The following is a 144,179-nucleotide window of genomic DNA, read 5'->3' as shown; positions in this document are numbered from 1 at the left end:
GTAACATTGTGATGTGAAGATGCCATCGCGTACTACCGCAAATTGGACGACGAGTCGAGGCTGAACCGGTAGCTGTTGTTGTTTGCTGCATAATCGTTCCCATATTTATATTACATACAAGCAAACATACACACCTACACATACATATGTATTTCATTGGACCAAGTTAATACGTTAAAGTGTCGATGATTGCTGTTCGATTATGTGATCTTCAAAGATGATCCTACATTTGTTGGGCTTAACTGTGTGGTGGGGCGGCTATTATCATCAACGTTGAGCTTTCAGTTTAGTTTATCTTAAGTGGTTGCAATTATATAAAAAACTTGTGTTATAAAGCAGCATTTTGGAGCGGGTAATCAAGAATATTTGGAATCTACATGGGGTATTCCATCCCATTTCGATCAATTTTGAACCCGACCCGTTTAGAATTGGCTGAAAGTTGTTCTTCTTTTTCTAGCTTATGAAAGACGTTTTTCAGAATTTTTTCAAATTTTTTCATCCAATTCAAAAAAAGTTATGAATTTTATAAAAAAACACCGTTTTTGTTTTCAACATGCTATAACTTTTTCAAAAATTGACCGTTTGGGATCTTTTTTTTTTTGAATTTGTTTTTAAATGTACTTTTCGGAAAAAATACAAAACAATTTTTAAAGTTTTTTTTTATGTAATTTTTCAGTTTTTCGAGATTTTTCGAATTTCGCCATTTATTTTTTTCTTATAAAAAACTTCAATCAATTCTGCAATCATCCCCACTAATCCCGGAGTGGGCCGCTTATTGTTATTATTTTTTTTTTTTTGTTATTTAATTGAAAAAAAACTTTAAAAATTTTTTTTGTATTTTTTCCGAAAAGTACATTTAAAAACAAATTTTTTTAAAAAAAAAAAAGATCCCAAACGGTCAATTTTTGAAAAATTTATAGCATTTTAAAAACAAAAACGGTGTTTTTTTTTTAATACATAACTTTTTTTGAGTTGGATGAAAAATTCTGCAAAACGTCTTTCGTAAGCTAGAAAAAGAAGATAAACTTTCAGCCAATTCTAAAGGGAAATTGCTTAAATATATTTAAAAAGGACCAGTTGCTGAACAGTCTCTCTGGTAGCTAAATCTTTACATCAGTGATCGGAATTTTCACACATGAATAAACCAAATTAAAAACAAGAAGGAAGGCTAAGTTCGGGTGTAACCGAACATTACATACTCAGCTGAGAGCTATGGAGACAAAATAAGGGAAAATCACCATGTTGGAAAATGAACCTAGGGTAATCCTGGAATGTGTTTGTATAACATGTCTATCAAATGGAAGGTATTAGAGAGTATTTTAAGAGGGAGTGGGCCATAGGTCTATAGGTGGACGCCATTTAGGGATATCGCCATAAAGGTGGACCAGGGCTGACTCTAGAATTTGTTTGTACGATATGGGTATCAAATGAAAGGTGTTAATGAGTATTTTAAAAGGGAGGGGGCCTTAGTTCTATAGGTGGACACCTTTTCGAGATATCGCCATAAAGGTGGACCAGGGGTGACTCTAGAATTTGTTTGTACGATATGGGTATCAAATGAAAGGTGTTAATGAGCATTTTAAAAGGGAGTGGGCCTTAGTTCTATAGGTGGACGCCTTTTCGAGATATCGCAATAAAGGTGGACCAGGGGTGACTCTAAAATTTGTTTGTACGATATGGGTATCAAATGAAAGGTGTTAATGAGCATTTTAAAAGGGAGTGGGCCTTAGTTCTATAGGTGGACGCCTTTTCGAGATATCGCAATAAAGGTGGACCAGGGGTGACTCTAGAATTTGTTTGTACGATATGGTTATCAAATGAAAGGTGTTAATGAGCATTTTAAAAGGGAGTGGGCCTTAGTTCTATAGGTGGACGCCTTTTCGAGATATCGCCATAAAGGTGGACCAGGGCTGACTCTAGAATTTGTTTGTACGATATTGGTATCAAATGAAAGGTGCTAATGAGCATTTTAAAAGGGAGTGGGCCTTAGTTCTATAGGTGGACGCCTTTTCGAGATATCGCCATAAAGGTGGACCAGGGCTGACTCTAGAATTTGTTTGTACAATATGGGTATCAAATGAAAGGTGCTAATGAGTGTTTTAAAATGGCGTGGGCCCTAGTTCAATAGGTGGACGCCTTTTCGAGATATCGCAATAAAGGTGGACCAGGGGTGACTCTAGAATTTGTTTGTACGATACGGGTATCAAATGAAAGGTGTTAATGAGCATTTTAAAAGGGAGTGGGCCTTAGTTCTAGAGGTGGACGCCTTTTCGAGATATCGCCATAAAGGTGGACCAGGGCTGACTCTAGAATTTGTTTGTACGATATGGGTATCAAATGAAAGGTGTTAATGAGCATTTTAAAAGGGAGTGGGCCTTAGTTCTATAGGTGGACGCCTTTTCGAGATATCGCCATAAAGGTGGACCAGGGGTGACTCTAGAATTTGTTTGTACGATATGGGTATCAAATGAAAGGTGCTAATGAGTGTTTTAAAATGGCGTGGGCCCTAGTTCAATAGGTGGACGCCTTTTCGAGATATCGCAATAAAGGTGGACCAGGGGTGACTCTAGAATTTGTTTGTACGATATGGGTATCAAATGAAAGGTGTTAATGAGCATTTTAAAAGGGAGTGGGCCTTAGTTCTATAGGTGGACGCCTTTTCGAGATATCGCAATAAAGGTGGACCAGGGGTGACTCTAGAATTTCTTTGTACGATATGGGTATCAAATGAAAGGTGTTAATGAGTATTTTAAAAGGGCGTGGGTCTTAGTTCTATAGGTGGACGCCTTTTCGAGATATCGCCATAAAGGTGGACCAGGGGTGACTCTAGAAATTGTTTGTACGATATGGGTATCAAATTAAAGGTGTTAATGAGTATTTTAGAAGGGCGTGGGTCTTAGTTCTATAGGTGAACGCCTTTTCGAGATATCGCCATAAAGGTGGACCAGGGGTGACTCTAGAATTTGTTTGTACGATATGGGTATCAAATTAAAGGTGTTAATGAGTATTTTAAAAGGGCGTGGGTCCTAGTTCAATAGGTGGACGCCTTTTCGAGATATCGCTATAAACGTGGACCAGGGGTGACTCTAGAATTTGTTTGTACGATATGGGTATCAAATGAAAAGTGTTAATGAGTATTTTAAAAGGGAGTGGGCCTTAGTTCTATAGGTGGACACCTTTTCAAGATATCGCCATAAAGGTGGACCAGGGGTGACTCTAGAATTTGTTTATACGATATGGGTATCAAATTAAAGGTCTTAATGAGGGTTTCAACAGGAAGTGGTAGTTGTATATGTGAGGGCGTTTTCGATATATCGACCAAAATGTGGACCAGGGGTGACTCTAGAATTTGTTTGTACGATATGGGTATCAAACGAAAGGTGTTAATGAGTATTTTAAAAGGGCGTGGGTCTTAGTTCTATAGGTGGACGCCTTTTCGAGATATCGCCATAAAGGTGGACCAAGGGGTGACTCTAGAATTTGTTTGTACGATATGGGTATCAAATGAAAGGTGTTAATGAGCATTTTAAAAGGGAGTGGGTCTTAGTTCTATAGGTGGACGCCTTTTCGAGATATCGCAATAAAGGTGGACTAGGGGTGGCTCTAGAATTTGTTTGTACGATATGGGTATCAAATGAAAGGTGTTAATGAGTATTTTAGAAGGGCGTGAGTCTTAGTTCTATAGGTGGACGCCTTTTCGAGATATCGCTATAAACGTGGACCAGGGGTGACTCTAGAATTTGTTTGTACGATATGGGTATCAAATGAAAAGTGTTAATGAGTATTTTAAAAGGGAGTGGGCCTTAGTTCTATAGGTGGACGCCTTTTCGAGATATCGCCATAAAGGTGGACCAGGGGTGGCTTTAGAATTTGTTTGTACGATATGGGTATCAAATGAAAGGTGTTAATGAGTATTTTAAAAGGGCGTGGGTTTTAGTTCTATAGGTGGACGCCTTTTCGAGATATCGCTATAAACGTGGACCAGGGGTGACTCTAGAATTTGTTTGTACGATATGGGTATCAAATGAAAAGTGTTAATGAGTATTTTAAAAGGGAGTGGGCCTTAGTTCTATAGGTGGACGCCTTTTCGAGATATCGCCATAAAGGTGGACCAGGGGTGACTCTATAATGTGTTTGTACGATACGGGTATCAAATAAAGGTATTAATGGGGGTTTTAAAAGGGAGTGGTGGTAGTTGTATATGTGAAGGCGTTTTCGAGATATCGAACAAAATGTTGTCCAGGGTGACCCAGAACATCATCTGTCGGGTACCGCTAATTTATTTATATATGTAATACCACGAACAGTATTCCTGCCAAGATTCCAAAGACTTTTGATTTCGCCCTGTAGAACTTTTTCATTTTCTTCTACTTAATATAGTAGATGTCACACCCATTTTACAAAAGTTTTTTCTAAAGTTATATTTTGTGTCAAAAAACCAATCAAATCATCATGTTTAGTCCCTTTTTTCGTATTTGGTATAGAATTATGGCATTTTTTTAATTTTTCGTAATTTTCGATATCAAAAAAGTGGGCGTGGTCATAGTCGGATTTGGGCCATTTTTTGCACCAATACAAAGTGAGCCCAGATAAGTACGTGAACTGAGTTTAGTAAAGATATATCGATTTTTACTCAATTTATCGTGTTAACTGCCGAGCGGAAGGACAGACGGTCGACTGTGTATAAAAACTGGGCGTGGCTTCAACCGGTTTCTCCCATTTTCCCAAAAAACAGTTATCGTCATAGAACCTACGCCCCTAACAAATTTCACAAGGTTTGGTAAATTTTTGTTCGACTTATGGCATGAAAAGTATTCTAGACAAATTAAATGAAAAAAGGCGGAGTCACGCCCATTTTGAAATTTTCTTTTATTTTTGAATTCTATTTCACCATATCATTACTGGAGTTGAATGTTGGCATAATTTACTTATATACCGTAAAGATATTAATTTTTTGTTAAAATTTTACTTAAAAAAAAATTTTTTTTTAAGTGGGCGTGGTCGTTCTCCGATTTTACTAATTTTTACTAATCATACATACAGTAACAGGAGTAACGTTCCTGCCAAATTTCATCATGTTATCTTCAACGACTGCCAAATTACAGCTTGCAAAACTTTTAAATTACCTTCTTTTAAAAGTGGGCGGTGCCACGCCCATTGTCCATAATTTTACCAATTTTCTATTCTGCGTCATAAGTTCAACTCACGTACCAAGTTTCATCTCATTATCCGTCTTTGGTAATGAATTATCGCACTTTTTCGGTTTTTAGAAATTTTCGATATCGAAAAAGTGGGCGTGGTTATATTCCGATATCGTTTATTTTAAATAGCGATCTCAAATGAGTGGCCAAGAACCTACATACACATACCAAATTTCATCAAGATACCTTAAAATTTACTCAAGCTATCGTGTTAACGGACGGACGGACATGGCGCAATCACATTTTTTTTCGATACTGATGATTTTGATATATGGAAGTCTACATCTATCTTTATTCCTTTATACCTGTACAACCAACCGTTATCCAATCAAAGTTAATATACTCTGTGAGCTCTGCTCAACTAGCACTAGCATGCTCAACCCCTTCACACTCAAACCGACAGCAAATTTTCAAGTTTTCTGGTGAGAAACTCAACTGGAACAGGTAAGTAAGGTGAGATAGCTCAAATGTGCGACAGAGTTAAACAAAGTGTGCATGCGACCTTCGAGTTAATAGGTACTACTATCGGAGCGTATCTGATTTCTATGCAGCCAAAAACTATTCAAGTCGGTCACACGTTCGTAAATATTTGGATATTGTTAGCTCTATTTAGCAATGACCTAAGTTTGCTCTGTCTATCGGTTTCTAGATCACAATTATGGTTCCTGTAGTTATATTAGAATCGCCAAACATTTGGCTCATTTGATAGAATATTCCGACATCACTCCTATCAACCAGAAATGCGAACCTATTCAAACCCACGCTAGCATTTTTCTCTAACCAGGCAAATAACTTCCGTCTTCGCGTCACGACAAAGTTTACAATCAGCCGTGTAGACAGAGAATTTTATTATGGTGCGACGTGCCTACTGTCAGTTGTCTTTTATCCTGAAATCGCTACAACAGACTATTCCGTGAACAATTTCTATTGGTCAATATTTGGACCGCGGGGAGTGCGTACATCTAGGACGCTTGCGCCATGTCTGCCGTCTATGACAACGTTGTCATTTTGGCTGAATATTTCAACTATCTAATGAAAGTCACTTCTTTGACAGAGCTTTAAATTCGTATGAGGTGGGTTTTGTCGAAGGCTGTGGTAGCATATGGTCAATACAGCGTATAGCACCACTCCGTCCCCCCAAAATGCACAACTCGCGACCTAACGAGAATAGAAGGGTCGTTAGTGTCGAATGGTGTAGGAGATTACTGTTACAGTGACCAAGACTCAGATAAAGAAGCGGGTATTAACGGGGCACAACAATTGGCCAAAAGCTAAGCGAAGATATGATAGTGGTCCGCTTCCCAAGGCAGTCGGTTCTATGTACCGGAGCGACTCGGGATTTTTCCCGAACAAGCACTGTCATTTCAGTGTGACCCCATTTAATTTGTTTCGTCCCTCCCACAAATTGTCATCCTCCCAGCAGCTCCTTCTCTTACTCCGGGAAGGTATCGAACCCAATCCGGGTCCGTCTCCTGACCCCGGTCCTGAGAAATGGTTTTGCTGCATTTGCCAGAAAAGAATCTTTTTAGGACGGTCATACTCTGTTCAGTGTGTCTCGTGCAAGGGATGGTTGCATCGGACAGGTTGTTCTGGGCTTGATCCCAAAACCCGACGTCCACGTAACTTTTATAAATCTTTTGTGGCTCCTTGCTGCTCGCGCCCAAGGGCGTCCCGTAGTCTACGCCTAAGCGTATCCCCACTACCTTCCAGCAGCTTCGCTGCTCAGCAAGCCACAACAAGTACCCGCTGCTGCTCGCGCCCCACGGCGCCAACAACTCAAACAGCTGATACCACTCATAACTACTACCTTCGTAGTAGAGCTGGTAGCAATGCTGAGCATCAGCCCCTGCCCCCGTCTTCTTCTCCCCCCCTCTTTTCTGGCAGCAATCGTGCAGGTCAGGGAAACAGACTCTTAGTCCCTGCCTCCGTTTGCACCGTCTGCCAGCACAGAATATATAGGTTTGCGACATCCGCTCAATGCAGCTCCTGCCTTGGGTGGTGCCACTTTCCTAGCTGTTCTGGTCTCCGCGACGGCAACCCCTCGACGGGTTTCATCGCGCCATGTTGCCAGGTCGCAAACCCAAATCATCCGGGTACCCCAATGCTTGCCCAAGGGCGCCCAGTCCCAAAGCCACAACAGCAATTGCGTCCTGGCCTTCCACAACCTAGACGTAGTCACCCCTCACTTACCCCTAGAGTGGCGGCGTCACCCTCATCCACTTCAGAATTCTGCAGTTCAACTGTAATGGACTAACTGGGAAGATTACGGAGATAGTCGATTTCATGAAGCGGCACAACATCCGCATTGCTGCGATTCAAGAGACTAAACTCACAGCAAGATCTGCATTGCAGACCTGCTCTGGTTATAATGTCCACAGAAAAGACCGCGAGAGCGGAAATGGAGGCGGCCTCGCGTTTATTATACACCACTCTGTGCAATATCATATATTTGATCCTGGCATCGACCGCAGTGACAATGTCTTACAACGTCAAGGCCTATCTGTCCGGTCAGGCGATGCAAATCTAGAAATCATCAACATCTACATCCCTCCTGTCACCTGTTGCCCCAGTGGATACCGCCCTAATATCGAGGCCTTACTCACTGGCAACAATCGCATTATCTTAGGCGATTTCAATGCCCATCACGACCTATGGCATTCAAACTTGCGGGCGGACAGTAGGGGTGAGATGTTGGCGGATCAAATAGACGAAACGACGTTCTGCACAATAAACGGAGACGCCCCCACACGTATGGTAGAAAGCTGTCATAGCTCGCCAGATATCTCAATCGTGAGCGCAGAACTCGTAAACTGCGTCAACTGGCAGCCGATGGTAACATTGGCATCCGACCACCTGCCCATACTTATTTCGTTCGAGCGTACCGCCGACTTCATCGTCACCGAAAAACGCACTTTCATAAACTTCAAAAAAGGAAAGTGGGAAGAATATAAATCTGCAACAGACAGCAGCTTTGCTGCCCTCCCTATCCCTACTGATGCCCGCCAAGGGGAGCGTGCCTTCCGTAAGGTCATTGAATCCGCCTCGGCACATTTCATTCCCGCGGGGAGAATTCCCGAAATCCGGCCCCACTTCCCGGCGGAGGCCGCGAGCTTAGCGAGGGAACGCGACCTTATAAGACAGCTTGATCCAGGCGACCCCCAAATAAGGGATATAAACCAACGCATCAGATTGCTTGTGGACGAACACAAGCGGGCGAAATGGGAAGAGCACCTAAGAGGTTGTAACCTCTCTACCGGTGTAGGTAAACTTTGGTCCACCGTAAAATCCCTATCGAATCCGACTAGGCACAAAGACAAAGCTTCCATCGCCTTTGGCGTTAAGGTGCTGTCGGATGCGAAAAAATGCGCGAGCGCTTTCTGCCGACAATATATAATACATCCTACGGTCGACAAAGATAGACGGAGAGCCAATAGACACGCACATAAACACAAACTCAGCGCGTCACCAATTACCATCACCGCTAGAGAGGTTGAGGACGTCATTGGTCGCGCTAAACCATCCAAAGCAGTGGGCCCAGACGGCATAGCCATGCCGATGCTTAAAAACCTAGGGAAAGAGGGTTTCAAATATTTAGCGCATGTCTTCAACCTGTCACCCACCATAGAACAGTACTCGTAGCGTTAGACCTATCAAAAGCTTTTGATACGGTCAACCATGGCTCGTTACTGCAAGATCTGGAAGGGTCCACCCTTCCCCCATGTCTTAAAAGGTGGACCGCAAATTATCTGGGTGGTCGGCAGGCATCGGTGCAATTCAGAAACGAAACATCAAAACAAAGGAGAATTAAACAAGGGGTGCCACAGGGTGGTGTCCTATCCCCGCTTTTGTTTAATTTCTACATATCTAAGCTACATTCACCACCGGAACGAGTCACAATCGTTTCCTACGCCGATGACTGCACAATAATGGCCACAGGCCCAGGCCCAAAGATCGATGAGCTATGCAATAAAATAAACGGCTATCTCCCTGATCTCTCCAGTTTTTTCGCCTCGTGAAACCTGGCATTGTCACCGACTAAATCTTCCGCGACCTTATTTACAACATGGACGCCCCAAATGTCAACCATATTGAGCATCCATGTCTATGGCACTACGCTACCGACTGTCCTACACCCCAAAATCTTGGGTGTGACGTTTGATCAGGATCTACATTTTGGTGCGCACGCAACCGCAATTGTTCCAAGAATTCAGAGCCGTAATAAAATCCTCAAATCCCTTGCTGGCAGTACCTGGGGAAAAGATAAAGAAACGCTCTTGACCACATACAAAGCAATTAGCCAGCCGATTACGTGCTACGCGTCACCCATATGGTCGCCAAGCCTAAAAACCACCCACTGGAAGAAACTACAGGCCTGCCAAAATACTGCTCTCAGAATTGCCACTGGCTGTCTTCTTATGTCCCCAGAACACCATCTGCATAATGAGGCGAGAATACTCCCCATCAGGGAGAGAAATGGGATGCTGACCAAACAGTTTCTGTTGAATACCCAGAAACCTGGGCATCCCAACAGACATCTGATTGACGAAGCAGCCCTGCCTAGGGGTCTAAGGAGTCATCTCCGTAAGCATTTTGAGGAAATACGGTACCTGAGAACCCAGCCGTATGAAGCGGAAAAACACAAGCAGGTCCTTGGTGAACTCCATAGACAGGCGTCGGACCTTTATGTCGGGAATTGCCCGGTGAATTCAGTACTTGAAGAAAAATATCCAGAACTCGAAGAAGAGGAACGCATACTCCCCAGGGAAACGCGTGTCACTCTTGCTCAACTTCGTTCTGGATACTGTAACAGGTTAAACTCTTACCTATCCAGAATCAACCCCGACATACAAAATGTATGCCCTGCTTGCAATGTGTCCCCACATGACACCAACCATCTCTTTAATTGTAATGTGGAACCAACGCTCCTAACACCCCTTTCCTTATGGTCCACCCCTGTTGAAACGGCAAGTTTCCTTGGACTCCCGTTAGAGGATATTGATGACAATTTGTGATCGGTCGCGGCTATTAGGTGGGGCGAGCATTGCTACAACAACAACAACAACAACATGATAGTGGTCGTAAAGTGGCGCACACTGGTAATAGAACCAAAGTGATGGGAGTGGCTAGTCATCCAAGGGTAGTCGATGCTTGTTCCGTGAAGTGATCATCTATAAACAAACTGCGAGAACTGAAATGCCAACATCAAATCCACTACTTTCAAGTATATGCCAATCAAAGAATATAAGCATAAGTGTAGCAAATCAAGGCAAGGAAAGGAAAGGAAAGGAAATTTAAAAAATGTAAGGTAAGTATGGTGAAGAAAAGGAAAGGAAAGGAAAGGAAATGGAAGGAAAGGAAAGGAAAGAAAACAAAGAAAATAATAGAAAAGAAAAAGAAAAGAAAATAAAAGAAGAGAAAAGAAAAGAAAAGAAAAGAAAAGAAAAGAAAAGAAAAGAAAAGAAAAGAAAAGAAAAGAAAAGAAAAGAAAAGAAAAGAAAAGAAAAGAAAAAAAAGAAAAGAAAATAAAAAAAGAAAAGAAAAGAAAAGGAAAGGTAATTTCTTAGCGACATGGCATCGTTTCACTATCTAAACTTCATAGATTGATTATACCACCGTGGTGTAGTGGTAGCGTTCTCCGCCTATCACACCGATGATCCTGAGTTCGATTCCCGAGCAAAGCAACATCAAAAATTTGGCAACAAGTTTTTTCAATTAGAAAATAGTGTTTCCAAGCGGGTCTGCCCCTCGGCAGTGACTTGGCAAACATTCCGTGTGTATGTCTGCCATGATAAGCTTCTCAGCGAAAACTCATCCGGTGCCATTCGGAGTCGGCGCAAAACATGTACATCCCGTCCCGCTGGGACTCAAGAGGTTAATAAGCGCAATGCAAAGCATCATAGGTTCAAAGCTTCCGCAACCCAATTGTCAACCTACGCGAGGGAAATCCCGTTACAAATATGAATGTATAATACACATATTTAGCAGCGAGGCTCTGGCGACCCTTAGTTCTTCATGGAACTAAGGGGATAGAGGCGGGATGGCCTAGAAGGTTTAATGTGGTCATATTAGTCGTTCCCGAGATGGTCGGGCTAGTACTTTAATGGTGCTTTGTAACCGGAACCTTCCGGATCTATATCCGGTAAAGAACCCTCAACATCGATAACACTCCCCAAAATCTTCGGGGAGTGTCCTTATCGTTAATATAACAACAACAACAAAAACATCACGTCACGCTAATGTGTGGGAAAAATTAAAGGACGTAAATAGGTTATTGCGCCTTGTATTTATTATTATTTTTTTTTATCCCTTGTTTATTCAAGGTTTACTGATATTTTATCAACAAATTAACGAAAAGTTATCATTTCGCTGTCAAAAAGGTATAGATTTGCCATCGAAAAGTTATCTGTTTGTTATCGAAAAGCTATTGATTATTAATCGAAAGTTTATCCAGCGGCCACCGTGGTGTGATGGTAGCGTGCTCCGCCTACCACACCGTATGCCTTGGGTTCACACCCCGGGCAAAGCAACATCAAAATTTAAGAAATAAGGTTTTTCACTTAGAAGAAAATTTTTCTAAGCGGTGTCGCCCCTCGGCAGTGTTTGGCAAGCGCTCCGGGTATATTTCTGCCATGAAAAGCTCTCAGTGAAAACTCGTCTGCCTTGCAGATTCCGTTTGGAGTCGGCATAAAACATGTAGGTTCCGTCCGGCCAATTTGTAGGGAAAATCAAGAGGAGAACGACGCAAACGGGAAGAGAAGCTCGGCCTTAGATCTCTTCGGAGGTTATCGCGCCTTACATTTATTTATTTTTTTATTTATTTTATCGATATGGTATTAAAAAGTTATAAACTCTTTATCGGGGCGCTATCAATTTGTTATCGGCATGATATAGATTTGTTATTATAAAGCTAATTGTAATTAAAAATATATCGATTTGATATCGCCACCACCTTCGCCTACCACCGGTGATAACCAAAAATATTAAAAATATCATCATATATATTATTTCTAATTGCTGTTTTATGTACGGGTCCCTTTTTGGCTCTTATTTGGAATCCAAATCTATAAACAAAGGTTTGGTTGTAAAGATAGAGATTCGGGCTATTAGTGAGCCTTGGGCAATTTTGGTCGTAGTGCTTTTGTTTAGCTATATTTTATTAAAATAATTTGTTAAAAGTAAACGATTGTGAGGACACAAAGAAATCTATTTCTACTATGGCACTATTGTGAATATATGCACTGCATTACCGGCAGTTGCTCCCATATGCCAAATGGCAGCGCAATATATAATAGAACAGCTGATTTCTGGTCATATTTGATAAGAGACTTTTATATTGGTTACGCAAGATGCGCACGGCTCAGGCTCGTATATATTTATTCCTATCATCACAATAGCTTAAAGATTTGGCAAAAACTTTTCAGTAGGACCACCGTTATAAGATGAATATAGACATCATATATCATGTATAAATCAAGCAGTCTTGACTTACGGTATTTCCAAAAATTATCAGCGCCATAATTAAATTAATTAATAGGCCCGCGAGTCAACGAATTTTGAGTCGATAAATGAGCTGCTTTATGGTAGTAATCGAAAATTAATAACTGTGCAATTTCTTCTTCTTTTAGTTATTAGCTCGAGGCTACGCAAAAATCATTGCTGTGCTACAAAATTTGCAAGACTCACAAAAATATGTCACGGTTAAGGTTTTTTAAAAGTTTTGGCCAAAAAATTTAAACCAAAATAGAGATTACTAGTACATTGAAACAACAAAAACCAAAAACATCTTTTTCTGTCCAATAATAATGCATAACAACAATGCGCTGCCATAAAAAATGTATCTTGTGTTTTCTTTTTTACTTCCTTTATATTAGATCGGTTAAATGTTTGTCCGCTTTTCATACAAATCTTGCATTCGATTTTTAAGTAACTTCTCATTGACCTACAAACGTGAAACTTTAAACATAGGTTAGAACACTGTGACAATGCAACAAAGGTAAAAAAATCCGTTAGGTGGCGCACGGATCGAAATAATTAGATAAGAATTTGAAAATTTTCAAACCAGCTTTTAAGTAACTTCTGGATGAGCTAGAGACTTGAAATTTCAAACTTAATTCAGAGGTCGATGACAGCCGATGACACGTTACAAAAAGATTCACTAGGGAGCGCAGGGGATGAGATATTTAGAAATATCCTACGAAATGGAGGGAATATTGTGATTGATTTTTATGTAAGTTCTCATTGGCCTACAATTGTAAAGAGAAAAAAATTCCGTTAGGTGGCGCACGAATCGAAATATTTAGATAAGAATTTGGAAATTTGGTGTTTTGAGATCGATTTTAAAGTAGCTTCTTAATGAGCTACAAACATGAAACCTCAGAGACAGGTTAAGACACAAAGTAACAAAGGAACAAAAGTAGAAAAAAATTCCGTTAGGTTCCGCACGGATCGAAAAAATTTTATAATAATTTGGAAATTTGAAACCCGGTATTAAGTAACTTCTCGATGAGCTAGAGTCTAAAAATTTAGAGCTTAGTTCAGAGGTCGATGACAGCCGATGACACAATATAAAAAGTTACGCTAGTTGGCGCACTGACTAAGATGTTTAGAAAAATCAAACGGAACGGAGGGAATTTTGAGATTGATTTTTATGTAAGTTCGCATTGAGCTAAAAGCGTAAAACTTAACGGATAAGTTAAGACGCCGAAAAAATGGAAAATGTAAGAAAAGTAGAAAATAAATTTAAAATAAAAAAATCTTAAGCACTTCCTTTATATAAATGGACAAAAATCTGCGAAAAATGTCTCCTTATATAAAGACAATTCTTGCTAAACTTTGATTTTAAATTTTGACATACAAATTGCAAAAACATTTATGAGAAGTAAAAATATAAAGGTGGAGCGCAATGATTGACTAATAATATCTCCTTTCCTACCAACTTTCCAGTCCAAGTAATGCGTGCTCCACTTTTATATTGTTACTTCTCTTAAATATTTTTGCAATTTCTATGTAAAATTTTTAAAAATCATAGTGTAGCAAATTTAGGGAGATTCCGCTCTTTCCGCCTTCTGCTAACGTTCGAATCGCTAAACTGTTGAATAAATAACTCAATATTCAGTAGTGCAAAATGGTCTTTATTAGACTACTTTGAGGCTACTTCACTATAACACTTATACTTCACAACCAATAGCGTGCTTAAGTGAAAGTGATTCTGATTACTCAGCTTTCGCTGCTTTTATACTCTCTGTTGCCTCATCCACCCATTTCTCCTAAGGTGTAGTAACTTCGCCAACTTCATGCTTGGTTACCAGCCATATATGTATATGTATATTTGTAGTTTATAGTCTCTCGCGTAGTCATATGCGTGTATATGTGAGTACTACTTCGGCTTATGGTATCTCTCTGCTACCTTGTATGTACATGTGTAAATGATGATTGATTTGTTTACGTACATACAATTGGCTGCTTAGTATCGGATTAGGGATGCTAGTATCACTTAGTGATGTGAATGTTCATTACAACAGTTTAGCAAGAATATGTCTTTATTTAAGGAAACATTTTTCGCTAATTTTTGTCCATTTATATAAAGGAAGTGCTTAAAATGTTTTTATTTCATTTATATTTGTTGTTGATATTCAGTTTTTAACGGTAAAACATCGACAACTATAAATATGAACTTGTTGCACTCGCGGCGGCTTGTCTCCTGTGACCGAAAACTTATGTAACACATTGAATGCCAATGTTTATTATTTTCGTGCAGTACATCGCCATCACATTTTGGCCGCCAACGTCTTTTGGCCATCGAAGATGCTCAGCGCTTCCTCAATTCATTCATTTATTCATTTCATGGTGTCACTATTTATGCTTTGCCAACCGACAGTCACGATCAAACATCATAAAAGACTTCATTGCGCATTGCACGAAATTGTGCACATCTTCTGTGATGAGGGACCTCTTTGTAAGCCAGTCAAGTTGGTAACCCAAAACAAAGTTAACCAATGTATTTGGGGACTTAAAATTTTATTTTTATTTTCAATTATTTTATTACAAAAGCAATTGCTTATACGAGTTTGGCATGTTTATCTGCCGCAGGCAGGAAGTTTACTTCAAGTGCCTCATGCACTAACACACACACAGTCACACGTGAAGGTATACTCATTATCTTTGGTGAATGTCGCGCTGCTGACCTCTGCTGCCATAGTTTTATAAAATCTTGTTTTCTTTGCCACTCCATAACTTTGGTAATTAACTTGATTTTCTTGCATATGCGGAATTTCTTTTAATACCCAGATGCGGGTAAGCGAGAAACTCGGCTCCGAGCGGTAAAAAGATTGCACGTTGACTGTGTGCCTGTGTCCATGTATTTAAGACCATCTGCCTTCTTTCCACCCATATTTAGCATCTGTTTTTTCACCTGCCCTATCATCTTCATGTGTCGAGCCAACCATAGGTCAGTAATTCTGCACACTAACCCATCTGCCCATATCCCTATCTTTCTGAAGATCTATACTGATGTCAATAAGTACATCCGTAACAGCATATCTTTATAAGTACGTCCTCCCTATTGTACATCTTCAATCCTATGCCTTATGCTTTTTTTTTCATCTCTTCAGTTGTATCTCAGCTTAGTTCTCAGCTCGTTTCTATTTTATAAGCTTTTATTTACTTTCACTTGGCTGTTGCCTGCAATCAAATCTTGCAAGTTAAATTTGATACACTTCCCGGTGTCCGCTTGAGCTCAAATTTTGTACACATGTATAACTCCAATGACAAGGCAATATTACTTTGCGAGAATACGATAAATTAATCGATAACAGAGTTATCGGTAAAGATTTGTGTTCACAAGGGAATAAAAGCCTAAGTCCTTTGTTTAGAGGGATGGTTTATAACCTACAGGGGCTCAAGAACGAGGTAACTTCGCTTTGTTTATGTATACAACGAACGTAGAAGTTTGGCTGTTATTCCTCAATGTTGCATAATTTCCTGCGCACTTGATTTTGTTTTACAGACTTAACCCACAGAGCAGAGATCTGCAATTAGTAGTTGTAAACTGAACGCGACATAGGCAAAGTCACAATAAAATATGATTTTAAGTTAGTTAACACTGTTTGACACAATTTTATATGTGCTCTCTGTCAAAAATGCTTCAACTAACTTGGTCACTTTTTATTTCGATTATGAATATGCCCCAATATATTCGGATCATGATATAAAAAATCGTGTACTCTTACTCAGTCAGGGTTATTTAAACGTAACGATTCGCATCAGTAATTTGGTTGAGAGTCTTCTTCATCCTGACACCGCGTTATCGTTGAACGCGAAAGATCTGACAACCGAAAATGCTGATATCCGAAGAGAAACCACTTTTGGCAAACACACACGATATGTTTTCTCGAAAAGCTATAAGCTTGAAACTTGGAATATAGTTCAGAACCCGATTACAATGCAATAATAAGAAAAAATCGCCGCTAGGATCGAGATATTCGCAAAAATCGACCTATCAAAAAAATCGCCGCTAGGTGGCGCAAGGAACGAGATATTCGCAAAAACGCATTTGTGGTCCGATTTGGCTCATATTTGGAACACATAATACATTCAAGAATAAAAAGCGACCTATGAAAAAAATTCGCCGCCAGGTGGCGCAATGATCGAGATATTCACAAAAATCGTATTTGTGGTCCGATTTGGCTCATATTTGGAACACATAATACATGCAAGAATAAAAAGCGACTTGTGAAAAAAATCGCCGCTAGGTGGCGCAAGGATCGAGATATTCACAAAAATCGTATTTGTGGTCCGATTTGGTTCATGTTTGGAACAAATAATACATACACGAATAGAAAGCGACCTATTGAAATAAATCGCCGCTAGGTGGCGCAAGGATCGAGATATGCACACAAATCGTAATTGTGGTCCGATTTGGTCCATATTTGGAACACATAATACATACATGAATAGAAAGCGGCCCATGATGCCCGATTTGGCTCATTTTTGGAACAAATATTGCATACAGTCCGGTAGAAGTGACATCAAAATATTTTGGATTTGGAGGAGGGACAAGCATACGTAGCGCAGAGTCGAGTAAAGTCTTTGGAAGGATTATGTATTGAGGACTTAAGTTGTAACAAATTGTCAGGAAAGAGTCCTTGTAATAATGAGTCACTAAATGAACTAAATAGAATGAGAAATAATTGGCAATTAAATAAAGACTAAAAACTTGAAAATAAAATAATTTAAAACAAATTTTTAAGATAAACGGTTTTATTGAAAACAATACATACATGAAGTAATAATAATACGAAAAGCTAGAAAATAATTAGGTAGGTCCGAGATATTAGTCATCACACTACTTATCAATCTAGGGCGTTGATCAGACAATTAAATAAAAGCGTTTGACGCGTAAAATTTCTATTTATAATCATAAGTAAAACCAACTGAACCTTAATCAGGTTATGCTACGCCTCACATTTTTAGAAATTTGACGCGCCCAACGCTTTTATTTAATTGTCTGATCAACGCCATAGATTGATGAGGAGTGTGATAATTAGAACCTAGGACCTACGTAATTATTTTCTAGCTTTCAGTATTATTATTACTTCATGTAAGTATTGTTTTCAATAAAACCGTTTAACTTAAAATTTTTTTTTTAATTATTTTATTTCATTACTATTTAAGTTCATCGCCTTTAAATAGCAAATTGTTTAATTTCACGCAACTTTTGAGAGCAGACCAACTTAAAATCTATTTTAAAAAATTAAAATCGCGCTCATGTCATTTTAAATTTAAAATACTTTTCTAGAGATAAAATGGTGTTTAAGTGGACTTAACAGACTTAAAATGATATTTAATTTAGATACATGTTTAAACCAGTAAAACTCTATTTTATTTCGATTATGATTACGGGCCAATAAATTTTTTGTTAAAATTTTACTTAAAAAAATTTTTTTTTAAAAGTGGGCTTGTTCGTTATCCGATTTCGCTAAGTTTTATTCAGCACACATATAGTGATAGGAGTAACGTTCCTGCCAAATTTCATCATGATATCTTCAGCGACTGCCAAATTACAGCGTGCAAAACTTTTAAATTACCTTCTTTTAAAAGTGGGCGGTGCCACGCCCATTGTCCAAAATTTTACTAACTTTCTATTCTGCGTCATAAGTTCAACCCACCTACCGAGTTTCATCGCTTTATCCGTCTTTGGTAATTAATTATCGCACTTTCTCGGTTTTTCGAAATTTTCGATATCAAAAAAGTGGGCGTTGTTATAGTCTGATTTCGTTCATTTTAAATAGCGATCTGAGATGAGTACCCAGGAACTTACATACCATATTTCATTAAGATACCTCAAAATGTACTCAAATTTTCGGATTTACGGACGGATGGACGGACGGACATGGCTAAATGAATTTATTTTTTCGCCCAGATCAATTTGATATATAGAAGTCTATATCTATCTCGATTAGTTTGTGCCGTTACGGTTTACCATTATGCGAACAAAATTAATATACTCTGTGAGCCCTGCTCAGCTGATTATAAAAAGTAGAGTTTCGTTTGAGTTCGGCTAGGCCATCATCATGTTAAATTCGTCAGTTGAAAGCATGTAAAAGAGATGGAGGGATATCTAGTTGGGGTTCCGAATGCACTAGAGATGCACAAGTTTTGACTTGAGATATTTTCCTTACAGGGTGTAGGGTTCTTATTATTTTTAATTAACTTTGTATTTTAGTTACTTTGAATTTTGTAATTTTAAAATGTTTATCAATATTTTAATTTTCAATATTTAAATTTTAAAATTTTAAAAAGACATTGACACATACATTTAGGCGTATTCTTTATTGAATAAAAGTTTCTTTATATATAAAATTAAAAGTGGTTTCAATCATCACACAGGGTATGGCGAAAAACCTCCCTTGTTGGAAGCTTTTTCTGCCGATTTGCTTATCTATATACATATATGCTATGGAGTTTAAATACGAAATATAAAATTTCGCACTGTCGATTATTGAACTAGAGAAATTCTAGATACTATCGAACCAGTACTTATTTGATACTTAGAGTTCTGAACCAGAAATTCGTATGACTAGTTACTGATTTCCCTCGTCGGTGACACTTTTTTAACGACTATTAACTAGAGAAATTCTAGTTACCATCGAACCAGTACTTATTTGATACTTAGAGTTCTGAACCAGAAATTCGTATGACTAGTTACTGATTTCTCTCGTCGGTGACACTTTTTTAACGACTTTTAACAAACGTAAAATTCTTGAAGGTACCTCATATATTAATCTCTTTCTGTTCTGTTTTGTGGCACCTCAGCAGGCAGCTGTTTTGAGAAGAGACGCCGACAAAGTACAGCAATCTCTTTTCCTGAGCCTTATGTTTCATAATCTTGACGATAACAAGTCAGAAGTCAAATGAAATCAGATCGACGAAGCTATATGCTCAGATATTTCATAAAAGTAATTTTATGGGAGTCCAATTTTTGATTTGCCCAAAAACGGCAGCGGGTTATAACTTAATAAAAACGAAGTATTGTCACTTCTTATTTCTTTTTCAAATCTTTTATTACTTACTCCTATCACCTCGCTCTCACTCTTAATCACAGAAATTATATCAATTTTACACAAGCAAACCAATATGTACCTTAAAACATGTTTATCAGGTTGTTTTTGTTTTTGTGTAGTAAGTTGACCATAAAATAGGCCGCAAAGATAGTCACGTATCATCGCTTAGAGCGTTTACTTTTTATACCTTTCATGAACATGAAATGGTATATTAACTTTGGTCCGATATTTGTAACGTTGAGAAATATAGAAGACAGACTCACCATTAAGTATACCGAATTGATCAGGGCGACGAACTGAGTTGAAATAGCCATGTCCGTCTGTCCATCCGTCTGTCCGTCCGTCTGTCTGTTTGAACGCAAACTAGTCCCTCAAATTTTGAGGTATCTCAATGAAATTTGGCACAAGGATGTATTTTTGTATTATATTAGACATTTGTCGGATCCGGTAGGATCAGACCACTATAACATATATCTCCCATACAACCGATCGTTCAGATAGAACGATTTTTAGCCATTTCTCCCTTAATTTCCAATACAAAAACGTTAAACTTGGTGATCGGAGCTATATGTATATATTATATACATATCCCATACAACCGATCGTTCAGATAGAAACATTTTGGGCCATTTCTCCCTTAGTTTCTAATATAAAAACGTGAAACTTGGTGATATATATTCTAATATATCATAGAAGATTTCCTGTGAAAATAGTTTGATCGGAGCTATATATAATATATATCCCATTCAACCGATCGTTCAGATCAGGGGGTTTTTTGCCATTTTGTGTTTTATATTTATCTTAAAAATCGTTTAGGTATGCACATCTCTTCACTATATATTTCTTATCTTATACATCCAATTATTTGGAGATTACGAACGGGATAAGATTATTGTTCAGCCCCATTCATGAAAGGTATGAAGTCTTCGGCACAGCCGAAGACAGTCCCGTCCTTACTTGTTTTTTGTTTGTTATCTATTCGTTTAGTATTGTTTTCATACTAATTTAACAAAATTAGTTCCGGCAATTTGGTGAAAAACAAGAGGTTTTGATTTTGATTAATTTATGATTTTCCCCTCGTTATGATCGCATTAACGCGTCATCTCTTCATTCATTTCAAGTGTTGTAGAAAATAGTGTTCTCTGGTTGATCGCCTAGTACCTTTTCACACACGATTATCGATTCATAGGCGAGTGAGCAGCGAAGAAGGCGAACGGCTACGGGCAACTGGGTACCCGCTGCTTTGCCTGGTCGTTGTCACGCTGGAGTGGGAAAGGGAGTGGAAAAAAGCGAAAGCATTATTTTTATAAAACGCTTTTGTTCATGGTGGGCAGAGGGATATTATCACCCATGATGGGGACGCTGATTATCAGCCAATTGCTCAGGCGGTTCGACGAGGGACCCGTCAAACTTACGGCGTACGCAGATAACGTTGCAGTTGTCGCAAAAGGAAAGTGCTTTCCAATAATTCGCTCTTTGATGGATCAGGCTCTTCAAGATATATGTACATACCAACGCAGAAAATACGGGTATGGTCTTGTTTACTCAGAGGTATAAGGTCCCAAGTTGGACGGGGCCTGAGCTTGAAGGGATTACCCTGCAGGATAAACATTGTACAAAATATCTAAGAATAATTCTAGACAGTAAACTGTCGTAAAAGCTCAACGTGGAGGAGCATGTTAAAGAGTTCTGTGGTATACTTGGGGTCTATCACACTCTCTTTCTTTCATTAGGTATTTACAGCAAATGTTAAGCATATCCGATACTATCAATCCCTTGTTTGGTGGACAGCTACACAAAAAGGACCTACCTCAAAAAATTAGATGGGATATGCAAGCTATCATGGCTTAGCATTACCGGAGCTTTGAAAACAACCCCGAAAGCTGCACTATAAGCGAATCTGCACATTCCACATGTAGACCTGGTGCATAAACTTAACAACTGCAACGAGGCTCATTACCACGGGGCAGCTTGAGCGCAGACCATACACCATACACCATATGCTCGTATAGCGTCACAAATTACAGGACGAACAGACTTTCTGATTCTTTATATGCGCTTCGAGGGACCACAATAAAGGTGGTGGTTTGCGCAAGGATGCTCAAATGGTGGACGAGGCGATACATGGGTACACAGATGGTTCTAAAGTAGCAGAAGGAGTATGGTTTGCTGTATATTGTGCTGATCCAGAAATAAACAGATCCTACAAGCTGCTAGATCACTGTATCGTTTTCTAAGCGGAAACCGTAACCAAAACAGTAGAAACACTGGAAAAGAATAGCTTAAACTGCTGCAATAATCTCGCTTATCACATTATCTAAAAGTGTGTTAGAGTGTAAGCAATCCCGGGGAAGGATCGGGACGGGGAAAAGCATACATCTATTTTGGGTCCCAGGGTATTTGGGATTGAAAAAGCGGATGAACCAGCTAAAAAGCTTGTACCGTATACATCCCAATTAGATTGGGCGAGATTAAAAGAAGGCGAGAGGTGCACATGATCGACCAAGCGGTAAAAGCGTGGGTCCAAGCGCGGGACGGTAATATGTCGAAGATTATTGGTAGGTTTTACAACTTTAGACTAACAAAGTTGCTGCTATGATTAAAAAGAGAGGACTGTAGACGCATGACGGCTATTCTGACTGGATACTGCATTCTAGCGTCGCATGCCTCTAAAGTAGGCTTGGTCAGTGATAGCAGCTGTAGGAAGTGCGGGTTGGAGGAGGAAACGATCGAGCACGTTTATTTTAGGTTTAAACTCCAGCTGTTAGAAGTGATACAGCTGTCAGATCTAGAACCAGCAAGTGGCATAGATCCTAGAAATCTTGTTTTATTTGCCAAGAGGACGGAGTTATGTTATAACATGGGTCCTGGTTTTTGATAGGGGTTTTCAGTTTGGTCGTTATATAAACTTCTAGTAACACTACGAGCTCATTCAGTCCTTGTGAGGTCCCCCTTCTTACATATTTCGGCTTTTCATTGTAAATTCTAGTCAGCTAAAAAAAAAAAAAAAAACAATTTTAAATTTTAAGCTGCCGATTTTGTCAAATTCGTAGCAAATTAAATTTGTGGTGTTACATTGAAATTATGCATTGACTGCCAAGTAAAAATAACTCAATTAACTAAATATAGGGCAGTGCTTGAAGACAAAATTTGTCCATTCGATAATGGTTTAAGCCATTGTGGACAAACTTTTTTTACGTTCATTAAATTTTGTTTGTGAAAATTTGTTCACAGGGCACGTTGAACTTGTGAGTCTGCCCACGGCACACGAACTAATAAACAAATAACAAATAATTAAGCAATGGAAATTTTAATGGCAATTTATTTCAAACGAACTAATTTGCACTGCATTTTATTACTTAACTTACATAAATAAGTAATTTAAAGTGGAGTATTTTAAAATTTGTTTCTGCAACATTTTTTTATGGCACACGAAAAAAGGCGATGTGTATCGACTCTAATTCCCGCTCCCAGTCTGCCTGCCACTCCCGATCGCACTCCCAATCCTACTCCGATTCCTACTTCCAATAACAATAAAATTCCCCCTTCGGATACCACTTCAAGAAAAGTCGAAGCGAAACATCGCAGACTTGAAGAGGACTGGGATGCCTACAGATGTTACTTTAACAAATACAAAAACTGCTTTAGGAAGGAAAATAATAAAAAAAAAAAATTTGAATAATACTGTGAGAACCTGTTGACAACAATTGTGGCATAAAGGCTTCGTAAAATACTATGTAGGTCAAACGTAGCCTCAGGTGACACAAAAAAGTGTATCGTTCATGGACCGTCTCTAGTCAGGAAACTTTGGACAGTGAAAATGTGCGTGTTGGTATTAGGCGAATGGAATGGAATGAAAACATAAAACTTTGAAATTTTTGTGTGTTGTAAGAAAATGTGTTCAATGTTTTGGTTTCATTTTGAGTTTGCCATATTGTCTTGACAATCCCTACTCCAGTGAAATGAAGAAAATAAAATCAGCTGATGAGATGAGCCAACCATATAGTTGAACCATGCGTAACTGACGTTTAAATTTACTCAATAAACACACTTTACAAGGTTGCATTTTCAGTTTGAAACAATTTATTACCCAATTTTTTTTAAACTGGCAATTTATTATTACAACTTATTATATGATCCTTCCGGGAAATGATTCGGTAGGCGTACCCGTGGCCCCTTTCAGGCTTCGTGTGAACACAAGCACTATAAGAATCGCAAATGGACTATGGTCAGCCATATCACCGTGTGAGACATCCAGACAAACCTGGCCCTCATATGACAAGGGGCGCACAGAAGCGCTTCTGATTTTAAACAAATCAGTTCTATCGTCCCTGATAAGGGTTCTAACAGGGCATTGCTTAAAAGGCACGCATGGTGCTAGAATGGGGGTAACGACCTTCGACTATTGTCGCAGCTGCAGATGTACAGAAGAGGAAGAGAGCGTCCAGCACCTTCTCTGTCACTGTCCAGCGCTTAGTAGGCGTAGGATGGCTATCCTTGGTAAACCTTCCCTACATGACCTCGCTGAGGTCTCTTGCTATGAAGTAAAGGCTCTGGCAAAATTTACAATTGCCACGAGGTGGTTTGACCCGCTTTAGGCAGGGTAGGGGTCCTCTTTTGAGACCGTATAGGGTATTACAATGGGCCCATTGGTGGCCTAAGTTGTGAACTGTTACCATAGTGTTCAGCTCAGCCCTTGCAACCTAACCTAACCTATTATATGATAAATAGCGTAATAAATTGCCCAAATGGTATAAATTGCCAATTTGGTGTGTGTTTGTACATAGTATTAATGAACTTAACACCGATAAATGATAATTGTTATTCAATTGTTATTTTTGGTTATTATCGAGAAAAACTGAAAAGAAGGAAACATTTACTGACATAATGCTATGTAGGTCCCATGTTTTATGCCGACTACGAACGGCATCTACAAACCGACTTTTTACTGAGAAGCTTTTCATGGCAGAAATATACTCTGGGTATTTGCAAAATCGCTGTGGAGGGGCGACCCGGCTTAGAAAAATTTTGTTTCCTAATTGAAATAACTCAACATGTTTGATGTTGCTTTACCCGGGAATTGAACCCAGGATCCTAGTTGTTGTGGGCGGATCATGAAAGGAAAGAAAAGTTTCTCATAAGCACCTAAATTAAGCTAAGCAAAGCGGCACTGCTGTACTAAATCTCAAGCAAATCACAGCATAAATACGATTTTTAAGAAAAGGTGGCCCCTGGTCCAGGAAAAGTTTTTCAAATAACAAGCCAGTCAAAGAACTGCCCCTGTACTAAATTTCAAAGGAGGAGTTCAGTCAGAAGAAATATATATAAAAAGTTATTTGACCACAATATCTGACGAACTACACACGAACTTAGACCGACGCCATTCACTCTGGTTTACCAATATTATTAAGGCGACAATTCAATTATACAGCGTACGCAAATAATTAACAAAAAAAACCGTTAGTTTGAAGGTGTGAAACATAAAAGAAAAAATTAGTGCAATGTCAGTTCACACACAATTAATGCTACGAATTGTAAATACAGTAAATTATTTGTCTATGGTAAACAAAATCAAAGTCAATAAATGTAAACAAAACCCAAGCAAGCTTGCGCATAAACAATTATGCCTTGAACCAAGATTTGTTGCTTCATATAAATAAAAAAAAGTACCCCACACGCACCGCACTTTATTTACGTTGCGAAATTTCAGTTTTGATGTAGACTTCAGCCTGTCATCAGAATCTACAATAAATGGTTGACATTGAACTTCACGATTATTGTCAAATAATTTGCTTATGCATAAATAACAAAAAATTTAATGCTATATTTACTTGAAATTGTTCCTGGTGCGTTTGCTAATTTTTTCAAAATGTTTGACTCTTTCGTGTTAAGCGTGTCACATTGTTGTTGTTAATTTAAATACGTTCAAGCTATCACTTTTGTCACGCATAAATATTGACAAGTGACCATTATCATTAATTACGATTTGTATGTGCTTGACATTTAACTCAAAGCCGTGAAGAAAAACCCTACTGTATTGTCGAGCTTTTACCTAAATAAAATTTTGCATGACGGTTCGCTGTAGAAAAGATTTCGAAAGGTCTTTAGCATGCTTAATTTAACTAGGGCTGCTAACCGCCTCGAAAATCAAAGCGATTCGGTACAGTTGTTCCAACCACTCCGGCAAAATTTGAATCGGTTCGTGAACCGGTTTCGGCTACTTCTGAACCACCGAACCGGTTCGGTTCAGGTGGTGGTTCAAACGTTTAATACTAAGTTTTGATAGTATACAAAATTTGAAATTCGTCACTTGGGATCTGTGTGTAACCAACCATCGATATGTACCTGCTAAGCATACAAATAAAATACAGTTATTGAGATCAGATCCATGTATGTGTGTATTTCTAAAACTTATCAAAACGGTTTGTTGAATAGGGAGTATTTACAACGCATATGTTCGGCACATAAGAAAGTAGACATATTTTTATGAGAAGAAAAACTATTCAATTAGCTGCTTTCAATATACATATAAAACATACCTACTAAATTTTAGATGCGAGATTACTACACAAACTAAAAGATATTCATGAAAATGTAAATGTCTTCTTTGCTTTTCTTATGCCTTAACCTTATAAATGTTTATATACGGTTAGGTGAAAAATAATATGTTCTCCCTTAAAATGGTATTGTTCCCAAACTATATTTATTTATTAGTAGAGCTTAAGATTTCTTCTCGAGCACAAGCGAGATTTTCCAGACCCGAGAAATCGAGAACTCGACCTCTCGGTAGATTCTCGTGTCTCGAAGTACTCGTAAATCTCGCGAGCTTCTCCACATTTTTACTTAATCGCTGTATGGCCAGTATTTATACACTTTTTTTTATACTCAGTTGAGCAGAGCTCACAGAGTATATTAAGTTTGATTGGATAACGGTTGGTTGTACATATATGAAGGAATCGAGATAGATATAGACTTCCATATATCAAAATAATCAAGATCGAAAAAAAATTTGATTGAGCCATGTCCGTCCGTCCGTCCGTTAACACGATAACTTGAGTAAATTTTGAGGTATCTTGATGAAATTTGGTATGCAGGTTCCTGAACACTCATCTCAGATCGCTATTTAAAATGAACGATATCGGACTATAACCACGCCCACTTTTTCGATATCGAAAATTTCGAAAAACCGAAAAAGTGCGATAATTGATTACCAAATACAGATAAAGCGACGAAACTTGGTAAATGAGTTGAATTTATGACGCAGAATAGAATTTGTAAAATGTAATTTGTCAGTCGTTGAAGATGTCATGATGAAATTTGGCAGGGACGTTACTCCTATTACTAAATGTACGTCTAATAAAAATTAGTAAAATCGGAGAAGGACCACGCCCACTTTTAAAAAAAAATTTTTTAAAGAAAAATTTTAACAAAAAATTTAATGTCTTTACAGTATATAAGTAAATTATGTCAACATTCAACTCCAGTAATGATATGGTGCAATAAAATACAAAAATAAAAGAAAATTTCAAAATGGGCGTGGCTCCGCCCTTTTTCATTTAATTTGTCTAGGATACTTTTAACGCCATAAGTCGAACAAAAATTAACCAATCCTTTTGAAATTTGGTAGGGGATAGATTTTATGATGTTAACTGTTTTCTGTGAAAACGGGCGAAATCGGTTGATGCCACGCCCAGTTTTTATACACAGTTGTTCGTCTGTCCTTCAGCATGGCCGTTAACACGATAACTTGAGCAAAACTCGACATATCTTTAATGAACTTAGTTCACGTACTTACTTGAACTCACTTTATTTTGGTATGAAAAATGAACGAAATCCGACAATGACCACTCCCACTTTTTCGATATCGAAAATTACGAAAAATGAAAAAATGCCATAATTATATACCAAATACGAAAAAAAGGATGAAATATGGTGAGGTAATTGGATTGGTTTATTTACGCGAAATATAACTTTAGAAAAAACTATATAAAATGGTTGTGACACCTACCATATTAAGTAGAAGAAATTGAAAAAGTTCTGCAGGGCGAAATAAAAAACCCTTAAAATCTTGGCAGGTATTACATATATAAATAAATTAGCGGTATCCAACAGATGATGTTCTGGGTCACCCTGGTCCACATTTTGGTCGATATCTGTAAAACGCCTTCACATATACAACTACCACCACTCCCTTTTAAAACTCTCATTAATACCTTTAATTTGATACCCATATCGTACAAACACATTCTAGAGTCACCCCTGGTCCATCTTTATGGCGATATCTCGAAAAGGCGTCCACCTATAGAACTAAGCCTCACGCCCTTTTAAAATACTCATTAACACCTTTCATTTCATACCCATATCGTACAAACATATTCTAAAGTCACCCCTGGTCCACCTTTATGGCGATATCTCGAAAATGCGACCACCTATACAACAACCACCACTCCCTTTTAAAACTCTCATTAATACCTTTAATTTGATACCCATATCATACAAACACATTCTAGGGTCACCCCTGGTCCACCTTTATGGCGATATTTCGAAACGGCGTCCACCTATAGAACTAAGGCCCACTCCCTTTTAAAATTCTCATTAACACCTTTCGTTTGATGCCCATATTGTACAAACAAATTCTAGGGTCACCCCTGGTCCACCTTTATGGCGATGTCTCGAAACGGCGTCCACCTATGGAACTAAGGATTACTCCCTTTTAAAATACTCATTAACACCTTTCTTTTGATACACATATTGTACAAACAAATTCTAGGGTCACCCCTGGTCCACCTTTATGGCGATATCTCGAAAATGCGACCACCTATACAACAACCACCACTCCCTTTTAAAAATATTCATTAACACCTTTCATTTGATACCCATATCGTACAAACAAAGTCTAGAGTCACCCCTGGTCTACCTTTATTGCGATACCTCGAAAAGGCGTCACCTATAGAAGTAAGGCCCGCTCCCTTTTAAAATACTCATTAACAAATTTCGTTTGATACCGATATTGCACAAACGAATTCTAGAGTCACCCCTGGTCCACCTTTATGGCGGTATCTCGAAACGGCGTCCACCTATGGAACTAAGGATTACTCCCTTTTAAAATACTCATTAACACCTTTCTTTTGATACCCATATTGTACAAACAAATTCTAGGGTCACCCCTGCTCCACCTTTATGGCGATATCTCGAAACGGCGTCCACCTATGGAACTAAGGATTACTCCCTTTTAAAATACTCATTAACACCTTTCTTTTGATACACATATTGTACAAACAAATTCTAGGGTCACCCCTGGTCCACCTTTATGGCGATATCTCGAAAATGCGACCACCTATACAACAACCACCACTCCCTTTTAAAACTCTCATTAATACCTTTAATTTGATACCCATATCATACAAACACATTCTAGAGTCACCCCTGGTCCACCTTTATGGCGATATTTCGAAACGGCGTCCACCTATGGATCTAAGGCCCACTCCCTTTTAAAATTCTCATTAACACCTTTCTTTTGATACACATATTGTACAAACAAATTCTAGGATCACCCCTGGTACACCTTTATGGCGATATCTCGAAAATGCGACCACCTATACAACAACCACCACTCCCTTTTAAAACTCTCACTAATACCTTTAATTTGATACCCATATCATACAAACACATTCTAGAGTCACCCCTGGTCCACCTTTATGGCGATATTTCGAAACGGCGTCCACCTATAGAACTAAGGCCCACTCCCTTTTAAAATTCTCATTAACACCTTTCTTTTGATACACATATTGTACAAACAAATTCTAGGGTCACCCCTGGTTCACCTTTATGGCGATATCTCGAAAATGCGACCACCTATACAACAACCACCACTCCCTTTTAAAACCCTCATTAATACCTTTAATTTGATACCCATATCATACAAGCACATTCTAGAGTCACCCCTGGTCCACCTTTATGGCGATATTTCGAAACGGCGTCCACCTATGGAACTAAGGATTACTCCCTTTTAAATACTCATTAACACCTTTATGGCTATATCCCTAAATGGCGTCCACCTATAGAACTATGGCCCACTCCCTCATAAAATACTCTTTAATGGCTTTCATTTGATACACATGTCATACAAACACATTCCAGAGTTTCCCTCGGTTCATTTTCCTACATGGTTATTTTCCCTTATGCTGTCACCATAGCACTCAACTGAGTATGTAATGTTCGGTTACACCCGAACTTAACCTTCGTTACTTGTTTACTTGTGACTTTAATATAATAAGGTCACGGTTCTACACAAATTCGTTGTGGCGGAGATTGTTGATGAAGTCATATTGGGAGTAGACTTCTTAGTTGACCATGACATCAAAATCGATATCCAGAGAAGGGTTATGCGTTATAAGAACCAGGATGTGCCACTTAACTTCAGTTTGGAGAAAGGGTTCAGCAGTAATCGAGTACTGGTGGAGAAGACTCGACAAAGACCACGAAAGTCAAAGGTAAAGGTTGATGGATCGAATGGGCCAAATAAAGCGAAATCGAAAGTACCTGCGAGAGGAACACTGGCATTGAAAAAACCAAATGAACGCACAAAAACGAAGGAAAGAATTTCCCAGAATAAATGCGAGGGTATTTTCAATCCAGGGCGCACTACTGTTGTGAAACGTGGGAACGGTACTGATTATGCGAAGCCAATCCGTCGAGCGCAAGCTCTACGAAGTAGTTCATTGGCCAAACAACAGAGCGTGAGGGAACGAATCAGGATAATAAGTACTAGGATGAAACACAGGTACGACAAGGACATAAAATCGGAAGGTTTCCGGGAGGGAAATTTGGTACTGCTATACAACCCTCACCGGCGGAGAGGTGTTCCATCCAAACTTTGGGTGCAGTTGGGAAGGCCCGCACAAAGTTGTGAAGAAGATCAGTGATACCCTCTACAGCATACAATCCATTGGGAAACCACGAAATAGAAGGGTGGTTTATTTGGAGATGCCAGCGGCGTTTAGATCAGGAAATTTGTCTGATCGGGGCTTAGGTGGTGGGCTGGTTGACGAATATTAGCAACACTAAGGTTTACTATCATCTCTAAGCTGATAATAAGCAGTCACTTGTATCTACATAAACAAATCAATCATTATGTCTACTCATGTTTACATACAAGAAGCGGAGAGACAAGCACAAACACATGCATATATCTGAGATAACTCACAAAAGTATGCAATCATTACTGACATAAACACGCGCATATTGCTGTGCGAGAAGTTATAAACGTGCACCTGTTTAGTTTATAGCTGGTAACTAAGTAGTAAATTCTAGAAGAAGAAACGCCTAGAAGTATGCGAACGAGGAAACCGAAGAGTATAAAAGAGCCCAAGCTGAGCAATTATGAAAGCAGTTTGATTTAAGCAAGCTATTGGTTGTCAAGTATCAGTGTTATTGTACTTTAATAAAGGCCATTTTGCATTATTGAATATTGAAGTTATTTATTCAACAGTTTAGCGATACGAACAAGGTGTAAAATAAGCGGAGTTCCCTAAATTCGTTACAATATTTATTATACATATAATTTTGTTCGCAATATTTTATTTTTCAACGAGAAATCAAGAACACGGCTTCTCGCGAGATTCTCGATTCGAGTAATTCGAGATTCGAGAATCTCACGAGCGAAATCCCTTCTCGAACATGTTCGAGAAATCGTAAGCTCTATTTATTAGGTTTTAATAATTCCAATTTAAAATATCGTTCTAACTATAACACAACTATATATACATATATATATATACATTTCGAAGCTTACACAAAGCTCCCAACAATTAATCAAATTTTCATCAGTTACGAGGACTTATTAAAAACTTTCAAAAAATGTCTGAGTGTGCAGTTTTGTAGCTCATCTAACTTTAGTGTAATAATGTGCAAGTTTCAAGAGGTTGTTCGCATTTTTTCCATACACCGAATGAACAAAATTTGTTTTTATATGGAAGATATGGGCAACACCCTCGGGGAAAAAATTTAAAAAAATTAACCGTACTTCTCATCTACTTGAAACTTGCACACTATTACACTACAACTGAATGAGCTTCAAGACTGCACATTCAGAAATTTTCTAAAAACTATTCATAAAAAGTTTCGAAAATTCAAAAAAATTTGATTAATTTAATATAATAATTTGGGAAAAATTTAAACAACGTGACATCAAGACGGACAAGGCGACAGCTTTTTCGATTATACCTTTTTTAAATCTCTTCAAATCCTTTTCTCCCGGGAGTGGGAGTTGATTAATTAACCTTAAAAATTTTTATAATTATATATATCGCTCATTTACTTCAATAGTGTCATAACTCATAGAACAAAATTTTCCAGGAGAGCCATTCAAAGATTTTAACTGTCATATGTTGCACATATAAAGGCATATTTTCATTTATATAGCACGTGGTAAATTTTTAACGGTCACAAAGAATTTTTTATACAACATAGATCATGTTATTGGGTACGTCTATATGTTATTAACTCAAAAGTCATGTTTTTTTCGTTATGACATTTGTTCAGAGCTGCATAACCAAGTGGCATCACCTACTACACATTTGAGTTTTTTCTCATTGCAACCCTCATTGTATTTTGTAACAAACTCTCAATAAAGATTTGTCATTCGCAATTATATCGTGTACAAAACAACACCGTTCTAAGGTTTTTTTATTTGTTGTTTCTCATTGCTAGCAATTCAAATCATTCGAGCGCAAAAATTCTTGCGCGACGACTACATTTTTTGGTGACCCCGACGTGATCACATAGGCACCGCTATTCGCTTATGTGTTCTTTTTGTTTGCTTGTTAGTGCATAACTTTCGTACATACATACATTGTAACTGTACAAATCACGCGATTCAACAGTTAAGTTGAGTTGGATCATCTAATTTTCGTTTTTGGTATGCAAAACTAGTTGTGCATTGCAATCAGTTGGACTCAACTTACTAAATCACAATATTCGCTCGATAACTTGGGAAAATCAACGCGCTATTTAAGAAATGTCGTTCTTAAAAAAGAAAAGCGAAGCACTTCTTCGCCAGATAAGCTTGATACAAGTTGATGCAGATGAATTGCAGTCCATGGACCATGCTGAGCTATCGGTGAGATTGGAACAGCTTAACCGTACCCAGGATCATTTCGAGTCAACACAGTCTCAACTGGAAGAGGAAGACCCCGGTGAGATTGAAGCCCAGTACTCGCGATCAATTTACTGCGTCATTTATAAAAGCAAAGACAGCATACACCAGGGAGATAAATAAGATGGACTCACAGATAATGTCATCAACCAGAAACTCGCAGCTTCAAGAGCACCAATCCTTTGTTGTGGTAAAACAGCAAAGATCCCGCCTGCCCGAATTAAAGTTGCCATCGTTTGAAGGAGCGTATACAGAGTGGCCGGATTTTTACGGAATGTTTCAAACTATTGTTCACACTGACTCCGAGCTGTCTAACCTGGAAAAGTTCCAGCATTTGCGCTCATGTTTGAAAGGTGCCGCGCTAGACACCATTCAATCACTTGAGATGCGTGATCAAAACTACACAATTGCTTTAAACTTACTTGTTGAACGATTTGATAATCGCCGATTAATTTTTCAGGCACACATTCATGAGCTGTTTCAGCTGCAAAAGGTGAGTGCTGATAGAAAATCAACAGAGCTACGTTCACTTGTAGACAAGGTAGTATCGCATGTACGAGCGTTGCAGTCGCTAGGCACTAACGAGCAAATAGCCGATTGCTTACTTCAACATATTACTGCTCAGAAATTGGATTCTACTACTCACACAAAATGGGAAGAACGAGTTTCTGCCGATAAGCTGCCAACGTGGCAGGACATGGTGAGCTTTTTGCAAAGGAGATGTCAAACTATAGAAAATGTGGATCATGCTATGGTAACGAAAACACCTAGCACCCAGGTGAGCAATGTTAAGTATCGTAAAAATGCATTTGTCGTTTCAACGCCTACTCAAAAAACCTGTGCTATCTGTCATAAGCTTGATCACATTGTATATTCTTGCCCAACCTTCGCCAATCTAACGCCGAATGACCGGTGGAAAGAAGCCAAAAGGGCTCAGTTATGTATTAACTGCCTCAAACCAGGTCATCAGGTGCAACAATGCAAGTCGTCAGCATGTCGCCGCTGCTCGCTAATGCACCACACGCTACTACATTTTATTTATAAAGATCAGACAAATCCCAGTATAACTGAAAGCTCCCCGGGAGCAACGCAGCCAGCAGCGCTGGTTGCCAGGACAACAACAACCGATTCAATTATTGCTCATCCAAATTTCAATTTAAACCAATGTGTGCTCCTTGCAACGGCTGTTGTTTTAGTTCGTAATTCCGTAGGTGCTCTTGTCCCATGTCGCGCTATTTTAGACTCAGCTTCACAAATTAATTTTATTACAACAAAACTCGCTAATTATTTGCAATTGAAAAAATCTAAATCATCTATAGCGGTCTCTGGTATTGGAGACTCAGAACTCGTTGTCAGCTCTAGCGTAAACATCACCATTCAATCGGTATACAACAACTTCGCCACGACCTTAACTTCAGCCGTAACTCCTACAATTACTGATTGTCAACCAAGTTATCCACTTGACATCACTCATTGGGATATTCCAGTAAACATTAATCTCGCGGACCCTGAATTCCATAAGCCTCAACATGTAGATCTCCTCATCGGTGCAAGTATATTCTTTGAGTTACTTTGCGTTGGACAGATTCATTTAAAAAATAATAATCACATCTTACAAAAAACTCGCTTTGGCTGGGTCGTGTCTGGCGGTCGTAACACTTCGTCTAAGCTATCATCTTACTTAACTACACCAATAAATTCACCTGAATGTAGTTCAGAACACCAGTCAACAAACGAAATGGTGCGTTCATTCTGGGAGATAGAAAATTGTTTCGAACCAATACGAAGGGCTACAAAGGAGGAAATCGAATGCGAGGCTCATTTTAATGCGAACTACAGCCGCATGGAAACTGGTGAGTACTCAGTGCGTCTACCTTTGCGGTCCAGCGTAAACCTACTTGGGGATTCCTATCAGCAAGCCTTGCGAAGGTTCCTCGCTCTTGAAAGACGCCTAGGGCGCAATGATGAAGTGAAATTACAATACACATCATTCATGAAGGGGTATCTAGACCTTGGCCATATGTCCCCTATATCAAAACTTCCGTCAACAGTACCTACCTATTTTATGCCCCATCATTGCGTGTTTAAAAACGATAGCACAACCACTAAGTTGAGAGTCGTCTTTGACGGCTCAGCAATGACATCAACTGGCTATTCGTTAAACGAGGTTATGATGACGGGCCCAACAATACAACCAAAGCTATCTGACACTCTCATTCGTTTCCGCTCACATCCGGTCGCACTGACTGGCGACATCTGCAAAATGTATAGATGCATCCGAGTCACTGAACCGGATAACTATTTGCAGTGCATTATTTGGAGAGACGATCCAAGAGATGATATCCAAATGTTCAAACTCGATACGGTAACGTACGGCACAAAGTCCGCACCCTTCTTGGCAGTTGTTTCCATGCATCAGCTAGCGGCCGATGAAGCAGGATCCTATCCCCTCGGTGCTCAAATAGTCTTGCGAGATTTTTATGTTGATGACCTCATTACCGGCGGTGATACCATTGACCACGTAAGCCAAATAATGCGTCAAACGTCTGAGCTACTAGGCAAAGGGAATTTTAAAATAAGAAAGTGGTGCTCGAATGCCCCAGAAGTGCTTAACAAAGTGCCAGCAGCAGATAGAGAGAAGCTGATCAAGTTCGATGATGGCAGCTACATTACAAAAACTCTAGGACTACAATGGAATCCTGAAGCGGATTTATTTATTTTTTCGTTTATCGCACCACATGTAAAAAAGGGCATAAATAAACGATTAGTTTTGTCAACAATAGCGCAATTTTATGATCCATTGGGATTAATTGGACCTATAATATGCAAAGCAAAAATGTTTCTTCAACGCTTGTGGACAGAAAAATTTGACTGGGACGAAAGCCTACCAATGACTTATGAGACAGCTTGGCTACAGCTTTATAGGGAACTCGGCACCATAAGCAAGTTAGCATTTCCTCGATACGTGGCCAGTCCAACCGCTAATCTGGAGGTACATGCATTCTGCGATGCTAGTGTTTCAGCTTACGGCGCTTGTATATATATTGTGGCCCGCCTACATGGAGATGTTCCAGTCAATTTACTCTGTTCCAAATCTAGGGTTGCACCTCTTAAAACAGTCACGGTTCCCAAGCTGGAACTTTGTGCCGCGGCACTTCTGTCGCAAGTAGTGAGTACTATTGATAAGTTAGATATTTTCAACTGTCCATTTTTTTGTTGGTCAGACTCAACCATTGTTTTGTCTTGGCTTAAAGAAGAGCCCTCATGTTTTAATACTTTCGTCGCAAATCGCATAACAAGCATACAGCACCTCACAAGTGGTATGGAGTGGCGGTATGTTCCAACAGGTGCCAACCCAGCAGACATTTTGTCGAGGGGTGCTTCGCCGATGGAGCTATCAAACTCATTGTTATGGGCCAACGGACCACCATTTCTTCGCAACTCAGAATATGATTGGCCGAAATTCAATACTCAAATTGAAGCTTTGCCGGAACGACGAAAGTCTAATTTGCTGTCATCGACGTCAGTGATCGACACTTCGCTTAATTGCAAATACATAAATTCATTTGCAGCAATGCAGCGTATATATGGATACGCACACATGTTTTTTAAAAGAGACCGCTCTGGCGCACTCACTGCAACACACATACAACAAGGAACTTGGTGGTTACTTCGCATGATACAAAGGGTGAATTTTTGTTCGGAATACAAATCCCTAAAAATAATACACCGCTAAGCTCGTCTAGTACATTGGCTTCTTTCTCACCATTTTTGGATACCTTTGGCCTCATACGAGTAGGAGGACGCTTGAAAAATTCGCTGTTAAGTTATCAATCACAACATCCGATTCTGCTGCCAAAGGGGCATCCTCTAACAAATTCAATTATTTTACACTTCCACCATAAAAATTTACATGCTGGCCCTCTAGCATTATTGGCAGCAATACGACAACAATACTGGCCCATCGGAGGAAAAAAGGTGGTGAGCCATGTCATAAGTAAATGCGGACGATGTTTTAGGCTCAAGCCGAAGGTGTGCGAGCAGATTATGGGAAACTTACCCGAAGAGCGCGTTCGACCCAGTCGACCATTTCTCACCACCGGCGTTGATTACTGTGGACCGTTCCAGTACCGATCTGAAATAAGAGGCAGACCAGCAACAAAATGTTATATCTGCCTGTTCATATGCTTCTCCACGAAAGCAGTGCACATGGAACTCGTTAAAGATTTGTCGACAGATTCGTTTTTAGCGGCTTTGCGACGATTTTATTCCACTCGTGGCAAACCTATGGTGATTTGGTCAGATAACGCCACAAACTTTGTTGGGGCAAAAAACGAGATGGCTGAATTACACAAGAGTTTCCTTACGCAGCAACACGTTGAAAGGGTTTATCGAGAATGTATCATCGAAGGAATTGATTGGAAATTCATACCACCCAGGTCTCCGCATTTTGGGGGCCTCTGGGAGGCATCGGTCAAAATGGCGAAATTCCACTTCTGGCGAACAGTTGGAACTGCTTTGCTCACTTTTGATGAACTTAGGACTCTTGTATGTCAGATTTCAGCAATAATAAATTCCCGACCACTTTTTCCAATTTCAGAGAACCCCGATGACTTAGACGTGCTAACTCCGGCTCATTTTTTGATTGGAGCGCCACTAACATCAATACCAGAACCCAACATCTCGACACTTAAGGTAGGTCGACTTGACCATTGGCAGCAAGTTCAGTTCATGCAACAGGTATTCTGGAGAAGGTGGAGCTCTGAATATCTATCTCTCCTGCAACAGCGTTCACGTTGGCGATCTACCAAACAAAACGTTGCAGTAGGAACCTTGGTTCTAATCAAAGATGAATCACTACCACCACTAAAGTGGCCACTCGGTCGAGTAACTCAAGTCTACAAGGGGAACGATGGCATGGTTCGTGTAGCAGAAGTTAAAACGGAAGGTGGTATTTGTAAACGAGCTATAGCGAAATTGTGTGCTCTTCCCGTCAATGACGACATAGTTGGCGGTATATCCTGCCAAGGGGGGGAGGATGTTCAGAGCGCTACTGCATAACCAAGTGGCATCACCTACTACACATTTGAGTTTTTTCTCATTGCAACCCTCATTGTATTTTGTAACAAACTCTCAATAAAGATTTGTCATTCCCAATTATATCGTGTACAAAACAACACCGTTCTAAGGTTTTTTTATTTGTTGTTACTAATTGCTATACATTCGAGCGCAAAAATTCTTGCGCGACGACTACAACACTATTGAAGTAAATGAGCGATATGTATGTATGTGCTTTTTGTTATAGTTCAGACTATGTTATAAATGAACAAGTAAGGAAGGCTAAGTTCGGGTGTAACCGAACATAACATACTCAGTTGAGAGCTATGGAGACAAAATAAGGAAAATCAATCTGGGGTAACCCTGGAATGTGGTTGTATAACATGTGTATCAAATGAAAGGTATTAAAGAGTATTTTAAGAGAGAGTAGGCCATAGTTCTATGGATGAACGCCATTTAGGGATATCGCCATAAAGGTAGACCAGGGCTGACTCTAGAATTTGTTTGTACGATATGGGTATCAAATGAAAGGTGTTACTGAGCATTTTAAGAGGGAGTGGGCCTTAGGTCTATCGGTGGACGCCTTTTCGAGATGTCCTCATTAAGGTGGACCAGGGGTGATTCTATAATGTGTTTGTACGATATGGGTATCAAATCAAAGCTGTTAATGAGTATTTTGAAAAGGAGTGATCCTTAGTTCCATAGGTGGACGCCGTTTCGAGATATCGCCATAAAGGTGGACCAGGGGTGTCTCTAGAATGTGTTTGTACGATATGGGAATCAAATGAAAGGTGTTACTGAGCATTTTAAGAGGGAGTGGGCATTAGGTCTATAGGTGGACGCCTTTTCGAGATATCGCCATTAGGGTGGGCCAGGGGTGACTCTAGAATGTTTGTACGGTATGGGTATCAAAGGAAAGGTGTTACTGAGCATTTTAAGAGGGAGTGGGCATGAGGTCTATAGGTGGACGCCTTTTCGAGATATCGTCATTAGGGTGGGCCAGGGGTGACTCTAGAATGTGTTTGTACGATATGTGCATCAAACGAAAGGTGTTACTGAGCATTTTAAGAGTGAGTGGGCATTAGGTCTATAGGTGGACGCCCTTTCGAGATATCGCCATTAGGGTGGGCCAGGGGTGACTCTAGAATGTTTGTACGATATGGGTATCAAACGAAAGGTGTTACTGAGCATTTTAAGAGGGAGTGGGCATTAGGTCTATAGGTGGACGCCTTTTCGAGATATCGCCATTAGGGTGGGCCAGGGGTGACTCTAGAATGTGTTTGTACGATATGGGTATCAAATGAAAGGTGGTAAGGAGTATTTTAAAAGGAAGTAATCCTTAGTTCTATAGGTGGACGCCTTTTCGAGATATCGCCATAAAGGTGGACCAAGGGTGACTCTAGAATTTTTGTACGATATGGGTATCAAACGAAAGGTGTTACTGAGCATTTTAAGAGGGAGTGGGCATTAGGTCTATAGGTGGACGCCTTTTCGAGATATCGCCATTAGGGTGGGCCAGGGGTGACTCTAGAATGTTTGTACGATATGGGTATCAAACGAAAGGTGTTACTGAGCATTTTAAGAGGGAGTGGACACTAGGTCTATAGGTGGACGCCTTTTCGAGATATCGCCATTAGGGTGGGCCAGGGGTGACTCTAGAATGTTTGTACGATATGGGTATCAAACGAAAGGTGTTACTGAGCATTTTAAGAGGGAGGGGGCATTAGGTCTATAGGTGGACGCCTTTTCGAGATATCGCCATTAGGGTGGGACAGGGGTGACTCTGGTATGTTTTTGTACGATATGGATATCAAATTAAAGGTATTAATGAGGGTTTTAAAAGCGAGTGGCCCTTAGATGTATATGTGAAGGCGTTCTCGCGATATCGACCAAAATGTGGACCAGGTGATCCAGAAAATCATCTGTCGGGTACTGCTAATTTATTTATATATGCAATACTACTAACAGTATTCCTGCCAAGATTCCAAGGGCTGTTGATTTCGCCTTGTAGAACTTTTTCATTTTCTTCTACTTAATATGGTAGGTGTCACACCCATTTTACAAAGTTTTTTCCAAAGTTATATTTTGCGTCAATAAACCAATCCAGTTACCATGTTTCATCACTTTTTTCGTATTTGGTATAGAATTATGGCATTTTTTTAATTTTTCGTAATTTTCGATATCGATAAAGTGGGCGTGGTTTTGGTCAGATTTCGCCCATTTTTTATACCAAGAAAAAGTGAGCTCAGGTACGTGGGCTAAGTTTAGTAAAGATATATCGGATTTTGCTCAAGTTATTGTGTTAATGGCCGAGCGGAAGGACAGACGGTGGACTGTGTATAAAAACTGGGCGTGGCTTCCACTGATTTCGCCCATTTTCACAGAGAACAGTTACCGTCATAGACTCTATGCTCCTACCAAATTTGAGAAGGATTGGTAAATTTTTGTTCGACTTATGGCAATAAAAGTATTCTAGACAAACTAAATGAAAATGGGCGGAGCCACGCCCATTTTGAAATTTTCTTTTATTTTTGTATTTTGTTGCATCATATCATTACTGGAGTTGAATTTTGACTTAATTTACTTATATACAGTAAAGATATTAAATTTTTTGTTAAAATTTGAATTAAAAAAATTTTTTTTTTAAAAAGTGGGCGTGTTCTTCATCCAATTTTGCTAATTTTTATTTAGCACATATAGAGTAATAGTAGTAACGTTCCTGCCAAATTTCATCATGATATCTTCAACGGCTGCCAAATTACAGCTTGCAAAACTTTTAAATTACCTTCTTGTAAAAGTGGGCGGTGCCACGCCCATTGTCCAAAATCTTACTAATTTTCTATTCTGCGTCATAACTTCAACCCATCTACCAAGTTTCGTCGCTTTATCTGTCTTTTGTAATGAGTTATCGCACTTTTTCGGTTTTTCGAAATTTTCGATATCGAAAAAGTGGGCGTGGTTATAGTCCGATATCGTTCATTTTAAATAGCGATCTGAGATGAGTGCTCAGGAACCTACATACCAAATTTCATCAAGATACCTCAAAATTTACTCAAGTTATCGTGTTAACGGACGGACGGACGGACGGACGGACGGACGGACATGGCTCAATCAAATTTTTTTTCGATCCTGATTATTTTGATATATGGAAGTCTATATCTATCTCGATTCCTTTATATATGTACAACCAACCGTTATCCAATCAAACTTAATATACTCTGTGAGCTCTGCTCAACTAAGTATAAAAATGAAAAAGCTCTTTCATATACAAAGTTGTTATGCACGGGGTTTGAACTCATTTTGTAAATTTATTTATTATACTCAGTTGAGCAGAGCTCACAGAGTATATTAAGTTTGATTGGATAACGGTTGGTTGTACATATATAAAGGAATCGAGATAGATATAGACTTCCATATATCAAAATAATCAGGATCGAAAAAAAATTTGATTGAGCCCGTCCGTCCGTCCGTCCGTCCGTTAACACGATAACTTGAGTAAATTTTGAGGTATCTTGATGAAATTTTGTATGTAGGTTCCTGAGGACTCATCTCAGATCGCTATTTAAAATGAACGATATCGGACTATAACCACGCCCACTTTTTCGATATCGAAAATTTCGAAAAACCGAAAAAGTGCGATAATTCATTACAAAAGACCGATAAAGCGACGAAACTTGGTAGATGAGTTGAACTTATGACGCAAAATAGAAAATTATTAAAATTTTGGACAATGGGCGTGGCACCGCCCACTTTTAAAAGAAGGTAATTTAAAAGGTTTGCAAGCAGTAATTTGGCAGTCGTTGAAGATATCCTGATGAAATTTGGCAGGAACGTTACTCGTATTACTATATGTACGCTTAATGAAAATTAGCAAAATCGGAGAAGGACCACGCCCACTTTTAAAAAAAAATTTTGTTTAAAGTAAAATTTTAACAAAAAATTTAATATCTTGACAGTATATAAGTAAATTATGTCAAGATTCAACTGCAGTAATGATATGGTGCAACAAAATACAAAAATAAAAGAAAATTTAAAAATGGGCGTGGCTCCGCCCTTTTTCATTTAATTTGTCTAGGATACTTTTAACGCCATAAGTCGAACAAAAATTAACCAATCCTTTTGAAATTTGGTAGGGGTATAGATTTTATGGCGTTAACTGTTTTCTGTGAAAATGGGCGAAATCGGTTGATGCCACGCCCAGTTTTTATACACAATCGTCCGTCTGTCCTTCCGCATGGCCGTCAACACGATAACTTGAGCAAAAATCGATATATCTTTACTAAACTCAGTTCACGTACTTATCTGAACTCACTTTATCTTGGTATGAAAAATGAACGAAATCCGACAATGACCACGCCCACTTTTTCGATATCAAAAATTACGAGAAATGAAAAAAATGCCATAATTCTATACCAAAAACGAAAAAAGGGATGAAATATGGTAAGGTAATTGGATTGTTTTATTGACGCGAAATATAACTTTAGAAAAAACTTTATAAAATGGTTGTGACACCTACCATATTAAGTAGAAGAAAATGAAAAAGTTCTGCAGGGCGAAATAAAAAACCCTTAAAATCTTGGCAGGTATTACATATATAAATAAATTAGCGGTATCCAACAGATGATGTTCTGGGTCACCCTGGTCCACATTTTGGTCGATATCTGTAAAACGCCTTCACATATACAACTACCACCACTCCCTTTTAAAACTCTCATTAATACCTTTAATTTGATACCCATATCGTACAAACAAAGTCTAGAGTCACCCCTGGTCCAGAAAGGCCCACTCCCTCTTAAAATACTCATTAACTCCTTTCGTTTGATACCCATATTGCACAAACGAATTCTAGAGTCACCCCTGGCCCACCTTTATGGCGATATCTCGAAACGGCGTCCACCTATGGAACTAAGGATTACTCGCTTTTAAAATGCTCATTAACACCTTTCATTTGATAACCATATCGTACAAACGCATTCTAGAGTCAACCCTGATCCACCTTTATGGCTATATCCCTAAATGGCGTCCACCTATAGAACTATGGCCCACTCCCTCATAAAATACTCTTTAATGCCTTTCATTTGATACACATTCCAGGGTTTCCCTCTGTTCATTTTCCTACATGGTTATTTTCCCTTATGTTGTCACCATAGCTCTCAACTGAGTATGTAATGTTCGGTTACACCCGAACTTAACCTTCCTTACTTGTTTTTATACTCAGTTGAGCAGAGCTCACAGAGTATATTAACTTTGATTGCATAACGGTTGGTTGTACAGGTATAAAGGAATCGAGATAGATATAGACTTCCATATATCAAAATCATCAGTATCGAAAAAAAATTCGATTGAGCCATGTCCGTCCGTCCGTCCGTCCGTCCGTCTGTCCGTTAACACGATAACTTGAGTAAATTTTGAGGTATCTTGATGAAATTTGGTATGTAGGTTCCTGGGCACTCATCTCAGATTGCTATTTAAAATGAACGATATCGGACAATAACCACGCCCACTTTTTCGATATCGAAAATTTCGAAAAATCGAAAAAGTGCGATAATTCATTACCAAATACGCATTATGCGATGAAACTTGGTAGGTGAGTTGAGCTTATGACGCAGAATAGAAAACTAGTAAAATTTTGGACAATGGGCGTGGCACCGCCCACTTTTAAATGAAGGTAGTTTAAAAGTTTTGCAAGCTGTAATTTGGCAGTCGTTGAAGATATCATGATGAAATTTGGCAGGAACGTTACTCTTATTACTTTATGTCTGCTTAATAAAAATTAGCAAAATCGGAAAACGACCACGCCCACTTTTAAAAAAATTTTTTTGTTTAAATTCAAATTTTAAAAGAAAAGTTAATATCTTTACAGCATATAAGTAAATTATGCCAACATTCATCTCCAGTAATGATTTGGTGCAACAAAATACAAAAATAAAAGAAAATTTCAAAATGGGCGCGGCTCCGCCCTTTTTCATTTAATTTATTTAGGATGCTTTTAATGCCATAATTCGAACAAAAATTAACCAATCCTTGTGAAATTTGGTAGAGGCTTAGCTCCTAGGACGATAACTGTTTTATGTGAAAAAGGGCGAAATCGGTTGAAGCCACGCCCAGTTTTTATACACAGTCGACCGTCTGTCCTTCCGCTCGGCCATTAACACGATAGCTTGAGCAAAAATCGATATATCTTTACTAAACTTAGTTCACGTACTTATCTTCTGAACTCACTTTGTATTGGTGTAAAAAATGGCCGAAATACGACTATGACCACGCCCACTTTTTCGATATCGAAAATTACGAAAAATGAAAAAAATGCCATAATTATATACCAAATACGAAAAAAGGAATGAAACATGGTAATTGTATTGGTCTATTGACGCAAAATATAACTTTAGAAAAAAACTTGGTAAAATGGGTGTGACACCTACCATATTAAGTAGAAGAAAATGAAAAAGTTTTGCAGGGCGAAATCAAAAGCCCTTGGAATCTTGGAAGGAATACTGTACGTGGTATTAAATATATAAATAAATTAGCGGTACTCGACAGATGATGTTCTGGATCACCCTGGTCCACATTTTGGTAGATATCTCGAAAACGCCTTCACATATACAACTAAGGGCCACTCCCTTTTAAAACCCTCATTAATACCTTTAATTTGATACCCATATCGTACAAACAAATTCTATTGTCACCCCTGGCCCACCTTTATGGCGATATCTCGAAAAGGCATCCACCTATAGAACTAAGGCCCGCACCCTATTAAAATACTCATTAGCACCTTTCATTTGATACCCATATTGTACAAACGCATTCTAGAGTCACCCCTGGTCCACTTTTATAACGATATTCCGAAATGCGTCCACCTATAGAACTTAGGCCCACTCCCTTTTAAAATACTCATTAACACCTTTCATTTGATACCCATATAGTACAAACAAATTCTAGAGTCACCCCTGGTCCACGTTTATGGCGTTATCTCGAAAAGGCGTTCACATATAGAACTAAGGCCCACGCCCTCTTAAAATACTCATTAACATGTTTCATTTGATACTCATATCGTACAAACAAATTCTAGAGTCACCCCTGGTCCATCTTTATGGCAATATCTCGAAAAGGCGTACATCTATAGAACTTAGGCCCACTCCCTTTTAAAATTATCATTAACACATTTCATTTGATACCCATATCGTACAAACAAATTCTCGAGTCAGGCCTGGTCCACCTTTATGGCGATATCCCTAAATGGCGTCCATCTATAGATCTATGGCCCACTTCCTCTTAAAATACTCTTTAATACCTTCCATTTGATACACATGTCATACACATAACACATTCCAGGATTACCCTAGGTTCCTTTTACAACATGGTGATTTCCCTTACTTTGTCTCCACAGCTTTCAACTGAGTATGTAATGTTCGGTTACACCCGAACTTAGCCTTCCTTACTTGTTTCACAAGCTTTTGACCACAGGCGCAAACAGTAGACGCTATTACTACCAAAAGTGACAACTCACGGCGTTGCCATCGAGAAAAAATGTATGCAATTTTATCTTTGAGTTTTATTTTCAAGCAGAATTAAGGTGCATTAAATAAGGTAAGTTAATTTTGTTGAAACTTTATTTTGAACCGAGCCGAACCATTTTTTTGGGTGGTTTTCGGTTCAGTTTTTGGAGTTAAGAAATAAAAAAAACGGTTCCGTTCGTGGTTCGTTTGAAAGCCCCAAAATAGCGGTTGGTTCGGTTCATGAACCGGTCGGTTCGAACCCGAATTTAACAGTTAGGTTAGGTTAGGTTAAAGTAGATGCCCCCTAGCAATGTGAGGGATACACTTAGGTCGGCTGGCCCCTTGTAATACCACTGTGTGGGGTATACCCTTTCCTCCTTTAGATGTGTAAGAATTTGAACCAATTTGTCCTTCTGATGTAGCGTAGAATATTTTCGATTTCCGCAGTCACGTTTTGCTAAACAGTCGACGAAATACTTATTCAGACATTACATACGTATACTGGCCAGATCAGGGCATCTACAGAGGGAGTGCTCGACGTTTTCTATCTCCTCTTCATCCCTGCAGCTCGCCGTGCATTCCCATCAGGCAGTGGCCCGTTAGTATCCCGATCAGTGGATCTAAGGAGAGACGGTTGAGGTTAATGAGGAATCTAGTTCGATTTTCATTTATGCACACCTCGCATGTAGGTTCCAGCGTCCATCTGGAATTTGCCTTCCTATTAAAAAATACTTGCACGCAGCAAGAGGGGAGCAATGTCCTTCAGCTGGCTTAGCTCTGTCTGTTCAGTAGCCTTCTTCGCTAGTTCATCGGCAGCACAGTTCCCGGGTACACCGCTGTGACCTGTGGACCATACAACAGCTGTCTCGCACCGCGATGTAAGTTCGCGTATGGTCTGTCTGCATCCTAATTTCAATGAAGTGTTCTTGCCTTGGAGGGCTTTTATTGCCGCTTGACTGCAATTTTCTTCTGATGGGATTCTTATATAACAGCCAATGGGCGGCAGTTAATTCCGCCTGGAAGACGCTACAGTGGCTTGGCATCCCCATGCTTAGGGAAAGTGAAAGATCCTCTGAATAGATTCCACTACCCACGTTACCATTATCCATCCGTGAAGATGGTCGTGCACTATGGGTCTAGGTTAGTGGCGTTATCCCATGCGTGCCTCTCTGGGATTCTGATTGAGAACTTGTTTTCTATAGAGAGGGTCGATGTGGTGTATCTAATCTAGTTGACGTAAGTTTTCGGGGATGGTTTCCAAAATGCTGGCATGGTGAATCTGATGTCCCCCCAGGGCAGGATAGCGTTCAGCCTAACTGCATTGCAGCTTGCTTGGAGTTTGCCATACAGGTCTATCGGAAGGAGGTTGAGCATGACTTCTAGGGCCTTTTTGGGTGTGGACGGGAGTGCCCCTGAAATGAGAATTGCTGCTGACCGCTGCAACCTGGTCATCCTCGAAACTAAGCTGTTCCTTTCAAGTACCGGCCACTATACTGTGATGCCGTAGAATACTGTCCAAGATGACGCCGAGGTATTTTACCTTCGTTGAAAATTGACGCTCAATTTATTTAACAAAGGCGGCTTAAAAAGAGGTAGTTCGTAGGGCCTGGTAAATAAAACCATTTCCGTTTTCGAAGGGATGACTCTGAGACCACTGTCCCCATTTAACAGCTACTCTTGCTCCAATTTGCTGATAACAAAAATGACAAAGAATTCTGCCTTGCTGCCAGACTCCAGCGAAATTAGGGCAGTCCTTCTTGTCAAACTTTAAATTCTCCCTCCAAATTTTAGGCGTCTATAGTTTAGAATGGCAGCTGCGAAGGCTGCAGTTTCTCCTGGGTGTAAAATTAACAAATCAGGTTGGTAGTTCTTGCCATTCAGTACAATTGGTCCGGTTATGGTAAATTCAACCGAGGATTTTGCTAGAAAAAAAATTGTTTAATTTCAACATAAAAAACAGAGTCTCACGCTAACAATTTTCTGTAAAAATTACAGATTCCCTAACAAGCTAACTGACGTTTCTATTAAAACAACTGATTTCATTGGTCATTTCAACAACGAACCACTGTCAAGTTAATTTTAAAGAGAAACTTACACAGCTTACAGTCACGGCACTCACTAGTTTGTTTTTATGATTATCGTCCCACAGAAATGGCTGTCCTATCCACAGCTACTGTTATTCCAATGTTGATGAAAATCTGTTATCTTAACAGTTTTAATTGGTATTCTTAGGTGCCATTTATAATTCGGCAGAGCAGAGCTAGGCGGCCACCATGGTGTGATAGTAGCGTGCTACACCTACCACAGCGAAAATCCTTTGTTGAAGGCCTGGAAAAGGCAATATTAAGACCTTTAAGAAACGTTTTTTTAGAAAACAAATGGATGACTTTATTTCGGTTGATTTTACCAGTTTTTTTTTGTTCAATGTACGCTCAAGTTTCAAATTACAATACCGGCGAATTGCAGATGAGGCATCAAGGGTCTTTACGGAATAGGGGGCCGTCGGAGGTAGACGCGCCTTCCCCTTCACCTAAAATATCTTACCTTTCCTTTACGTTATACAGCATAACTTAACATGAGATAGCGAACTAGAAAAGTCCACGACCGTATGGATGGCAATCGAGGTGGAGTACACGAATAACAAGTCAGGGTAAGTTCAACGATCTTCCAGTGGGCCGATCACAGGAGCGATTAGATCATGCACTTCAGTAACTTTAAACATCATATGGAATATATCACCGATCGATCCCTCTTTCAAGGAAGCGTCATCTTAAACTTCAGGAATTTTGTAGTACATGCTCAATGTTAACTGCTCCTATAGCACAACAAAATGGAGCCACAAATGTGTTCAAAATAAAAGTCTTCGGTCAAAATATAGGATCCTTTTTCACACGAAAGGATTCGAAAAATGTAAACTCGTTCTGAGAACCGGCATCTGAATTTTCACAGACAGCTCTGAGATGACTTTTGGAATGGGAGCGTGACGCCATTAATATACGTCTTTCGAGTTCACCGAGTGAGTTTCAACCCAAGAATTTCGATATCCAGAAGACATGTAAAGCATTGCTGCACACAAATAGTACTTTTAACAGCGACGATAACAGCAAGTGTGGTTGGTTAGTGTAGGGACTAGGCCATGAATCTGTGACTTATGTCTGAATTCACTAAAAAAAATCCAATACAGGATCCAGACTGGAATCCACGTTTGAGGGTCACGCCGAACATAAAGGATAAGGGCACTTTCCTCAGCGTCAAGTTAAGAATTTTACCCGAACCTATTTCCTAAATCAAAATGACCTAATGGTATTAAAAACTGCCCTTAAATCATTTGCTGTCTAATGCGTTTCCATTATATCACATAACTGACTCGAAGTCGATAAAGGAGTGTGTGGTCAAAACCCAAGCAAAATTTTTCTGTTAATTAATTTCAGAACATTATTTTACGTGGTTTCACATGCTGTGGCATTATTTATTTATGGGACGCCAGTTTGCAAACGAAAAAAAATTTCCAAAATTTTGTCTAATGAAATTTTGCGAAGGAAAGACGAAATGATACAGCCCCGGAATATAAAGAGTCTAATCACACAAATTTAACTTATCCAGCTTCGCAGGGATGGGAACAGGAAGTTAATTAAATTTGGAAAGCGTTTTAGAATAGAGCTGGGAAAAAAGGTACGTGGGACACTTCCAGACTGGAAGCACTACATAAGATCACACTCGTGTATGGTACATCGATGGCTCGAAAACATCGGAGCGGCGAGAACCAAAATGTCCATATATAATCCGAGCATTTTTCAGGCCGAGGTTATCTCCACAAGCCGGTGGAGGACTGGTAGGTCTAGTTATAAGAGAATTGTTAGACAAAGCCACTGTCAGTATGCGCTCAAGGCAATATTTTCAGTTGAGATTGGATAATCAACATCCCTTGAGGGCGTGGAGAGACTGTCTCACACAATAAGTAAAGAGTTAAGGCAGGTATACTGTCTAATCTTACAAATTTAACTTATCCAGCTTCGCAGGGATGGGAACAGGAAGCTAATTAAGTTTGGAAAGCGTTTTAGAATAGAGCTGGGAAAAAAGGTACGTGGGACACTTCCAGACTAGAAGCACTACACAAGATCACACTCGTGTATGGTACATCGATGGCTCGAAAATATCGGAGCGGGGAACTTCCGCCCGAGAACCAAAATGTCCATATATAATCTGAGCATTTTTCAGGCTGAGGTTATCTCCACAAGCCGGTGGAAAACTTGTAGGTCTGGTTATAAGAGAATTGTTATACAAAGCTACTGACAGTATGCGCTCAAGGCAATATTTTCAGTTGAGATTGGATAATCAACATCCCTTGAGGGCATGGAGAGACTGTAGCGTTTAGGAGCAAGTAACATCATTCTTTGGCTTGGGTACCGGGTCACAGAGGTGCGGATTGAAACGAGCAAACGGACGGGCTATAGACCCAAGCCCAGCCCATCATAGCGATAATGTCTCACACAATAAGTAAAGAGTTCAGGCAGGTATATTGACTTGAAAATGCAGGACTGGGCAGGCAAAGGCGCTAAAAGGAGGAAACATGCACAAACTACATATGGTCTAATATCCTCTGTCGGTTCTGCAACAGCGAGGATGAGACTGCAGAACACTAAGCCTTTGGAAGAAGGCACATTACGCTCGAAAGCCGAGCATTCTAGATTTCCTCAGGGAGTTCGGTTTGGACGAGGTGCTGAGGGGAGATTGAGGGCACAATAGACTTATACGCATAGCATCAGCTTGCTATTAACAATCTCAGATTGTGCAAATTTCTTATAATTATTTAGATCTCGCGGCAGCAATAAATAGATTCTAGAAAACTTTTAGAATTTCATAATGAGGCAGAGTTTTTGAATGACATAAATCATGGCTGCTAATGGGCTTATTAGGTTAGTCGTCGTATAAACCACTGGTAGCACTGTGGATACGTTCAGTATATGTAGGGTCCTTGCGACCATCGTGTTCAACATAAGCTATTTTTATTTGTAGTAGTGATCTCGTTTGTGAAGAATTAAGGTCGACTTGAAACTCCACTTCTGATTTGAAGATGGTGGCCTTAACCCGAGTAGAGTGCACACTTAAAATAACAGTTTGAACAAATACCAATTAGTAAATTTTAGTCAAGTTAGTTAAGAGCCTAAGGCCGAACACTCAGAGACCAAACAATGAGACTTAATCACAAAAATTATAATCTTAAGCTTTGTATTATGTTTAGTTTTTAAACAATCAAAATCTAATGCAATGTCATAATGTTTTACTTACTTAATTTCTAGAGCAACAAACTGTGTTATGACCTTGGCATATGGCTGCCCCATATCACAGCATGACTTTGCTGCACAGTGGAGTATTTTGGGATCAAATGAACTTGCATCTTCGTATTAATTTCGTCGATTTGTGTTGTTGCTAACCCCGCATGGACAGGGAATGAGCAGATGCTTAAAGAAATGACGCTGAGTCATACATGCTTAAATTTTGTAGTCAAACATATTGTGGCGAATGTTGCCATCACTAGGCTGTTAGTAAATAATCACGCAACAATAAAACATGAAGCAACCACTCGTATATACATGTACACATTAAAGCTAGCAACACTTATGTACAAGGCAACGAAGAGAGCTCTCACACACAAACATGTGTTGATCAGCCCAAGTAGTTGCTCTCCAGATGCACACGCATATAACTATGAACGCATAAACTACAAATATACATGTACCAAGCAGGAGATTCTAGAATGTGAAACGTCTAGACCTTTGGAGAAATATGCTGACGAGGCAATAGTATAAGAGTATAAAAGCAGCGCAAGCTGAGGAATCAATAATCAGTTTTATTTAAACACGCTGTCATGAAGTACGCGACATTGAAGTATAATTGTATTACTCCCAAGTAGACTAAATAAAGACCATATTGCAATACTAAATATTCGAGTGATTTATTCAAAAGTTTAGGGATTCGAACGTTAGAAGAAGGTTTAAAATAAGCGGAATTCCCCAGAATTCGTTATAATGTCGAATCTGTTGAGATTTTTCGTCCGTCGAGTCTGAATGAGATATTTAAAATTTCTGTTTGCTTCTAGTTTTCGTGAAACTTTGGTTTAAAGTCACTTGCTCATATGAACTAGTGTGGTGCTAAGTGCCAACATGCGTAACGGATTGACGAACTTGGAAGGGGATGGAATTGTATTGTATGTTCTTAGACCATATTTGAACTAATTCGGGACTTTTCCCAGAACTTTTCGGGCTGACTTCAAGAGCACGCCAGGGTTATTTTAAGTAGTGTTTCTGGGTTATTTTCGAAATCATTTCGAGACCATTTCAGAACCAATTTTGAACAATTTTTCAGGATTATTTTAGGCATCATTTTGGGAAAATTTCATAATCATTTCAAGACTTTTTCGGAAGAGTAACATGATCGCTTCAGAATTATTTTCGGAACTATTTCGAGACTATATCGAATTTTGGTTTAAAGTCATTTGTGTATATCAACAAATTTTGAGCTAAGTGCCGCCTTTGTACATAGTAACGGATTGACGAACTTCGACCAAATGTGAAAGGGCAAGAAATTGTATCCTAAATTCTTAGACCACTTTGGGACTATTTCGGGGTTGTTTCCTGAATATTTCGGGATGACTTCAGGAAAACTTCAGGATTATTAAAAGGATAATTTCTGGGTTATTTCTGGAATCATTTCGAGACTTGGAACCATTTCAGGATCAGTTCGGGATTATTTTAGGTATCATTTCGGCACAACTTCTGAATCACTTCGAGACAAATTTTCAGAATAATTTTGAAATGGCCATTAAACTGTTCCAAATTGGCCCCGAAATAAACTCGAAATGATTCCGAATATAGTCTAGATGTGATCCGTAACTCTTCCGAAATTACTTAAAATTATTTTCGAAATGATACCTAAAATACTAAAATGAAACAATTTTTAAAAAAGTCCCGAAGTGAACACGAAACGACATTAAAACTGTTTCGAAAATTTCCCGAAACAATCTCGAAATGATGCCCGAAATATTTCCGAAAAGAATTGCAAAGTAAGCCTGAAATTGTTCCAAATTGGTCCTGAATATCCAACTGATTGCGAAAATAATCTAGATGTCATCCTAAAATTGCTCCAAACTTGCCCTGAAATAGTTTCAAATGATACTTACACGGTTCACGAAATAGTTCTGAATTAGTTCCAAAATTATGCAAGAATATACGATACAATTCAATCGTTAACATTTGATCGAAGGCCGTCATTACGGATGGACAAAGGTGGCACCTATCTGCAGATTAGTTCATATATACACGCACCACTCCCTCCCCCTTTTATTGAATATCATGATGTGCCCATTTTTAATTGAATTACTTGGATTGTCTTCTTCTTCGTATGGAAAGAACCGATGAGTCCATGTTTTATTGACTGTATCAATGAGTCCTCGATTGAATGGGAAGAAACGTTAAGTGATGTTTTTATTACCCGAGACAAAAGTTCCCCGGAAGATTTATGGTGCCGATGGCGTGTATCGAAAGAGCTATAATGATGAGCTGTAAGCTTTATGCAGATATGACGATAATGCAGCGAATTGAAACCCAAAGGTTTCACAGGCTAGATCATGTTATGCGAATGAAAGAAGACACTCCGGCCAAAAACATTTTTCAGTGGATACCGCAGTTTGGAATAGGGAGACCTCCACTAAGTTTGGAGAGGCGGGTGGAACAAGAGTTGTCTTCCCTTGGTGCTCCCAATCGGCGCCAGCTTTTGCTAAAAAGGGATAGCTGGCATGACTTGATACGAAAGGGCCAAAATTGCCTAGGCGGTTAAGAGCCAATTAATGAATGATGATGATGTTCAAAAGTTTCGTTTTAAATCAATTTAGGGCTTCATTCTGTATTGCGAACGATAGCTCAGACGAACGATTCGCCTCCAAACGATTTCGTCTAGCAATGGTATTCCCTATTATTTTCGTTCGGATTTTACGTTTCTTATTTTGTGGCAAAAAAGAAGGCGAAGGCAAGTGTCAAATGACATGTTGTCATCGTTTAACACAGTGCAAATACACTAGCAATTCGTGTCTGAGGCGAAACGAACGTTCGTTTTGTAATAGAAAATGAGGCCGTTAATTTCATTTGTGAACGGCGTTTTGTGGTTTTTTTCTCAAATTTTCCAATTTTGAACTTTACTACCCTTACTGAAATTGAATCGTAATTTCCTGAATACGAATTGTAAATTTCTGAACTTGAAATGAAAATTCTGAACTTGAATTTTATTTTTCTGAATTTAAATTGAAATTTCTGAACTTTAATTGGAATTTTCTGAACTTCAATTGGAAACTCTGAACTTGAATTGTAAATTTTTAAACTTAAATTGAAAATTCCGAAGTTGAATTTTAATTTTCTGAACTTGAATTGTAATTTTCTGAACTTGAATTGGAAAATCTGAACTTGAATTGTAAATTTCTGAACTTAAACTTGAAAAGGTGTATATATAGTTTGTTTACTACTCAAGCCTTGTCAGTTGATCTGACTTTTAATTCAAATCGTTGCTAAGCGCAATAAATGTGTAGCTTCTCCAATCCAAGTATTCAATTGCAAACATGGATGAAAAGGAAGGCATACATAGCAGACGAGCCTTGGTTGCTTACGAAGTAAAAGGTGAAATGCAAGTGAAGGGGCAAAGTTATCATATCCAATGGTTGGCACTATAAACGAGCTAGTTTTTTTATACTCAGTTGAGCAGAGCTCACAGAGTATATTAAGTTTGATTGGATAACGGTTGGTTGTACATATATAAAGGAATCGAGATAGATATAGACTTCCATATATCAAAATAATCAGGATCGAAAAAAAATTTGATTGAGCCATGTCCGTCCGTCCGTCCGTCCGTCCGTTAACACGATAACTTGAGTAAATTTTGAGGTATCTTGATGAAATTTGGTATGTAGGTTCCTATGCACTCATCTCAGATCGCTATTTAAAATGAACGATATCGGACTATAACCACGCCCACTTTTTCGATATCGAAAATTTCGAAAAACCGAAAAAGTGCGATAACTCATTACAAAAGACAGATAAAGCGACGAAACTTGGTAGATGGGTTGACGTTATGACGCAGAATAGAAAATTAGTAAGATTTTGGACAATGGGCGTGGCCCCGCCCACTTTTACAAGAAGGTAATTTAAAAGTTTTGCAAGCTGTAATTTGGCAGTCGTTGAAGATATCATGATGAAATTTGGCAGGAACGTTACTACTATTACTCTATATGTGCTAAATAAAAATTAGCAAAATTGGATTAAGAACACGCCCGCTTTTTAAAAAAAAATTTTTTTAAATTCAAATTTTAACAAAAAATTTAATATCTTTACTGTATATAAGTAAATTAAGTCAAAATTCAACTCCAGTAATGATATGATGCAACAAAATACAAAAATAAAAGAAAATTTCAAAATGGGCGTGGCTCCGCCCATTTTCATTTAGTTTGTCTAGAATACTTTTATTGCCATAAGTCGAACAAAAATTTACCAATCCTTCTCAAATTTGGTAGGAGCATAGATTCTATGACGGTAACTGTTCTCTGTGAAAATGGGCGAAATCGGTGGAAGCCACGCCCAGTTTTTATACACAGTCCACCGTCTGTCCTTCCGCTCGGCCATTAACACAATAACTTGAGCAAAATCCGATATATCTTTACTAAACTTAGCCCACTTACTTACCTGAGCTCACTTTTTCTTGGTATAAAAAATGGGCGAAATCTGGCCATAACCACGCCCACTTTATCGATATCGAAAATTACGAAAAATGAAAAAAATGCCATAATTCTATACCAAATACGAAAAAAGGGATGAAACATGGTAACTGGATTGGTTTGTTGACGCAAAATATAACTTTGGAAAAATCTTTGTAAAATGGGTGTGACACCTACCATATTAAGTAGAAGAAAATGAAAAAGTTCTACAAGGCGAAATCAACAGCCCTTGGAATCTTGGCAGGAATACTGTTAGTGGTATTGCATATATAAATAAATTAGCAGTACCCGACAGATGATTTTCTGGATCACCTGGTCCACATTTTGGTGGATATCACGAGAACGCCTTCACATATACATCTAAGGGCCACTCGCTTTTAAAACCCTCATTAATACCTTTAATTTGATATCCATATCGTACAAAAACATACCAGAGTCACCCCTGTCCCACCCTAATGGCGATATCTCGAAAAGGCGTCCACCTATAGAACTAATGCCCCCTCTCTCTTAAAATGCTAGTAACACCTTTCGTTTGATACCCATATCGTACAAACATTCTAGAGTAACCCCTGGCCCACCCTAATGGCGATATCTCGAAAAGGCGTCCACCTATAGACCTAGTGTCCACTCCCTCTTAAAATGCTCAGTAACACCTTTCGTTTGATACCCATATCGTACAAACATTCTAGAGTCACCCCTGGCCCACCCTAATGGCAATATCTCGAAAAGGCGTCCACCTATACACCTAATGCCCACTCCCTCTTAAAATGCTCAGTAACAGCTTTCGTTTGATACCCATATCGTACAAACATTCTAGAGTCACACCTGGCCCACCCTAATGGCGATATTTCGAAAAGGCATCCACCTATAGAACTAAGGATTACTCCCTTTTAAAATACTCATTACCACCTTTCATTTGATACCCATATCGTACAAACACATTCTAGAGTCACCCTGGCCCACCCTAATGGCGATATCTCGAAAAGGCGTCCACCTATAGACCTAATGTCCACTCCCTCTTAAAATGCTCAGTAACACCTTTCGTTTGATACCCATATCCTACAAACATTCTAGAGTCACCCCTGGCCCACCCTAATGGCGATATCTCGAAAAGGCGTCCACCTATAGACCTAATGTACACTCCCTCTTAAAATGCTCAGTAACACCTTTCGTTTGATACCCATATCGTACAAACATTCTAGAGTCACCCCTGTCCCACCCTAATGGCGATATCTCGAAAAGGCGTCCACCTATAGACCTAATGCCCACTCCCTCTTAAAATGCTCAGTAACACCTTTCGTTTGATACCCATATCGTACAAACATTCTAGAGTCACACCTGGCCCACCCTAATGGCGATATCTCGAAAAGGCGTCCACCTATAGAACTAAGGATTACTCCCTTTTAAAATACTCATTACCACCTTTAATTTGATACCCATATCGTACAAACACATTCTAGAGTCCACCTGGCCCACCCTAATGGCGATATCTCGAAAAGGCGTCCACCTATAGACCTAATGCCCACTCCCTCTTAAAATGCTCAGTAACACCTTTCGTTTGATACCCATACCGTACAAACATTCTAGAGTCACCCTTGGTCCAGCTTTATGGCGACATCTCGAAAAGGCGTCCACCTATAGAACTAAGGATTACTCCCTTTTAAAATACTCATTACCACCTTTCATTTGATACCCATATCGTACAAACACATTCTAGAGTCACCCTGGCCCACCCTAATGGCGATATCTCGAAAAGGCGTCCACCTATAGACCTAATGCCCACTCCCTCTTAAAATGCTCAGTAACACCTTTCGTTTGATACCCATATCGTACAAACATTCTAGAGTCACCCTTGGTCCACCTTTATGGCGATATCTCGAAAAGGCGTCCACCTATAGAACTAAGGATTACTCCCTTTTAAAATACTCCTTACCACCTTTCATTTGATACCCATATCGTACAAACACATTCTAGAGTCACCCCTGGCCCACCCTAATGGCGATATCTCGAAAAGGCGTCCACCTATAGACCTAATGCCCACTCCCTCTTAAAATGCTCAGTAACACCTTTCGTTTGATACCCATATCGTACAAACATTCTAGAGTCACCCCTGGCCCACCCTAATGGCGATATCTCGAAAGGGCGTCCACCTATAGACCTAATGCCCACTCCCTCTTAAAATGCTCAGTAACACCTTTCGTTTGATGCACATATCGTACAAACACATTCTAGAGTCACCCCTGGCCCACCCTAATGACGATATCTCGAAAAGGCGTCCACCTATAGACCTCATGCCCACTCCCTCTTAAAATGCTCAGTAACACCTTTCGTTTGATACCCATACCGTACAAACATTCTAGAGTCACCCCTGGCCCACCCTAATGGCGATATCTCGAAAAGGCGTCCACCTATAGACCTAATGCCCACTCCCTCTTAAAATGCTCAGTAACACCTTTCATTTGATTCCCATATCGTACAAACACATTCTAGAGACACCCCTGGTCCACCTTTATGGCGATATCTCGAAACGGCGTCCACCTATGGAACTAAGGATCACTCCTTTTCAAAATACTCATTAACAGCTTTCATTTGATACCCATATCGTACAAACACATTATAGAATCACCCCTGGTCCACCTTAATGGGGACATCTCGAAAAGGCGTCCACCGATAGACCTAAGGCCCACTCCCTCTTAAAATGCTCAGTAACACCTTTCATTTGATACCCATATCGTACAAACAAATTCTAGAGTCAGCCCTGGTCTACCTTTATGGCGATATCCCTAAATGGCGTTCATCCATAGAACTATGGCCTATTCTCTCTTAAAATACTCTTTAATACCTTTCATTTGATACACATGTTATACAACCACATTCCAGGGTTACCCCAGATTGATTTTCCTTATTTTGTCTCCATAGCTCTCAACTGAGTATGTTATGTTCGGTTACACCCGAACTTAGCCTTCCTTACTTGTTTTTTTTTGTTTTTGTTTTTTTTTTGCGGGAGGGCTGAAAAATACCTAATGCACCATAATTGCTGCCGTCGCAGCAACCGTGTGGCCGTAGACTAAAAACGGCTCCAGTTTTGGAGCTGTCGCCCACCCCGGTACCACTTTCGCATTACTTCAGGATGGCGTTCCATATTTCTCATTTTTTAAAAGCCTACTGTTGTCCCTGCGTTCAGGTTCCCGCTATTTGCTCTGAGTGTCGATTTAATCGCCACTGCTTCGCCTGCGCATTTCTCTGCGCTCCCTTTCAGCATCCATTAGTCGTGTCATGGCTATAAATGCCATTTTGCTCGCTGCAGTCCAGCATTCCTTCCTGTTGCATATTTGTGATACTAAATTTCTTGTGGTAGGTTCCCCCCAAAAACTCTATGCAAGGTGAGTCTTTCCTCGTGAAAACGGGGGCAGTGAAACATAACGTTTTTTCACTCCGTGGTACACAAAGATGATCTTCCTCTATCCTACGCTTCCACAAATACTCTTTCAAACCACCATGGCAACTCAGTATCTGCGTGAGATCGTAGTTCAGTTCGCCGTGCTTCCGCTCATTCCAAACTAGCATGAAGGTTCAACGCCCTTTACTCGAGGCCTCCCACCGTTCATGCCACTTAGCTAGTGTTTGTGTCCTTGCTCTTTTCTTGGCGTCTTCAGATGGTCGCTCGATATTAGTGTTATACAGATCGGCCATTTCGCTTGCCAGTAGGTTAGGTTAGGTTGAACTAGCCGGCCAATGAGGACCTCACACAGACTGAATGAGTCCGTAGTGTTACCAGAAATTTGTTTTAACGACTAAACTGAAAAACCCTATCATAAACCAGGACCTATGTTATAAAATAACTCCGTCCTCTTGGCAAATCCTACGACTTCAGCCACTTGCTGCTTCTAGATCTGATAGCTGTATCACTCCTAATAGCTGGAGTCTTAGCCTGGCAAGCGCAGGGCACGAGCACAGAACGCCCTCGATCGTTTTCTCCTCCAGACCGCACTTCCTACATCTGCTATCACTGACCAAGCCTAATTTAAAGGCATGTGACGCCAGAAGGCAGTTTCCAGTCAGAATACCCGTCATGAATCTACATTCCTCTATTTTTAATGATAGAAGCAACTTTGTTAGTCTAAGGTTGTAAGACCTACACATAATCTTCAACACTTTACAGCCCCGCGCTTGAACCCACGCCTTTCCCGCTTGGTCGATCATGTGCACTTCTCGCCTTCGCTTAATCTCGCCCAGTCAATTGGGACGTCTACGGAGCAAGCTTCAAGGGAAGCTTCCTTTTTAGCTAGTTCATACGCTTTTTCATCCCCAACTATTCCCATAGGCCCTGGGACCCAATATAGATGTATGCTTCTCCCTGTCCCGATTCTCTCCAGGGACTGCTTACACTCTAACACGCATTGTGTGCTATGCGATATTATTGCCTTAATTGCTGCTTGACTGTCAATATAAAAGTTAACACGGTTTCAGCTTAAGCTATTCTCTTACAGGCTTCTCACTGCTTTGGTTACGGCTACTATTTCCGCTTGGAAACGCTACAGTAATCCGGCATTCTGTATGATCTGTTTATTTCCGGATCAGCACAGTATACCGCAGATCCTACTCCCTCCACTACTTTGGAACCATCTGTGTACACAGGTATCGCCTCGTCCGCCATTTGAGCACCCTTGCGCCAACCGTCCACCTCAATTGTGGCATTAAGATCGCCCTCGAAGCACATATAGGGAATCAGGTAGTCTGTTCATCTTGTGATTGATGACGCTATACTACTATGGCCGTATGGTCGACGCTCAAGCTGCCCCGCTCGCTTGCCAGTAAGTCCACATTTTCCGGATTAGGACCAGGATCGCGTCGTCGGACACCACCCGATAAGCACTTGCTATTCTGCTGCAAGTCGTTATGCTGCTAATATATCTTTTTGATAGGTCCGTTTAGATCCGTACCCCACTGGTGCTGCGTACAGTATTATCGAGCTGGTTACTGTAGACAATAGCTGACGGGTAGCTTCGCTCGGACCACCAATGTTAGGCGTTATTCGCATAAGTGCTCCATTAACTTTGGTAATTTTCTCTTCCACCGCTCTCAAGTGCTCTTTGAAAGTTAACTTATAGTCAGCGTGCACTCCTAAGTATTTTAGGGAATCCTTTGGGGGATTTGATGATCCCCAACAGTTAAGACTATCGAGCTAGTTCTAGAAAGTGTGCTAGTACCCCAAGTATACCGCAAGGGTCAGAAATGAATCGCTTGAAGTTGTTACAACAGCAACAAAAAACTTAAATTTTCGATAAAAGTCGTCAAAATAACCCACTGTGCTCCACATGACAGACACTTAAAAACAAATGTTAATCCTAACATTAATAATTATGCCATCGACACCGCTGCAAGTATACCAGGTCTAACCAAGGGTACAATACGATAGCAGCAGCGAGTGGCACTTGCCATTGCATAATCAATAATTAACAAAAAATAAACGAAAATAAAAATAAATAAACAGAGTTTTATTTGAATATTCAAAGAGCACTCTTGTTCTGCTCCAATTCAATTAAACGCCCCTATCGTATGCAGGCCACGCTAACCTCCTACGGGTGCCATGACATCACAAAATCTGTGGCGGCAAGGTGTGACCAAAACCAAACAAAAACCCCAATTAAAATACCATAAAAGCATGTAAATACAAACGGAACAACGAACTTTGGTCTATTAGCAACGAGTGTACTGCCCTTTAGATTAGATTTAGATAAAAGGAAAATAAAAATTTGTTGACTTCAAGCGCCTTACAATATTTAAACCCGTTAAACAGAAGGCGAAGACTCGGAAGTTTTGTAATATTTTTTTAAAAACTAAAAATACCTATTTAAGAAATACATTGTCGCCGAACGTTATATACCCAACTAGCAGACTCGGCAGACGTTGTTCTGCCCTAAATTTGGTCTATCTGCATACATTTTAATAAGCATTTCCGTCTAACTCTGCCCTCCCCCCTCTTCTGTTTTCCCGAATCCTTTTATTCACTCCACCCTTCGTCTTCTTCGCTTCATCTATCGTTATCTTCGTCTCTTTCTATCTCTTTTCTCTTCTCTCAAGTTCTACTCATTTTTCTTAATCCCGTATTGCCAGTCCCGGAGGGTGGTATGTATTTTGTTCCAGTCCCATTCCGAGTCCCAGCCCCAGTCCCACTCCGAGTCCCAGTCCCAGTCCTAGTCCTAATTCCAGTCCCAGTCCGTCTTTGGTCTGAAAATTACTTTAAAGCTCTCAGCAACAGCTTTCATTTGATATCCATATTACACACACATTCCAGGGGTATCCGGGTCCACGTTTTGGCTTATATCTCGAGATCCTATTCACCCAGCGGCATAAACCTTATTCTGTACTAAAGCACACATCAACAGCTTCAATTTGATACCCATAATGTAAAAACACTGTCTAGGCGTTCACGGGCCCACGTTTTGGCCTATATCTCGAGACCCTACTCACCCAGGGGTATGAAAATTACCCTCTACTAAAGCACTCATCAACAGCTTTCATTTGTTATCCATATTCTATAAATACATTCTAGGGGTACCCGGGTCCACGTTTTGGAATATATCTCAAGACCCTGTACGTCGATCGCAACCAAACCTATGTGCAAACCACCGCGTGAGGTATACGCAACTTATGTGAAGGTTTGAACAAAATCGACCGGCGCCTCTCTTCTAACACCGGCTACAAACTAACACATATTTTAGGCTTTCTTTTTATACGAGTATATAAGATAGTGTTTTCGAAGGCTTTGAATGGGTCCAAAAAAGCACGCCATTAAATTCTTCCTAGCGCTAACTGAAGCCATTTAGAAGGCCAAGGGAAGCATCAAAAAATGAAATGGGGTTACACTGAAATTCGAGCCCTTGGTCGGGAAAAATCCCGAGTCGGCTGCCGTGGGAAGCGTTGCGGTGCCAAAAAACCCCCACCACAGAACAGTACTCGTAACGCTGGACTTATCAATTACAGGGCGTTACTGCGAGCCTTGGAAGGATCTAATCTTCCTCCCAGTCCAAAAGATGGACTGCAAATTATCTGTGTGGTAGGCAAGCATCGCTGCGACTCAGGAACGTAACATCAAAACCAAGAAGAATTAAACAAGGGGTGCCGTAGGGTGGTGTCCAGTTGTTGTTGTTGTTGTAGCGATAAGGTTACTCCCCGAAGGCTTTTGGGGAGTATTATCGATGTGATGGTCCTTTGCCGGATACAGATACGGTACGCTCCGGTAACACAGCGCCATTAAGGTGCTAGCCCGACCATCTCGGGAACGATTTATATGGCCACATTAAACCTTCAGGCCATCCCTCCCTCCCCACCCCAAGTTCCATGAGGAGCTTGGGGTCGCCAGAGCCTCGTCTGTTAGTGAAACAGGATTCGCCGCAGATAGGTGAGGTTGACAATTGGGTTTGGAGAAGCTATATATTGGCAACCTGAAGGGTTGCGCTACACAACCCCTTGAATCTGGTACTTTAGTCGCCTTTTACGACAGGCATACCTACCGCGGTATATTCTGACCCCTAACCCACTGGTGTCCTGTCCCCATGCTCCCTTCCCCCTGGGAAGGAGTTACCTTTGTTTCCTACGCCGATGACTGCACGATACTGACAACAGATCCTTGCCTGCCAATTAATGAGCTATGTATGCGGTAAAATTAAATGAAAGGAAGGAAGAGATGGCTTCCTATGGAGATCCCCCTTTTTCACCTGTCGAAACTTGGCGCTATCACCGGACAAGTCTTCAGCGACCATATGTACGACGTAGATAACGCAAGTGTCGCAAATGTTCGACATCCACGTCGATGGCATTATGCTACGTTAGATAAAAACAATGTCCCTAAGTCCCTCGCTGGCAGCACTTGGCACAAAGACAAAGGAGTTCTCATAAGAAAAAAAATAATAATAATTACCAAGCGCGATATACTTCCGACGAGATTTAGACCGAACTTCTCTTTCAATTTGCGTCGTGCTACTTTTAATTTTTTTACGGGACGCGAACTACATTAGATGATGAGTTTTCACTGAGAAGCTATTGGCCAGTCACTTTTATAATACTCGTCTCCGATATGGTCGCCGAGGTTAAAAGAAACACACTGGAGAAAAGTGCAGGGTTTTCAAAACAACGCGCTCAGAACTGGCAGGGAATGTCTCTTGTGTCACCATAACATCATCTACACAGTGAGGCGGGAACAGTTCTTATAAAGGAGAGAAATGAAATGATGAACAAACTGTTTTTTTCAAGACTTAGAAACCTGTTGCATCCTAATAAACATCTGATTGCAGAAGCCCCGCCTCTCGGGAATATTAAGAGCACTATGAAGAAACCTGGCACACAAAAACTCAGCCGTTTGAACCAAAAAAGCATAAAAAGCTCTCAGAATCATTCACAAATAGTCGACAAAGTCCTATGCCGGTAAATGGCCCACGAACACCGTTATCAATGGCAAATATCCGAAACTCGTAGTTAAGGAAAACAGTCTTCCCAGGATGATAGATCGCACCATTTGGATGGGTCGAAGTACTGATACAAGAAGAAGAAGACCAAGGGAGGACCAGTCATCCTGCAACTCTTGTTTTCCAACACATTTAGAGCTTTCTCTTTTCCTACGTTGTTACCGGTTGCTAAATAGTCTATGGAGGAAAAAACATAAAAATCAACGCCATAGCGATAACTAGCGACAATTGGGAGCACCAAGGAAATACAAATATTTCTCCACTTTTTCGAACTCGGTGGTGATCTGCCTTTGTCTGCTGATAAATTCGGTTGTTAAGAGGAATACTTTCTTCGTCGCCTTCATTCATTTGCATAACTTGACCTAGCCCGCACACTCTTTGGGTAAAGCTTGTATAGCTCATCATTGAACTGCCTTCAAAACTCGCCCTTGGAATCACGAGAAGTTAATAAATCCTCAGGAGAACTTGTGTCTCCACAGCTGCAAGGGCGTCTCTCTCTGTTAGAGGCGTCGGTTCTACATAAAATTTAAAAGATAGTTGTTGCCGTATGGGAACACATGTCGCATGCAGGACATACATTACAAAACGATTGAAGTGCTGTCAATATGTTTTGGCCGAGGGGATTAAGACTTCACTTATTGTAACTGCAGATCTTAATGTGCTTCTGTTTCTTCTTGTAGCGATAAGGAGATACCCGGATATTGATCCAGTCTCTTTTGGAAAATAGCACCAACAAGGTAGTAGCCCAACTATCTCGGGAGCAATTCGATATGACCACGTTGAATCTCTGCCGGATATTGATCAGGTACGTTTCGGAAAATAGCGACAATAAGGTACTAGACCGTCCATCTCGGGAACGATTTGGCATGAGAACGTTGAATGTTATAGATCTTCTAAACCCCTGGTCCCGAGGATATTTGGGTCGCTAGAGCCTCGTCTTCTAAATAAACGGTATTCGCCAGTATTTGATTGGAGAAGATATGAAATGTGCTATCATCGCCTTGATAGGGTTACGCCACACATCCCCTTGTATCCTTTCCCTGCATTTTTCTTAATGTGCTCTTCCGATTTGGTTTGATTATTCTAGTCTATCGGTCATGTAGTATCGACATTTATGACCTTTATTTGCGGGTATCGGCGTTCAGACGTAATGAGGTCGGCTGGACGATCAATTGAGAGTTGTAAGGTTAGATTATCGGAAGTTAGCATCGGTTGCAGTGGAAATATCTGGTAGGTTTACTACCATTCGTGTGGGTGTTTTTGTTTTCTTAAGTGGTGAACGTGGATTCGTCTATTTGCTATGCAAGTTCCTTTCCTTCTCTCCGGGACTGTCTCCCCTTTCAATTTCTACCTCTTTTCTTTGAAATTCGAAGACCATCTAGCGTTTACGTAGTTCAGTTTTTTGAATCGTAGCATTACGTATATTGTGGCGCCTCATCTAAGTAATAATCACGGCGATCTTATTTTGTTAGTGCGTTGCAATTGCGATATTTTTTGGTGGGGGTTAGTGCGCGGTATTTCTTCAGTATGGAGGCCATGGTGGGCTCACAACAGCTAGAGTTCGGTTGCTTGTTGTGCAACTTTCAGCAAGTCCTTTGTGGATAGCGAAGAGAGAAGTTTTAGTTAAAATATTTTGATTTTAATTAGAACCTTCAAGACGAGGGACTCAAGTGGTTATGTAGGTAATATCATTAAGGCGAGGCTCTGGCGACCCCAAGTTTCTACTGGAAGGAGGGGGTTGCATAACCTAGAAGATTCAACGTGGTCATTTCGATTCGTTCCAGCGATGTCAGGCGAGTACTTTAATGGTGATATTTTCCGGAACGTACCGGATGCATATCTGATCAAGGATAATCAACACCGATAGCGCCTAGAAGGTCGCATGTGGTCATAACAAATCGTCCTCGAGATGGTCGGGCTTGGTACCGGAACGTACCGGATCTGCATCCGGTAAAGGACCAGGGCATTGGTACAGCGAGATGTCAATAGAAATCAATGCAAAATTTGTTTATACACATCTGTACTTGTAGACAGGGTAATATAACTTTGATTGGAAAACAATTGTTTTTACACTTATAGGGGAATCAAGATAGATATAGACTTTCATATATCAAAATCATCAGTATCGAAAAAAAAAAAATTATTAAGCCATGTGCGCCCGTCCGTCCGTCTGTCCGTTAACACGATAACTTGAGAAAATATTTAGATATCTTCACCAAATTCGGTATACGGACTTTACGGACTGAACCTTAAGTAGGTTATGCTACGCCTCACATTTTTAGAAATTTCACGCGCCCAACGGTTTTATTTAATTGCCTAATCAACGCCCTAGAATGATGAGGAGCGTGATGACTAGTACTTAGGACCTACCTAATTACTTTCTAGCTTTTAGTATTATTATTACTTCATGTAAGTATTGTTTTCAACAAAACAATTTAACTTAAAAAAAAAATTTTTAATTATTTTGTGTTAAAATTTCTTGTTTCCCAACCGTAATTTAAGAAATTCAACTTTAGGTGAATAAAAATTTCAGAGGTGCTGGCAACATCAGCAGCTAATTGACTTGGCAGCACTAACGCACTTGTCAACCTGATTATTCTACGTCAGTGGAGATCAGATTTTTTCACTGTTTTTCAATTCGCAGTTTTTGGAGACGATTGCAAAATTTTAATTCTCTTGCAAAAAATCTATAATTAAAAACAATAATTATGTGATCAAATGAAAATATAGATAACAAACTAGCATTTGCAGCATAATCTGCTTATGAAAAGGTGTTAGAAGAATGATTTGAAAAAATTGAAGTGAATTTGCCAACACAAAGAAAAGAAAAAAGTGAAAATAATAGAAATAAAACTTGAAAGTTGTAAATTGGGTTGGAATTGACAGATTAGCTGGTGTGTCATCGGCAACAACGCAGGACGGAGGTAAAGTAGAGCTATGGAATGGAGAAGTAACTTCAATAATAAATGAAAAGCGTAAACCAAAGCAGTGCGTAAAATTCATTATTGGAGTTATTCTTATTGTGCTTTTGGTTCAGATGTTATGGATGAGTAAGTGGTTGAAGTCCCAGCGCTGTTGGTGGCTAACACATGAAAATGTAGGGGCGGTAGTGGTGTTTAACTAAGGTGGAGATGATGGTAGTGTCTAACACAGGTGATGTTTACGAGTCAGTCGATGTATGTTCTACAAAAACTCGTTAAAAAAAGGTCGCACGTCGTCCTCATTGAATTGAACTATTTTGAAAGCAATCACCAAAACCCATATTACACATGTATCTCTTTATCTATATTTAATGTAGCTGCAGTAAACAAATCAAAAGCGAGAGGGCGAAATCTTTCAAAATACAGTTTTTCTTGACTTGTGTAGACAAAAAAATACATTTCGCGAAATGATAAATAAACATACTTGCGATATACAATATGTATACGTGTGAAGTACATAAACCGCTGGAGAACACAACGACACGAAATAAATAAACAATTGAGCTCGATTGTGAGTGATGGTATTAGATTTGCTATAATTGAATGCATACATTGGAGCGTTAAATCTTGCTCGAGTGTATATTCGCCGTTGTAAATTTTATTGTCGCACCATACATAGAATCATATCAAATGTGTATTGCAGGCATTACGGTGACTTTTTTCTTTTAAACGATAAAAGAAAAATTGTTTATCACAAAACAACAGCTGCAATGGACTAAAAAACCGCGATATGAATGTGTTCACATTAATTAAGTGATCACGGCTAAAATGATGTTGAAAACATTTGAATCAACAGATTACACAATTTTTAGCACACTTAGATTTATGAGAACTACAACAACAGAAGTAGTCTACATAACATTTCAAAATGTACCACATTAGATCCGTAAATATTTCTGGTTTTCTCGAAAGTATATAGTGGCAACGAAACCTCAAGTTGTTGTTGTTGTTGTTGTAGCAGTGAAACCTCAAGTCGATTACTGACATCACTTGCAAAACAAAAATTGTACTGCACCTTGCCATTACGTTGTTTTTGTTGTTGTTGTTGCTGTTGTAACGATAAGGACACCCCCCGATACCTTGGGGAGTGTTCTCGAGTTGATGGTCCTTTGCCGGATGTAGATCCGGTACGTTCCTGTACCAAACCCGACCATCTCGGGACCGGTTTGTTATGACCACATGCGACGTTCTAGGCCATACCGCCCTCCCACCCCCTAGATCCATGAGGAGTTCGGGGTAGCCAGAGGCTCGGCTGTTAGGTTAGGTTGAACTGGCAGGTCCATGAGAACCTCACATAGACTGATTGAGTCCGTAGTGTTACCAGAAGTTTGTTTTAACGACCAAACTGAAAAACCCTATCAAAAACCAGGACCTATGTTATAAGATCACTCCGTCCTCTTGGCAAAAACTAGACGCTTCCTAGGACTTAAGCCGCTTGCTGCTTCTAGATCTGACAGCTGTATCAATCCTAATAGCTGGAGTCTTAGCCTGGCAAGTGCAGGGCACGAGCACAGAACGTGCTCGATCGTTTCCTCCTCCAACCCGCACTTCCTACATCTGCTATCACTGACCAGGCCTAATTTAAAGGCATGTGACGCCAGAAGGCAGTGTCCAGTCAGAATACCCGTCATGAGTCTACAGTCCTCTCTTTTTAATGATAGAAGCAACTGTGTTAGTCTAGGGTTGTAGAACCTACACATAATCTTCGACACTTTACAGCCCCGCGCTTGAACCCACGCCTTTCCCGCTTGGTCGATCATGTGCACCTCTCGCCTTCGCTTAATCTCGCCCAATCTAATTGGGACGTCTACGGAGCAAGCTTGAAGGGATGCGCCCGTTTTAGCTAGTTCGCCCGCTTTTTCATTCCCATCTATTCCCATAGGCCCTGTGACCCAATATAGATGTGTGCTTCTCCCTGTCCCGATTCTCTCCAGAGACTGCTTACACTCTAACACGCATTTAGATGCTGTGCTATGCGAGATTATTGCCTTAATTGCTGCTTGACTGTCAATATAAAAGTTAACACGGTTGCAGCTTAAGCTATTCTCTTCCAGGGTTTCTACTGCTTTGGTTACGGCTAATATTTCCGCTTGGAAAACGCTACAGTAATCCGGAAGCCTGTAGGATCTGCTTATTTCCGGATCAGAGCAGTATACCGCAGACCCTACTCCTTCCACTACTTTGGAACCATCGGTGTACACGTGTATCGCCTACCCCAGCGGGTTAGGGGATCAGAATATACCCGCGGTAGGTATGCCTGTCGTAAGAGGCGACTAAAATACCAGATTCAAGGGGCTGTGTAGCGCAACCTTTCAGGTGGCCAGCGCAATATATAGCTTCTCCAAACCCAATTGTCAACCTCACCTATCCGCGGCGAATCCTGTTTCACTAACAGACGAGGCTCTGGCGACCCCAAGCTCCTCAAGGAACTTGAGGGTAGGGAGGGAGGGAATGGCCTGAAGGTTTAATGTGGCCACATAAATCGTTCCCGAGATGGTCGGGCTAGCACCTTAATGGTGCTATGGTACCGGAGCGTACCGGATTTGTATCCGGCAAAGGACCATCACATCGATAACACTCCCCCAAAGCCTTCGGGGAGCAACCTTATCGCTACAACAACAACAACAACAACGTGTATCGCCTCGTCCGCCATTTGCGCACCCTTGCGCCAACCGTCCACCTCTATTGTGGCCTTAAGATCTTCCTCGAACGCAGATAGGGAATCAGGTAGTCTGTTTGTCTTGTGATTGATGATGCTATACTACTATGGCTATATGGTCGGCGCTCAAGCTGCCCCGAAGCACCGAGCCTGGTTGCAGTCGTTAATGCTTTGTTCTTTGCTACCAGGCCTACAGGTGGAATGTGCAGAATGGCATACAGTGCAGCCGTCGGGGTTGTTTTGGCTCCCGTAATGCTAAGCATCGATAGTCTGTATACCCCCTCTAATATTTTGAGGTATGTTGTTTTTTGTATGGCTTTCCACCAAACAAGAACTCCATAGTATAGAATAGGGCTTACAATCGCTGTAAAAACCCAATGAGAAAGAGAGGGCGACAGGCCCCACGTACACCCCAGCATTCTTTTACATGCATAGCGTGCCGTTGACGCCTTCTTGGCCCTCTCCTCTACATTGAGCTTCCATGACAGGTTACTGTCTAGGATGATTCCTAGATATTTTGTGCAAGGTTTCTCCTGTAAGGTCACCCCTCCTGACTTAGGCCTGGTCCAATTTAGGACCTTGTACCTCTTTGTAAACAAGACCATATCCGTCTTCTCCGTATTGACTTTCAACCCGACATTAGATGCCCAGGTATGAATATCCCGAAGCGCCCGATCCATCAAAGAACTAATCGTTGGAAGGCACTTTCGACTTATGACAATTGCAACGTCATCTGCGTAAGCCGTAAGTTTTACGGGTCCCTCATCGAATTGCCTGAGCAGTTGGTTGATAACCAGCGTCCACAGCAGAGGTGACATCACCCCTCCCTGCGGCGTGCCCGTGTCCACTGATTTCGTGGCCTCGTACAATCCCCATTGTGATGTTATCTTTCTGCAATTTAACATGCAGCCGATCCATCTGATTAAGGCAGGATGTACTTTAATGTAATTAAGACCATCCAAAATCGCCCATTTTGCAACATTATTGAAAGCCCCGGCAATGTCCAAGAAGACTCCTAGAGCATACTCCTTATATTCCAGGGATTTCTTATTGCTTATTACCACCCTATGCAATGCGGTGTCTACCGACTTGCCTTTGGTGTACGCATGCTGTGTTGTGGAGAGCCTCTCAAAGGTTTTGAGCAGAAATGATGTTAAGCTAATGGGTCCATAGTCTTTGGGATACACGTGACCGATCTTTCCCGCCTTTGGTAGAAAAGCTACACGAGCAGTTCGCAAGAATGCGGTACATGATTCAGTCTTATGCACCCATCGAATATTATTTTAAGCCATTCCACGACCGCCCTACTTGAGAGTTGTAGCATGGCCGGGAATATACCATCTGGGCCTGGCGATTTAAACTTAGAAAACGTCTTCACTGCCCACTCGATCTTGGTATAGGTCACCAAGCCCAGCACTACTAGAGTGTGAGTGATGTCTGCTGGCTCTTCTAAACCGTCTCCCGATTGGAAACGTGTATCGAGAAGCACCTCAAGGGATTCCTCACTATTACGTGACCATTCGCCGTTCTCTTTCTTTCTTAGTCCCTGGACTATGTTTCCCTTTGCTAGGACTTTTTTCAACCGTGCTGTTTCGCTGGAGCACTCTATGTCCGTACAGAAACTTTTCCATGAGTTTCTCTTCGCCCTGGTAATTTCACGCTTGTAGATCCTCAGTAGATCCCTGTACTCGTCCCGACACGCTTCGCTTTCCGCGGTCTTTGCGAGCTTGAACATTTCTTTACATTAGCAACCTCTTTGGGTTGTCCCAGTTTTGTTTCTACATGTTTCTGGAATTTAGTCCAGTTCGTTGACCTAGGGTTTCTAAAGGTTCCTCCCTTCTCTTACCTCTTTAGGGGGATGCTGAAGCAGATATACGCATGGTCGGAGAAGGATGGTCTATCAAGAACCATCCAATCATACCTTGATATATCACGCTCGGAGATCAATGTAATATCCAGAACATTACTGGATGTTGGACCAATGTATGTAGGGACATTTCCCGTGTTGGCTATCTGCAAATTGGTTTGCAGGATGTAACAAAATAGAGATTCGCCTCTCTCGTTCGTATCTGCTCCTCCCCACGCATTGTGGTGCGCATTTGCATCTGCGCCTATGACCAACCGCCCTTTGCGCCCTTCCTGCTGTACTGGCCTTTTGCACTCCATCGGTGGAACCTCCGCAGCATGGGCCATGCAGCAGGACGCCAGGATAAATTCTTGCTTATTCTTTTGCGCAACGGCCACCGCTACGAGATCCTCAGTGGTGTAAATAGGCAGCATATATGAATGCAGCTGTTTCCTTACCATTACTACAGCTCGCACCCGTCCTTCCGTTTGCGCGTAGTAAACGCCAAACCCGCGCGCGCTAAGTCCAGAAACCTTTCCTCCCGATGAGAGCTCCTGGATCAGCGCCACGTCAAACGAACCCTCCTCAAGGATTAGGCGGAGTTCGCTCGACCCCACTTTACTGTGTTCGAGGTTTATCTGTAGGACTCGCAGCTGTTCGGCTATTAATGAAACAGAATTCGCCACGGATAGCTGAGGTTGACAATTGGGCCATTATGTCCTGCGCAGCTTAGAGACCACCCCCTAGATCCATGAGAAGTTCGGGGTCGCCAGGGGCTTGGCTGTTAATGAAACCGGATTCGCCAATGATAGGTGAGGTTGACAATTGGGCCATTATGTCCTGTGCGGAATGTCGCTTTATGACATGTGAATAGTATATACACACCTTAGCGGGAATGTTCTATTTTAAAGAGCGAATTACATGCTGAGCAATTGGAGAATTCCATAGGACAAGTGTTTGATGTGGATGCGCCTGATATTGAAGGCGTTGAAAAGCACAATTCAAAGCTTAGCTTCACAGCTTCCGAAATTCAATTGTTAACCTCACCCATACGATGGAAATCTTGTTACAAATATGTATCGTACACAAAGTTACAAGGCGAGGCTCTGGCGACCCCAAGTTTCTCATGGAGCTGTAGGGTGAAAGCGGAATGCCTTGAAGGTTCAATGAAGTCATATTAAATCCTTCCCTATATGGTCGGGCTAGCATCTTCATAGTCTACATGTGCGGGCCTGCAAAGATATCTACATAGATTCGGTTCCTTTGAAAAGTAACGCCCAGGGAACCCTTTTATTTAAACATCATTTCCAACCACGCAAGAGAAGAACGCAAACATCTCATTGAACCTAAACTTCGATCTGCGTCCCATTTCACTACATAAGTATAAATCTTGTAATACAAGTGAATTTGTTCTGACAAATTTATCTTTTCAAAAGAAATTTACTTGTATTGTAAGACTTGTATGCTTTGTAAAACGAGCCCCTGGACATTGTAATAGGCAAAACTCTTACTTATCGAGAATCAACCGGCATACGCGAGATATGTGTGGGTCTACACATGTCACCAACCATCAATTCAATCGTATTGTGGAGCCAAATCCTTTAACACCAATGCCTCTACAGTACAGCCATATTGAAAAAAACACTTTTCTTGCACTTGCATTGAAGGATGTCTACTGCAGTTTGTAAATGGTCGCGCAAACAACAACAAAAACCTATTAGATGCTGCGAAGCATTGTTAAAACAACATGATCGAATTTTTGTAGTTGTTGTAGCGGCACGTCCGGTACTAGCGCCTTCTGATACTAGCCAGACAACAACAACAATAGCCAGACTGCCGTAAAAACGACTTTTTGAACCCCTCGAAACTTTGGCTCTGTGGATTTTAGTCGCCTCTTATGACACACATGCCTTACGCTGCAATATTCTAGCTAGCACCTATGAGCAGGGCCGTAAATGTTAGAGGCGTTGGTTCCACATTACAATTAAAGAGATGGTTGGTGTCATGTGGGTACACATTGCAAGCGGGGCATACATTTTGTATGTCGGGGTTGACTCTGGATAGGTAAGAGTTTAACCTGTTACAGTATCCAGAACGAAGTTGAGCAAGAGTGACACGCGTTTCCCTAGGGAGTATGTGTTGTTCCTCTTCCACAAGTTTTGGGTACTTTTCTTTGAGTACTGGATTCACCGGGAAATTCCTGACATAAAGGTCCGACGCCTGTTTGTGGAGTTCACCAAGGACCTGCTTGTGTTTTTTTGCTTCATACGCCGGGTTCTCAGGTGCCGTATTTCCTCAAAATGCTTACGGAGATGACTCCTTAAGCCCCCAGGCGGTGTTGGCTCATCAATCAGATGTCTGTTTGGATGCCCAGGTTTCTGGGTATTCAACAGGAACTGTTTGGTTAGCATCTCATTTCTCTCCCTGATGGGGAGCATTCTCGCCTCATTATGTAGATGGTGTTCTGGAGACATAAGAAGGCAGCCCGTGGCGATTCTGAGAGCAGTATTTTGGCAGGCCTGTAGCTTCTTCCAGTTGGTAATTTTTAGGCTTGGCGATCACATGGGTGACGCGTAGCACGTAAACGGCTGGCCAATTGCTTTGTATGTAGTAATGAGCGTTTCTTTATATTTTCCCCAGGTACTGCCAGCAAGGAATTTGAGGATTTTATTACGGCTCTGGATTTTCGGAACAATTGCGGCTGCGTGCTCACCAAAATGCAGATCCTGATCAAACGTCACACCCAAGATTTTTGGGGTGTAGGACAGTCGGTAGCGTAGTGCCATCGACGTGGATGTTCAAAATGGTCGACATTTGGGACGTCCATGTTGTACATAAGGTCGCGGAAGATTTAGTCGGTGATAATGCCAGGTTTCGCGAGGCGAAAAAACTGGAGAGATCAGGGAGGTAGCCGTTTATTCTGTTGCAGAGCTCATCGATCTGTGGGCCTGGGCCTGTGGCCATTATTGTGCAGTCATCGGCGTATGAAACGATAGTGACTCCTTCCGGTGGTGAAGGTAGCTTAGATATGTAGAAATTAAACAAAAGTGGGGATAGCACACCACCCTGTGGCACCCCTTGTTTAATTCTTCTTGTTTCTAAATTGCACCGATACCTGCCGACCACCCAGATAATTTGCGGTCCACCTTTTAAGACTTGGGGGAAGGGTAGACCCTTCCAGGTCTTGCAGTAACGTGCCATGTTTGACCGTATCAAAAGCTTTTGATAGGTCTAGCGCTAAGAGTACTGTTCTGTGGTGGGGGTTTTGATTTAAACCGCAATTTATCTGGGTGCTGATGGCATTTAGCGCGTCGTGGTGCTATGCAGTTTTCTGAAGCCGTGCTGATGACAGGCTAGCTGCAAATTTGCTTAGAAGTAGGGGAGCAAAATGGCTTCAAGCGTCTTTGCTACTGGCGATAGGAAAGATATCGGACGATACGACTCTCCTATGTTAGTTGGTTTCCCAGGCTTTAGTAGCGGGACCACCTTGGCCATTTTCCATTTTTCGGGTATGACAAAGGTGGAAAGAGACAGGTTGAAGACATGTGCTAAGTATTTGAAACCGTCTTTCCCTAGGCTTTTAAACATCGGCATGGCTATGCCGTCTGGGCCTACTGCTTTGGATGGTTTAGCGTGACCAATGGCATCTTCAACCTCTCAGGCGGTGATGGTAATTGGTGACGCGCTGAATTTATGTTTATGTGCGTGTCTGTTGGCCCTCCGTCTATCTTTGTCGACCGTAGAATGCATTACATATTGACGGCAGAAAGCGCTCGCGCATTTTTTCGAATCCGACAGCACTTTATCGCCGAAGGCGATGGAAACTTTGTCATTGTGCTTAGACGGATTCGATAGGGACTTTACGGTGGACCAAAGTTTACGCACACCGGCAGAAAGGTTACAACCTCTTAGGTGCTCCTCCCATTTCGCCCGCTTGTGTTCATCCACAAGCAATCTGATGCGTTGGTTTATATCCCTTATTTGAAGGTCGCTTGGATCAAGCTGTCTTATAAGGTCACGTTCTCTCGCTAAGTTTGCGGCCTCCGCCGGGAAGTGGGCCGGATTTCGGGAATTCTCCCGGCGGGAATGAAACGTGCCGAGGCGGATTCAATGACCTTACGGAAAGCACGCTCCCCTTGGCGGGCATCAGTCGGGATAGGGAGTGCAGCAAAGAGGTTGTCTGTAAAAGATTTGTATTCCACCCACTTTCCTTTTTTATAGTTTATGAAAGTGCATTTTTCTGTAACGATGAAGTCGGCGGTACGCTCGAACGAAATAAGTATAGGCAGGTGGTCGGATGCCAATGTTACCATCGGCTGCCAGTTGACGCAGTTTACGAGTTCTGCGCTCACGATTGAGATATCCGACGAACTGTGACAGCTTCCTACCATACGTGTGGGGTCGTCTCCGTTTATTGTGCAGAACGTCGTTTCTTCTATTTGATCCGCCAACATCTCACCCCTACTGTCCGTCCGCAAGTTTGAATGCCATAGATCGTGATGGGCATTCAAGTCGCCTAAGATAATGCGATTGTTGCCAGTGAGTAAGGCGCTAATATTAGGGCGGTATCCACTGGGGCAACAGGTGGAAGGAGGGATGTAGATGTTGATGATTTCTAGGTTTGCATCGCCTGACCGGACAGATATGCCTTGACGTTCTAAGACATTGTCCCTGTGGTTGTTGTTGTTGTTGTTGTTGTAGCGATTAGTTACTCCCCGAAGGCATTGGGGAGTGTTATCGATGTGATGGTCCTTTGTCGGATACAGATCCGATACGCTCCGGTAACACAGCACCATTAAGGTGCTGGCCCGACCATCTCGGGAACGATTTATATGGCCACATTAAACCTTCAGGCCATCCCTCCCTCCCCACCCCCAAGTTCCATGAGGAGCTTGGGGTCGCCGGAGCCTCGTCTGTTAGTGAAACGGGATTCGCCGCTCGAAGGTGAGGTTGACAATTGGGTTGGAGAAGCTATATATTGCGCTACACAACCCCTTGAATCCCTTGTCCCTGTGGTAGATGCCAGGGTCAAATATATGATATTGCACAGAGTGGTGTATGATAAACGCGAGGCCGCCTCCATTTCCGCTCATGCGATCTTTTCTGTGGACATTATACCCAGAACAGGTTTGCAGTGCAGATCTTGCTGTGAGTTTAGTCTCTTGAATCGCAGCAATGCGGATGTTGTGCCGCTTCATGAAATCGACTATCTCCGTGATGTTGTTTTTGTAGCGATAAGGTTGCTCCCCGAAGGCTTTGGGGAGTGTTATCGATGTGATGGTCCTTTGCCGGATACAGATCCGGTACGCTCCGGTAACAGCACCATTAAGGTGCTAGCCCGACCATCTCGGGAACGATTTATATGTCCACATTAAACCTTCAGGCCATCCCTGTTGTTGTTGTTGTTGTAGCAATGCTCGCCCCACCTAATAGCCGCGACCGATCACAAATTGTCATCAATATCCTCTAACGGGAGTCCAAGGAAACTTGCCGTTTCAACAGGGGTGGACCATAAGGAAAGGGGTGTTAGAGGCGTTGGTTCCACATTACAATTAAAGAGGCGGTTGGTGTCATGTGGGGACACATTGCAAGCGGGGCATACGTTTTGTATGTCGGGGTTGATTCTGGATAGGTAAGAGTTTAACCTGTTACAGTATCCAGGACGAAGTTGAGCAAGAGTGACACGCGTTTCCCTGGGGAGTATGCGTTCCTCTTCCGCGAGTTCTGGATATTTTTCTTCAAGTACTGGATTCATCGGGCAATTCCCGACATAAAGGTCCGACGCCTGTCTATGGAGTTCACCAAGGACCTGCTTGTGTTTTTTCGCTTCATACGGCTGGGTTCTCAGGTGCCGTATTTCCTCAAAATGCTTACGGAGATGACTCCTTAGGCCCCATAGGCGGTGCTAGTTCGTCAATCAGATGTCTGTTGGGACGCCCAGGTTTCTGGGTATTCAACAGAAACTGTTTGGTCAGCATCTCATTTCTCTCCCTGATGGGGAGTATTCTCGCCTCATTATGCAGATGGTGTTCTGGGGACATAAGAAGACAGCCCGTGGCGATTCTGAGAGCAGTATTTTGGCAGGCCTGTAGTTTCTTCCAGTGGGTGGTTTTTAGGCTTGGCGACCATATGGGTGACGCGTAGCACGTAATCGGCTGGCTAATTGCTTTGTATGTGGTCAAGAGCGTTTCTTTATCTTTTCCCCAGGTACTGCCAGCAAGGGATTTGAGGATTTTATTACGGCTCTGAATTCTCGGAACAATTGCGGTTGCGTGCGCACCAAAATGTAGATCAAACGTCACACCCAAGATTTTGGGGTGTAGGACAATCGGTAGCGTAGTGCCATCGACGTGGATGTTCAAAATGGTCGACATTTGGGGCGTCCATGTTGTAAATAAGGTCGCGGAAGATTTAGTCGGTGACAATGCCAGGTTTCGCGAGACGAAAAAACTGGAGAGATCAGGGAGATAGCCGTTTAATTTTATTGCATAGCTCATCGATCTCTGGGCTTGGGCCTGTGGCCATTATTGTGCAGTCATCGGCGTAGGAAACGATTGTGACTCCTTCCGGTGGTGAAGGTAGCTTAGATATGTAGAAATTAAACAAAAGTGGGGATAGGACACCACCCTGTGGCACCCCATGTTTAATTCTCCTTTGTTTTGATGTTTCGTTTCTGAATTGCACCGATGCCTGCCGACCACCCAGATAATTTGCGTTCCACCTTTTAAGACATGGGGGAAGGGTAGACCCTTCCAGGTCTTGCAGTAACGAGCCATGGTTGACCGTATCACAAGCTTTTGATAGGTCTAGCGCTACGAGTACTGTTCTATGGTGAGGGTATTGATTCAAACCGCAATTTATCTGGGTGCTAATGACATTTAGCGCGGAGGTAGTGGTATGGAGTTTTCTGAAGCCATGCTGATGAGGGGCTAGCTGCAAATGTGCTTGGAAATAAGGGAGCAAAATGGCTTCAAGCGTCTTTCCCACTGGCGATAGGAGAGATATCGGACGATATGACTCACCTACGTTAGCTGGTTTCCCAGGCTTTATTAGCGGGACCACCTTGGCCATTTTCCATTTCTCGGGTATGACAAAGGTGGAAAGAGACAGGTTGAAGACATGCGCTAAATATTTGAAACCCTCTTTCCCTAGGTTATTAAGCATCGGCATGGCTATGCCGTCTGGGCCCACTGCTTTGGATGGTTTAGCGCGACCAATGGCGTCCTCAACCTCTCTAGCGGTGATAGTGATTGGTGACGCGCTGAATTTGTGTTTATGTGCGTGTCTATTGGCTCTCCGTCTATCTTTGTCGACCGTAGGATGCATTATATATTGTCGGCAGAAAGCGCTCGCGCATTTTTTCGCATTCGACAGCACCTTATCGCCAAAGGCGATGGAAACTTTGTCTTTGTGCTTAGTCGGATTCGATAGGGACTTTACGGTGGACCAAAGTTTACCTACACCGGTAGAGAGGTTACAACCTCCTAGGTGCTCTTCCCATTTCGACCGCTTGTGTTCGTCCACAAGCAATCTGATGCGTTGGTTTATATCCCTTATTTGGGGGTCGCCTGGATCAAGCTGTCTTATAAGGTCGCGTTCCCTCGCTAAGCTCGCGGCCTCCGCCGGGAAGTGGGGCCGGATTTCGGGAATTCTCCCGGCGGGAATGAAATGTGCCGAGGAGGATTCAATGACCTTACGGAAGGCACGCTCCCCTTGGCGGGCATCAGTCGGGATAGGGAGGGCAGCAAAGCTGCTGTCTGTTGCAGACTTATATTCTTCCCACTTTCCTTTTTTGAAGTTTATGAAAGTGCGTTTTTGTGACGATGAAGTCGGCGGTACGCTCGAACGAAGTAAGTATGGGCAGGTGGTCGGATGCCAATGTTACCATCGGCTGCCAGTTGGCGCAGTTTACGAGTTCTGCGCTCACGATTGAGATATCTGGCGAGCTATGACAGCTTCCTACCATACGTGTGGGGGCGTCTCCGTTTATTGTGCAGAACGTCGTTTCGTCTATTTGATCCGCCAACATCTCACCCCTACTGTCCGCCCGCAAGTTTGAATGCCATAGGTCGTGATGGGCATTGAAATCGCCTAAGATAATGCGATTGTTGCCAGTGAGTAAGGCCTCGATATTAGGGTGGTATCCACTGGGGCAACAGGTGACAGGAGGGATGTAGATGTTGATGATTTCTAGATTTGCATCGCCTGACCGGACAGATAGGCCTTGACGTTCTAAGACATTGTCCCTGCGGTCGATGCCAGGATCAAATATATAATATTGCACAGAGTGGTGTATAATAAACGCGAGGCCGCCTCCATTTCCGCTCTCGCGGTCTTTCCTGTGGACATTATAACCAGAGCAGGTCTGCAATGCAGATCTTTCTGTGAGTTTAGTCTCTTGAATCGCAGCAATGCGGATGTTGTGCCGCTTCATGAAATCGACTATCTCCGTAATCTTCCCAGTTAGTCCATTACAGTTTAACTGCAGAATTCTGAAGTGCATGAGGGGTGACGCCGCCACTCTAGGGGTAAGTGACGGGTGACTACGCCTAGGTTGTGGAAGGCCAGGACGCAATTGCTGTTGTGGCCTTGGGACTGGGCGCCTTTGGGCAAGCATTGTGGTACCAGGATGATTTGGGTTTGCGACCTGGCAACATGGCGCGATGAAACCCGTCGAGGGGTTGCCGTCGCGGAGACCAGAACATCTAGGAAAGTGGCACCACCCAAGGCAGGAGCTGCATTGAGCGGATGTCGCAAACCTATATATTCTGTGCTGGCAGACGGTGCAAACGGAGGCAGGGACTAAGAGTCTGTTTCCCTGACCTGCACGATTGGTGCCAGAAAAGAGGGGGGGAGAAGAAGACGGGGGCAGGGGCTGATGCTCAGCATTGCTACCAGCTCTACTACGAAGGTAGTAGTTATGAGTGGTATCAGCTGTTTGAGTTGTTGGCGCCGTGGGGCGCGAGCAGCAGCGGGTACTTGTTGTGGCTTGCTGAGCAGCGAGGCTGCTGGAAGGTAGTGGGGATACGCTTAGGCGTAGACTACGGGACGCCCTTGGGCGTGAGCAGCAAGGAGCCACAAAAGATTTATAAAAGTTACGTGGACGTCGGGTTTTGGGATCAAGCCCAAAACAACCTGTCCGATGCAACCATCCCTTGCACGAGACACACTGAACAGAGTATGACCGTCCTAAAATGATTCTTTTCTGGCAAATGCAGCAAAACCATTTCTCAGGACCGGGGTCAGGAAACGGACCCTCCCCACCCCAAGTTCCATGAGGAGCTTGGGACCGCCAGAGCCTCGTCTGTTAGTGAAACAGGGTTCGCCGCGTTTAGGTGAGGTTGACAATTGGGTTTGGAGTAGCTATATATTGCGCTGGCAACCTTAAGGGTTGCGCTACACAGCCCCTTGAATCTGGTAATTTAGTCGCCTCTTACGACAGGCATACCTACCGCGGGTATATTCTGACCCCCTAACTCGCTGGGGGTACTATCTCCGCGATCTTCCCAGTTAGTCCATTACAGTTTAACTGCAGAATTCTGAAGTGCATAGGGGGAGACGTCGCCACTCTGGGAGTAAGTGACGGGTGACTACGCCTGGGTTGAGGAAGGCCAGGACGCAACTGCTGTTGTGGCCCTGGGACTGGGCGTCCTTGGGCAAGCATTGGGGTACCCGGTAGATTGGGGTTTGTGACCTGGCAACATGGCGCAATCAAACCCGTCGGGGGTTGCCGTCGCGGAGACCAGAACATTATATCGTATTTGATAAATACGATAAAGCGTTCTTTATTTTTCAATAATTCTTTAGCAACTAAAATTTATTTAGAGTGAAAATATTTTTTTCATTTTGATGTTTTACAAAAAGTTATATAAAAAATTATTTGATAAAATTAAAATAAACAAGTTGTTTTTTAACAAGTGAATGTCCTACATATTTCCCCCTCCAGAGACTTTGTTTAACGATGAAGTCTCGATCTAAAGCGTACATGACGTGGAATACGACTTCTTACATGAGGGTGTATTGGAACACAAATCGTTCGAGGATCTTCACAAATATCAGTATTAAATACGAATGCTGGCTTGAGTCGATCAATTGATATTGATTTGGTACAATTATTAATATTGACGTTAAAAACTTTATCATTTCTGCTCACCACTAGATATGGACCATCATACGGTGACTGAAGAGACTTTTTAACAGCGTCGCGACGAACATATACATGAGTGCAAGTAGCAAGATCTTTGTGTACGAAAACAGAATGATTTGATTTATACGAAACTTCAATTGGACGCAGCGAGTTCATTGAAGATTTCAGTTGCTTGACAAATTCATCGGAAGGAGACAAATCATTCTTAGCGTCGAAAAAATCACAAGGAAGCTTTAAGGAAGTTCCATAAACCAGCTCAGCAGGACTGGCATTTACATCTTCACGTAAACTTGATCGCAGTCCTAACAGCACAATTGGTAAAATTTCCATCCAGTTTTTAGTGTTGTGACACATGAAAGCAGTCTTCAGCGAACGATGCCACCGCTCAATCATACCGTTGGCACAAGGATGATACGACGTAGTGCGTATTCGTTGAGAACCAAGAAGTTGTGCAAGTTCCTTAAAAAGATTGGATTCAAATTGACGACCTTGATCCGTTGTAATTTTTGAAGGAACTCCAAACCGAGATATCCACCCATGAAATAAAGCTTCCGCCACAGAACGGGCACTTATGTCAACTAAGGGAATTGCTTCCGGCCAACGAGTGAACCGATCAATGCAAGTTAAAATATACGAATATCCATGTGAGGAAGACAATGGTCCAACAAGGTCAATGTTAATATGCGAGAAACGTGAACTTGGGTTTTCATAACTACCTATCACACTATGATTATGACGATGAATTTTTGATCGCTGACAATTAGCACAAGCTTTTGACCATGTCCTAATATCTTTTTTCAAATTCGGCCATATGAAACGCTGTAGAATTATTCTAGCTGTCGCATTAGCTCCTGGATGAGACATATTGTGAATAGTATTAAAAATGTCTCTCCTAAAACCAAGTGGAATGTATGGTCTTGCATTGGATGTGGATATATCACAAAATATAGGCTTCGACGACGATGGAATTGTTATAGATTTAAAAATTAAAGATGAAGAGCTTGGATTCTCAATTAACTCTTTTAGTTCTGTATCTTCTTCTTGAGCTTTTGCTAACTCTTCATAGTTGATTAGATTCGGAGAATCAATAGTCGAAATTCGTGAGAGAGTATCTGCTATAATATTTTCATTTCCTTTGATATGACGTATGTCGGTGGAAAGTTGCGAGAGAAAATCCAGTTGACGAAACTGCCGAGGCGAAGCTTTTTCAGGTTTCTGTTTAAACGCAAAAGTAAGGGGTTTATGATCCGTATAGATTATAAAATTACGACCCTCTAGCATATAGCGAAAATGCTTTACCGTAAGGTATGCCGCAAGAAGTTCTCTATCATAAGTACTGTAACGTTTCTGGGTGTCATTTAGCTTCAATGAATAGAATCCCAGAGGTTTCCAAACCTCATCAACTTTCTGTTGTAGAACACCACCAATTGCTTCGTCAGATGCATCAACCATAACAGATATCGGTGCAGAATCTATAGGATGAGTCAATAGAGTACCTCGAGACAATTCATTTTTACATTTTTCAAACGCGGACTGAGCTTCAGGTTTCATCGCGCCATGTTGCCAGGTCGCAAACCCAAATCATCCGGGTACCCCAATGCTTGCCCAAGGGCGCCCAGTCCCAAGGCCACAACAGCAATTCCGTCCTGGCCTTCCACAACCTAGGCGTAGTCACCCCTCACTTACCCCTAGAGTGGCGGCGTCACCCCTCATGCACTTCAGAATTCTGCAGTTCAACTGTAATGGACTAACTGGGAAGATTACGGAGATAGTCGATTTCATGAAGCGGCACAACATCCGCATTGCTGCGATTCAAGAGACTAAACTCACAGCAAGATATGCATTGCAGGCCTGCTCTGGTTATAATGTCCACAGGAAAGACCGCGAGAGCGGAAATGGAGGCGGCCTCGCGTTTATTATACACCACTCTGTGCAATATCATATATTTGATCCTGGCATCGACCGCAGTGACAATGTCTTAGAACGTCAAGGCCTATCTGTCCGGTCAGGCGATGCAAATCTAGAAATCATCAACATCTACATCCCTCCTGTCACCTGTTGCCCCAGTGGATACCGCTCTAATATAGAGGCCTTACTCACTGGCAGCAATCGCATTATCTTAGGCGATTTCAATGCCCATCACGACCTATGGCATTCAAACTTGCGGGCGGACAGTAGGGGTGAGATGTTGGCAGATCAAATAGACGAAACGACGTTCTGCACAATTAACGGAGACGCCCCCACACGTATGGTAGGAAGCTGTCATAGCTCGCCAGATATCTCAATCGTGAGCGCAGAACTCGTAAACTGCGTCAACTGGCAGCCGATGGTAACATTGGCATCCGACCACCTGCCCATACTTATTTCGTTCGAGCGTACCGCCGACTTCAACGTCACCGAAAAACGCACTTTCATAAACTTCAAAAAAGGAAAGTGGGAAGAATATAAATCTGCAACAGACAGCAGCTTTGCTGCCCTCCCTATCCCGACTGATGCCCGCCAAGGGGAGCGTGCCTTCCGTAAGGTCATTGAATCCGCCTCGGCACATTTCATTCCCGTCGGGAGAATTCCCGAAATCCGGCCCCACTTCCCGGCGGAGGCCGCGAGCTTAGCGAGGGAACGCGACCTTATAAGACAGCTTGATCCAGGCGACCCCCAAATAAGGGATATAAACCAACGCATCAGATTGCTTGTGGACGAACACAAGCGGGCGAAATGGGAAGAGCACCTAAGAGGTTGTAACCTCTCTACCGGTGTAGGTAAACTTTGGTCCACCGTAAAGTCCCTATCGAATCCGACTAAGCACAAAGACAAAGTTTCCATCGCCTTTGGCGATAAGGTGCTGTCGGATGCGAAAAAATGCGCGAGCGCTTTCTGCCGACAATATATAATGCATCCTACGGTCGACAAAGATAGACGGAGAGCCAATAGACGTGCACATAAACACAAACTCAGCGCGTCACCAATTACCATCACCGCTAGAGAGGTTGAGGACGCCATTGGTCGCGCTAAACCATCCAAAGCAGTGGGCCCAGACGGCATAGCCATGCCGATGCTTAAAAACCTAGGGAAAGAGGGTTTCAAATATTTAGCGCATGTCTTCAACCTGTCTCTTTCCACCTTTGTCATACCCGAGAAATGGAAAATGGCCAAGGTGGTCCCGCTACTAAAGCCTGGGAAACCAGCTAACGTAGGTGAGTCATATCGTCCGATATCTCTCCTATCGCCAGTGGCAAAGACGCTTGAAGCCATTTTGCTCCCTCATTTCCAAGCACATTTGCAGCTAGCCCCTCATCAGCATGGCTTCAGAAAACTCCATACCACTACCTCCGCGCTAAATGTCATTGGCACCCAGATAAATTGCGGTTTGAATCAATATCCCCACCATAGAACAGTACTCGTAGCGTTAGACCTATCAAAAGCTTTTGATACGGTCAACCATGGCTCGTTACTGGAAGACCTGGAAGGGTCTACCCTTCCCCCATGTCTTAAAAGGTGGACCGCAAATTATCTGGGTGGTCGGCAGGCATCGGTGCAATTCAGAAACGAAACATCAAAACAAAGGAGAATTAAACAAGGGGTGCCACAGGGTGGTGTCCTATCCCCGCTTTTGTTTAATTTCTACATATCTAAGCTACCTTCACCACCGGAAGGAGTCACAATCGTTTCCTACGCCGATGACTGCACAATAATGGCCACAGGCCCAGGCCCAAAGATCGATGAGCTATGCAATAAAATAAACGGCTATCTCCCTGATCTCTCCAGTTTTTTCGCCTCGCGAAACCTGTCATTGTCACCGACTAAATCTTCCGCGACCTTATTTACAACATGGACGCCCCAAATGTCGACCATATTGAACATCCACGTCGATGGCACTACGCTACCGACTGTCCTACACCCCAAAATCTTGGGTGTGACGTTTGATCAGGATCTACATTTTGGTGCGCACGCAACCGCAATTGTTCCAAGAATTCAGAGCCGTAATAAAATCCTCAAATCCCTTGCTGGCAGTACCTGGGGAAAAGATAAAGAAACGCTCTTGACCACATACAAAGCAATTAGCCAGCCGATTACGTGCTACGCGTCACCCATATGGTCGCCAAGCCTAAAAACCACCCACTGGAAGAAACTACAGGCCTGCCAAAATACTGCCCTCAGAATCGCCACGGGCTGTCTTCTTATGTCCCCAGAACACCATCTGCATAATGAGGCGAGAATACTCCCCATCAGGGAGAGAAATGAGATGCTGACCAAACAGTTTCTGTTGAATACCCATAAACCTGGGCATCCCAACAGACATCTGATTGACGAACCAGCACCGCCTAGGGGCCTAAGGAGTCATCTCCGTAAGCATTTTGAGGAAATACGGCACCTGAGAACCCAGCCGTATGAAGCGGAAAAACACAAGCAGGTCCTTGGTGAACTCCATAGACAGGCGTCGGACCTTTATGTCGGGAATTGCCCGGTGAATCCAGTACTTGAAGAAAAATATCCAGAACTCGCAGAAGAGGAACGCATACTCCCCAGGGAAACGCGTGTCACTCTTGCTCAACTTCGTTCTGGATACTGTAACAGGTTAAACTCTTACCTATCCAGAATCAACCCCGACATACAAACTGTATGCCCTGCTTGCAATGTGTCCCCACATGACACCAACCATCTCTTTAATTGTAATGTGGAACCAACGCCTCTAACACCCCTTTCCTTATGGTCCACCCCTGTTGAAACGGCAAGTTTCCTTGGACTCCCGTTAGAGGATATTGATGACAATTTGTGATCGGTCGCGGCTATTAGGTGGGGCGAGCATTGCTACAACAACAACAACATAAAAAAGTTTACACTAACAATTTAACAACTAAAATTTATTCAAAAACATTATAGCACTGAAAAGAATTTGTAATCAAAATTGATTCATAAATAAAATTAAAATAGATAATTGTACGCGGAGCTGAAATATATGGGGCATATTTTATTTATTTTTATTTATTTATTTAAAGTCGACTAATTATTGTAATAGACAGATATATATGTAAATACAGAGCCATCCTTAAAATTAAAAAGTTTAAAAGAGGTACATAGAAAATTAGTATGTTATAAAAATTTGACATCTCATTGTATAAAAATAAAATTAAAATATCAGGCTAAACCTAAGAGTATAGCAGTATGTAAAGCGACAAACCAACATTCAAGGTCAATGCAGTTATACAAATCATTGTAACGCGAGCACCAATGATGCAGGGGACTATTTCTAGCAAAATTTTGCCGGCATAGAGGTAAATGAAAAGGCACCAAATGTCTGGAGGCCCTAGCAGGAACAGCAAAATTTAGTTGACTGATTACGTCAGGGGAGTCAATCACGCCAATGATGAGCTTGTGAATGAACATAACGCCGAGTAATACTCTACGATTCTCTAGAGATGGCAAATTAATTAGAAGAAGCCTATTCCTGTATGGTGGAAGATGAGTACTTGATTCCCAGTTGAAACCTCGTAATGCACCCCCAGCGGGTTAGGGGATCAGAATATACCCGCGGTAGGTATGCGTGTCGTAAGAGGCGACTAAAATACCAGATTCAAGGGGCTGTGTAGCGCAACCTTTCAGGTTGCCAGCGCAATATATAGCTTCTCCAAACCCAATTGTCAACTTCACCTATCCGCGGCGAATCCTGTTTCACTAACAGACGAGGCTCTGGCGACCCCAAGCTCCTCATGGAACTTGGGGGTAGGGAGGGAGGGAATGGCCTGAAGGTTTAATGTGGCCACATAAATCGTTCCCGAGATGGTCGGGCTAGCACCTTAATGGTGCTATGGTACCGGATTTGTATCCGGCAAAGGACCATCACATCGATAACACTCCCCAAAGCCTTCGGGGAGCAACCTTATCACTACAACAACAACAACAAGAACCTCGTAATGCAAAAATTAAAAACCGTCTCTGGACCGACTCAATCCGATCAACATGGATTTGATAGATTGGAGACCAAACACATGAACAGTACTCGAGAATAGGATGTACCAGCGAGATATAAAGTATCTTTGTGCAATAAGGGTCATCAAACTCTTTAGCCCAACGTTTGATAAAACCTAATACACCAGTTGCTTTGTTAATAGTGGTTGAAATATGTGTGGTAAAACTTAATTTCGTATCAAAAATAACTCCTAGATCAGTTAAAATAGATATCCGCTCCAAAAGGTTGCCGTTAAGTATATAAGATGTCAGGACCGGCTTCACACGGTGAAAAGTCATTTGCTTACATTTAGAGCAATTCAAAAAAAGTAAATTTGCAGTACACCAGCTTTGAAATGAGTCAAGATCGACCTGAAGCTGATTAAAAGCATTCGCGGAAATCTCTACATTCACTTGTAGTATGATTATTGAAACCCAAATTCCGACGGCCAGTCGATTGCATGCTACGCGTCCCCTATATGGTCGCCAAGCCTAAAAACTACACACTGGAAGAAGCTACAGACCTGCCAAAATACTGCTCTCAGAACCGCCACGGGCTGTCTTCTTATGTCCCCAGAACACCATCTACATAATGAGGTCAGAACTAAACTAAACCAAACAGTTCCTGTTGAATACCCAGACCCCTGGGCATCCCAACAGACATCTGATTGATGAGCCAACACCGTCCAGGGGCTTAAGGAGTCATCTCCGTAAGCATTATGAGGAAATACGGTACCTGAGAACTCAGCCGTATGAAGCAAAAAAACACAAGCAGGTCCTCAGTGAACTCCACAAACAGGCTTCGGACCTTTATGCCAGGAATTGCCCGGTGAATCCAGTACTCAAAGAAGAGTACCCAAAACTTGCGAAAGAGGAACGCACACTCCCCAGGGAAACGCAAGTCACCCTAGCTTACCTTCGATCTGGATACTGTAACAACAGGTTAAACTCTTACCTATCCAGAATCAACAAACATACAAAATGTATGCCCTGCTTGCAATGTGTCCCCACATAACACCAACCATCTCTTTAATTGTAATGTGGGACCAACGCCTCTAACACCCCTCTCATTATGGTCCACCCCTGTTGAAACAGCAAGTTTTCTTGGACTCCCGTTAGAAGATATTGATGACAATTTGTGACAGGTCGCACCTATTAGATGGGGCGAAGCACTGCTACAACAACAACAACAACAGCTACAAAGCACACTATCGAATTCACCAAAAAAAAAAATTTTACACAAACGTTTCAAAACATGTACTTTTAGAAGTTATTAAACTGATGAAACATGAATGATATATTTCCAAAAATTATGAATTTTTCCGGAATCAAAGGCATAAACCCTTTAAGAGAGAGAGCGCTTTATCTCTACAAAGACAAAAGCCATCAATTAGCATTATATACTAAAAAACATCATCAAATTCGTTCCTTCTTCTACACAAGTGCTTCTTGAAATTTTGATTAGATCACAACAAAGTTAAATATTAATCGATATAAATAGTATAAATTTTTTTAAAGAAAGACTTAAGTATATGCTCTATATATATATATACATATTCATACTATTTATAATTACCATAAAACTGCAGCTAACATTTTCTCACCATCCCAAGCCGCAATGGGGCAGATGTCAGGAAATACCAATTCGCACAAGTCCCATTCAGCTTTTAATTCTAAATAAATATGTATGAACTATTTCCTATTTGCATTGTATTTTAATGTGTTATTTATTTACAGGTCCATTACTACAACAAAAGCCGCATAAATTTCCAACAATCGTCATCAATAGTGCAATCGATTGGAAATTCGAATTCAAAAATTTGGAGTTACAAAAATAGCACGGCAACAAAATGGATACAGCCGATGCATTAATGGAAGAGAAAAAATTGCTGGCGGAAGCCAAGTATCGCAATTATATGTCAAATATTGATAAAGCATTGCGCAATTTTGAATATTCTAGCGAGTGGGCGGATCTGATATCAGCGCTGGGAAAGCTTAGCAAGGTACATGAATACATACAAACATACGAGCGATTTTTATGAGAAAGTAAAAAAAAATTGATTTGTGAATTGGTCAAGCGTGTCATAAATATATATTACCAGCTACAAAAATGGCTAGCGTTAGAAAAATGTTCATATATCGAACAATGAACAATACATTTTTAAAGCGTAAATAGTTATGAGTTGATCGAAATTGATTCATTACCGGCTTGCTTTCGCAGAAAGATAAAAAAGATTAGAGTACTGTATTGCAGTGTTGATAACGGTCTAGGTGGTTCCCGAAAACATATTCGTTATGGCATGAATCTGCAATGCATAGTTAGGAGTTTTGAAAGAATTTACAACAAATGTAAGCAGAGTATGTATGTAGACAGAGCATTAAATCGTAATGGTTGGTACCACCAAATCTTACTGAATTTAATTAACGCTTAACCGTTTAAACGGTTATGGCCGTCCAACAAGGTGCGTCCGTCGCTCCTTCTCTCTGCCGACCGGCGCCAATTGGTCACACCAAGGGAGTTTAAATCGTTTTCCACCTGGTCCTTCCAACGGAGTGGGGACCGCCCTCTACCTCTGCTTCCATAGGCGGGTTCCAATAGCAACACTTTCTTGGCCGGAGCGTCATCTTTCATTCGCATAACATGGCCTAGCCAGCGCAGCCGCTGCGTTTTAATTCGCTGGACTATGTTGAGATCTGCGTAGAGCTCGTACAGCTCATCGTTAAATCTTCTTCGGTACTCGCCATCGCCAACGCGTAGAGGTGCATAAATCTTTCGAAGAACTTTTCTCTCGAACACTACCAGAGCCGCTTCATCTGATGTTGTTATGGTCCATGCTTCTGCACCATATAGCAGGATGGGCGATATGACTTGTAGAGTATGATTTTCGTTTGCCGAGAGGGGACTTTTCTTTTCAATTGCCTACCTAGTCCAAAGTAGCATTTATTGGGAGTGGTTCTTCGCTGGATTTCAGTACTGATGTTGTTGCTAGTATTGATGCTGGTTCCCAAATAAACGAAGTCTTTTGCTATTTCGAAATTATAGCTGCCAACAGTAGCGAGGTTGCCAAGGCGCATATGCGCTGACTCTTTGCTCGATGACAGCAGGTATCAAATCACTATGCATTAAACAAAATATTGTAAAGTACTTATTAGACCTGATTACATTCACGACGGAGGCTACAAAGCGACATCTGTCAAATTGTTGTTTTAAGATTCGTTATTTTCGGTGCTACAAAGTGGCACGCCAATCGATCACGAATCTTAATTCTCTCTTTGGGTAGCGACAGTGAGTGGCGTCCTTTTTACTTTATCAATAAAAACTAAAATATAAGTAAATAACAGATAATAAAAGCTTAATTCATTGCTTTGAGCGTTTTTAAACAAAATTAATATTTTCTTCTAAATTTTTCGCTACTGATTGCCGCGTTCAAAGTAATAAAGTATCCAATGCTTGGTTACGATTGTTGTTGTTGTAGCGATAAGGACACTCCCCGAAGGCCTTGGGGAGTGTTATCGAGTTGATGGTTCTTTGCCGTATGCAGATCCGTTACGTTCCGGTACCAAGCCCGACAATCTCGGGAACGATTTGTTATGACCACATGTATCCAAACAGACATCTAATTGAAGAGACCCCGGGATCACAGAAACTCAACATATTGTAAACATCATTAAAACGTATTAATTGTAAGCTCAGATAGATTGCTATTGAAACAAACCCTGAGATAGGGCGTTTTTAAACGGTTTTATTTAGGTTGACTTGACAGTCTGCACAGCCGTTGTGAACGAATTAATAAAATTTGTAATTAAAAGTTAAGTAACTTCCCTATAAGCTACAAGCTTGAAACTTGGAATATAGTTCAGAACCCGATGACAATGCAATAATAATAAACAAAAATCGTTGCTAAGTGGCGCAAGGATCGAGATATTCACAAAAATCTTATTTGTCCGATTTGGCTCATATTTGGAACTCATAATACATACAAGAATAGAAAGCGACCTTTGAAAAAAATCGCCGCTAGGTGGCGCAAGGATCGAGATAATCACAAAAATCGTATTTGTGGTCCGGTTTGGCTCATATTTGGAACACATAATACATACAATAATAGAAAGCGACCTATGAAAAAAAGTCGCCGCTAGGTGGCGCAATGATCGAGATATTCACAAAAATCGTATTTGTGGTCCGATTTGGCTCATATTTGGAACACATAATACATACAAGAATAGAAGGAGAATTATGAAAAAAAATCGCCGCTAGGTGGCGCAAGGATCGAGATATTCACAAAAATCGTATTTGTGGTCCGATTTGGCTCATATTTGGAACACATAATACATACAAGAATAGAAAGCGACCTATGAAAAAAATCGCCGCTAGGTGGCGCAACGATCGAGATATTCACAAAAATCGTATTTGTGGTCCGATTTGGCTCATATTTGGAACACATAATACATACAAGAATAGAAAGCGACCTATGAAAAAAATAGCCGCTGGGTGGCGTAAGGATCGAGATATTCACAAATATCGTATTTGTGGTCCGATTTGGCTCTTATTTGGAACACATAATACATACAAGAATAGAAAGCGACCTATGAAAAAAATCGCCGCTAGGTGGCGCAAAGGTCGAGATATTCAAAAAAATCGTATTTGTGGTCCGATATGGTCCATATTTGGAATATACATGAATAGAAAGCGACCTATGATGTCCGATTTGGCTCATATTTGGAACAAATATTACATACAGTCCGGTAAAAGCGACATCAAAATATTTTGGAATTGGAGGAGGGACAAGCATACGTGGCGCAGAGTCGAGTAAAGTCTTTGGATGGATTATGTATTGGGGACTTAGATTGTAAGAAATTGTCAGGAAAGAGTCCTTGTAATAATGAGTCACTAAATGAACTAAATAGAATTAGAAATAAGAGGCAATTAAAGAAAGACTAAAAACTTGAAAATAAAATAATTTAAAAAAAATTTAAGGTGAACGGTTTGATTGAAAACAATACTTACATGAAATAATAATAATACTAAAAGCTAGAAAATAATTAGGTAGGTCCCAGGTACTAGTCATCACACTCCTCATCAATCTAGGGCGTTGATCAGACAATTAAATAAAAGCGTCGGACGTAAAACCAACTGAACCTTAATCAGGTTATGCTACGCCTCACATTTTTAGAAATTACACGCGCCCAACGCTTTTAATTGTCTGATCAACGCCCTAGATTGATGAGGAGTGTGATGACTAGTACCTAGGACCTTCCTAATTATTTTCTAGCTTTTGGTATTATTATTACTTCATGTAAGTATTGTTTTCAATAAAACCAATTAACTTAAACATTTTTTTTAATTATTTTATTTAATAATGTTTTCAAGTAGAATGTTTTTCAAACAATATTTGAATGGATAGGCCACTTTTTCGTTGTTATGAAAGTTTCAGAAAATATATCTACTATATATTTGTGAAGGTATGTCTGTATATATGTTTGGACTTGCAGCCTAAACCACAGAATGGAATCGACCGAAATTTTGTCATGACATACCCTGAGTGCGTCAATCTATGGTAGGCTATATAAAAAAAGTTTTCGACAAGGGGGCGTGGCACCTCCCATACAACTGAAATTTTTCGTAGTCAATATATCTGAAAGTGTTAAGGCTAGACGACTGAAATTAGGTGAGTGGTTATATGAGACCAATCCCTAGCCCCTCCAGAAAAAGTGGATATAACGAAAAAGGGGCGTGGCATCTCCGATACAAATGGGGGTTGGGATTATTCTAATATATTAGTCTATATAGTACTGCTTTTATTTATACCACGACGTCTAGTTCTTGATAAAGATGTTAACGTCTATACGTTTGTATGAATGTTTCAAATCTTGAATTCAATATTTTCGCACATTTAATTTGACGATTTATTACTTTTATCCTCGCATGTCTTCCAACTGTCACCTGCGAATTCCATTTTTCAAACGTGGTAATACAATTTTGCAGACATTTTTTAATTATATAAATGAGTAATACTCTTACATATATAAAAAGAACTTGCAGCTTGTTGAAAGATAAATGATAAAAAAAAGCATTATTAATCATTTTAATGGCAAGTCTGGAACACACACAACTTGTTTGCTTGATAAGCTTCTTTTTCTCTCCAAATGTTTGTTGTTTCATTTTAACATTTTTGCAATACTGATAATGTATTCTCTCGATAATGTATTGTAGAAATATCACCTGAGAGTTATTGTATGAATGTACAAATGCTAAAAACAGATGAAATTCATTGTTAGTTTTTATATTTGACAATATACATACAAACATATTAGCCGTGTTTTTTAACACGCGTGTATCGTTTCGTTAGCGCGTGTAAAAAAACGCGTATCTTCGATTAGATAATGCTTAGGAGACCCATCTAGCGGCTGTGGTTAAACAACTAGCTACAGCAACAGGGTGTACCGAAAAGCGGAGACGCAACGCTCTGATGGCCATAGGGTATAACATATAGCTGAATCAGTTGCGATGAATTGTGGACACACATAGAATTAGTGTAGAGGGTGAAACAAAGACACATATTTCAGTTACATCTGAGTATAATGCGTATTGAAGTTTAGTAGGACAAAATTTATGCGCAGCAATTTCAGAGGTGTATTTATAGTTTGTCCCTTAGCAGTCAATATAAAGTTTAAGCGTAAACGGATATACGCGTGTTAAAAAACACGGCTATTGTAACGAATTCTGGGAAATTCTGCTTATTTGAAACCTTCTGATAACGTTCGAATCGCTAAATTGCTGAATAAATCACTCCAATATTTAGTATTGCAAACTGGTCTTTATTTAGATTACTTTGGGAGTAGTACTTCACAATTAAGCTTCACAACCATAGCGTGCTTAAATCAAAACTGATCCGTTATTACTCAGCTTGCGCTGCTTTTATACTCTCGGTTTCCTCGTTAACCCATTTCTTCTAAAGTCTAGTAATTTCCCGAACAGTTGTAGCTCACGCTTGGTTAGTTACCAGCTATATACATGTATATCTGTAGTCCATTCCTCTCCCATAGCCATATTCGTATGTATGTGTGAGTAACTAATTCGGCTGATGATTACATCTGTGTGTGTGAGATAGCTCTTCGTCGCCCTCTACATAAGTGTTGCTAGCTTTAATGTGTACACGTACATAAGAGTGGCTGGTTCAAGTTTTTGTTGTTGCGTGGTTATTTACTAACAGCTTAGTGAAATATTCGTCACAATATGTGCATGAAATACCTATTTGAGCGGAAAACCCATACGTTTTTAGGCTACTGATAAGTATGAATTAAGCAAAGACAGGTCGTTTTCGAAACTAAATATTGGTGCATGCATATGTATATGACGCTATGTCTGAATTTGGAATCCCCGAGAAACTTATGGGGGTGTGAAAAATTACTTTGAGCAACTCCATCAGTTCAGTCAGAACTGGAAAGGACCGCTCCGATCCGTACGAAACTAAACGAGGTTTCAGATAGGCGATTTCTTTAATTTGATGCTGGATAAAATAGCTGCAGAACTTAACCGCTTTAGAACAATATTTTCTTTAAAAACATGCAATTACTCCAAACTGGAAAAAGAAGCCGAAAAGAGGGGTTTGATGGTAAATGAGGACAAAACGAAGTACCTGCTGTCATCATGCAAATAGTCAGCACGCATTTGCGCCTTGGCAACCACGCCACTTTTGGCAGCTAAAATTTCGAAATAGTAAAAGACTACATTTCTATAAGGACCAGTATTAACACGAACAACATTATCTTTGAAATCCACCGGAGAATCTCTCTCGCCAATAAATGGTACTTTCGACTAGGTAAGCAGCTGAAAAGTACGGTTATCTCTCGGCAAACGAAAATCATGCTCTACAAGTTACTTATCGTACCCGTTCTATGACTCCCAGCGGGTTAGGGGTTAGAATATACCCGCGGTAGTTATGCCTGACGTAAGAGGCGACTAAAATACCAGATTCAAGGGGTTGTGTAGCGCAACCTATTCAGGTTGCAAGCGCAATATATAGCTTCTCCAAATCCAACTGTCAACCTCACCTTCGAGCGACGAATCCCGTTTCACTAACAGACAAGGCTCTGGCGACCCCAAGCTCATCATGGATCTTGGGGGCGGGGAGGGAAGAATGGCCTGAAGGTTTAATGTGGCCATATAAATCATTCCCGAGATGGTCGGGCTAGCACCATAATGGAGCTGTGTTACCGGAGCGTACCGGATCTGTATCCGGCAAAGGACCATCAGATCGATAACACTCCCCAAAGCCTTCGGGGAGCAACCTTATTGCTATAACAACAACAGGCGTTCTTCGAAAGATTTACGAGCCTCTACACGTTGGCGACGGCGACTACCGAAGAAGATTTAATGATGCGTTGTACGAGTTTAACGCAAACATCAAAATAGCCCAGCGAATTAAAACACAGTGGCTACGCTATGGTATGCGTATAAAGGATAGTCCAGGTAGTATTTTTATTGGAACCTGCCTATGAAAGCAGAGGAAGATGGTGGCCCCCACTGCGCTGGAAGGACCAGGTGTAAAACAATCCAAATTCCCTTGCTGTGATCAATTAGCGCCAGTTAACTGTGCAAAGAAGCGACTAGCGCCTTGTTGGACGGCCATAACCGTTTAAACGGTTAAGCGGCCAACTAAGTAAATCAAAATATAATTTATAGTCTGAACACATTCTTTTTTACTTTAAAATAAAAAAATATTTCTTAAATAATTTAAGGTTAGATTGAACTGGCCGGTCGATAAAGATCTCACATAGACTGAATGTGTTCATAATGTTACCAAAATTTATTTGACGACCAAACGTAAGAACCCCAATCAGCTGCCAGGACTTATGTTATAGAATAACTCGGTCCTCTTGACAAATACTAGCCGTTTTCTAGAATCTAGCTTAATTGCTGCCTCGATACCTGGCAATACTGCCGCCCCTAATAGCTGGAGCCTTGACTTGGCGATCACGGGACACGAACACAGAACGCGCTCAACCGTTTCTTGCTGCAGCTCGCACTCTTCCTACATCTGCTATTACTGACAAGGCCTAATTTATAAGCATGTGGCGCCAGAAGACAGTTTCCAGTTAGTATGCCCATCGTAAGCCTTAAGTATTCTCTATTCAGAGATTTGAGCCACTTTGTGAGTCTAATATCTTAGGAATTACACATTATCTTAGAAATTTTGCTGCCCCTCGCTTCTGTCTGCGGCTTTAATTCTTGATGGATAAAATGCAACTCATGTCTTCTTTTGATTTCTACCAAACGGTTTGGGACTGTTGTCGGGATGGTATATAGGGCTCACGTTAAATATTGTGAAAAGCATTAACAATTTTAGATTTCGAACAGGCGATTCGACAGCTAATTTGTTATCGAACAATTTTTATCGAACGCTCATGCTCGATATTCGATTTACGGAAAGCCATCCCAGTTTTTATACTCAGCGTGCTTTGCACACAGAGTATATTAACTTTGATGGGATAACGGTTGGTTGTACAGGTATAAAGGAATCGAGATAGATATAGACTTCGATATATCAAAATCATCAATATCGAAAAAAAATTCGATTGAGCCATGTCCGTCCGTCCGTCCGTCCGTTCGTCTGTCCGTTAACACGATAACTTAAGTAAATATTGAGATATCTTCACCAAATTTGGTACACGAGCTTATCTGGACCCAGAATAGATTGGTATTGAAAATGAGCGAAATCGGATGATAACCACGCCCACTTTTTATATATATAAAAAATTTAGTAAATTTAGTAAATAATACACCTAGAACGTTGAAATTTGACATGTGGACTGATATTGAGACTCTTGATAAAAATTAGAAAAAATTTTTTTAAATGGGCGTGACACCGCCCACGTGTGATAAAATCAATTTTACAAATATTACTAATCATAAATCAAAAATCGTTAAACCTATCGTAACAAAATTCGGCAGAGAGGTTGCCTTTGCTATAAGGAATGCTTTGAAGAAAAATTAACGAAATCGGTTGAGAACCACACCCACTTTTATATAAAATATTTTTAAAAGTGCCGTGTACGAATAAAATAAGCCGTATCTTTGCAAAAAAGAGCTTTATATCAATGGTATTTCGTTTCCCAAGTGGATTTATAACAATAAATAGGAAAAACTTCAAACTTTTATAAATGGGCGTGGCACCGCCCCTTTTAGGACTGAGCAATATTCTATGTTTCCGGAGACATAACTCGAAGAAAAATTAACGGATCGTAATAAAATTGTGCAGCGATAAGACATTTCTTTGTTAAACATTTTTGTTTGTACCTTTTTTTATATTTGTTTTTTTTTTTATAAACATTGATATTGATAAGAAACTTATCAAACTCACCGTATCAAGACCACATACACGAACGTAAGAACAGCATACAGGAAATGTACCATTTCAAGTTTTGTGCTGCTGTTTTTAAAGTTCTTATTGGTCCGAGATATTCATCGTCTCAAGTTTCTTTTGGCATTGGGCATAAGCAACTTGCAAAGGCTAATGATCTTTAAACAATTTTTTTCTCAAACATTTCCAAAGTTATCAGAAGTAAGTTCAGGTCGATAACCTGCTCGGGGAACAGAGGGAGCACATTTCTCAAACAAATCTAAATGGCAGGTCATCAGACACGCGCATAAACACAAACATAGCGAAGCCATGAAACTTGCAAAGCAGTAGGTATATACTGTAAATCCATACCGATGCTTGAAAACCTTGGCAATGAAGAATTCAAATATCTAGCGCATGTCTTCAGCCTGTCTTTGTTCACTTTCGTCATTCCCGAAAAATGTAAAATGGCGAGGATGGTACCGCTACTAAATTCTGGGAAACCAGCTAACGTAGGAGAATCATATCGTCGGATATCTTCCTAACGCCAAAACACTAGAAGCCATTCCTCTTCCCTATTTCACACGAAACCTTCGTCTTGCCAACCATTAACATGGCTTTCGAAAGCTACTTATCAAAAGCTTTTGATACAGTAAACTACGGCACGTTACTGCAAGACTCGAAAGGGCCCCCTTCTCCTAGTCTGAAAAGGTGCACGGCAAATAATTATTTGATTATAATCTGTCATGAATGTAACATCTAAACCCCGATGAATTAAACATGGGGTGCCCCAAGGTGGAGTCCTATCCCCGCTTTTGTTTAACTTCTATATATCGAAGCTCCCTTCGCCGCCAGAAGGAGTATCCTAGTGACTGCACGATTGTGGCTACATGTCCCGTCCCACCCATTGATGTGTAATGTATGTAGTAAAATAAACGACTATGTCTCTAATCTCTCCCTTTCGCTGTGGTCCACCCTTGTTGAAGCTGAAAATTTCTTTGGACTCCCTGTAGATAATATTGATGACAATTTGTGAGTAGTTGCAACCATTAGATGGGCGAAGCACTGCTAAAACAACAACAAAAACAGCACATTTCTCACACAGTACATGCCGACGCTGCGAACATCTAGGTTTCCAGAGAGCTTGCAAAATCAACTGGTACAATGAAGAACATCGCGCAGCCTCGCCGTGTCCTGCTGCATCACACACGCCGTGTTCTGGCGCGAAGAGAGGGCGCTATCGTAACGCGAAAAGGGCCGTCTAATTAGTAGAACTAAAAGTGAGACCAAGCAGCGTTAAGGCGAAGAGTTTTATATGCTGGCTGTTAGGAGTTATTAAAGCGCAGACTACGGAACGCCTTTGGGCGTGAACAGCAAGATTTGTAAAAGTTACTGGGTCAAGGAACGTTGGGACCTAGCCCAGAACACCCCGTGCGATGCAACCATCCTTTCGACGTGATACACTGGCATAAGTGTGACCGTCCTAAAAATATTCGTTTCCGGCTCACTCAGCAAAACCATTTCTCTGCACCGGGATTCCCGGAGCATAATATGAAGCATTCCCGCTGCACGGATGGGTCGAAGTTGGTCGGAAAGGTTGTTGGGGGGGTCTTTTGGCAAGAGCTAAATGTAAGCCGCAAGTTGAAGATGGCTGATCACTGCAGTGTATTCCAGGCGGATGTTGCTGCGATTAAGGATCCGGTGGATGAAATGCTATCCAGTGCTACTACGGTTAGGGAATTTAACATCTACTCTGATAGCCAAGCGGCTATCAAGACCTTGAACTCAACTACAGTGCGATTGAGGGTGGAATTATTTTACAATTAAGATTATCTGGGTCCCGGGCCATAGTGATATCCCGGGTAACTGTCAAGCGGATCTCTTAGCCCGCATCGGTACAACTGAACCCGATGAAGATGGCTGTAGGGATTTCGGGATTCCGCTGGCGACCTGTGGATTCCTCCTCCATATCTGGGCCTCGAGTCAGCTCAGAAAACGTTGGGCGGATACCACGTCTTGCACGTCGTGCAAGACCTTTCTGGCCGAAAGTGGATGGCAGGAGCTCTGCTGAAATAATTGCGTTCACTAAGGCTCACCTATCAATGGTAATTGACGTTTTGACAGGGCACTGTCCGATGGGTATCCATGCGGTACGTCTCAATATACTGGAAACTCCATCCTGCTGCAGCTGTATGGAGGATGATGAGGTGGAATTTTTTTTTTTTTTTTTTTTGATAATTAGTTGATTATCTGAGAAGTTGATTATCTGGTGAAATCTTTAGCAAGTCCTTCGGCGGATGGGAAACCGTTATAATACCAACTTCGGATACAAGCGTGACAGTGAAAGTGATTTATTTTAGCTATCGAGTCTCGAGTCGACTGCCTTTCTCAGCAGGCTTGCATCTAAAGTGCAAGAGAGCAGGTAATCACTACCCCTCTGTAGAACCCGATCTGTCCCCACTTTCTGCTTTCTCCGAAATTATTCCTCCCGGTCAACTTATCAATCATTTCGCACTCATGCACTTCGGCCTCACTTTTACTCTCTCTATAAAATCGTCTATCTTTCTTAGCATGCAGATAACTCTCATTCACTTCCGTGAAGAACTTTAGGTTCCCAAAGCCTTACCGGCTAAATAAACAGATTTCGCCACCGGTAGGTGAGGTTGACAATTTGGTTGGAGAAGGTGTAAATTGCGCTTGCAACCCTTTGATAGGGTGATCTGGCGTAGACGTGTGTGCTGGCTGTCTAATAGCGATTTGTCTAGGAGCTTCAGGTAGTCAGCACATTTAGGAGCATGAAAATAAGCATCTAATAATCGAGTGTTTATGGTTTATTAACTCTACACCTTTTCCAGTTTAAGTTCAGAAAATTACAATTCAAGTTCAGAATTTCCAATTTAAATTCAGAAATTTACAATTCAAGTTCAGAAATTTACAATTCAGGTTCAGAGTTTTCAATTCAAGTTCAGAAAATTACAATTCAATTTTGGAAATTCCAATTTAAATTCAGAAATTTACAATTCAAATTCAGAAAATTACAATTCATGTTCAGAAATTCCAATTTAAATTCAGAAATTTCCAATTCAAGGTCAGAAATTTACAATTCAAGTTCAGAATTTTCAATTAAAACTGGAAAAGGTGTAGTTGGTGTTATTGTTCTACATGCAAGTCAAAATTTTGTAAAGTGTTTTTGCAGCTCGATGACAAAACATTGAAATTTATATAATTACTAGCAGACTGGGCAGACGTTGTTCTGCCCTAAATTTGGTCTACCTGCATACATTTTAATAAGCTTTTTCCGTCTAACTCTGCCCTCGCCCCTCTACACTTTTTTCTAATCTTTGTATTCACTCCTCCCTCCGTATTTTTCGCTTTATCTATCTCCATCTTCGTCTCATTCTATCTCTTTCTCAGTCTCCTTCTCTCTTTTCTCTTCTCTCAAGTTTTTCTCATTCTTCTTCATATCTTATCGCCAGTCCCAGAGGGTGGTATGTATTTTGTTCCAGTCCATTTCCGAGTCTCAGTCCCAGTCCGTCTCTGGTTTACTTCCCGGAAAAAAGCATCGTAAATACTAATATAGGCAAATTTATATACCAAATTTCAGGAAAATTGATTTGGACGTATGTAAATAGGTATGTAGGTATTATTAATTCATGTCCTTATTTCGGTTTCGCATGTATGCCAGGTTGATGCGACTAAATCGAATATCACAATGAAAATTACTTTAGAGCTCTCAGACAACAGCTTTCATTTGATATCCATAATACACACATTTTAGGGGTATCCGGGTCCATGTTTTGGCGTATATGTCGAGACCCTAGTCACCCAGCTGTGTAAAACTTACTCTGTGCTAAAGCACACATCAACATCTTCAATTTGATACCCATAATGTAAAAACACATTCTAGATGTATCCGGGTCCATGTTTTGGCCTATATCTCGAGACCGTACTCACCCAGCGGTGTAAAACTTACTCTGTACTAAAGCATACAGCAGCAGCTTCAATTTGATACCCATAATGTAAAAACACATTCTAGGTGTATCCGGGTCCACGTTTTGGCCTATATCTCGAGACCCTAGTCACCCAGTGGCATGAAACTTACTCTGTACTAAAGCCCACATCAACAGCTTCAATTTGATATCCATAATGTAAAAACACATCCTAGTGTTACCCTGATCAAATTTTTGGCCTATATCTCGAGACCCTAGTCACCAATAGGCATGAAAGCTACCCTGTACTAAATCACTCATCAACAGCTTCAATTTGATACCCATAATGTAAAAACACTATCTAGGCGTTCACGGGCCCACGTTTTGGCCTATATCTCGAGACCCTAGTCACCCAGGGGCATGAAAATTACTCTCTACTAAAGCACTCATCAACAGCTTTCATTTGATATCTATATCCTATAAAAACATTCTAGGGGTACCCGGTCCCACGTTTTGTCCTATACCTCGAGACCCTTGTCACCCAGGGGTATGAAAATTACCCTCTACTAAAGCACCCATCAACAGCCTTCATTTGATATCCATATCCTATAAACACATTCTAGGGGTACCTGGGTCCACGTTTTGGCCTGTATTTCGAGACCCTAGTCACCCAGGGGTATGAAAATTACCCTCTACTAAAGCTCTCATCAACAGCTTTCATTTGTTATCCATATTCTATAAACACATTCCAGGGGTACCCGTGTCCACGTTTTGGCCTATATCTCGAGACCCTGTGCGTCGATCCTGATTTTTTACAAACCTCACGGAGCCCGAGACCTTTCCAACGAATGCAAAACCGTGGAAATCGCTTCGTGCGTTCTGGAGTTATAGCGTCGGGAAGGAACCCCGACTTATTTTTATGAGTAATTTTTCAAATTTTGAATTTTTTCTAAAAAAAAATCATAATTCAAGAATGGCTAAACCGATTTGGGATTTCAAAATCAACTAACCATCATCTCTCCTTCTTGTATCTTTCCTAAAAATTTCATGGCAATCTTTCTATCCGTTCTCGAGTTATGGAGTGACAATCAAAATGTACACTTCTTTTTATATATATAGATAGATTTTCTAATTTTCAATTGCATATCATTACAGGCTATCTCCAGCTATACACAATATCAGGTGATACCGCGTCGCATAAAAATCTCGAAACGTTTAGCGCAATGTATGCATCCCGCACTGCCTTCTGGTGTACATTTGAAAGCATTGGAGACTTACGATGTGATCTTCAGCAAAACTGGTGCAGAACGTTTGGCACAGGAACTTTTCATCTACAGGTTTCTTGGATATACTTTTCTCAAACTTTGATTCCATCATCTAAAACACACTATCCTTTTTCACTACTTTCAGTGCTGGTCTCTTTCCACTACTTGGCTATGCAGCTATGAATGTGCGTCCCGCTTTGCTGGGCATTTACGAAACGTATTTTGTACCACTAGGTGATAAGCTGCGTCCAGCGCTTAGCGGTTTTCTGAGTGGCGTATTGCCCGGCTATGAGAACGGCTTAGATCATTTTGAGCGCACCAACTCGCTATTGACAAAAGTTTGTGCGGCCGTCAATCCTACGCATTTCTATACTGTGCTATGGGAATGCATGGCTACAAATGCATCTATACGTTTACCAGCCGTTACCTATTTACTTGAGCATTTCAATAAACGTTTAAGTATGCAAGAGCAAGTGTTTATTATGGGACACAATCGTGATATAATGATGTCTGGCTTATGCGCCTGTCTCAATGATAGCGTAATTTTGGTACAACGCAATACGCTGGAGTTCCTGTTACTCGGTTTTCCAATGCATACCATATACTTAACCGAATCAGATCTTATTAAATTAGTCACAAATGGTTTGAACACAATTTTACGACGCGACATGTCATTGAATAGGCGTTTATATTCGTGGTTGCTGGGTAGTGAGGTGGCCAAGAACTCGCCTAATTATGATGCAACATCTTTAGATGGCACTGCTGGCACAACTGAAAAGGAAACATATTTTGAAAAACACTCAAAGCATATAGTAATACAATCGTTGATTTGTACTTTGAAGTTTAGTTTAGAGAGTACACCAGTGGATTTAAAGCCTTACCGTATTATGGTTTCATTACTTGATAAAGCGGAAATTGGTAGCGCTGTATTAGATCATGTGCTTTGCGATATTATACGCACAATGACGTTGTCAAGTAGTAGCAATGTAGAGGTGGTAAAATCAGCCAATTTACTGTTCGCCACTTTTGATCCCGCATACATTTGGAGTTTCATGACAAGCATGTATGATAAATCATGCAAAAAGGTGAGTGCGTTAGTTGTACATGAAAAAAAAAATGGAATTATGTACTACATTGTATAAATCTTTTTCCAGTCCAACAAACAATCGACCAGCAGCACTAAATCACGTGGCAAATTATCACGCAGTATTTCGCGCAACAGCACTGATACTAAGTTTCAAAGTGAAGTTGGCTCAGGCGATCCCAGTTTGGTGGAAATTTGTTATCTCACTGAATTTCTTTTAGAAACTATTTCCTTAGAAGTGTATAATGAAACGACACGCATTTATTTGCCAAAAGTATTTTTAGCTATTACTCAAATGCTTACTTTACATTTGGATAATATAAGTAGTGATGAAGTTACTGCCTCATTGAAGTTGTGCATGAAAATCGTATCGCGCGTGCAGCCAATGATTACGTAAGTAGATTTCTGTATGTTTTTAAATAATGCAGCTTCATTTTTGTACAAATAGAAAAAAATTCACTAAAAATATTATTTATAAATATCCCATTAATACTTCTCTTGCGAAAGTCCTTTCGAGCCTTTTTATACTCAGCTGAGCAGAGCTCACAGAGTATGTTAATTTTGTTCGTATAACGGTACCCTGTAACGGCATAAACTAATCGGGATAGATATAGACTTCTATATATCAAAATGATCTGGGCGAAATAAGAAATTCATTTAGCCATGTCCGTCCGCCCGTCCGTCCGTCCGTAAACACGATAACTTGAGTAAATGTTAAGGTATCTTAATGAAATTTGGTATGTAAGTTCCTGGGAAAATTTCGAAATACCGAAAAAGTGCGATAATTCATTACGAAAGACGGATAAAGCGATGAAACTTGGTAGGTGGGTTGACTTTATGACGCAGAATAGAAAATTATTAAAATTTTGGACAATGGGCGTAGTAACGCCCACTTTTAAAAGAAAGTAATTTAAAAGTTTTGCCAGCTGTAATTTGGCAGTCGTTGAAGAGATCATGATGAAATTTGGCTGGAACCTTACTCCTATTACTAATGTGTCCCAAATAAGAATTAGCAAAATCAGATGACGAACACGCCTACTCTTTAAAAAAAAATTTTCTAAAGTCAAATTTTAACGAAAAATTTAATATCTTTACAGCATATAAGTAAATTATGTCAACATTCAACTCCAGTAATGATATGATGCAATAAAATACAAAAATAAAAGAAAATTTCAAAATGGGCGTGGCTCCGCCCTTTTTCATTTGATTTGTCTAGAATACTTTTAATCCCATAAATTGAACAAAAATTTACCAATCCTTGTGAAATTTGGTAGGGGCATAGATTCTGTGACGATAACTGTTTTCTGTGAAAATGGGTGAAATCAGTTGAAGGCACGCCCAGTTTTTATACACAGTCGACCGTCTGTCCTTCCGCTCGGCCGTTAGCACGATAACTTGAGCAAAAATCTATATATCTTTACTAAACCTAGCTTACGTACTTATCTGAACTCACCAAGGAACCATACCTCTAAAACGAATTCTGATGTTCCCCCCCCCCCCCCCCCAGGTAGGGGTAAATTTTGAAAAATCCCACTTTGACCCATTTAGAGTGCTCCAATCGAGTCCAAATGTATGACCGACCCCCACTAACTTTGGAGGCCCGACCCACCGATTCCAGTGGCACACCCCCCGAACCCCCCTGGGGGTTCACCATACAAACATTTCAAAAAATCGCCGGTTTTGCACTTTACATGAAAAAATCAGCTAAACGGCTATGTGGTAATAAGGCCAATTGACCTTATGGCCGTTGACCTTATGTAACCACACCATCACATTAATGCATTGTCATCGAGCCTTGATAGGTGTGCAAAGTTGCAATCAAACTTATCGCCATTCAAAGTGGTAATAAGGCCAATTGACCTTATGGCCGTTGGCCTTATGTCACCACACCATCACATTAATGCATTGTCATCGGTCCTTGATACGTATGCAAAGTTTCAAATTAATCAGACTTCTAGAAACCGGTGAAAATTAAGCCCAAAGATTCCGTTACATACAGGCCAAGCTAAACAAGGCGTGCTAAAAATTAATTTAACTTGGTAATAGAAAAGAAATTAAAAAAGATTATTAGATTTTAACGTTTTTACAACCCTTTTAAAACTAAGGAATCACTGTGATGCATTTGCATGTCGTAAACATAGTTGTGTGGGTTTTTTATTCAACCGTTTTAAAAAATGAAGGTATCACTGTGACACAATTGCAGATCGTAAAATTGCTTGTGTTGTTTTTTTTTAGCCACCACAAGACACAGCAGGTAGAATTGAAATTACCATTTCATTCTTATTACCTCGTCTCGTAGACCATATATAACGCAACAGTTTTTGTGAATGCATTAAGTCGTTGTGAAGAACTCAAAGTGTGAAGTGCTAATTTCAGATAAAAAAATATTTTAAAAAAATAATAATAAGTGAAGTGACCATTCCAAATCGAAAAGTTTACAATGAATCCAGCATCCTCTACACCGCAAGATGAAGCAACTACATCAACAACTATCGAAAACCCAATGAGTCATATACCCAAGCATGATGTTACTGTTTTTGGTGTGTCTACTGATTTAACTGATCTTAATTTACCAACCCATCTGAATATCTTGAGATATTATTTTTACTTAAGCGAACGTGCTAAAACAGACCAAAAAAGTGTTCCCATAAATCATTCACTATTCAAGTACAAGATAAGTTGATTGGAATTTGGGAAAAACTTGGTATAGAAATAATGCTGAAAAAAAGTGTATTTAATAAATTGAATAAATTGCTTGACAAGTATCAAGAGCAAATCAAGAGAAGAAACAACACCCATTGGTTGGTCACGATTTCTAGAACCTCGTTTACGCAAAATTGTCAAGTAATTAAAGATAATTCATATTATGCGCATTTGGAAAATATCTTGTTATCAATGTTGTTTGATGATAGCAAAGAAAAGCACGACTGTGCCATCAAGAAAATTCTACGCTATCGAACCGATGTTGACGAGCCAATGGAACTTAGAGTTTATAAAAAACCAGATATAAACTTTAATTGCACAAGTTATACGGAAATGATCAATTTGAATGATATAAATATCGTATTTGAACCACCATTCACGCGAAGCATTCCGTACGATACATTGAAAGAATATTTAAATCAAAATGATCCACCGTTTAATGATCCAAAAATTCCATCACACATACAAGGAACGGAACGACATGTTCAGTTGCTAGCTAGCGTTTCCAAACGGGTTATACCGGAAAATGTAGAGGCTGTTATGGCGACGACATTAGAGAGCCGTGCGAAATTGACCAGACTTGAAAGTAAAACAGACTTCAAACAATAATTTTTTTAGTTTCTTTTCTATAACTCACTTAAATTAATTTTTTCATTTACATATGTTCTGACTAAATAAATTTCTTAAGAGAAAAAATAGATATTATTATAAATAAATAATAAATATTATTATATATAAATAAATAAAAATAAAGAAAAAACATAGCCATTTAGCTGATTTTTTCATGTAAAGTGCAAAACCGGCGATTTTTTGAAATGTTTGTATGGTGAACCCCCAGGGGGTTCTAGGGGGTGTGCCACTGGCATCGGTGGGTCGGGCCTCCAAAGTTAGTAGGGGTCCGTCATACATTTGGACTCGATTGGAGCACTCTAAATGGGTCAAAGTGGGATTTTTCAAAATTTGTCTCTACCTGGGGGGGGGGGGGGCATCATAATTCGTTTTAGAGGTATGGTTCCTTCGCAAAAGTTTCTTATTTTGATCCCTAGAATACGATTTTCACAGAGCAATGAGCGATTTTTAAATCGACCCGCCCTAATCTATTGCAAATACGAAAAAAGGGATGAAACATGGTGATTGGATTGGTTTTTTGACGCAAAATATAACTTTAGAAAAAAATCTGTAAAATGGGTGTGACACCTACCATATTAAGTAGAAGAACAGCCCTTGGAATCATCGCAGGAACACTGTTCGTGGTATTACATATGTATATAAATAAATTAGCGGTACCCAACAAATGATGTTCTGGGTCACCCTGGTCCACATTTTGGTCGATATCTCGAAAACGCCTTCACATATACAACTAAGGGCCTCTCCCTTTTAATACCCTCATTAATATCGATAATTTGATACCTATATCGTACAAACACATTCTAGAGTCACCTCTGGTCCACCTTTATGGCGATATCTCGAAATGGCGGCCACCTATAGAACTATGTCCCACTCCCTTTTAAAATACTCTTTAATACCTTCCATTTGATACCCATGTCATACAAACACATTCCAGGGTTACCCTAGGGCCATCTTCCTACATAATGATTTTCCCTTATTTTGTCTCCAAAGCTCTCAGCTGAGTATGTAATGTTCGGTTACACCCGAACTTAGCTTTCCTTACTTGTTTTTTTCTTGCAGTAGCCCCATAAAATTGCTCCCACGTGGCGCCACCAATCATGGCTATTATTCATCATCCGACGAAAAGAGCGCCAATGCCAAAAAGGGTGTGCTTAAAAATACATCGATTGCACAAGTTGCTGGCGCATTGTATGCACTAGAGAAAAGTAAATCTGATTCGAAATTAAATCATTTTTCGGGCGATGATAGCAGCAGCATTGCACATGTTATGCATAAGGAAGGATCCACACATAGCGCATACACAGAACCACCCATGCGACGCTCAAATTCGAATCAGCACATTGAACGTAAAAGTCCCAAAAAGAAGAAAGCCAAATCGACATCGAAGTTGTCGGAATTGGATAAAGAGGTACGCGTATTTTAAAGACGTATTTTAAAGTAAATATGCCTTATTACACTATTTCCACTTTCTTAACAGATTTGTCCCGATACTGGCCAAATAATCGAACCACAATCATCGTCTGACTTAGATACACCACTAAGCATAAAAAAGCTTAAATCAAAAGCTAAAACACCATATATGCGCATACGCTCTAGCCCGAAAAAGACGCGCCCCAAAGATATAGCATTAACGGGACCCAAGTGTTTAGAACCAGGCGTACTTAAAGCAACAGCAGATGAAACAGATGAGCAACCCAAAAGTGCTCCAGCTACTGAAAAGCTTTCAAAAGATCGTATTGACGACGAATGTATATTCGATTATAATGAAGTCAATGGCAATAATGCAGAGGAGTTTACAATCTTAGAGAAATGTATACGTCAATATGAAATATTTTTCGAGCTCTATCTTACACGTTATGTGCTACAAATAAAACATGCTACAACTGTGGATGAAGAAAAATGTCGCATTAAAGTTGAAGTTGAACGTGATCAACCATTAAGCGTTGAGCATATTTTTGAAAATGAACAAATTATTGAAGATCTGAGTGCAGAACGTTTACTTGAAATTGAACGTCTCTTCGATACGTTACGCGTTAATATAATGAGTCGTTCAAAACAGTTACATAGCTTACTTCATCGTTCCTTGGGTCACACTATGAACGCGTATTCGACAGGCACCGATTCAAGCACTAGCGATGCAGATGCAAGTGATGATGGCGAAGAGACACCAAATGCTGCGCTACAAAAATGTAATGAGCTAACTGAAAAGCATATAAAAACGCTTATGGATTTGCGTGTGTCGAATAGCTTACGTGGCGCTATTAAATTGGCTGCAAATTTATTGGTAGAAATGTCAACATTTCCCAATTGTAACAAAAATATTGTATTAGATAAAAATGAGAAAGAGATACCGAGTTGGTTGAAGGTATTGTGCCTGGCAGCAGCATATACAGAAAGCGATAGGGAATTGCAATTGGCGGCAATAACAACGCTGTTCGATTTAATAAGGTAAATAATGTTTGGATACTCACAATAATTTATATCCTATTTTGTTAGTCACTGTGTTTTAATCCGAAAATGGGAATTACTCCGAGAAAATCTCCCGAAGAAGTAGTAACTGCTGTTTGGTTAGTATCCACTTTTTAATTAAACGTGTTCGAAAATTATACAAACTAGTATGTAACCCCCGATAATCGGGTGTGTTTTTTATCAAAAAATTATATCTCACACCTTGATAGATAAAAGCTGATGATGATTTAATTTTATAAGAAATATTTTATTTATATCTATGTATAAATACATATCGTCGACCCGGCGGTAAAAGCTACTAAGTCCACTTTTCACTCAAAACGACTTTTTGATATAGATAGAGGAGGACGGTAAAACTAAAGTATATGTTCAATGTTCAGAAGTCATAAAAATTACTGAAAGTAAAACCTGTATCTACATCGAGAAAGCTAATGTTGCGGTTCGAATATGGACTCGTCGGATATGGATTTCGTTGGGATTTCATTCGTTCGGTTAATGTTTTGGCGCGGCTTCACTTCCATTTCGGTTACAGTTTTTATACTCAGCTGAGCAGAGCTCACAGAGTATATTAACTTTGTTCGCATAACGGTAATCCGTAACGGCATAAACTAATCGAGATAGATATAGACTTCTATATATCAAAATGATCTGGGCGAAAAAAGAAATTTGTTTGGCCATGTCCGTCCGTAAACACGATAACTTGAGTAGGTTTTGGGGTATCTTGATAAAATTTGGTATGTAGGTTCCTGGGCACTCATCTCAGATCGCTATTTAAAATGAACGAAATCGGACTATAACCACGCCGCCTTTTTCGATATCGAAAATTTCGAAAAACCGAAAAAGTGCGATAATTCATTACAAAAGACGGATAAAGTGATGAAACTTGGTAGGTGGGTTGACCTTATGACGTAGAATATAAAATTAGTAAAATTTTGGACTAGGGGCCTGACACCGCCCACTTTTGAAAGAAGGTAATTTGAAAGTTTTGCAAGCTGAAATTTGGCAGTCGTTGAAGATACCATGATGAAATTTGGCAGAAGCGTTACTCTTATTCCTATATGTGAGCTTAATAAAAATTAACAAAATCGGATGACGAACACGCCCACTTTAAAAAAAATTTTTTTTTAAGTCAAATTTTAACAAAAAATTGAATATCTTTACAGTATATAAGTAAATTATGTCCACATTCAACTACAGTAATGATATGGTGCAACAAAATACAAAAATAAAAGAAAATTTCAAAATGGGCGCGGCTCCGCCCTTTTTAGTTTAATTTGTCTAGAATACTTTTAATGCCATAAGTCGAACAAAAATTTACCAATCCTTGTGAAATTTGATAGGGGCATAGATTCTATGACGATAACTGTTTTCTGTGAAAATGGGCGAAATCGGTTGAAGCCGCGCCCAGGTTTTATACACAGTCGACCGTCTGTCCTTCCGTTCGGCCGTTAACACGATAACTTGAGCAAACACCGATATATATTTACTAAACTTAGTTCACGTACTTATCTGAACTCACATTATCTTTGTATAAAAAATGGCCGAAATCCGACTATGACCACGCCCACTTTTTCGATATCGAAAATTACGAAAAGTAAAAAAAAATTCCATAATTCTATACCAAATATGAAAAAAGGGATGAAACATGTTAATTGGATTGGTTTATTGACGCAAAATATAACTTTAGAAAAACCTTTGTAAAATAGGTGGACACCTTCCATATTAAGTAGAATAAAATGAAAATGAATCTTGGCAGGAATACTGTACGTGGTATTACATACATATATAAATAAATTAGCCACCCTGGTCCACATTTTGGTCGATATCTCGAAAACGCCTTCACACATACAACTGAGGGCCACTCCCTTTTAAACCCCTCATTAATACCTTTAATTTGATACCCATATCGTACAAATACATTCTAGAGTCACCCTGGTCAACCTTTATGGCGATATCTCGAAAAAAGCATCCACCTATAGAACTAAGGCCCACTCCCTTTTTTTTTTATTTATTTATTTATTTATTTGACATAGTGGTTGTATCTGTAAGACAAAGTCTTTTTAAGTACATCAGCAAGTTTTTAAAACAAAATAAATAATATAAAATTGAAGTTGTTATAACAACTTTAATACTTAACCTGGAATACACGTTTGATAAGAACATGAAAGTGCTTAAGTTTATTAGAAAGAAAGAATAGAATACAGATGAAATTATGTTGTAACCACATTAATCACACTGAATTGAAGTAACTATGAATTAGCTTCCCGTAGTTGCTCCTACCCATATCAGCCTTGAGAGAGTCAGGAATGGAGTTCCAGAACCTTACAGCATTAACAAAAAACAGCCTCGATGAGGACAAATATAAATATCGTGGTATTATTAGCTTGCGGTGTCTAGAAGGCTTGGAAAATTTTAGTTTTTCATAAAGATAATTTGGTGTTTTGAATTCAATAAGTTTGAACATAAATATACAGTTTCGTGCAGCAATATAATCAAAAATACTGCATCCTAGAACTTTGCACCTCCATGTGGAGATGTGGTCATACTTTTTAAGGCCATAGACATAACGCGTTATATTATTAAATGCAACATCAATTTTATGGCTCGAAGCAGAATCTAATTGACTGTAGACAAGCCCAGAGTATGTTATGTGTGGCACAATCAATTGTATAGCTAACTTTTTCCTGGTCTCCAAAGGTGTAAAAGAAGCAGAAGCTCTTAAACGGCGCAAAATAGAATAAACATTACTTGGGATTTTATTAACGTGGTCAATACAGGTCAACTTGGAGTTTATCACAAAACCCAAATTTCGAATCTTTCCAGTAAACGAGAGGGCACTATTTCCAACAAAGAGCTTTGGGATATCTTCAACATGTACAACGCTACTACTTATGGGCAACACATATGACTTTTCAGCATTTAAGCATAGACAGTTTTCACAAGCCCATTTCCAGATTGCAGACAAGTCACTATTTATTTTATAACATAAATCTTCGACAAGGCCAACACGACTAGATAGGTATAACTGGATGTCATCAGCATATGCGTGGACATTTACGTGCTGACACACTGAGAAAACATCATTGACAAAAAGACTAAACAGAAGAGGACCAAGCACAGAGCCTTGTGGCACACCAGTAGGGACAACACGAGATTTGGATGCAGAGTTTTTGCAAACTACCTTCTGGGTTCTTCCCTCCAGGTAACTGGCCATAAGCTCAACAGATGTAGTGGAGAACCCGAAGTAGAATTCGAGTTTTTTGCAAAGGAGGTTGTGCTGCACTGAGTCAAAGGCCTTAGAAAAGTCAAGGAGGCACAAAAGGGTTAGGTCACTTTTGTCAAAACTAGTTCTTATGTCGTCAAGTATTTTGATCATTGCAGTAGAGCAACTATGCTTAGGTCTGAATCCAGATTGCACTGGACTCAACAAGTTGTTCTCCTTAACATAAGCTGAAATTTGAACCGCCATCAAGGACTCACACACTTTAGCAAATGCAGCTAAGATGCTAATTGGCCTATAATTGCAAGGCTCAAGAGCATTATATGTTTTGGCGACAGGAATAATTAACGCCTTCTTCCACTCCCCAGGGAAACAAGAAGTTGTGAAGCAATGATTAATAATATGTGTGAGAGTTCCTAAAATGAATGGCAGAACGAGTTTGATGAACTTCAAAGAGATACCATCATCCCCAATAGCATTAGATTTGATGTTCAAAATTGTTTTACATACTTCTAATTCTGATACTGCTTTAAATTCAAATTTAATCACTGGCTCAAAATGTCTTATAATGTCCAGAGGTATATGACTGTCCCGACACTCACTTGACCTAATAAAATAATCGTTTAGGATATCTGGGTCGACTTGACAGTCCTTTTGACACTTCCCATGTACGTTAAGACTCCTCAAGTTTCGCCATAAATCTTTTGACGGAAGTAACGGGTTTAATTTATAATTGCAATACATCTGCTTCGATTTTCTTATGATAACGGTGGCTTTGTTTCGGGCGATTTTATATAAAGACCAAGCAGACTCAGTTTGTCTCCTCTTCCATTTCGCGTAAAGTCTATTTCGTTCTCTTATAGCAGACCTGACTTTAAAGTTATACCAAGGAACAGAATTGATATCATCCCGAGCTCTACGTAAAGGGACATGCTTGTCATACAGCTTACACAAGTTTTCATTTAGAAATTCAAGTTTGCCGTCCACAGTAATAATAAACCAACACAAAGACCAATCAACATTGCACAAATCACCAAACAAAGCATCCACATTAACAGCCCTAAAATCACGATAAACAGTGGTAACAGTGTCAACAGGACGATTGAACGTAACATCTAGTGAACAAAAAATTAAATCATGGTCAGAAATAAAGCTGATTTGGTCAAATTTTGTAATATCGTGTTGGTACATGTTTGTTGACTATAGTAAGGCCAGCAGTTGAAATATGGTCAAGTAGTTTATTTACATATGAGTCATTTAAGAGTAAATTAACATTGAAGTCACCACAAATAACAAAACGCTCGAAGTCTATTAAAAACGAAGATAATTCAGCAAAAAAGGAATCTAACAAGTAACATCTATTTGGGTTATATACACAGGATACTAGCACTTTATTTATGTTATCAGAAATTTCAGCTATAATAAACTCTGTCTCACTATTTTTAGACACTGATAATACATTAATCTTTAAGGAGGCCTTGCAATATATTGCAACCCCCCCCCCCCCCTCCCCTTCTAGCTAATCGATCTACACGTGTTAGTCTATAGTTAGGGATACTATAGTAGGCGTCAGATAAGTCAGAGGAAAACCAGGTTTCTGAGACACAGATAACATCAACATCTGATTCCGAAAATATATCCCTAACATAATCCAATTTTTCACCATTCATACTTCGAGCATTAAAGTGCACTGCGCTAAGTCCAACCGATTGCTTGCATAAAATATTTATTAAAGTCTTGTGGCATTCGCTAAAATACTAATTAACACTTATCATTTGATTCCCATATCGTACAAGCACATTCTAGAGTCACCCCTGGTCCACCTTTATGGCGATATCGCGAAATGGCGTCCACCTATAGAACTATGGCCCACTCCCTTTTAAAATACTCATAAAACACATTTCCGGGTTTCCCTAGGTTCATTTTCCTACATGGTGATTTTCCCTTATTTTGTCCCCAAAGCTATTGTAATTGCAAAAGCAAGGCGTACAGAAATCTGTAAGAGCTTAAAATTTAATGAAAAATCTGTAGGAATCATTGGGATCCGTGGTATGAGCACATCTACACCTTTGCTTTTACCGCTGATTGTTGCTTCGATTGCATTCGGCATTAATTTCTGAACGCAAAGTCTGGTTCCATTGCACAATTTTGGTGGGTTTAAATTCCGAAGAAGCATGATTGGTGAGCCAATTTTCAAAATTGATATATGCGCATGCATTCCAGATGGTTCTAAAGAGTTTAGAAATTCAATTGGATAATTCACAATTTTATCTTCATCTGTAACTGTGTCGATCGATTTATATTTCGTCACTTCACCAGGAATTTGGTTTTCAATGCGATTATTGATTTTGTTAACATGATCATTTTTGGGAGCTAAGATTGCTCGTTCGCATAGCAAAAAAAAAAAAATTTTATTTAAAATTCTTAATTTTGAAATATGAAAAACCTTCGTCTTAATCGAAGGAACCTATGTTTTTAACGGCGGCATATTACTGAACGTCCAAAAGGAATAACAGCCAAACTCAACAATGCAGTCAAACTTTAGGTGTTAAAATAACCTAAGTTTGCACGGCAGCCATAATTCTGAAAAAAACCATTTGTAGGGAAGGTGCCACGCCCCTCTTTTCCCAATTCCACATTTTACTGGAGGTGTTGGGACTTAACGTCATATAGCTTCTTACTAAATTTTCATTATCCTACCATTACTACATCCAGGGATATGCAGTATGATATATTCCATTTGTATGGGAGATGCTACGCCCCCTTATTCCTAATTCCACATTTTCTTGGTGGTGTTAGGAATTAACTTCATATAACTCCTTACTGAATTTCAATGTTCTGCCATGTATACCTTCAGAGTTATGCAATACCAAAGGTTCCATTTGTATGGGAGGTGCCACGCCCCTTTTATATATATATCGAAATTATTTTTAGCCTAAAACATTCGTGTTGATCGAAGGAACCTATAGCCAAAATTTGGAGATAATTGAAGTGTGGGAAATACGTTTCCATAGCGAACACACATACACACAAAATTTAGATTTTTATATATGTAGATTTTCTTTCCAACACACAATTGGCGATGACATCTAGGTCGTGTTATTATTATCTCTCACTAATATTTTTAAACTTCTTCCACAGCCTACTAAAGTCGCAAATTGAGCACACCACAAGTCCTGGTGTCACCTTTGTTGTTATGCTGCCACTACTTAAATTTGGACATGTCAGCTATATTGAACATAAAACTCGCATCTTCCAGCTAGTCACTTCAGTTTTGTGGAACTACTTGGGTGAGACTGGTATAGATCCGGCACAGATAACAGCTTTACTCTATCAGCTGCACAATTGCCTGGAAAGCGGTTTGGTTGAAACCACCATTGGCAATCGTATGTATGCGCATAGCATGCACCAACAATTCGCCGCCGCTGATGCGCTAGCTACCACCGGTTGGGGTGATCAATATAGCAGCATGCTACCGCAAGCTGCACTACGTAATTATCGATATGATCGCGCAAGAGATCTACAACTCGTATGTGCTTCACCAGCGCGTCCAATACTACGCGCCACTATCGATCAGCTAAAAGAGAGTGAATCGAAAAGTTTTCGTAAATTTGAATTACTTTGGCATTTAGGACGTGATAAGCAACCATCAAAAGGATTTGAGAAAACATTACTCAAAGTGTTGGATACGCTAGCATTGCCACATTATATGTCTTTACGTACTTGCGTCACAAAATGGTTGCAGTCTGCACTGCTGCGCGGTGATTTGCCACGTCTCATAAAGCCACTATACAAAATATTGCTCGGTGCGCAAACGAAACGCATTAGTGTAATGCACTTGCATTTGTTGCAGCAGGAACGTGGCATCGAAGGCGTAGGACAAGCTTTGGTAAGCGACAAACTCCAACAAGGCGAACATAAGGGCGATAATTTACTTGAACGCGACGTGTATGCGATCAGTTCAGAATATGGTAATATTAAGTATCATATGGATACATCGAGTAATAAGAAGCGTAGTCCTATACGCAGTTTTCATAAGAAAATATTCGGTGTAACTTTGAGCAGCAAAAATAAAACATCAAATTTCGTGAGCGACAAAACGACACCACAACAAATTGCACCAGAAACGCAAGATGCCATAGGATTGATTATAAATCCTTTAGATAATTCACCAGATTTTGATGATGAGGCGAGCACTGAGATTGAGTGTGAGTTGCGCGAAAACTCATTGAGAAATGATGCAAAAACCAAATCTATGGAGCAGTCACCTATTGTGAAAGTTGGAGAGCAGCAGTTACGAGATGAAGTGGAGGCTGAAGAGGAAGATGATGATAAAGACGAACTCGAAGCACATGACTTCGAACATGATTATACAGATGACTCTGAGAGTAGTATGTTTGATTCGGAATCAGAAAATCGTGAAACAAGCGTTGAGAAGGATGACAGTTTAACTATTAGCTCCAGCGCAGGCGCCGGAAATGGCATAAATTTAAAGCGTTTCGCTGGTGATTGTGAAAGCGTTACTGAATTACTAACACAGCATGAGCGCACGAAGAATCGCAAAACATATAGATTAACACGCGAAAAGACGCCCGGCGACTCAAGTTTAGCCTCAATTACATCAACAACAGACGAACACTCTTCGTTGGGTATGCAGCAACATGGTTTAGGGCTTGATGATGCTGCGCATCCTGCCGATGAGTATTTCAATGCCACAAGTAATGGTAACGCAAGCGATACAACAACAGTGGAGACAATAAATAAAGATTTAGTGGAAGCTTTTACAACAGCGCCACACAGTGATAGCGGCGCACAACAAGCGCGCGATGAACAAGCAACCAACAAGAATAAACAACGATCATCTGCACAGAGCACTACGAAATTGAAAAAGAAAAAACATGGTGCAGGCAAAAAATTACCCGTTAGTCATGATAAGAAGCGTATGAGCTGCATTTCGAAAACATCCACTGATAGCAATAATAGCTACACCGGTATTGCGTGCGCATCGCAGAGCGTGCCGGAGGAGCATATTAGTTGCAATTCTTTGCTGCAAAGCGATGGCGACGATGATGAACTTTACGAATCGCGCTCGCAATCTCAATCACAATCACTAACAACAGCATCCACCATCAATGTGGAAGATAAACGACGTGCGCTCAGCTTAGAAACAAGCCAAAAGCCAAATAGTCAAAAATCTGGAAGTTGGGCGCTTACACAAGAAACATTAGAGAAGGGCAAGCAAAATTTACAAATATTGCGTCAAAATGCTGCGGCGCAGCAACAAGCACTTGATGGCGACGTCGCTGGTAGCAAGCGTTCTTCGATGAAAAGTGCAAATTCGAGCATAAGCGCAGGCGAAGCAAATACGCGCATACTAAATGCAGACCACATGCCTATATTTTATCAACATATGCTTATTTATGCAGGCGGCGCTTACGATACTAAACAAACGTTATACGCATTCCAAACACTACGCAACATAATCACATGTGATACACGCACTTTCCTTTGCTTATCCATTACTACATCAGTGTCAAGTGGCTCGCTGAAACAGCTGCTGATTCGTCATCGAAAGTGTATGCAGGGCAAAGGCTTTAACGGCAGCATTAGTAATACAGCGTATGCGCAAAGTTATCGCGCATGTATGCATTTAGAAGTGCTTGTAACTATTTGTTTGTATTATGCGCGCGGTTTCTTTCATCATGATGCGCGTTACGCAGAGAGCGCTGCAGATGCACCAAATGCCGATGATGTGATCGGCAATTGTCGCGTGCAGTTGGAGAGCGTTGAATTGTTAGCGCTCATCTGCGCTGAACTTATTAATATTGTTCGCGATATGGGCAAAGGGCTGGCTTGTTATATTGCTGATTTGATGGCGCGTTGTAAGCTACAGAAGGTAATATTGCACTGCCTTAATGCATCAGTGAGCATGTTTAGTGGCCAACAACGACAGCAGCGGCCGCAATGCAGCGATTCGCTGCCAGCGTGCATATTGAACTTTAATAATCCTTTAGATGATGATTTGCATGCTGAATCGCTGCAATTGCAACTGCTGCGCTTACTTATGTCTGTGATAAAACTCGAATATGAAGTACAGCTCTTGAAGAGAGAAGGCGGCGGCGGCGCTAGTGCGCATGGCAAGGATGACTCATCAGGTAATATATCGCCAACGCGTTTGACAAATATCGCCAACGATGCAAGCGCCAACAATGTGAAGTATTTGCCCAATTGTTTGATTAGCCAACAACCAATGTTCCTGGCAGCGGTGTTGAGCGCATTACAAAATGAGCAGCTTCGTCATCTACATCGCAATTGGACTGACCTGGTTACTGCGTCGCTGAATTGTTTCAGCTGCGGCTCCCTAACAAATATTGTTATAAGTGTCGTACATCAACTTTGTCATAACATCGATCGCATTGCAAAATTAACGTTAAAGGAGCAGAATGGCTTTCCGCCTGACTATGTCGTATCGCAATTAGAAGCGATTACTATACTCTGCCATTATTGCTTACTAGACAATACACAACAGACAACGCTATCGCATCTCTTTAATCAAGCCTATCCACAAACAAGCGTCTCAGCGCAAAGTTCAAACACGGGCCAATTACTCAATAACATTGTGCATTCGTTCCTATCGAGCGCTGCTGCTGCTGCTGCTGCCGCCACAACGCAAACAACTGAAGCACAAGCGCCGCGTAATCCGCAATTGCTAGCGGCGCGTAACGCCGTACTTTCTCATCTCTCGCGTATAGTTACAAGCGTCGCTGCTATTTGGGATAGTGAATTGGGTCAAGTGCGTCCAGTGAAGCAACAGCTAATGGAATTTCTTTCGCCTGTATCACTACATCACGGCGCTAATTTTCTCGCCGCTGTGGCAGTTACTTGGCAAGAACGTGGCGAAGCGCATGCCAAACGCGCTAGACCACTATCTGCGTTAAGCATTAACGAACAGTATCAGCGAAATTCGGCGCCACAAGCATGCGCCGAGCAATTGAGTCTTGTTACGCTTGTATCTAGCATACGCGTTATGCCAATGGATTCGTTTGTGCAAACGCTACATCAAGTAGTGCGTAATCCGCCACCCATACACCGCCCGCCTGTGCAACTCACTATCGAAGTTAGCGCTTTAGAGCTATTCTATTTTTATATGAAATCAGCACCAGCGCCACAACTCGGTGATTCATGGAGCTCTCTATTAGCCTTGTTACGTGATGGTCTTAGCTTAACGCCGCCAGCACAATTTGTTTTACTTATGTTACTCAATGAATTTGTGCAACGTTGCCCGCAAATGCCCTTCCCGGACAAAAAGGATATACGCGATTTGCATGATGTTACCGCGCGTCTAGTGGACTCACTGTCAAATGTTGCTGGCTCTTGTTTGGAGCAAACCACTTGGTTGCGACGTAATCTCGCCGTCAAAGAAGATATCTCACCCGTTGCTGCAGAGGGTAGCGTGCGCGATAGTATCGGCGGTCAGCAGCAACAATATGCAGTACAAGCGCAAAGCGTATTAGCTGCCACGCTTGCTAATTTGCTGGATGTAGCATATGGTTCGCAAGAGAAAGACAAAGTGGTGAATATTATAACTACACTTTTGTATAACATCACACCATATTTGAAGAACCATTCCGCGCGCAATGTGCCCTCTTTCTACGCATGCTCAAGTCTTTTGGCCAGTCTCAGCGGCTATCAGTATACGCGTAAGGCGTGGCGTAAAGATATGCTTGATTTATTGCTCGACAACTCTTTCTTTCAATTGGATCTTTGCTGCTTGACATTCTGGAAACAAATAATGGATAGCCTTATGACATATGATAATACAACATTCCGCGAATTGATGAGCCGCGTGTCGCTAACACAAACTGGCAGTTTAAATATATTCACATCGCGCGAACAGGAATATGAACAGCGGTCTATGCTTTTGAAGCGTTTAGCATTTGTACTATTTTGCAGCGAATTCGATCAGTATCACAAGTATATGCCTGAGATACAGGGTGAGTGTGAAGATGTGAATTTAAAAATTGTCTGCTGTTTTCTGAATATTTTCAATCTTTCATTTAGAACAACTTGCCAATAGCCTGCGTCTACTCTCCACAATACCATCAGTACAATCGGCGGTTTTCCTATGCTTCCGCGTACTTTTATTACGCATGTCTGCCGATCATGTCACTTCGTTATGGCCCATTATAATTGCTGAAATGGTACATGTTTTCTTGGCAATGGAGCAAGAATTGAAATCTGATAGCGAGGACCTTAGGTGGAATACCATATTTCATATTTGTAAAGTGTAACTGCTTAAAACTTTGTGTAACTTTTTCAGCCAGCAGATGCGCTTACTATCTGGCATGGATATCTCATGGTCATCGAATTCTTCTGCAAATGGTATATGTTCACAAAATCAATTAACTCATTGGCGTTCCGTGCAATTGGAAGCTTCAAAATTGCTGGAGTTGGGTTGCGTGCTGCCTGCCACCAACTTACCACATTTCCAAATGTATCGCTGGGCTTTTGTTGGCACCGAATTCGATGCACACGAAGAGGTGCCCATTATGAACGGTAATGTTAATGAGCAAACGGCCACTGCTACGCTGCCAACGACAATCTATGTACCACATATAAGACGCATCGGACGATTAATGGATATGAAATATGCTGTGCATTCACCGGTTAGTTAGAGTCTAATTTTTTTTATATATGTGACCCGGTCTATGAAAAGGTGGCTTATGACTCAAAAAAGAAATTGCGAGAAACAGCTGTTAAAGATAAACAATGTATCAACCCAGCGGGTCAGGCGGTTAGAATATACCCGCGGTAGGTATGCCTGTCGTAAGAGGCGACTAAAATACCGGATTGGCCTGAAGGTTTAATGTGGCCATATAAATCGTTCCCGAGATGGTCGGGCCAGCACCTTAATGATGCTGTGTTACCGGAGCGTACCGGATCTGTAAACGGCAAAGGACCATCACATCGATCACTCCCTAAACCTTCGGGGAGCAACCGTATCGCTACAACAACAACAACAACATAAACAATGCATTTCTTCAGTTTCTTAGTAGTTTTTCTTTTGCATTATGAACAGTCTTGCCCAAAAGGCAACAAAAAAAGGTAAAAGAGCATAAATGAGATAAGTTCGTATGTGTATATAAAGAGCGATGTTTTTTTCAATGCAAAGCACAAACCAGTGTCTGACCGAAAAAAAATCGTGTGAGTGCTCAGATTTAAAAGCAATGCTGAACGAGTAGGACGTATGTCGCTTGTGAATAATGGCTATCGAAGAAGAATTTAGCGAGATTTTTCAAACAATTTTCTGTGAAAACGAAGAGAATGATGATGATTCTTTCGATGATGTTGGTATTAATTACGAGGACGAACTACAAGCATTGTTTCAAGCTGAAGGTCAAAAGGAAGTGGATGAAAATATCATCTCCAGAACACTTCTAAGCAAGTTAGGACTTTCTAGTTTTCACCACGTGAAAGCGTCTCAAAACTATCGAAACCAGAAAAAAAGTGGAAAAGTTTTTTTTAGTCATAAGCCAGCTTTTCATAGGCCGGGTCACATATATTAAGATTGGCGCTTTGCATTACGAATAATAAATCATTCCCTTTTATAGGCAAATAATGTTAAACGCGGTCGACATTTAATGCTCACCTGCCAACAAATCAATTCACTACAAGATTTATATGGTTTCTTTTCTACATTAAGCGTCAATTGTCCCAATCCACACAATCATGCTGATATTGATAAGGAGGTGGCTAGCTGTCTAGCTGAAGTCGAAAATGTTTTAGCTAAAGATTTTCTAGAACGAATGCCAACTAGTACAACGCCTAGGTGAAAATTAGTTACTGCAATACGTGAGGTAGCCGGTGAATTGGAGTCCAGCGGTAGCGCTTTTAGCAGTCGTGTCACAGCGGCTTGTCATTTCAAATTATTGCATTATCATAATCAACAGCAACAAACGCATGTAAATGAAACAACTTACACGCTCAGCACTAATCATAGCATCACTACAGCAACAACTAAAAAAAGTAATTTTCCGTTCTATGTTTAAGATAATTAAAGCAAAAAATTTCAGAATTTATGCGCTGATTAGTGAAATGAGGTGCAGTTAGTGTACAATGACGCTATAATGCAGATATATATATATAAAGTTGTTACAGCGTTGAGAATTTTTAAAGATTTGTTTACAAATTCAATTATCTCGTTAATGAAAGAGCGATTTCTGTATATATATACATTAGACTGGGTCGATTTATTAACCGATATTGCGCCATCGATTTTTCGAAAGGATTTGGGGTCAGGAAAACAAGTTCCACTACGCATACCCAAAAGCCTGCGAAAAAAATGGCAAAAGGGTAAATTTTTCGACCAAAACACCCCATAACCCAAAAAATATGTTTTTTTGTTTTTTTTTTTTATAAATTGTTATCGCCAACGTTTTTACAACAGTTTTTTGAAAAAAAGAAAATATTTTTTTGGGTTTTGGGAGTGTTTTGGTCGAAATATTTACCCTTTTGCCATTTTTCTTTTTCGCAGGCTCGAAAATTATTTTTTTGGGTATGCCTAGTGGAACTTTTTTTTCTGAGCCCAAATCCTCTCGAAAAATCGATGGCCCGATATCGGTTAAGTTTCGTCCAAACAAATCGACCCAGGTTAATATACATACCTTTTCAATGTAAGAGCATTGTTAAAATAGCCTATAAATTAGTGTTGAAAACTAGACATTCACGTCTATTACGGTCTTCATCAAACGCTTGACCCGACTTGTGCGATCGTGACGAGAATCGCTTTTATTTATGTAATGTATAAATTTAAATCACAATTAAGTTGAAAAGAATGAAATCAACAAATATTCGGAGTCCAAAAGGGTCAGAAAGTAGTCCTAATTCGGATAGTTTACTCATTATGAGCTAATTTATAAGTCCGGAATGAATGTATTTCCTTTCTTGTGATGGTCGACCAATATGAACTTAATTTCATACATTATATAAGCCTAAAATATAAGAGTCCCATATGACTCCTAATAGGCTCATGATTTTCTTCTTATATAACTCTTTTCGGGGTCATTTATTTGCTTCATATAAGAAATTGGATTGGCTAGATCAGGGCGAATTTTGGACGCACATTACAAATTAGGAATATTTTGAGAAATTTTGGAGAAAACACGTAAATATAGTGCATACCGAAGTCAGCTCTAACTAAAGACAGGCTCTCGATAGACCAACCAGGGTATACCACGGATCCAGTTTTGCTCGAAATACTTACATTGTTAAAATGTCGATCATTATTTAGTTGTTTATATAGAATCGTCCATGCCAATTTAATACGGCAACATCACGACAGATTATAGGCTATAATTTTATTCAAATTTAATATGAAAGAAATTTTTTTAAAAATAAAACATGAATATTTGTTCCTAAGTTGCTTTGTTTGCTGAACACTCTTGGCTTATAGTTCATAACTTTCATCGAATCGGAGTCACAAAAGACTCTTATATGATCATATTTTTCACATATTTCGCACTCATATCGGACGCCTAAGTTATGAGCGTTCCGACAATTTTTGAGGGGAATCGATTTCTTTTTTATATATGTATAAACTAAAAATTTGGTCAAATTTAAAATATCTTCAATTTTATGATCTTTTGATGATCGTCACAAATTTTATTCTCAAAATTTCTTTTGAAAATTTTACATTTCATATTCATTCAAAAATCAATTATTTCATTTCTTCAAACAACAGTGATCACGTAATACAGTAGTTTTCTAATATCTAATATATAATAGTATTCTTTTTAAGAATGCACTATTGCTATTTATCTAAATCACTAACAAAGACATAACTTAACTACTCCCCCTTTCAAATTTAAAACGTCCCCGTTTAAGTCATTATTAAAACAAAAATTAAATAAGAGATTTTTTAATCAAATACAAATGTAATAACTATGATATGGCTGAAATTTTAACATTCACAAGAAAAAGAAAAAAACTAAACATAGATCATTAAAACAAAGAATGTAATTCATCTAAGGTTGCTTTTATGAACTTTTTTACCTTCGATTAAAACCGCGGTTCTAAGTATTTTTCAACAACCTTTTCATTAAAAACTTTATTAAATTTATTCCCCAATCTTTTATTTTTTCTTTTAATAAAAACTGTTTCTCCTGGTTCATATAATCTCATTTTTTTTATTCTTATTCATTCTTTTTAATATGTTTTCCTGTGACTTGACCAATCTTTCTCTAACACAATTCAACTCTTCATTTGAAAATTTTTGAAAAACATTAATTGGTTTAGCATTTATTGTAGAATGAATACTATTGTTATATTTATGCGTTGCTAACAACACTAGATCTACAGTCTCACTTAGCTCTTGTTGAACTTTAATACACCTACATATTTCGATTAGAGTTCAGTGAAGTCGTTCAATTTGTCAATTAGTTTCACTGTGTAATGTAGGTATAAGAAGTTGTTCTATTGAGTAATTATCTCTTAATAAAGATCTGATTGTATTCGATTGAAATGCTTTTTCATTATCAGACACAATAATTTTTGTATTTTGAAATACTAATAATATCTCAAGCAGTACTGCTTTAATATCCAATGTAGATCGTGATAAAATAGGTTTAACAATAGCAAAATTTGAAAACTTATCAATGCATGTTAAAAAATACTGTTTATCCGTAATGAAAATGTCGAGGTGTAGAGTTTCTCGTGGATAATTTGGGATTGGTGTTTTTCCAATTTCTAAATTAGATGGCTTACGCTGATACTTATTCTCTAAACAAATTATACAATTAGCAACAATCGATCTTAATAACTTTTTGATATCAGGAAAAAAATACTCATTTGAAATTTGTTTATAATTTTCTAATAAACAACGATGAACGCGATTATGTTCAGTAGTAACAATTTCAAGCTGATCATTTTTGTTAACTAAATCTATTACTAACAATTCAGTATTCGAAAATTAATGCCGGGAAATGAAGAAACAATAGGATTTTGAATATCTGCTAAAGTTCGCAGATCACAATGTATCGCATTTGTAACCTTCCGATTAATAACATCTTTTCATTCTTTCATTTCAATGGTATCAAAAAATATTGTATGACGACAGAAATTTTTAAAAATGTTTTTCGTTGTTTTATCTAATGATTGTGCTTTTGACAAAAGAAGCTGATTTTTAAATTGGTTTACTGGATATTTAACTGTCTTAATTACATCAGTATAGGACTCTTCACTGTGCAATGTTTCTAATGAAGTACTATGATTGTTAATAAATTGCCGAGATAGCGCATCTGCTACTTTATTCTCTCTACCAGGCTTATAATAAAAGGTTGGCGAGAACTCTTCAATAAAAGCACGCCATCTTTTTATTTTTGTATTCGGATTTTTTTCTGAAATAGAGAATATCAGGGGTTGATGATCGGTAAAGATTTTTACATTCTTAATTCCGTATAGATAGTGGCGCAAAAAATGCCCACACAATCGCAAGCATTTCACGCTCATTTGTGGCGTAATTTTGCTCCGCTGAAGAAAGTGTTCGGGAAATCATAGTTATCGGTCGGGTATTTTGAGATAACACAGAACCTAAAGCATTTGATGAAGCATCAGTTGTTAGCTCAAAAGCCCGATTGAAATCCGGATATTGCAAAATCACATCTTCCGATGCAAATATTTTTTTAATTTTTACAAAAGCAGACATTGCTTCTGAATCAAGTGTAATTTTAATGTGTTTAGATTTTTTTGCATCAACGTTACCATTTTCGCCACGTAAATATTTAGTTAGTTAGTTAGTTAGTTTTGTAGTTAATTACATCATTTACTTTATTCGGACAAGTTTGAATTCCATTTTGCGAAACTAAGAATCCTAGAAACTCAACATCTGTTTTAAAAAACTTTGACTTCTCAGACGAAACCCTCATTCCACTCTTTTCTAATAATTTTAAAATTGTGTCCAAATGCCTAAGGTGCGTTTCTTCATCCGGTGAAAAAATAATAATATCATCGATATAAACGTGACAAGTTTTACCTATTTCTTCTCGCAAAACGTCATCTATAGCGCGTTGAAAAATTCTTGGCGCGTTTTTTAAGCCAAAAGGTAAACGACAAAACTCATACTTCCCATTACTAATATTAAAAGCTGTCTTTTGCCTATCTTTTTCTCGTAGATTTATTTGGTGAAAACCAGATTTCAAATCCAAAGTTGAGAAAAAACGCGATTTCCCTAAATTTGCTAAAAAAAAACCGATATATCAGGTATGGGATATCTATCCGATATTGTTTTATCATTAATTTTACGAAAATCAATCACCATACGAAACTTCTGCTTCCCATTCTCATCTAATCCCTTTTTAGTTACTACATGCGAATTATAAGGAGTACACGATTTCCGAATTATACCATCTTTCAACAAATCATTTATTTCTTTATTAATAAATGCTGCAGCAGACATTGGGTAGGGGTAACTTTTACTAAAAATTGGCTCTTCGGTTGAAGACGTATTAAATGTTAAAGCTCGATTTGGATGCGCGAAAGCGTTTTTGTTTTCATTAACCATTTCACGGAATCGACCAAGAATATTAATTGGAACAGAATCATCTTCAATAGTTATTGTATTAACTTAATTACAATTTAAGTGTTGGAGTTGTATGTTACCATTACGATTATATAAAAAAAACCAGCTTCTATGTCTGTTCTCGCGTCAATTTCTTTAAGAAAATCATACCCAATTATTGCATCAAATGTACTTAAGCTTTTTAATAAATAAAAAGTTGACGTATTATCAAGTACGTTGATTAAACAATATTCATTTATTAAATAATTTCCATTTATTGATTTTAGTTTAAATGCTTTATTCATTATTTTGACTCTTAAAAACGAAAAATTTCTTATATAATTTTTGGACGTACCGGTATCAATTAATATACAAAGCTCCTAACCATTTGATGTTATTTTTGTAATAAATGACAGGAGCGAATTTAGTTTAAAAAATTAATTTCATCCTCAAAATTATAAACTTCCTTTGGTTGCCCCTCAAAGTAATAATCGTCGTCAATATCACTACTATTATTATCTACTTCATCACACGTTATATCCTCTTTACGCATATAATTCACGCGTTGAGCTTTTCGTTGTGGGCTCTAGAAGGAACCAGATTTCTCCTGAACACGCTTAAACAGCACTCTTCGTTGAGGTATCTCCTGCTGCTGATGAACGAAATTGGTTGAAGGTTGAGTAAAATTTATATTCCTGCTATGTTGTTGTTCTTTATTTTGAAATGAAGTGTTATTTCTATAAAAGGATGAACAAGGATCCACCTTCATTGGACCTTGTTGATCGCAAAAACTCGATTTAGGGAGATTATGTCCAGGTAAAATTTTATGTTGAACCGTTTCAAATCGAGGTTTACTAGACTTTATAAAATTACCCATAGCAAACGTATTTGCAAAATCATAACGTTTATGGTTAGTTTCTAATTCTTGAGCAATAGCCAAGGCCGTTGGGAGATCCTTCGGCTTTGAAGAAAAAAGAATATCGCATATAGGGCGATTAAGACCTGAAAGAAAAAAACCGCATTGCATTTTCCCTTGCTCTTTCATTAAGTGCATTTATTACTTCATCATTTCCTGAATAAGTCATAATCTGTTTATTTATTTTTAGGCTTAATTGCACTACTACCTTATCATATTACTGTGCAAATGAAAGTTTCCCCTGCCTAAGAGTACTCATTTCATTTTCCAAAACATAAACAGGTCTCTTATCTGCATAAGTTTGGTCAAGTCTAGACATAATATCTTTAAAATTAAGGACAATATTACAATAAGATAGTGTTGAATTAGCTGAACCAGTAACTTTGTCTCTGGGAATTCCCATTGCAACATAATATTTCTCAGACCCTTATTTATAATACTTAATTGCCGGATAGCAAGAAACATCGCAACTAAACTCTGGTAATGATTTCCAGATTCAATTAAAAGATTTAATGTAACCGGAGATAAAATTTCTACATTTGGTACTTCTAAACTATTAAGCGTTAACGTAAGTTCGTCTATTTTTGAAGCTAAATCCTGTCTAGCTACATCGCTCGCTTCTAATTTTTCAGCAAGCTTTTGCTTAGTTTTATTATTAACTAAATTAACAATTTCAATAATTTACTGATTTCAATAATTTATTGAGACACTCATATTCCTTTGCTTTTAATTAATACGTGTGAAACAAAGCAAACGAATTAGATAAAACCACGATAAAAAATAAGTATAAAAGCTTCAAAATAATTCTTAAAATGTTATGGACGAAATATTAAAATAATGCCTTTAAAATAAGACTTGAATGAAAACAAAATCTAATTCACAACTAAGGACTCGTAACAATTCAAGTCTAACGTACCTTAGATGAACTAAATTTCAAAGGAATATTTCCAATTTACCAATTAATTTTACTAAAAATAAATCGCACTTATCAATTTTGATTTATACTTACCATTCTGTCGAGAAATATTAAAATTAAACGTTATTTTAACTTAAGCTCAAAATTTATGTTGATTGTAGTCTTGGGATGTAAGTAATATTATATTTACTTTTTTAGTAGCCTTTTGTAATGTTATTTTCTTCCAGGTGATCTTACACCATTTGCCCTTTAGTTGTCTTATTGTTGTTGTTCCTTGGATTAATGTTGATTGTTGTATTTAAAAAAATATTTTCACTTCATTACTTTGCTATTTCGTAGGATTTCATGATCCTTTCAAACTTATTTATATTGACTCGCAATATTTCTCTGAATAAAACAATATCCTTCACAAAATTAGGACTTTTATAATCCTTTTCAGTTTTTTTGTAATAACTATAAAATTCTTTTTAAATTTTGTTTGCTAGCATTTGTATAATCCTTTTTTGATTTAGCTTTTCTTTTTTTAATTTTCTTTTACAATTTTCTTTTTTCTTTGAGTTAGGATTAATATAGTTCCTTTTCACATATTTGTGTCAACAAACTTTTCAAACAAGAATCACGAAATTAGGATTGATTTAATCCTTTTCTAGCTTTTCAAAATCCACAATTTTTGGTATTTTAATTAGTTAAGATTAATATAATCTTCTTTAATATAAAACCATCACGATTTTTAGTTTGATTCCCGATTTCCGTTAGGATTTATATTATCCTTTTAAAAACTTTTCGCGGTGGTGCCTGCTCGGGCGCCGATTAAAAATTTGGTCAAATTTAAAATATTTTCAATTTTATGACCTTTTCGTGATCGTCACAAATTTTATTCTCAAAATTTCTTTTGAAAATTTTACATTTCATTTTCATTCAAAAATTAATTATTTCATTTCTTAAAACAACAGTGATCACGTAATACAGTAGTTTTTCTAATATCTAATATATGATAGTATTCTTTTTAAGAATGCAGTATTGCTATTTATCTAAATCAATGTCAACTAACAAAGACATAACTTAACTTATATATTGGTTTTATTTATTTTATTTTATAACTGAAATTCGTTCCTCGCAAGGCATTCGTTGAATACCGTAATAGGCAAGATTCAAAATTTAGATGACTGACTTGGAAGATCTTTCCTATCTCAACTGCCGGCTCAAAATGAAGCATATCTCAGTAAAAGATTTAAAAGCGATTATCTTGATTGATGTTAGAAGCTTGGGCTTGATTTGAAAATGTCCTTCGAATACAATTGAAAGAGCTCTGTTTCATAATTTGGTTGAAACAGGCCTTGGAATTTGTTTTAAAGATATCCTATCTCAGATGTCGCCTGTCAATATAAACCCCATAAAAGTGACTATTCGTTCGGATTTTTTTTTATCATCCACAATGAAGTAAAATAAACTAAAACGTAGAAACACAGCAAAAAATTAAATTAAATAAAACACAAAAACAAATTTCGGAAAATTTTTTAATGAATTTTCCGGACGAATGGGGACAGCGAAACTGAATATGGGGAAACTGAATTTGGAACGAATTCGCTAATGTTGCGTTTTTCAACCGAATTCGCAAATATGGCGATTTTCAACTGGCATGGCTTTAAGTAATATGATAACGAGCAGGAACGTTGAGTGTGTCAAATGACAGTTTTTGTCTTCCACAAAAACAGAATGGGAATGATTATTTGGGAAAGGTTCGCTTTTATTAAGAAGTCTACAAGTAAACGTTGTGGGTATAGAGAAATTAATATCGAGTCAAACGTTCGATATCGAAGTAAAGTATCGGATTGAAAGGGACCGCATTCCGTAAATCAATGACCGGCACTCCTCCGTTCGATACTTCAATTTAGTATTGAACGCCCGACTAGATTATTTTGGTTTCCGTATCTTGATATAAGCATTGTAGGGTGCTTTTAATAGTACTTTATTTTTTTAAATTTATTTGTATTAGTGAAGTTAAATGAAATTAAAATAATAAACGTATTCTAATACAAACACCCTGCCAGCATTTTAATTTCCACTTTTCAAAATTGATTCAAAACAATTTTCAAAAATGTATCTATAATACGAAATTAAAATTTAAAACAGTCGCAGAAAATTTTAAAACGAAAAACTGTTTTCTTTTCTAGACAAAAATGTTACCCTCATGTAGCATTCGTAGATTCTAACTTTTGAACTAGGTCACGTGGCGCTATGGATAATGGTTCTTGTTGTAGTTAATCAGCCTTCTTTTCTTGTTCAATGGAAAATATTTTGTGAAAGCAACACACAAACTCACGAGAGAGCCGAGAAGAAACAATAGGGTGACATTATTTTAAGAAACGAAAACGCCACTGACTGAAAGGCATTAGGGGGCAGTTTCTCATGTACAAAATTTGTGTTTATAGGGCAGACAAACTTTAAAGTTCACATTTGAAAACGAGCTTCATAATTTTTTTTCTTTTTTTTTTAGTTTTAAACATTGAATACTTGCACTTTGATGCTCTTAAAAACAGAATTTCATACTCGAAAATTTTCAGGAAAAAAGTTTTTAATAATTTTGAAATTTTTCTTTTATCTATTTTAGAAAAAAAGCCACTTTTTTGTCACTTTTTAACAAAAATTGGAAATATAAAATAAGATATTTTAAAACCGTTTTTCATTACCGTTCCTTATATTTTATATTTATTCATAAGTCCGCCGCAGATGACTCAACTCGTCGTGATATCTCATGGCTCAACTATATGGTTGGCTCATCTCATCAGCTGATTTTATTTTTTTAATCTCACTGGAGTAGGGATTGTCGAAAGAAGATGGCAAACTCAAAATGACAACAACACATTGACAACATTTTCTTACAACATACAAAAACTGTTAAGTTTTATGTTTTCATTCCATTCCATTCGCCTAACACCAACACGCAGATTTTGGCAATGTGAACAATGGTATTGTTGAGATGAGCCAACCATATAGTTAAGCCATGGTTTATTGTTATGAACAATTTAAAGTATTTGACATAATGTTCACCGCTTCGTATATAACGGTGGGAAAAAACGGTGATGAACGAGTTTGTACGTCATGTAGCGACGATATATAGCGGCCTCGTTTTCGAGAAAACCGGGCCTTTAGAAATTCTCAAGCCTGCTATCCAAAAAGAAAGCACCAACGTTCATCAGTATATTGGTTCCGGGCCTGCAGCTTTCTCGTAGGATTGACCGCCTCTTGGTGCTGTAATGAATTTTGGGGGATTCCGATTATTTTGCACCTTCTGCTAACGTTTGAATCGCTGAACTGTCGAATAAATAACTCCAATATTCAGTATTGCAAAATGGTCTTTATTTAGACTACTTTGGCAGTAATACTTCACAATTATACTTCACTTCGCAACTAATAGCGTGTTTAAATTAAACTGATTGACTATCACTTGCATCGCGCGGCTTTTATACTCTATGTTGCCTCGTTCGCATATTTCTCCTAAGGTCTAGACGTTTCACAATATGACTTCTAGAATAGTTGTATCTCATGCATGTTTTTTTAGCTATATGCATGTATATTTATCTGCTTTTCTTCTAGCCATATGCGTGTGTATGTGTGAGTGACAACTTCTGCTCTTAGCTGCCGGCTACATATATGAATGTGAAACAATCTCTCTGCTTCAAGGTGCTGGTTATGTGTATGGAATACTCTTCGTCGCCTTGTGCATAAGTGCGGCTGCTTGCTGCTTTTGTTGTTGTGATTATTTACTAACAGCAGAGTCATGCTAACATTCGCCAGAGTACGTTTCTATATGTTTCTCCAAGTGCTACCGATGGCTTGCACTAAAGCATTTAGTTGGGATTATGCAAGCTAGAACTACAAGCGAAGGTCACCTTCAGCTGAAACCAACATACGTAGATGTCAAATTTTGTTTTTTTACTAGAAACTACGTCGCGGATTTGTTCGGTGAGAGCGTCAAAGCACAAAGGAAAAAAGTGCGAGGAACCAGGAAGATACTTATTTATTTAGTAGGTTTTGTAGTTGTCTCCGTAGGAAGCTATGGTACCTCCTTTTGGTCGGGTGGGGGTTATTATTAGGCCTGGAAGCACTGCGACCTTTGTGCAGATCTATTGTCTAATTTTGTATGTGGAGGCTTTTGATGTATCTAAATACCTCTTCAAGCTTTTTACTCCATATCATATAGGGATTAAGAGTCACACCACCTAGATGGGAGAGTATCTGCCTTGCCAGAGCAACGCATTCGCAGAGAATGTGAACCGGCATTTCATCCTCGAGCACACAAAAACGACAAATTTTAGTATCGGATAGATTTCACTTACTTAAGTGATGTCGTACACCACAGTGTCCCGTATAATACCCAGTGAGAGTTATTAGGTCTTCCCTGCTTAGGTTAATGAGTTTGGCTGATACTTTCGATGTCGGAAGAATAAACAGTTAGGCCTATCTTTGCCCTGGGTAGTCAATCCAGGGACGTCTGAATTTAATTGTTACCCACAAAAGGGCTCTGGACCATGGACTTCTGCTATTGCACTCCGCTTTGCTAGGTAATGAGTTTGATATGTAGTAATTAAAAAAAGGGACAGTGATTTGAAGTGTTCTCCCTACATGCTAAAGGAGAGATATAGCTTTTCTTGATATGATGTTTCCGTCGTTAATTGGTAGCACTCTTAACTGTTCCAATTTTTCATTAATAAAAAGGGAGAACAGATATAGTTTCAAACCATGTGTCAAGTAGGTAGGGGTTCCCTCATCGCAACCGAAACCGTAGTTTAAGATAGGCAATGCTATCGGAGTCAAGAGGGGCAATGCGTCGTTTTGAAATATTGCTATCGCTTGGCTGATAAAATTGAGAGTAACGTGGGTGAGCTTCCATTATGGTATCGGTCACCAGCCAACACAGTTTATAACCCCTACGCTGATATATCTCTCGATGGTCACCACTAGAGCAACAAGGGAGTGCGTAGGTGTTTATTTTTTCTAGGTACGCAACGCTTGACCAAACTGATATTACACCATATTGGAATGAGTTGCTCTCAAATAAAGATATGTGTGCTACATTGTTTTTAGGGTTTATTTATTGGTTGGTATTGATCGATCCAACCGGTAGGTATTTCCGATAATGCCATGACTTCGAACTGCTCTGGACCATAGAACGCAGATAAAGCACCTTATCACCTAACTAAAGTACTTAGTGTCCCTGATAACCGGGAAACCATCCTTACAAAACCTTGGTTTTGGCTCCCAGATCATTTAGGTATCAAATGCATTCATCCACTTGATTAGAATTAGTTGTGTAAGACTTCAAGGCACGCAGCGCTGCCTGGATGTCTGGCATAATGAGGCCACTCTTTAAGGGTAAGACTCCGTAAATATTCTCTACATCAAATTTCTATTGCACGAACTTCTGCATTCCATTGGTATTGATATCTTGAAGTTCAGCCCATAGCTCAGCTGCCGTTTTTTCCTCATAAAATTTTGATCCATCTGTAAATCAGAGCTCTGAGTCAGTGTCATTGTCCTTCAAACTGATGTATTTGCAATAAAAAATGCAATATTGGAAAAAATTCAAATGATGAAATGACCAGTCGTACATGGCGTGAAACTGACGACAATGCTGTACGACCCGCCGATTCGCCCCTGCGGAAGCACTAAGTTAAGTATGAATTGTTTTTTGATTATATACAACAACGCGGGTTCAAGCGCGGGGCTGTAAATTGTCGAAGATTATGTGTAGGTCTTACAACCTTAGACTAACAAAGTTGCTTATATCATTAAAAAGAGAGGACTGTAGATTCATGACGGGTATTCTGACTGTACACTGCCTTCGGGCGTCACATGCCTTTAAATTAGGCTTGGTCAGTGATAGCAGATGTACGAAGTGCGAGTTGGGGGAGGAAACGATTGAGCACGTTCTGTGCTTGTGCCCTGCGCTTGCCAGGCTAAGACTCCAGCTGTTAGGAGTGATACAGCTGTCAGATCTAGAAGCAGCAAGTAAGTGGCTTAAGTCCTTGGAAGCTTCTAGTATTTGCCAAGAGGACGAAGTTATTTTATAACATAGGTCCTGGTTTTTGATAGGGTTTTTCAGTTTGGTCGTTAAGACAAACTTCTGGTAAACTACGGACTCATTCAGTCTATGTGAGGTCCTCATGGAATGGCCAGTTCAACCTAACCTATAGAACACCTCTTACCATTAACGAGATATTTATTTATGGGACAAATTCCTTCAATATGCACTGTGGGCGTGGCGAAGTAAAACTGAAACAAATGTATTTTAAACTAAAATGCTATGTTATGACTTCGGAACAAAAAAAAAATCATACTAAAATTATTTATCATTATTGTTGTTATTTTTATTTTAATTTCATTATTATGCCACTCTGTAATTAAAATAACATTACTATTAGCCAATATGCAAAAAAAAAAAAAGAATGATTCAAATGCGCTAAACTACATATTTATGCGTGAGCTCGCTGCATTATTACATAACTAAATTTAAACATAATATAACACACATACATAAATATATATTAAATAAAAAGCTACGTGCGTACATACATACATGCGAAAAAGTAATTGTTGATTAAAGTTGTTGTTGCGCAGCATTGTAAAAAAAAAAACACGGAAAACAGATTTGCAGTGTTAATACAGCTTACTAAAGGAATAATTATATTTACATAGAAAGAAATAAGTATATAAATATATATGTATGTATGTCAGTAACAATTATTGTAATGATGATATAATGATAGTGATGATGTTAAAGGAATGTATACAATAAATTAGTTGAAAGACAGATGGTATCTTAATGTTGGTGTTGGTGTTGTTGTTTGAGGAATGACAAAAGTTCATTGCCTACACCAATAGTTACTGTGTGCAATTATGTTTGTTGAATATATATATACATATATGTAAATTATTGCGTTTTTATTGTGCTAATATGTGGTTGAAAATGTGCAAGGCTGCAGCCGGCGCATGGTGGGGTATTTGATCAATCTAGCTGGCCAAAAGTCAAAATATTCCATTTTTTTTTTTTAATATACTCCCTGGTGTTCCTAGATGTCCACTGAATAGTATACATACCATAAAACCCATCTGCACCGTCTAAAATTGTATAAAAATGTTATGCAGATCTATGTATTTTTGGATTAAAAAGAAATATACCTTTCTAACATAAATACCTGTTCACTTGTTTAGCCTTAATCAAATCTAGTTACATTTTCTTTTAGGACAGGTTAAACGGTTTTATTTAGCTTGACTTGACAGGCAGGACGCACGGCTGCAGGCACGGCCGTTGTGAACGAATTTTGTAATTGAAATTCAAGTAACTTCCCGAGAAGCTACAAGCTTGAAACTTGGAATATAGTTCAGAACCCAATGACAATGCAATAATAAGAAAAAAATCGCCGCTAGGTGGCGCAAGGATCGAGATATTCAAAAAAATTGTATTTGTGGTCCGATTTGGTCCATATTTGGAACACATAATACATACAAGTATAGAAAACGACCTATGAAAAAATCGACGCTAGGTGGCGCAAGAATCGAGATATTCAAAAAAATTGTATTTGTGGTCCGATTTGGTCCATATTTGGACCACATAATACATACATGAATAGAAAGCGACCTATGATGTCCGATTTGGCTCATATTTGGAACAAATATTACATACAGTCCGGTAGAAGTGACATCAAAATATTTTGGAGTTCGAGGAGTGACAAGCATACGTGGCGAAGAGACGAGTAAAGTCTTTGGAAGGATTATGTATTGAGGACTTAGATTGTAACAAATTGTCAGGAAAGAGTCCTTGTAATAATGAGTCACTAAATGAGCTAAATAGAATGAGAAATAATAGGTAATTAAATAAAGACTAAAAACTTGAGAATAAAATAATTAAAAAAAAAATTGTATGTTAAACGGATTTATTGAAAACAATACTTACATGAAGTAATAATAATACTAAAAGCTAGAAAATAATTAGGTAGGTCCTAAGTACTAGTCATCACACGCCTCATCAATCTAGGGCGTTGATCAGACAAATAAAAGCGTTGGACGCGTCAAATTTCTATTGATAGTCATATACAAGACCGACTGAACCTTAATAAGGTAATGCTATGCCTCACATTTTTAGAAATTTCACGCGCTCAACGGTTTTATTTAATTGTCTGATCAACGCCCTAGATTGATGAGGCGTGTGATGACTAGTACATAGAACCTACCTAATTATTTTCTAGCTTTTAGTATTATTATTACTTCATGTAAGTATTGTTTTCAATAAAACCGTTTAACTTAAATTCTTTTTTAATTATTTGATTAATTCGTATGCTCGATTTTTTATACCGCACGTTCTGAGTTATTCTACTTGTAATGCTACTACTTTTCAATATTAAATTTTTTAAAAACCTTGCAAACAAAAAGATATATCTTTTTTTCATGGCATATCATGTCAGTAATTTTTTGGCAATACACAAGCTTGTGTTTGTTTCAAAGTTTAATAACAAAAACGGCTGCGCATACCCGCGATTTTTTGAGTTGTAATCAATTTTGGAGGAGACTGATACCCCTATTGGCAAAAGGTGGCAATCTTGTGAAATCATCCTCAGTGGGAACATCTAGGTGAAATGTCTTAAAATGTAATACTATATCTTATTTAATAATTTGGGAAAAATTTAAACAACGTGACATCAGGACGGACAAGGCGACAGCTGTTTCGATTATACCTTGTAAATCTCTTCAAAGCCTTTTCTCCCGGGAGTGGGAGTCGAACTCGCACTCCTACGATAGTTGAAATGGTTGTAAACGCATTCAGCTACGTCATGCCTGTTGTAAAGTTCTTCCCAATTGCCTTCTTTTTTGCATATTTTAATCTTTTACACATTGCATACTTCGTATGCAATTATGTGTTAAAGCTATGCTTGGTACGGCGGTTTTCAAAGAAACTTTGGTTTTTGTTGCTGTTTTCGTTCTATTTATAGAACTACAACGAATTAACCAATTTTGTCTGTTTGTATGATTTTAATAATCGGGGATTGCCCATATTGCTTTTCTAAATGTATGAAAACATTTATTTGAAGCAATTTTTTAATTTTATAATTTATTTAATAATTTGGGAAAAATTTAAACAACGTGACATCAGGACGGACAAGGCGACAGCTGTTTCGATTATACCTTGTAAATCTCTTCAGAGCCTTTTCTCCCGGGAGTGGGAGTCGAACTCGCACTCCTACGATAGTTGAAGTGGTTGTAAACGCATTCAGCTACGTCATGCCTGTTGTAAAGTTCTTCCCAATTGCCTTCTTTTTTGCATATTTTAATCTTTTACACATTGCATACTTCGTATGCAATTATGTGTTAAAGCTATGCTTGGTACGGCGGTTTTCAAAGAAACTTTGGTTTTTGTTGCTGTTTTCGTTCTATTTATAGAACTACAACGAATTAACCAATTTTGTCTGTTTGTATGATTTTAATAATCGGGGATTGCCCATATTGCTTTTCTAAATATATGAAAACATTTATATATAATACTATATCGATGTACCAAATTTGATTCAAATCGGTTAAGCCGTTTCCGAGATGGTAGTGGATATACAAAGAAATATAAAAAGGTGAGGTGGCAACCCTAAGTGGCAACCCTAATCAAAAGTGTCAATAGAAATGCGGAGTAAAATACCTTCCGTTTGATACCCATATTGACATACATATCTCATGTAATGCCAAAAAATGACCCGGTCCCTCCGAAACCGGGGGCTCGATCCATAGTAATTCTGCGCGGAACACCGTGAATTTACTGTCAAATATTTCCTTTCATAACAATGAAGTGAGACAACCACTTTTTTAACAGAAATAACTGCTGTCTTAGTTTTGGCCAGCTATATTGATCATATACCCCACCGTGCGGCGACAGTTCGTGTCATATTAGTTAACCCCAGTTTGATTAATGTAAAGCTACATTATTTCATTCGTATGGAAATGCAGCGATAGGAAAAACAGGCATTTTCGTGTTTTTTTTTCTTTTTGAGAAAATCGGATCAAAGTCGGACTGTAAATACGTTTAGTTTGGTAAGTATTTTCTAAATAATATAACGACAACATGACCTTTAGGGACATAAACCTGCGCATCAGACACAAGCGGGCCAAATGAGAGAAGCGTTTAAAGAACTGTATCTGTATCTGTCTGTGTTGGTAAGCTATTGTCAACGGTAAATTCCCTCGCAAACCCGATTAACAATAACGACAAAACATGCATCGTCTTTGTCGATAAAGCGCAAGCGCTTTCTTTCAGCATTATTATTACCAGCCGGACCCGTGCGCGTCTTGCGCAACCAATATAAAAGTATCTTATCAAATATTAACATAAATAAGCTGTTCTATCAATCAATTGCGCTGCCATCTAGCGTATTGTAGCAACTGCCGTTAATGCAGTGCAAATATTCACAATAGTGCCGTAGGACAAATACATTTCTTTGTATGCTCACAATCGTTTATTTTTAACCAATTATTTTAATAAAATATGGCTAAGCACTACGCCCAAAATTGCCCAAGCTCGCTAATAGCCCAAATCTCCATCTTTACAACCAAAATTTTATTTATAGATTTGGATTCCAAATAAGAGCGAAAAAGGGACCCGCACATAAAAACAGCAACTAGAAATAATATATAAGATTGTTCTACTCTAACATTGGTCCAACTGCATATTCTTTAAAAAGTTTTCACCTCTTACTCTCCGTACCACTCTCTCCGCCTATTTCTCCCTCTCCGTTGTTGTTGTTGTTGTAGCGATATGGATACTCGCCGAAGGCCTTGGGGAGTGTTATCGATGTTGATGGTCCTTTGCCGGATGCAGATCCGGAACGTTCCGGTAACAAGCACCATAAAGGTACTAGCCCGACCTCTCGGGAACGAAATGGTATGACCACATGAAACCTTCTCGGTCAACCCGCCCTCCTGTAAACCGGTGTTTGGGTCGCCAGAGCATCGGCTGTTATGAAACAGGATTCGCCACGGGTAGATGAGGTTGACAATTGGGTTGGAGAAGCTATATATCGCGCTGTCAACCCCTTGAGAGGGGTCGCCTCTTACGACAGGCATACCTACCGCAGGTATATTCTAAGCCCCCTAACCCGCTGGGGTGGCTCCCTCTCCGTCTTTTCCACTCCTTCGTTCACTATCTCCCTCCACCGTTCCATATAGCTTTATCTCTCTATCTTCGTCTAACCCTATATCCTTCTCAGTCTCGTTCTCCTTTTCTAGTTTTTCTTCTCTCTAGCTCTCTTTATTCTTCTTCGTCCCTTATTCCCAATCCCAGTCACCGCATTTGTATGTACTTTTGAAGGCTGTTTCATAAAAAAATAAAAACAAAAATGTTCTCTAACAAAAAAAAAGGAGTTGACACCCCAACAATTTTGGAGTATGAAAAATGGATAAGATCCGATTCGAAAACCTACATTGAAGGAGTTCAACCACAACACTGACACGAGGATTTTATATAAGATCTATTGTGCTTGGCCTTTCAGCCTATTACTGTACGTGGAGGCTTTTAATGTATTTACTTCATATCACGAAGGGTATTTTACTCCATATTAGGGGAGATTAAGAGTCACGCCACCTAAATATGAAATATAAACTGCCATTTTTGCCTCCTTTTTAACAGCTACAAGCTTCAACTTTTATCAAATACTTACGTTTAAGAAAAGTGATTCATTGTACTAGCTATTTCATGCAGACCACAAAAAACGTGAAACGTTGCATCTTCACACAAAGTACCCACCTATTTTTATACCCAGCTGTACTTGTACATAGGGTATTATAACTTTGATTGGATAACGTTTGGTTGTACAGGTATAAAGGAATCGAGATAGATATACACTTGCATATATCAAAATCATCAGTATCGAAAAAAAATTTTATTGAGCCATGTCCGTCCGTCCGTCCGTCCGTTAACACGATAACTTGAGTAAATATTGAGATATCTTCACCAAATTTGGTACACGAGCTTATCTGGGCCCAGAATAGATTGGTATTGAAAATGGGCGAAATCGGATGATAACCACGCCCACTTTTTATATAGTATATTAACATTTTAGAAAACACAAACAACATGATTATTTAGTAAATAATACAACTAGAATGTTGAAATTTGACGTGTGGACTGATATTGAGACTCTTGATAAAAATTTGAAGAAAAATTTTAAATGGGCGTGGAACCACCCACTTGTGATAAAATAAATTTTACAAATATTAATCATAAATCAAAAATCGTAACAAAATTCGGCAGAGGTTGCCTGTACTATAAGGAATGCTTTGAAGAAAAATTAACGAAATTGGTTAAGGACCACGCCCACTTTTATACAAAAGATTTTAAAAGGGTTGTGGGCGAATAAAATAAGCTATATCATTGCAAAAAAGAGCTTTATATCAATAGTATTTCATTTCCCAAGTGGATTTATAACAATAAATAGGAAACACTTCAAATTTAAAAAAGGGCGTGGCACCGCCCCTTTTATGACTAAGCAATTTTCTATGTTTGGGGAGCCATAACTCTAAGAAAATTTATTTCAGAATATAACCATATGTATATGTATTATTGCGACGCCTTGTAACACTATTAAGCACATAAAATAAACAACAACAGCATTTCAAGTGTACAGCTGGGTATGTAATGTTCGGTTTCACCCGAACTTAGACTTCCTTACTTGTTTATTTTATGTATCTTAAGAATCGCTTAAATATGTACATCTGTTCATTTCTTATCTTATAAAGCCGATTATTTGGATATTACGAATGGGATAAGATTATTGTTCAGCCCCATTTATGAAAGATATGAAGTCTTCGGCACAGCAAGACAGTCCCGTCGTTTCTTGTTTAAATTGCAATACAGAACCAACGCATCGCTTTGGTCCAACCCTGTTGAAACTGCAGGACTCCTGTTAGAGAATATTGATGACAATTTGTGTGATCGCTGCTATTGTATGGTGCGTGGCACAGTCACAAAAACAACAACTTAGGAATTCTGTTCCAAGCTGAGTGGAAATAAAATAATAATAAATTCTTTTCAAAAATACCCCATAGTGCGGCGCCCTTACTACTTGTTTTTATAGTTTTTATCTTTAAGTGGGTAATCAATACGAATGCCCGTTACACCTAATAAGTACATGGAAAAAATGATTGTAAGTATTCGTACATACATATTTCTTTAGATATTAAAAGCATTAATAAGGTTTCATCAAACAGCGCATCATCTTTCTATTCATAATCTAATTTTCTCCTTGAGCGAGTTGAGCGAGTGAGCGAATGATATTCATAAGTATTTGAGTGATGATCTCATTTGATTACTAGATTCAGCAAGAGAAGGTGAACGACTGATGAAGTCATAAAAGACACCCTGTAAATTAAATATTATTTAATTTGCATAATTAACTTTAGGGGAAAGAATAATAAAGAGCAAATTGGTGCGAAGCTTGAAAAGAAAGTTAATCATTTGAGGCAAAGATATTTACATATTTTTGTTGTGTTGCAGCTGGCTGGGTATTGGACCAAGCCAATTTTTGTAACAAGTTGATTCATAAGCAAAAAACACTTTCCCCGTCTTACGAAATAAGCTTCCAAATTATGGAATTCGAATTTCGAAATTGAACACCTCTTAATTTATTATATTTAATAAATTAAATTAAATAAAATTGTTTTTTAAGTTAAACGGTTTTATTGAAAACAATACTTACATGAAGTAATAATACTAAAAGCTAGAAAATAATTAGGTAGGTCCTAGGTACTAGTCATCACACTCCTCAGATACTTAGTCATCACACTCCTCATCCATATAGGGCGTTGATCAGACAAATAAAAGCATTGGACGCGTCAAATTTCTATTGATAGTCATATACAAGACCAATTGAACCTTAATAAGGTTGAAAAGTGTGATGACTAGTACCTAGGACCTACCTAATTATTTTCTAGCTTTTAGTATTATTATTTCATGTAAGTATTGTTTTCAATAAAACCGTTAAACTAAAAATTTTTTTTTAGTATTTTTTTTCAAGTTTTTAGTCTTTATTTATTATTATCACAACGGACCGTCATGTTTTCCAAGTGAGCTTCCCCTATCAGGGAAGCTACCACCCAACCTAACCTAGTCTTTATTTAATTGCCTATTATTTCTCATTCTAATTAGTTCATTTAGTGACTCATTATTACAAGGACTCTTTCCTGACAATTTGTTACAATCTAAGTCCTCAATACATAATCCTTCCAAAAACTTTACTCGACTCTGTGCCACGTGTGCTTGTCCCTCCTCGAACTCCAAATATTTTGATGTCACTTCTACAGGACTGTATGTAATATTTGTTCCAAATATGAGCCTAATCGGACCACAAATACGATTTTTTTGAATATCTCGATCCTTGCGCTACCTAGCGGCTATTTTTCAATAGGTCGCTTTCTATTCTTGTATGTATGTATTATTTGTTCCAACTATGGACCAAATGGGACCACAAATACGATTTTTTTGAATATCTCGATCCTTGCGCCACCTAGCGACGATTTTTTTCATAGGTCGCTTTCTATTCTTGTATGTATTGTGTTCCAAATATGAGCCAAATCGGACCACAAATACGATTTTTTTAATATATCGATCCTTGCGCCACCTAGCGGCGATTTTTTCTTATTATTGCATTGCCATCGGGTTCTGAACTATATCCCAAGTTTGAAGCTTGTAGCTTATCGGGAACTTACTTAAATTTCAATTACAAAATTCGTGCCGCCCAAACAGCCAAATCAACTTAAATAAAACTGTTTAAAAATAGGCGAGGCTTACCTTCTTTTATAATAAAGAACTGTGTAATTTTTTTCTTTTCGAGATTTTATAAA

General features: G+C 39.6%; 1 protein-coding gene across 1 annotated transcript; it reads left to right on the top strand.

The window, feature by feature from the left end:
* The first annotated feature begins 66,342 nt into the window (after window positions 1–66,342).
* On the top strand, window positions 66,343–136,236 carry LOC137245380 (protein dopey-1 homolog). Its single transcript, XM_067775938.1, has 11 exons — window positions 66,343–66,621; window positions 89,014–89,279; window positions 102,701–102,882; window positions 102,956–103,895; window positions 103,965–104,287; window positions 108,287–108,635; window positions 108,705–109,675; window positions 116,058–120,910; window positions 120,978–121,173; window positions 121,237–121,582; window positions 122,528–136,236. Exons 2-11 carry the CDS (start codon window positions 89,127–89,129, stop codon window positions 122,747–122,749), a joined length of 8,535 nt encoding a protein of 2,844 aa, XP_067632039.1. The 5' UTR covers window positions 66,343–66,621; window positions 89,014–89,126; the 3' UTR covers window positions 122,750–136,236.
* Window positions 136,237–144,179: the final 7,943 nt, after the last annotated feature.

This window comes from Eurosta solidaginis, chromosome 3, assembly GCF_040869045.1.
Source record: "Eurosta solidaginis isolate ZX-2024a chromosome 3, ASM4086904v1, whole genome shotgun sequence".
NCBI classification, from domain to species: Eukaryota; Metazoa; Arthropoda; class Insecta; order Diptera; family Tephritidae; genus Eurosta; species Eurosta solidaginis.
Note: the sequence above shows the minus strand (reverse complement) of the source record. Positions and strands in the feature narration are given on the sequence as shown.

What these genes read in the sequence shown, in the direction of transcription:
- LOC137245380 (XM_067775938.1), top strand. Translation starts at nt 89,127, where the DNA reads ATGGATACAGCCGATGCATTAATGGAAGAGAAAAAATTGCTGGCGGAA. An exon ending in TCTGATAGCGAGGACCTTAG is followed by an intron (nt 121,174 to 121,236) that starts GTGGAATACCAT and finishes TAACTTTTTCAG; the next exon opens with CCAGCAGATGCGCTTACTAT. An exon ending in AATATGCTGTGCATTCACCG is followed by an intron (nt 121,583 to 122,527) that starts GTTAGTTAGAGT and finishes TCCCTTTTATAG; the next exon opens with GCAAATAATGTTAAACGCGG.